The sequence below is a fragment of the Carex rostrata genome, chromosome 7 (assembly GCF_964058835.1).
Source record: "Carex rostrata chromosome 7, lpCarRost1.2, whole genome shotgun sequence".
Lineage (NCBI taxonomy): Eukaryota > Viridiplantae > Streptophyta > Magnoliopsida > Poales > Cyperaceae > Carex > Carex rostrata.
The window spans coordinates 3892103-4013998 of NC_135924.1; the positions used below are offsets into that span (position 1 = coordinate 3892103).

General features: G+C 37.2%; 7 protein-coding genes, 2 long non-coding RNA genes and 2 pseudogenes across 11 annotated transcripts; 6 read left to right on the plus strand and 5 right to left on the minus strand.

The window, feature by feature from the left end:
• Positions 1-17956: 17956 nt before the first annotated feature.
• On the plus strand, positions 17957-20514 carry LOC144556689 (uncharacterized). The gene is made up of 2 exons (XM_078305079.1): positions 17957-20259; positions 20382-20514. Exons 1-2 carry the CDS (start codon positions 17957-17959, stop codon positions 20512-20514), a joined length of 2436 nt encoding a protein of 811 aa, XP_078161205.1.
• A 5372-nt stretch (positions 20515-25886) lies between these two features.
• LOC144557020 (stilbene synthase 4 pseudogene) lies at positions 25887-27399 on the plus strand (annotated as a pseudogene).
• Positions 27400-31586: 4187 nt separating this feature from the next.
• Positions 31587-32956, minus strand: LOC144556818 (trans-resveratrol di-O-methyltransferase-like). Its single transcript, XM_078305272.1, has 2 exons — positions 32125-32956; positions 31587-32031 (listed from the first exon to the last, which is right to left on the minus strand). The coding sequence occupies exons 1-2, from the start codon at positions 32893-32895 to the stop codon at positions 31732-31734; spliced, it is 1071 nt and encodes a 356-aa protein (XP_078161398.1). The 5' UTR covers positions 32896-32956; the 3' UTR covers positions 31587-31731.
• A 7184-nt stretch (positions 32957-40140) lies between these two features.
• Positions 40141-40672, minus strand: LOC144556544 (uncharacterized). Its single transcript, XR_013512475.1, has 3 exons — positions 40569-40672; positions 40371-40430; positions 40141-40251 (listed from the first exon to the last, which is right to left on the minus strand). It is a non-coding gene; the product is annotated as an uncharacterized LOC144556544 (long non-coding RNA).
• Positions 40673-52469: 11797 nt separating this feature from the next.
• LOC144556690 (uncharacterized) lies at positions 52470-54809 on the plus strand. The gene has a single exon (XM_078305080.1). It carries the CDS (start codon positions 52470-52472, stop codon positions 54807-54809), a length of 2340 nt encoding a protein of 779 aa, XP_078161206.1.
• A 5633-nt stretch (positions 54810-60442) lies between these two features.
• On the plus strand, positions 60443-61955 carry LOC144556992 (stilbene synthase 4 pseudogene; annotated as a pseudogene). Its single transcript, XR_013512529.1, has 2 exons — positions 60443-60608; positions 60792-61955. The product of XR_013512529.1 is annotated as a stilbene synthase 4 pseudogene (transcript).
• Positions 61956-66138: 4183 nt separating this feature from the next.
• On the minus strand, positions 66139-67490 carry LOC144556806 (trans-resveratrol di-O-methyltransferase-like). The gene is made up of 2 exons (XM_078305258.1): positions 66677-67490; positions 66139-66583 (listed from the first exon to the last, which is right to left on the minus strand). Exons 1-2 carry the CDS (start codon positions 67445-67447, stop codon positions 66284-66286), a joined length of 1071 nt encoding a protein of 356 aa, XP_078161384.1. The 5' UTR covers positions 67448-67490; the 3' UTR covers positions 66139-66283.
• Positions 67491-90041: 22551 nt separating this feature from the next.
• Positions 90042-106535, plus strand: LOC144556842 (uncharacterized). 2 transcript variants are annotated; one of them, XM_078305316.1, is made up of 4 exons: positions 90042-90274; positions 91128-91258; positions 104478-104566; positions 104621-106535. In XM_078305316.1, the coding sequence occupies exon 4, from the start codon at positions 104652-104654 to the stop codon at positions 106266-106268; it is 1617 nt and encodes a 538-aa protein (XP_078161442.1). In that variant the 5' UTR covers positions 90042-90274; positions 91128-91258; positions 104478-104566; positions 104621-104651; the 3' UTR covers positions 106269-106535. The 2 variants fall into 2 exon arrangements, with proteins under 2 accessions (XP_078161442.1, XP_078161443.1); XM_078305317.1 differs by lacking the exons at positions 90042-90274; positions 91128-91258 and adding an exon at positions 102489-102800 and having other exon boundaries at positions 104478-106535.
• LOC144556845 (uncharacterized) lies at positions 92301-93781 on the plus strand. The gene has a single exon (XM_078305322.1). It carries the CDS (start codon positions 92438-92440, stop codon positions 93299-93301), a length of 864 nt encoding a protein of 287 aa, XP_078161448.1. The 5' UTR covers positions 92301-92437; the 3' UTR covers positions 93302-93781.
• Positions 99445-99981, minus strand: LOC144556847 (uncharacterized). The gene is made up of 2 exons (XR_013512507.1): positions 99875-99981; positions 99445-99647 (listed from the first exon to the last, which is right to left on the minus strand). It is a non-coding gene; the product is annotated as an uncharacterized LOC144556847 (long non-coding RNA).
• Positions 106536-115944: 9409 nt separating the features above from the next.
• On the minus strand, positions 115945-117057 carry LOC144557066 (uncharacterized). The gene is made up of 3 exons (XM_078305619.1): positions 116704-117057; positions 116411-116631; positions 115945-116320 (listed from the first exon to the last, which is right to left on the minus strand). The coding sequence occupies exons 1-3, from the start codon at positions 117055-117057 to the stop codon at positions 115945-115947; spliced, it is 951 nt and encodes a 316-aa protein (XP_078161745.1).
• Positions 117058-121896: the final 4839 nt, after the last annotated feature.

Here is a 121896-nt window from a genome sequence, read left to right on the forward strand (position 1 = left end):
GCTCAAAGGCGCCCTAAAAGGACTTATTGCCAGTACTCTTATGTTCTCCGTCTTTTCGTTTCTTCTCTTTTTTTTTTATATATATATATATATATATTTTTTTTTTTTTTTTTTTTTTTTATTTGTTTTATTTAGGAGATGAGCTCAAAGGCGCCCTAAAAAGGACTTATTGCCAGTACTCTTGGTTTCTCCATCTATTATTATATTTTTATTCTTTTGCACATATCATGAATACACACATCCTTTGATATTCATTCATACCAAATGATATCCCAAACTTTCTTTATCAATAACCCCCATTTCCCTATTTGAGAAGGCACAAGTCAATTTCTAAATGAGTTTCTCAATACATTTCAAGTTTTCATCATTACAAATGGTCAAAACATTCGTCCTCATCAGTTTGTTGGTCAATTATGGGATAGTTCGAATCTCCTAGGGTCATCCTGATCAACACCAACAATTATTCAAAAAGTTTCCAATTTACACAATCACACAAATTCCTACCTAAAAATGCAATAAACAAGTAAACATGATCTAAGTAAGAACGAATAAATCCTAAAAATCCTAAAGTCACCCCCCCAAGCTTAGTCTGAGCATTGTCCTCAATGCTTCAAGACTCTAGGATAAAGCAAAAGGAAGGGGAGAAGAAAAACAAACCTGCTCAGTCATCGGAGGGGTCGAACCTCCAATCGCGCAAAACATCCTCAATGTCACCCACTCTGCGCTGTAAGTCGTAGAGAATGGCACCCTGCTCAGACCTCATGTCATAGACGAGGCTGTAGATATCCTGGATAGTGGGTGAGGGAACTGGTGGTGGATAGGAAGGACCATCATATGAAGTGGAGGGGCCAGCATGATAGGTAGATGTGCCTGCCTGGAAGGGAGATGTGGCTGCCTGGAATGTGGAATCATGGAAGTGCATAGGAGAAGTGTAAGGGTGGGCAGGAGAGAGAGGGACATCTGGCATGGCGACGTCATCATGGACTGGAGAAGTGGGCTGGATAGGAGGAGAAGGTGGCGCCGGCTCGTCTGGCAGGGGCTCGGTGAAAAACCAGGTGCTCTCATCATCGAAAGACAAGGGTGCAAGGCGGAGAGGCATCAGATGCAAGCCATGACCCTTCAGAGCCCAGAAGTACCGAGAACTGTGGCCAGCAGGACCGCGCTCAATCTTTAGAAAAGTCGCCCGCTCGTATGCCCTGGCATCCAGGGTGAGATGGCCAGTAGAGAGAGTGAGGCCTGCGGTCGAGACGCCAAGCCTGTCAGCGATCAGGGTGACATAGGCGCCAATGCGAACAGCGCCACCCACCTTCGTGTTGCGCTGGAGATCCACCCAGTGACGGACCATGAACAACATCAGGTCCGGTCGCACCAACTCAGCCTCAGGACGGAGCATGTGGTCCATAAGGCAAAGGTCCTCCTCATTGACTCGGGCTGCAGTCTCCCCGCGTGCGAAGATAGAGCAGCCGATGGTGCGCTGGATGCACCGCAGTACCGGGTGAGAGATGGCAATGCTGCGGTACTGGGCACTGGTGGCACTCATCATCCCAGAGATCAGACGCCAGAAATGAGCCTTGTCGAACCCCACGCGATGGTCAAGGAAATCGGTATCGGGGTCGCTGTCAAATCCGAACCACTCACGGAGTCGGACCAGAGTGAGCCGGTGCGTCTGGTTGAGCATCTGGAACTTGATGTAGTAGTAGCCATGCACATCCTGACGCAGCTTGAGAGAGGAGAGGAACTCGAGGGTAAGCTCGGTGTAGCAGTTACGCTCGATTGCCCAGAAGGCGGGAGTGAACCCGATCCTTCCAGTGAGACGAAGGAATTCCTCGCGAACCCCAAAGGCATCCAAAGTGTCGAAATCGACTCGGCGCGTGTTCTCATAAGTGCGCTGCCTGAGGTAGAGAAAGCGTTCCAGCATACCATGGCTGGAGAGAGTGAAGTGAGGGGCTGGGTAGTCTGCTGCTCGGGGGGTTTCCCTACCCGAGATGGGGTCAGAGTCATCAGAGTTGTACTCTATAGTGCCCAACCCAGCCCCTGCCTGTGCGGGAGAAGGGTGATAGGAAGACTGAGAAGAATGAGAAGAAGAAGAATGAGAGGAGTTACCACTGGTGCGAGCTGAACTGGCGCCTAGCTGAGACCAGTCTTGGTCCTCAGACTCTGAAGGAGAGGGAGTAGGGTCCGGTATCCCCTGTTGGATACGGAGATCCCTCTGTCGGCGAAGCTCGCGTTGTCGGCGCTCTTGGTTGCGCTTGGATCGGAGCTCGCGGTTCATGGGTAATTCTGGATCACTCATGATGGCTGTGATGCGAGTCGCCTGACTGTTGATGCGAGTCGCCTTGTAAGCGATGCGAGTCGCACTGGGTAGCGATGCGAGTCGCACTGTCTGGTATCTGGCGGCAGAGGCGATCTAGCAGAGGCGGAAGAAGAGAGAATGAGAGGGTTGTGATCGTGGCAATGGAGAAAAGGGAAGTGAGAAGGAGGTTTCGGCAGGGAGAGATGGAGATGGGTGTGATCGATGGAGAGGAAGTGAAGGTCGGCGGATGGAGAAGGGAGAGGCTAGGGTTTTGGGTTGAGGGGTCGGTTGAGGCTCGCACGGAGTTGATTCGAGTCGCAACGAAGAAGAACGAGGAACAGGAGAGGTGGGGTGCGCTGGGCAGAGGAAGAAGAAAGGAACAGGAGAGGTGCGGGTGAGGGTTATATGGTGAGACTCGCGTCGTTTGGGCGCACCCCTTCTGATGCTGCGTCTGTTCGCATCAGTCGCATCATGTGGGATGCGAGTCGCATCGAGTGATGCAAGTCGCATCGGAGATGATGCGAGTCGCATCAAGTGGAAGTTGGTAATTCTTTTCAATAAAAAGGAAAAATAGCTAACTAATCTAACTAAAAGTAAACTGAAAAGGCTTGGGTTGCCTCCCAAGAAGCGCTTGTTTCAGGTCTCAAGCTCGACCTTCTCTGTGCTAATCTTCCGGTGAGACGGGATCAGAGAGGTCTTGAACAACCCGCTCCTGATAATCATGATCTGCTACATAGTGCTTGAGACGCTGACCGTTCACTTTGAAATCCCCACATGTGTCATTCCCAATTTCAATTGCGCCGAAATGGTGCACCCTTCGTACCACAAACGGACCTGACCATCTGGTTTTCAATTTCCCAGGAAAGAGTCGTAACCTGGAATTGAACAAGAGGACCAGATCGCCTTCCTTGAAGTCGCGAGACATGATGCGCTTGTCATGAATTCGTTTGGTTTTGTCTTTGTAGATCCTCGCATTCTCGTATGAGTGCTGACGCATCTCTTCCAATTCGTGCAAATCGAGGATACGCTTCTCTCCAGCTGCTAACAAGTCCATGTTGATAGCACGAGTGGCCCAGAACGCTTTGTGCTCAATCTCAACTGGCAGATGACACGGCTTTCCATACACCAGCTTGAAAGGGCTCATCCCAATCGGTGTTTTGAATGCTGTACGGTAGGCCCAGAGCGCGTCACTCAATTTCAAAGACCAATCCTTCCTTGTTCTTGCCACGGTCTTCTCCAAGATAGATTTGATTTCCCTGTTGGAGATTTCAGCTTGGCCGTTCGACTGAGGATGGTAAGAGGTGGAGACCTTGTGCGTCACTCCATGTCGCTGCAGGAGATTGTTGAACTGACGGTTTATGAAATGCTTCCCTCCATCGCTGATGACAGCTCTTGGCACTCCAAAACGAGGAAAGATGACATCGTTGAATAATCGCTTCACCGCGCTTGAGTCAGCTCTTCGACAGGCCACTGCCTCGACCCATTTTGAAACGTAGTCAACCGCAACTAGAATGTACTCATTTCCACATGAAGCTGGAAATGGTCCCATGAAATCTATGCCCCACACGTCGAAGACTTCGACCTCAAGAATGGAGTTGAGAGGCATCTCATTGCGATTAGTGATGTTCCCAGTGCGTTGACACTTGTCACATGACATCACCAAGGTTTTCGCGTCCTTAAAGATAGATGGCCAGAAGAAACCACATTGTAAAACCTTGGCGGCCGTTTTGGAGAACGAGGCATGTCCGCCATAGGCGGATGAATGGCAGTGCTCGAGAATGGAACGTGTCTCTTCATGTGGTACACAGCGTCGGAGGAGGCTGTCGATCCCTAACTTGAAAAGAAAGGGATCGTCCCAGAAATAGAATTTTGCGTCAGATTTTAGCTTTTTTCTCTGCTGGTAAGTCATGGCGTTTGGGAGGATCCCAGAGGCAAGGTAATTGGCCATGTCTGCATACCAAGGGTCTGGATACCTGCTCAAGCGGGTCGCATTGACTCCCATGCGAGTCTCATCATGAAGGATGCGAGTCGCAAGACACTCCATGCGAGTCGCATCAAGGTGAGCCAGAGTTGAAGCGGAGAAGAGCTGCTCGTCAGGAAAGGAATCATCGATTGGCAAGTCGGCAGAACTCTCGTCATCCAAACGGAGTCTGGAGAGATGGTCGGCTACGGTGTTTTCGACCCCTTTCTTGTCTCTGATTTCAAGATCGAATTCTTGCAGGAGAAGAATCCATCTTATCAGTCGAGGCTTTGCGTCCTGCTTTTTCAACAAGTACCTGAGCGCGGCATGGTCGGTGTAGATGATGATCTTCGAACCAACCAGATACGACCTAAACTTGTCAAGAGCAAACACAACAGCAAGAAGTTCTTTCTCGGTAGTCGTGTAATTCATCTGGGCAGGGTCTAGCACCTTGCTAGCGTAGTAGATGGCACATGGCATCGATCCCTTCCTCTGCCCAAGAACAGCTCCTACTGCGTAGTCGCTCGCATCGCACATGATCTCAAAGGGAAGAGACCAGTCAGGTGGTTGCAGGATAGGTGCTGAGATGAGAGACTCCTTCAAGCTGTGAAAAGATTTGACGCATTCTTCAGTGAAGACAAAGTCAGACTCCTTGATGAGCAGATTGGTCAATGGCTTAGCAATCTTGGAAAAATCCTTGATGAACCGACGGTAGAATCCAGCATGTCCAAGAAAGCTTCGAACTCCTTTGACGCTCGTCGGAATCTCTAGTTTCTCGATCACTTCGATCTTGGCCTTGTCGACTTCGATGCCTTTTGAGGTCACGACATGTCCAAGGACGACTCCTGACTGGACCATGAAGTGGCATTTCTCCCAGTTCAGAATGAGATGAACTTCCTCACATCTCTGCAAGATCTTGCACAGGTTGGTCAGACAAGTGTCGAAGCATGTTCCATACACCGAGAAGTCATCCATAAAAATTTCAACCTCTTTCTCAATGAAGTCTGAAAAGATGGCCATCATGGCTCTTTGAAAGGTTGCTGGTGCATTGCACAGACCAAATGGCATCCTACGGTACGCGTACGTACCGTAGGGACAGGTAAAAGTGGTCATTTCTTGGTCTTGTGGGTGAATCGGTATCTGGAAGAAACCAGAGTAACCATCCAGATAGCAGAAATAGGAGTGATCTGCAAGTCGTTCGAGGAGTTGGTCAACGAATGGCAGAGGGAAATGGTCCTTGCGTGTGGCTGCGTTCAGCTTCCTGTAGTCGATGCACATGCGATGTCCCGTCACCACACGGGTTTGGACCAGTTCATTCTTCGCATTTCTCACCACCGTTGCCCCTCCTTTCTTTGGCACCACGTGGACTGGGCTCACCCATCTACTGTCAGAGATAGGGTATATAATACCGGCGTCTAGAAGCTTGAGAATTTCTTTCTTGACTACCTCTTTCAGGTTCGGATTGAGCCGTCTTTGGTGCTCAACAGATGGCTTGTGATCATCCTCCAAGAAGATTCGGTGTGAGCAGATGGACGGGCTGATCCCCTTCAAGTCGTTGATCGAATACCCAATCGCCCCTCGATGAAGTGTCAATTTCTCCAAAAGCTTGGCGGTTTGTTCGGGATTCAATTCGGCGTTTACTATAACGGGGAGAGATTGATCTGGTCCAAGGTACTCGTACCTGAGGTTGGCTGGTAGAGGCTTGAGCTCAAGAGTGGGTTTCTCTGTCTGGGCTTTGATGCAAGTCGCATCATGCTCCTTGCGAGTCGCATCACACTCCTTGCGAGTCGCATCAGGTGTACTTGAGTCGCCTCCATTAGCTCCAAATTCTCCAGACCTTGGGATGCGACTCGCATGGGGTTGATGCGGGTCGCATCCAGTCTCCCCAAAATCAGCTGCTTTCACATCCGCTCCACATACTTCCGAATTCGTTATTTCAACTTGCATTTCAGACAGAAATTCGAAGTGCTCGTTCATACTCTCATTGGTCCGCTCAAGAAGGTAGTCTTCTACCAAATCCGTTAAACATTCTTCGATCACATCTACTCGGAAACAAGATTCGGTTGAAGGATACTTCATGGCGCGGTCGATTTGAAAACACACTTTCTCTCCTCCAAAGTTCATGGTCAGCGTTCCCTGAGAGACGTCGATGATTGCACCTGCCGTTCTGAGGAAAGGTCGTCCCAAGATGATGGGGACTTCCTTATCCTCTTCCATCTCCATGACAACAAAATCGACAGGTACGAAATACTTACCGACTTGAACTGGTACGTCTTCCACAATGCCAAGTGGTAGTCGTACCGAGGAGTCTGCTAGTTGTAATGACATTCGCGTTGGTCTGAGCTCACCTACCCCCATTCGCTCGTAGATCGTGCGTGGCATGAGACTCACGCTTGCTCCTAGATCGCAGAGAGCTTTCCTGATTGTCGCCTTTCCTATGATGCAAGGAATGGAGAACTTACCTGGATCGTCCAATTTGGGAGGTAGGTCGTTCTTCAGAATGGCACTGCATTGTTCTGTCAACTTCACCGTTTCATTTCCCCCCAAGCTTCGCTTATTGGATAGAATATCTTTCAGGAACTTGGCATAGGAGGGCATTTGAGTCAAGGCATCGGTGAACGGGATCGTGATTTGCAGGCCTTTGATCACCTCAGTGAATTTCGCGAATTGTGCGTTCAACTTGTTCTCAGCTAATCGTCGGGGAAAGGGTACAGGTGGTCTGTAAGGTTTTTCAACTCCTTTCCCTTTCTCTCTGTCAGACTTGTCAGATTCCTTTGATGCGGGTCGCACTGTACCAATGCGAGTCGCATCCAGAGGTTCTTCTGGAGTCGATGCGAGTCGCACTGTGGTGGTGCAGGTCGCATCAGAGTTGATGCCAGTCGCATCAGGGGTGGTGCCAGTTGCATCAATGGTGGTGCCAGTCGCATCGGTTAGAATCTGATCAGTTGGGAAAGCTGGTTCATCGTACTGAGTCCCACTCCTCAGTGTGATCGCCTTAGCTTCTCCTCTGGGGTTTGGTTCTGGCTGCGCTGGCAGTTTGCCAGGTTGAGGTTGGCTGGAAGTGACGATATGACTCAGTTGCTCCAACAATTTGCTTTGGGTGGCCATTTGAGTTGCCATTGATTGCATTTGCTCCCACATCATCTGGTTCATCTTCCCTTGCTCGTGTGTGAAGTTCGTCGCATAGGGAGGCACATATGGTTTGGAAGGGCCAGCTTGAGGTGCTCGGTTGTTCTGATTGGGGAAGGAGGCGTTCTGGTAGAAGTTTCTGTTGTTGCCTCCCCCAGAAGAATTGTTCCAGTTGCTGCCGGATGATGGATTGATGAAGGAGTTATTGTTGTTGGTGAAAGGGGGCCTGGGAGCATTGTTGAAAGGCGCAGGGTTGTTTTGATTCCTATTCCAATTCTGTTGTTCCATTGGATCCTTGGAGTAAGATCGGTTGAAGGGAGGTTTTGGAAAAAAGGAAGGTTCATTGTTGATGGAATTGACCTGCTCGCTCTCCTCATCAGCTTGCACCAATGGACATTGCTCGTAAGCATGTCTCTCATCACCACACATGACGCATGCTTGGGGTTGCTGTTCAACTGCTTTGACGCTGAGCTTGTCCATCGCTCTCTGCATGGCGTCCATCTTAGCGGTGAGAGCCGTGATGTGATCCACCTCGTACTTGCCACCTCCTTGGCTACCTCCTTGGCCTCCTCGTCGTCGTGAGTTGTCACGGCCGGACCATTGCTGGTTCTGCGCCATGCTGTCTATCAAGTTCATAGCCTCTAAAGGCTCCCTTGACATCAGCGCGCCTCCAGCAACAGCGTCGACGTAAGCACGAGTGCTTTCGTTCAAGCCGTCATAAAACGTTTGGATCAAGAGCCAGTCCGGTATACCGTGGTGTGGACAAGAGTATTGCAATTCTCTAAACCTTTCCCATGCCTCATTCAGGGGTTCATCAAAAATTTGACTAAAGCTGGTCAGGTCATGTCTTACCTTGGCAGTTCGTTTATGAGGGAAAAATCTGGTCAGAAACAATTTGGACAATTCCCTCCAAGTCAAAACTGAGTCCCTAGGTAAAGATCCTAACCATTTCTTTGCTTTGTCCCTAAGAGTGAAAGGAAATAGAGCAAGCTTGGTGTAATCAGCATTCTCACCGTTGGTTTTGATGGTCGTGATGCACTCGAGGAATGTTTGGAGATGAGAGTGCGGGTCTTCGTGGTCGAGTCCATGAAAGGTGTTCTGCTGCACCATGTTGACAACTCCCGGATTGAAGTTGGGTTGTTGTCCTGGAATGCGCGGCAGCCGGATTGCACCTCTCACATCTCCAGCCCTTGGTACATTGAACTCTCGCAAGGTCCTTGGCATGAAGACATCCATGTCGTCGTCAGACTGGTCAGTCAAGTCTTCTCGCTCTCGATTTCTTTCTGCATCCCTGTCCTCCCTGCTCGGATGTTCTGACATTGTCTCTATGATGCGAGTCGCTTCGGTTGTGATGCGAGTCGCTTCTGTTGTGATGCGAGTCGCGTCAACCTCTGTGCGGGTCGCTTCAGTCGATGTCTGAGCAGGGACTGTGTCTTCTGGAGGTGTTTCGTCGAAGAGTGGTCCTCTGCTCCTCAATTGGTAAGTCAGCTTGTATTTACCTGCAGTAGGGGGGATGAAAGCCAGTTTTTTTTTTTTTTTTTATTTAGTGATAAAGAAGTAAAGCAAAAGAAAAGATACAAACTAAAATCTAGATTAACTAAGAAAAGTGTAAATCTAGAAAGGAATTGATAGCCGTCCCCGGCAACGGCGCCAAAACTTGTTCGCTTCTCAGAGTGTGCTTACAAAGTTCCAAATACAACTAATTGTACTTGTTTTAAACCTTGAATCCACTCACGTCTAGGATTGCAAGTGTACAATCCTATCCGTGTAGTAAAATAAGGTATCGATCCTCAGGGACGGTTAAACTCAATTCTAGACTTTCACAAATCCAAGTTAGGTACTAGAAGTTTGAAGAATTGGGTTTGATTTGTTTCAATTTCTAAATTTCAAAAGACAATTCAATTAAAGGTAAATGAAAGCGATTAAAAGATTTGGTTTTGAATCAATTATAAAATGTGTTCTTAGGGTTTCAGACTTCATCTCCAAACTTTTCCTTCTCTGGACCTATCATACAACTCGCATCATCTCTGATGCGACCTGTGTGATGCGACTCGCATCATCTCTGATGCGGGTCGCATGGCCCTCGAGCAGAGCTGACATGAGTTCGTATCTAAGTTGATTTCTTGTGCGAGGCTTCGACCTGTGGCTCTCGCCTACTGGTATCTAACCTAGATTGATTGTCTGGTTAACTAGAAGTATCTATAACCTCTCGATAATAGAAATTTCACCTCTCGGTTACTATTGATCTTAGATCTACTTCAAGTGCTCAATTACAATTGCAAGATACATCAAGGCCTAATTACTAGAAGAGATGCTATAGACATCTAACAGTAGACAATCAAGAATCAATCAAGAAATCACAATCAAGCAAACAATGAATACTCAAACAACAATCACACAAGTTCAACATTAGATCAAAACATCATTCAACTCAAAGAAAAGGTTTGGAGATTACATCTTAACCCTAAGAAACAGGGATCTACTCAAGCATAACAAAAGTAAACATGAAAGAGAGAGAGAATAGGCAGATCATAATGGAGCTCGAAGATCCAAGGTGGATTGGAGAGGATCTTGCAATCTTCTCTTCTTCTCCTCTTCTTCAAGCAAGCTCCAATCTCCTTCTTCTCTCTTGATCTTCGCTCTTTTTGTGTTCTGGAATGTAGAGGGGGAAAAAGCCTCCTCAATTCTGGCATAGGACCTCTTTATATAGGCAACAGAGTTGACTTTGGGCTTGTCAGATTTAATTTGAACTGGGCGGCAACAGTTGATGCGACTCGCATCAGGTGGATGCGACTCGCATCAGATGGTCTTCAAGAGAGAGCAGTGAGGGTCGCATCGCAGGTCGCTTTGGGCTTGGATGCGACTCGCACCAGATGAATGCGACTCGCATCAGAGCTTCCTGAAGTCTGCCAATTGCCTGATTTTGCCCAAATTTCGCTTGATTCCTGCAAAGTAAGAACCAAAACTTAGCAGTACCACATTCTATGGATGTTCAATGTAAAAGGCACCTTTTATTGGTTCAAAACATAGATTTTCATATGGAAACAAGTCGAAATGATAGGTCTAATAATGTGATAACAGCTAGGATACAACTTAATAAGAGTGCATCTGGAGTTGAACTGCGAAATGTTTAGGGTTAATATAACAGATCAGCTTCTTCTTCGTGCAGTCTTATATCTGCATATAAACAGTGGACATTGTTTAGGATGAGCACTGCTTGTATTGAAAACTATTGTGTTAATTACTAGGTGACATAATTGACAGAGCAGTTCGTTCTTTGTTCAGTTTACTAAATACTATGGAAGCTCTTGTGTTGTTATAGGATGAGAACTGTGCCCAGTTAAATAGGCGCTGTTAATAAATCCATTAATCTGTTTACAGTATAGAATTGTGATATTAATTGATTAGGATGGTGAATTAAATTACTTTATTATGATTGGATGTAGATAAGAATTTAAAATGTTTACAGTTTTTAATTCTATAGATATTTTAGTATTTTATAAAATTGTTTATTTTAACTTATTAGAATGAGCATATGCTATTTATTACAAATAGTAAATTAATTAGTAATAATGTTTAGACAATTAATTTAGACCATTATTGTATTATAATATTTTTTAAGTGATATTATATCTAATTAACGCAATTATGATTGAAATACATGCATGATTATGAATTATTAAATGATTTAAGAAAAAAATTATATATCAAGACATGGTTGTTGCACAAATAGGATGTGTGCTTCTATGTTGTACATAGCACATGAACTCTCGAAGTGTGACATAATGAAGATCGACAAGTTTACAAAGTCCGATGGTCGATCGGAACCGTTAAATGTGAAGCATACCATATTATAATCGTTGTATTGAAATTTCATGTCATATGGCGTTTATTTACTCATCGATCAAGCTCATGTAATATACATTCATCGTATGGTCACAATTTCTTCGCGTTGGATCGATGCTTCGACATATGACAACGAAATTTTTTTTTAGTTGGTTACGTTCAATGTTTGACCTTGATCATGTAACAATTAATTTGAGATGATTTCATTACGGATCGACCGTCGATCGAGTACGTGAAAATGAACGGTCCGCAATTATTTGCTCAATCTTTAAAAAAAAATAACTTTGAATTTAAATGAAATTGACTATTTAAGACATTATCTGGTCACACTGTATGTAAAAATTTATAAAATGTATATTTGGAAATTTATTTCTATTAGTTGCTGTACAAAATTATCTAATTTCATCAATCTCTGATTTGAACCGTCTAATATGAGATGAAGAGTTTGGATTATCAATGGAAGCGTCCATTAGATTGTGAGAGGGCTGGAGGAGAATTTCTCTGAGGTACCATTATATTTCTGTTTACATCGTAGCATCTTAAAATACGTTAATAATCGTGCTAATTATAATCTTATGGCCCTGATTTCACATGGCATATTACGTTACCCCAGTCGATACAAAATATTTGGTAGGTGGACAGTAAATGCGATACAAGGGAGTGCTCTCTGTAAGCCTTGGCACTTAGAAAATTTTTTGAAAAAAAAAACCCCCTTTCAAACGTTCTCCGCAGAGAATTCGTATCCTCTGAGATATCTCAAACTCTGCGTGACTTTATGGAAAATCCCAACCGTTTAAATACGTTCTGCACGAATCTCAAAGCACACATAATTCTGATCGTACATCACCCCCCGAATAGGCACCGGACACGTCGGTCACGTAAAAGTTGAGATATCTCAGAGGATACACACTCCGCAGCAGAGGCACCCCTCCTCTTAACTCCCTAAGTCCCAAGTAAAAACCCTCTCAACGAAAACCGAAAAAACCCTAGCCTCTTCTTACGCATTTCCCTAGAACGGCGATCCAACGATCACTTCAACCGGCGATCATTTCGAACCCCATTTCCCTAGCCTCTTCTTACACACTAAGGCGGCTCAATCGATCGCCAAACCCTCTCAACGAAAACAGTAAAAACCCTAGCCTCTCAGCCACACTGTGGCGGCCTAATCGATCGGCAAGCCGCTGATATCGGAGAAACTACGAAGCAAACAGACGGCGCGGAGGACTCCGGTACGTGGATCAATTTTAGGTCACTATTTTATGTTGGTTTCTTATTAGTTTTGTTACCTTCAACTGAATTAAGACCAATAGTCAGGGTCTACACAATAGGTCTTTAAATCGGGGATGCTCTATATTGATCGCGTATTAGATGAGAAGACACGGTTTAGATGAGAAGATTAGATGAGTCTACTCGGTTTAGCTGAGTCTACACATATCAATGTGTGAGTAAATTAGACCATAGCAGTATGTGAGTAAATTAGATGAGAAGACACGGTTTAAATGAGTATACACAAATTAGACCATAGCAGTATGTGAGTAAAATCATCTTAGGCAAAATCAATGTGTTTAGATGAGAAGACACGGTTTAAAAGCATCTTAGGCAAAATCACTATGTTTTAAAATCGTTTGGTTTGGTTTTAACTTCATCTTGACATCTTTGTTTTAGTTTATTATAATTATTGCTGAAATGGTGTTAATTGGTACAGAAAACATGGCCAAGGACGATGATGCCTCCAAGTACAGGGTCGTAACTCGTCGTACATCTGCGAGACTCAAACGTGGCTATGAGGCAACGATGGAGACTGAGGAATCCGAGGTTCCGATTGTAACTCAGTCAGTAGAGTCACAAACGATGGAGACTGAGGAATCCGAGGTTCCGATTGTACCTGCCTTAGTTGTGAAGATGCCAAGTCCTAGGAGATCTCCGAGGTTCAATGCACCCGAGAAGGACAACACATCCGCAAAAGCGACAAGTCCAAAGATATTTTTTGGACCAAATCCATCCTGGGCAAAGGGTAAACCGGGATTGAAGAAGAAAATCAACCCCACAAAACCACATGCAGGTCCTGCTCTTTTGTCAAACTGTGTTTTCCTTTTATCACTGTGTTATGAAATAATTTGGTTGGATTGAACTCAAGGGTCCCAGTTACTGTGTGTACTGCGATCAATACATACAAAGAATCATGGGTGCATTTGTTGAGATTTAGTTGAGAGAAAATTACATGGCTAGTAAATTTGTGCATTTAGAAAAGAGAAATTTAGATATATACCCATCATAACTTCATTAATTAGATATTTACCCATCAAAACTTTAAATTTAGTTATTTCCCCATTCAAACTCATTTATTTTATTTATATACCCATTTTGTGATTTAACCAATTAAAAACGCTACTTAACATTGATAATCAAATTAAATGACATTTTTGCCCTTATCCGGCATTTGCTAATAACCCGCCCTCCTCTTTTATCCATTACTCATTTCTTTTTGCAAAAGAAAAATGTCATGAGTCACAATCAAATTCGAGACCCAATTAGCAACGTCAGTGTTGCTGATCGTGCTTGCATTTATCCAAAAGAGAAAGCTCCTCATTTTAAAAGAGTTCAATCAAAGTATAAAACAAAGAACCAAACAATGCCTATTTGAGTTCCATTTATCTCCGATAACCCAATGCATGCCAGAATGACTGAAAGTCACTGTATAAACCTCCAAATTAAGATAAAGAAAAGGCTAAACTAGGATTTGGGTATTACTTGAAGCAAGGCGATATAATCCTAGTATCCATCAAAATGAGGCTATCCCTGTGGAAATAGAGACTAAGATAAAATCTTAGCATCTGTTCGATTTCAATCCGACGGGTCAAATCAAAATGGAGTTGCTCCTTGAAATAATTTCCTCCATTTCCATTGATGACCTGTGCCCTTCAGCTTATCATATATCAGTTTATCATGACATTGAAAGGGAAGTGAGGATTCCAATCGTGTGTTGATGTGTGACATTTTGAGCAGAACCGTTGATTAAATATTTTGGGCACATAGGCAAATATCATTCTCTCTTAGCTCTATAATTTAGCCACATTTTCTTATCCACTTCTGAAGTTCTTCTTTTGCAAAAAAGAAATCAAAGAAATAACTAATGGAGAAGAAGAGGACCGGTTATAAGCAAAGGGAATGAAGAGATAAGGGCAAAATTGTAATTTTATTTTTCTATCAATATTAATTAGTGTTTTTGATTGATTCAATCACTGAATGGGGATATAAATAAATTAAATAGGTTTGAATGGGGAAATAACTAAATTTAAAGTTTTGATGGGTAAATATCTAATTGATGAAGTTATGATGGGCAGATATCTAAATTTCTCTTTAGAAAATTACATGTTTACAAAATTACATGGTTAGTAAATTAGTGCATTTGTTCATATGCTACACTATATATTTTTTTTGTACTAAGTCCATATGTTTAATTGTACATTTTTATCAGGAATTTAGAAAATGACAATAATCAAAATAACTGTGTGTATTATTATTGTTAATTTTCACAGAAAACAAGGAAGGTGCAGATGAATCAGAATCAGAACCTGCTCAGGCAACGGGTCTGGCCCGACCAGATGTATCAGTGCCTCCTCAGTCAACGGGTCCGACCCGACCAGAGGCATCAGTGTCGGCTTCGTCAGAGGAATCAAAGCTGGCTCGGTCAGAGGCATTAGAGCCGGCTCAGTCAGATGAATACTTCTCCTTGAATTCACAGGCCCGACCAGAGGCATCAGACCAGGCTCGGTCACTGTCTCGGTCGCTGTCTTCGTCTGACACCAACCAAGCTGAGCAGTCCACTTATAGGCCACCTGTGGAACCTATGGATAAGTCACAGAAACCATGGGATCGGTGGCCGCCTGAGGGCTAGAAGGAGGCTGCGAACCAGTATTCGGATCCCTCAGAAGATGAATCTGACGATGGTCAGTCGAGCGGGTCAAAGATGTTATTGGATGATGATGGTGGTAGGAGGAGGCACAACCATCTGCCCCTCAGGTGTTATCCCGAAGCTATTGCAGCATGCGGGAGAGATCTTGAAGAGTCTGCCGCTAAAGGGACAACTGGCAACCGAAAGAGAAAGAGAAAGAAGGACAAATCTGGTCCGAGGAATAGGCGGGGTCTTGCGAAGCCTCGTGATCCAGCCCGTCTGGAAGACAGACCAGAAGTCATAGTGGTTGGTGACTGTGAGTTCACAACTAAGCCCCTCTGCACAAAAGTCATAACAACGATTCGGATCCTGACTTTGGAGAACCTACCAGGACCTTGCAGGTCATACCGGTGGTTTCCAAGTAAAACGAGGTTGAATATCCTACAACAGTTCCTACAGAGGTATCGATGGGGTGAAGGTGAACGAATTGTGCGTTGTCTCGATGTTTTTGAGAACATAGCGGCGGTCGCTTACGCTTCCCATTTGGCAGAGGACAGAGCTTCGTACACGAAGAAACACGGGGAAGATAAGGCGAAATGGAAAGATTTCCCTCCTAAATGGTGCAAAAATGTAGAAGCCTGGAAGGGGTTGTGTGACATTTGGTCCACTTACAAATTTGCAAGTCAATCGTTGACCAATAGTGACAACAAAAAAAAACAAAAACATCCGATCCACCACGTGACTGGTTCTAGGAGTATGTACCGACACAAGCAAGCCATGGTATTGGTTTACTACATTAACTTGAATTAAATTACAAATGTATTTATTTTATTAACATCATCTACATTTTTGTCCAATCTGCAGAGCAAAGAGAAGGGGGGTGCACCAGTCGAGTTGAAGGAGGTTTTTGATCGAACTCACATGATAAAAACACCGGAAGGGCCAAAGAAATACGTGAACGCTAGTGCTGAAAAGGCAGCGGTGAGTGCCTCTTAATCCACCTTGAGATAACATGCAATCTGGTTTCTTTCTTCCTTTGAAGAAAGCAAATTTGCAAATCAACTGTTGTGTTTGTTAGTCCAAAGATTTTCAATCACTGACAGTTATTTATAACAAATACAGAAAACCTATTCTGTCCTTAAGGAGAAGTATTCGGGGAGGCTTTCTGATGAGGAAATATGGGAGCTAGCTGTGAACGGAGAGGACAAGCGAGGGAGGTTATTTGGATTTGGCAACAAATCAAGGACAAGCAAAGCCACCCGTGTTTTGGAGACATTGGAGGCAGACATGTCTACTCCAACCAAGAGCACTGCCACTTCTGCCAGTGATGCAAATACAAAATTCTCAAAGGAGGAGGTGACAGAATTATTAGCACCTGAACGTGCCAAATTTGCTGCTGAACGTGCCAAGATTGTTGCTGACATAGTTGCCCAAGATGAGCGGCACAGACGTGAAATGAGGGATGTTCAAAGTTACAATGAGTACACGCAGGACTGTTTTAACAAGCTCTTCGAGGCTCACGGCCGTCGACCTCCACGTCCACCTCCAATGTACAAGGTAAGCAACTAAACAACATAAAATAATTTATGCGTATGATACTTATATGAATAATTTCCAACCCCAAGTCTTTGTTTGCTCTTTGATTGGGCAGGGTTCGTCAAAAAAAGGCAACGGTGGGGAGGGCAACAGCGGTGGACAGACGGATGACAATGGTGCATCGAAGAGCTTTTGAAGGGGCAGAGCACACCCATCGACGCATGGTGTTGGATTATATATGTGATAATTGTAATAATCGTAGGACTGAACAGTATTTTGAAATGTTATTGTAAGGATGCATTAAAATGTTACGGTTGAAACTAGTAATTGTAGGATGTGTATGAACTGTTTAATGACTGGTAAGGCAAACATGCAACTGCGATGTCTAGGATGTGTATGAACTGTGATGTGTAGGATGTGACTAGTTAATGCTTTAACTCAGGTGTGTTAGCTAAAGGATGTGCAGGATGTGATCTTGTTAATGTTTTGAAATGATATGGTTGAAACTGATAATTGTAGGATGTGTATGATGTGTTTAATTTATGCATGTTGTGCTTTGTCAATGTAGTGTACTTTGATTTCTAAGGATCTGTACATGTGTACAAACTATGCATGTTGTGCTTTGTGCATTTAAGGCATAGGGCTTTGGGTAATGGATTAATCATGGAAATTGTTGGTGTGTAATAAATCAAAATTTATGCGTACAATGGGTACGCAAACAACAATATATATTTTATCCAACAATTACATGGCACTATTTCCGTTGGAATACCGACGAAAATAAGTGCAACAATCTATCAGAACCTTCTCGCCTATCTATTGCAACTATCTGTTGTCCATTCTCTCTTTGTGTGAAAACCTTGTCGCCGTTCTCAACTTGCGACTGAAAACCCATCGCCTCTAACCCTACTTAGGTCGCCGTTCTGTGAGACCTGATAAACCCCATCGCCATTTCTCTCTTCACGTGAACTTCCGATCACCCTCTCCCACCATCTTACCTTCTGCTGTGGTCTCATCCTCTTTGGTTACTGCATTTAGGTAGGTAACACTCACTCTATCTCCACTCTCAATCATTTCAAGAGAAAAAAAGAGGAAATAAGGAAACAAATCTGGTTTTCTAGGACTAGAAAATAACCATTTGTGAATTTTTCCACTGTGACAGTAACTTGAATTTTTCAACTGTGACAGTAAGTTGCAATCCATGCACCAGTGAGACATTTTAATGAATCAATGTCACTCTCTATGTTATTGTACAGTTATTTAATGAACTTGAATTAATTTGTCAAGGTTACATTGAATGGCCACTGATAGGGGATGGATGTACAATGGCCGATCAAATACGGGAGGAACTCTTCAACCCGAATTCATGGCAGGTGTTGACGAATTCATATCTTCTGCTTTGACCTATCCTTCTGTTGTGAGTGTTGATGCAAGTGGAAATAAATCTATCCCGTGTCCGTGTGAAAGATGTGACAATCTATACAACAAGGATATAGAAACCGTTCAACTGCATCTTTATCAACATGGTTTTTGCAGTGTATATGATGTTTGGTACAAACACGGGGAGCCACATCCTAATTCAGCTAACAACCAACCTCAAAGTCCACCACCATCGAATAATGCCGCTGATCGAATGAGTGACATGGTGAGGGATGCCGCTGGTCAAGAATTCAATTGGAATGAGGAGGAACCGGCTGGAGCGGCTAAGCAATTCTTCAACATGATGGCAGCATCAAAAAAACCACTATGGAAGTTTAACGCAACGGGTGAAATGAAATGCGAAAAACACACCGTATTGTCGGTTGTGTCACGTACCATGGCTGTCAAGTCTAAACACCAGATGAGCCAAAAGGCATTTAATGATGTGTTGGAAGTCATGAAGGAAACGCTTCCGCCGGGTGAAGAAATGCCCGAAAATTGGTACCAAGCGAGGCGATTGGCTGATGGATTGGGCATGGAGGCTCAGAAAATAGATGTATGTCCCAACTTTTGCATGCTATATTACAGTGAGGATAACAAGAAGAAGACACGGTGTGATGTATGTCTCGAACCAAGGTATAAGCCTCCCGGTCCTAATAAAAAGGCTAAGCCCGTTGCACAAAAGCAAGTTCGCTATCTACCTATCACACCACAAATGCAAAGGATGTACATGACTGCATCATCTGCGAAGAATATGAGATGGCACAAGGAAGGTGTGCGTCATAGAGCACCGGTGATGGAGCACCCGGCGGATGCCGAGGCTTGGAAGCATTTTGCTGAAAAACATCCCACCTTCGCAGATGAGGTTAGAAATGTTTGGTTGGGGCTCACAACGGATGGATTCATGCCGTTCAACTCGAGTGCAGCTCCATATTCGTGTTGGCCGGTATTTGTTTTTCCGTATAACCTGCCACCTGGGATGATAATGAAAGAGGAGAGCATGTTCCTCGCGCTACTCATTCCGGGACCAAAGCATCCGGGCCGGGATATTGATATATGTCTCGAACCTTTAATTGACGAATTGAACCGTTTGTGGTTAACTGGAGCATATACATGGGATGGGTATAAAAAAGAGAATTTTCAAATGCATGCACAACTACTTTGGACGGTGAGTGATTACCCGGCTTATGAGATGCTATGTGGTTGGGGTACAAAAGGTAGGTTGGGGTGTTTTTATTGCATGGAGAAGACAAAAGCTTTTCAACTTCAGTATGGTGGAAAAGCAACTTGGTTCGATGGTACAAGGTGCATGTTACCTCGGGATCACCCATTCCGTCGAGATAAGAATAATTTCATAAAAGGTAGAGTCGAGAATGATCCGCCACCACCGAGATTGACGGGAGAGCAGCTGCTCGACATAGTGAGTTTGATCCCGCCTATTAAATGGGGTAAAGATGCACCATTATTTCAGATTGAGGGTTATGGTGTTACCCACCATTGGCAAAAGAAGAGTATCTTTTGGAGTTTACCCTATTGGAAAGACAATTTGTTGCAACACAATTTGGATATGATGCATTTGGAGAAGAATTTCACTGAAAACTTGTTATACACGCTTTTAAGCATAGGTGGCAGAACCAAGGATAATGAAAAAGCAAGGAAAGATTTGGCTATATATTGTGATCGTCCCACCCAGCACCTAATCCCGGTGGATGGCCACCCGGGAAAGATGCATAAACCAAAGGCCCCCTTCGCACTCTCTCCATCTGATAAGGTGATTGTTTTAAAATGGCTCAAGGATGTAGTAAGATTTCCAGATGGTTACGCATCCAATTGGTCAAGGTTGGTTAATCTACACACTAACACCTTTGTTGGACTTAAAAGTCATGATCTACACGTGTTCATGGAGCGCCTCCTCCCCGTCGCATTTCGAGACTTTGTCCCGGATGCTGTATGGGATGTTTTATGTGAGATTTCAGCCTTCTTTAGAGAGATTTGTGCGAAGGAAATTGATCCAAACCGTCTTGCGACATTAGAAGATGATTTCATTGTCACAATGTGTAAGGCGGAAAAAATTTTCCCACCGGGTTTCTTCAATTCCATGGAGCATCTTGCATTGCATGTAGCATACGAGGCTAGAATGGGTGGGCCAGTATTGGCCCGTTGGATGTTTGCATGTGAAAGGTTCGTGTGGTTTGTAATTTCTTCTTATTTTACATAAATGAACACAACTTACCTATAGCTTCTATTTCTAAACCATAATAGTTTATTAAGGCGCTAACACTAAACAATTGTTGCATTTACAGGCGTAACAAAGAACAGCGGATGAGAGTCACAAACAAGGCACGGGTTGAGGGCTCGATCGTAGAGGCTACAATTGCCAAAGAAATTGGTACATTTTCCAAAGACTACTTTGCAGTAAATTCTAACATTGGCTAAGGAGTTGAAACAAGTAGACATTTGGCGGGACAACTTTCGATATTCGATACTTCGACCCGTTGCATTGGCAAGAAAAGACGAAGGCCTCTCTCTGAAACAGATTTTGATGCGGCACACACTTATGTCATCCTCAATTGTCCGGAGATCTGTGAGAAGTACATGGGGTACAATCTTATAAATTTGTTTTTGATGATTTGAAAATTATATTCTAAAACATATCAAAATCTAATATATTGACATATTCTAATATTCAGAGAGTTTGATACATGCATGCTCAACACCGGAGTAGCCGCAAGCTCGGTAGATCTCCCAAAAATTCGTCAAGAGGGCTTTGCAACTTGGTTACGTAAAAAGGTAATAAATTCTCGTGAGGAAGGCGATTACTATATACGAATGGCGGGAATGAAGCCGAGCAAAGAAGCTTACTTCTACGAAGGTTGTGAAGTCAACGGGTATCGATTTCACACACAAAAGTATGGGCAAACCATGTCAACTAAAAGTAGCGGGGTTTGCATTAAAGGAGAGTGGGATGCAAACAATACACAAATTGATTACTATGGAATTCTCCAAGATGTCATTGAGCTACAATATGATGCCCACACGGTAATTCTCTTTAGGTGTCATTGGTTTGACATAATAAACGGTGTCAAGGTGGACCGCAAACATGGTATTGTTGAGGTTAAGCATACTTCTCGCCTTACAAATTATGAGCCGTTTGTGTTAGCGGCTCAAGCAACACAAGTATACTACCTACCTTATCCATCGCAAAAGGCCGAAAGACGCCAATGGTGGGTGGCAATGAAAACAAGCCCCAAGTCGAGGTTTCGTTCCGAAGGAGATGATACAAACATTGAATTTTATCAAGAGGAAAGACCGGATAATCCAATTGAACCAACAATTGGGGAAGACATTGATTGGGATGGTATGATCATTCGAGAAAACGAGTTGGAGCTAGTGATAGATACGACGAACCTTCCGCCGGTAACATCAAATGAACCGCCAAGTTTGGCGAGGTATGAAAACAACATAGAGGAGGATGAGAATGATGATGACATGGAGCAAAATGACGACATAGAGCACGATGATGGCATGGAGCAAGATGATGAAGTTGACCTAAACTCCGATGATCCCGATGAAGACTACTAATTGGTAAATCAACACACATATGTTTTATATTTTTCATTTCACATTACTTCACACTTTATTAATCCGGTGTGCTTCATTTTCGTTGAATGCCTTTTCTAACGTGGTTCTCTTATTTTTTGTTTGTAATAGGTACATGTTGTCATTTGTCAAAGGGAGATATCATGTAATGGTGTTGTCGTTTGTCAAAAAAAATTGTATCTAAATTTTATATGTTTGCACTAACAAAGACCTAATTAACATTTATGTTTTCAATCAAATGTTTTCGTCTATACAACTCAATTAAATAATGCTTGCTATTGTATTTTAATTTGGATAAACAATCAAAGGGGCATCTCAAATAAACAGAAACGTTTCTGTCTCCAGGAACTAAACTTTTCCAACGGTGCTCTCATGGAAAACAATATGATATTATTATCGTGTTATTTAGTAATCTTTTTATATAATTTAGTATTATTAATTGGAATTGTGGGTGTTTATTGTACTAGTTTTATTGTTGTGATTTATTATTTTCATCATTCAAAGGGGCATCTCAAATAAACAAAAATGTTTCTGTCTCCAGGAGCTAAACATTTTCAAGGGTAGTCCCTTGGAAATATTATGTCTAACTATAAAATAATATAAACTGAATCAATAAAACATTTTCAAGGGTGTGCTCCAGCATTTTCATGGGCCTCAGCATAAAATAATATAAACTGAATCAACAAAGTATTTTCAAGGGTATTGTGCTCCAGTATTTCCATGAGCCTCACTATAAAATAATATAAACAGACTTACCAAAACATTTTCAAGGGTAGTCCCTTGGAAATAATATGGGCTCTCAATAAAATATAGTATTCGTTCTGTTTAGCGGGTCATGGGTCATGCAAAAGTATTTCCAAGAGTGGATAGCAACCATTTTCAAGGGTTGGCATCAGGGATTTCCATGCGCTACTATTTTCAAGGGACTACCCTTGAAAATGGTTAGATGTGTCAGCAAACCCAATTTTATTTCCAAGGGCCCTTCTTACCCTTGAAAATACAGATGCTACCCTTGAAAAAAGCGGAAATTCTAGTAGTGTACGTCAATTCGAATTTGGCCGAGTTTGGCTGAGTTTGTCCGAGTTTGGCTGAGTCTACAATTTTTTCAATTATTTTTAAATACTTACTCAATAAAATGAGAATAATATCCAGTAGATAATGAATGAAACCCAAAACCACTAGCGAATTACTATACGTTTCAAATTCTGGTGGTTGATAAGTGCATTGCAAAAAAAAAACCACTGAAAGGAAAGAAACTGATGGAGCTTTTCGCCAATAGATAATTCATTGTATCTATTTATAATCATGAACCGGCTACATAAATCATGAACTGACTGCACAAACAATAAAATATTACATAATTGATAACAAAGTTGATATGTTTAAATACACGTAACTATATTTATTTAAGTGTGTTTTATTCATAATGTTTGTATTATATTATGTAATTAGTGGATATTTTGAGTGTAATATTTTGTCTTAACATAGTTTTTTTTAATTATATTTTTACCAATTTTTTTCCTATTTTTTGGCTAAAAACAAGCTTCTGCAAAAAAAAAATCCGAGTTACCGATCCGATTCTTCGGATGCCAGCCAATTTATTCGATTCTGATTCCACAGTCAAAAATCTGATTCCGATTCCGATTCCAATTCCAAATTTCAGAACCATGCATATGCATTTGCCACTAGACCAAAGACTAGTTCTCCTTAACTGGCAAACTTTTAGATACTATATCTAAAATTCATGTATAATATGTATATAATTTTGGAAATAATTCATTTTTATAAGGCATATATATATTGCATATGCCCGGGTCTCTTTCTTTGATCGAGTTATCAACTAGTCTACTACAAACAAAGAAATATGTCATGCATGCATGTCAACTAGGACTTTGATTCTTAAAACTCATGAGACAAGTCCTAGACATACAGCCTCCTAAGACATACAACCTCCTATTAAAGTTGGGTAAATTTCGTTGAAGGTCATTAAATTGTTTTTTTTTTTGTCATTATATTATTTTATATAAACATTATATTATTTTATATAAACATTATATTATTTTATGAGATTCAAGAATTAAAAATTGATTTGAAATTCAAAAGAAGGATGACTATGATATGCTTCAAAGTAAAATTTAAAAATTTAATGAATATTAATTTTGTACCTTCATTTCATTTTGTAAAAATTTCGAGTCTCTGATGATTCGACTGATTCTTACTGATTCTCCCAATTCCGCTTCTAATGAAAAATAATAATAATATTTTAATAATTAATAAAAAATTTTGTCCACTCCTGATGAAAATTTACTACGTCTATGCTGATATGTGTTAAGCTGATCTCAGTATTCACCCGCAACGGTGATTTTTTGGGCCTCAACCAGTGCATTTCTAGTTTTGGAGGCGTTGTTCTCTCTTACACTTTTTTTTGTTTTCGAAAGTTTTTGTGAATGATGATGTTGTTGTGTTGTTTAATTATTCAAAATTTCAATAATTTTGAATGATCGATGTTGTTGGCTGTAAACACTTCTTTTTCTCAATAAAATTCTATATTTGAAGCCACTTAATTAATCTAAAAAAGAATATTCAAATGTCGTCTACTTGTCTCATGAGTTTTAAGAATCAAAGTCCTAGTTGGCATCATTTTTTCTTCTTTTTTTAAAATAAGGCTGCTTAGGCCCTCATGAGTTTTAAGAATCAAAGTCCTAGTTGGCATCATTTTTTATTTTATTTTTTTAAAATAAGGCTGCTTAGGCCCCTAGTTGTCATCATGCATGACATATTTTTTTGTTTGTAGTAGACTAGCTAGTACGTAGTTGACTAGTTGATAACTCGATCAAAGAAAGAGACCCATGCCACAGTTGTATTGAGTTCAACATGTGGTAATTAATCTGTCATCATACGGTACGTTGTAGTCTTCAAAACTAAACCCTAAACCCTAAATCCTTAAAACTATGGAATGTGGATTCGCCGCGCGCGCATCACCCAAGCTTTCAATTGCATCTCACAAAATCACGGATTTCTAGTTTGTAGATATATATTAAAAAAATTGTATTTTGAAGAAATTAAAAAGTTCAAGCAACTATCAGTTTGTTTCTCTTTTTAAATTTAATCATTTTTCTCAGTTCCGCAATGAACGTCACTTTTCAAATGTTTGATTGCCTCATTAGTGATTTCATTTATAAATAATTACGCATCTCCAGTATTTTATTAACTCTGAGTACCATGAAAGGAGACTAGACAAGTAATAGACAAGTAAATGGAGAACAAGTGAGAATCAGCTTTTGAAATAGTAGAAATGCAATGTTCTCTGTGTAAGAAGTTGCAAGTTCAAAATCCGAAAAGAGTAATTCTTTATGGATATTAAATAGTTAAATGACTTGACGTCCAATCTTTACTCAAAAAAGTGGAGAACAAGCAAATCAACCAACGAATAAAATTATATTTGTTGAAACTTTTAAACTTTCGATAACGTATAAATTTTCTTAATTTCTTCATTGTGCTTGTTGCCTTGTCCCTATTTGTAAAGATAGATAGTAATTTGATGATCTTTTTGTAAACAAATAATAAAATTAACTATTATGTTAGTATTATTCATTATTCGTCCGCTAATGTTTTCTTACCCAATAATCTAAATGGACAAGGATGGGGTAAGCCAATTTATAATGGTCAAGAGTAGAGTATGGATAAGGCCAAATTAAACTTGCATGTTATGTCATTACAAATTATATATCTCGTTTACAAAAATGTTTCACCAACATAACTATATTTTTAATCTAGAAGTATCTACAAAAAATCGCTAAAGATATATAATTTTAAAACAAACCGATACAAAAATACAAATACATTTAATTAATTATCTATATCAGTATCCACACAAACATAATATCTAAAAAATAAAAAATAAATATGGATAGGTATAATTATATGTATTCATATTTGTATCTATATCTGCAAACTATCTAGATCCGAGTATCGAAATTTACAAAAATTTGAATACGGATCCGGACACGGAGCCGGTTTGCACCCGTACTCAGAAGGGCCTATCTTGCTAAACGGAACAGAGGAGTTAATTAATTTTGTAACGCAATTCTTGCTAGGTTTGAAGTACTGGATCCAACTGTACATGTACGTATGTGATCCTCAAATCCTCTGTGGAAGTTACTCTATAAATAGGGTTACTTTGGCAAGATTAAAGGTACTAATCCAAAATGGCACAAGACGAGCAGAAGAGTGTCCGAGGTAAGGCTACGGTTCTTGCAATTGGCACAGCTGTTCCACCAAACATTATCTATCAGTCAGATTATCCTGACTACTACTTTCGCGTTACCAAGAGCGAGCACCTTACCGAACTCAAGCAAAAGCTTACAAGAATATGTACGTAATTAATCACTAGCCTTTTTTATAATTCCTTATTTGCTTCAAATCAATCTTCCATGCAACGTACGTAACGTAAGTACGTACTGAGGCATCAATGTACATATATGTATATATATTTAGTATAAATTATATATAAATATATGCTTAAGAAACATTTGTTTGTTGATCTCATGCATGCAGGTACCGGGACGAAGATTCGAAAGCGTCACTTTTATTTAACAAATGAGATGCTCAACGATCATCCCAACCTAATAACTCATAAGGAACCATCGTTAGACCTCCGGAACGTTTTACTTCCTCCTGCAGTGACGATGCTAGCCAAGGATGCAGCCGAAGAAGCCTTGCGTGAGTGGGGCCAACCAAGGTCTAGGATTACCCACTTCATTTTCCATACTTCCAGTAGCAGTGTTAAATTGCCTGGTCTGGACTATGAACTAGTCAAACTTTTAGGACTTGAACCAACGGTGAACCGCAACATGATTTACTTCACTGGCTGCTATGCCAGTGCTACTTTGCTTCGCCTAGCGAAAGACCTAGCTGAGAACAACCCCGGTGCTCGTGTCCTTGCTGTCTGCTCAGAGACCACTCTCAGATTCTTTCGCGGCCCATCTGAAACATGCATGGATACCCTTGTTGCCCAGTCTTTGTTCGGCGATGGCGCTGGGGCTGTCATTGTTGGTTCCGACCCGGACATGTCTATTGAGCGACCTCTCTATGAGATTCTCTCAACAGGTCAATCCTTCATCCCCGGGACAGATGATGCTCTTGGTGGGATATTGAGCGAAGCTGGCGTATTCATGTATGTGGCACCTAGTGTGCCCATGCATATCACCAATAACATTAAAAAGTGTGTCTCCAAAGCGTTTCAACCTCTGGGGATCTCAGACTGGAACTCTCTGTTTTGGATTGTGCACCCGGGTGGACGTAAGATTCTTGACGGAATAGAGACTGAGCTGCAGCTCGAGAAGGAGAAGCTGCTTCCAACCAGACATGTGTTAGCGGAATTCGGTAACATGGCGAGTGGTAGTGTCATTTTTGTCATGGCTGAGATGAGGAACAGGTCAAGGAAAGAAGGAAAGGCCACCACCGGCGACGGAGCAGAATTTGGGGTGCTCTTAGGGTTTGGTCCAGGTATTACAATAGAGGCAGCTGTTCTCCGTGCTCTTCCAATCCCAATTTGATCGATGCTCTGCCTAGCTGCTTTAAATTTTAAGTATTAATAAGTTGCATGATGCAAGTTAATTATGTAATGTAATGTTATGAATTTGATGTATTGCTATGTTATGTTTTTGTTATAATTATGTATGTATGTTGGTCTTTATGGAATATTATATTATTATTTTATGTTAACGCGCGTGTTCTATAATCTAATATGCATGAAATTCTGCTTGAGATATTTGTAATAATATTCAGCAGTTTCCTATTGTGCACCGATCCAAATAGTAACAATTTCATCTATATATGTATTGATATACATTATTGCTTATTTTATTTAATAATAAAGTACTGCAGTTTGCATAATTAATATCATCCCTAGTTATAAATAAATCCTAATATTTTTCAGCTCACACATGATGCATGCATATAAAGAAATTGGCCACAACATGCAAAAAGGTAATACGCCGCCGGGTAGAGCCATGGAGAGAGACTGGAGAGCGATGGATGATGGACAACCGTAACATGCTGCCTGAGACCGCTCCGGTCAATAAGCCCTACACTCCTACAACACTAACCTTTCTATACCCAAATCGTTCAACACCCAACCCCATCAACATTGCGGGCCTACCACAGATCTCAACCCAAGCATAACAATCCTTGTCATCGAGAGGCTTTCGTTTTTCCTTGCCAATGGAATGGCCCGTAGTATCGAATATTGAAAGTTGTCCCGTCGAATGGTTACCTGTTCCAACTCCTTCTTGGCTAATGTTAGATTTCTCTTCAAAGTAATATGCGGAAAATGTACCAATTTCTTTGGCAATTGTACCCTCCACGATTAAATCCTCAACACGTGCCTTGTTGGTGATTTTCATCCTTTGTTCTTTGTTACGCCTGTAATTGCAACAATGGTTTAGTGTTAGTTGTAATCTTAGTGTGTCTTTAATTAACATTTTAAAAAAATTCAAAAGACAACTCACATTTCACATGGAAACATTCATCGAGACCCTACTGGTATGCTACATGCAACACAAGGTGCTCCATTGAACAAAGAAATCGGGCAAAAAAAAATTTTCCATCTTGCACATTATGACGACAATATCATCTTCTAATTTTGCCACCCTCACTAGATCAAGTTTCTTGGCACAGATCTCTCTAAAGAAGACTGAAATCTCACATAAAACATCCCATATAAGATCCGGGACAAAGTCTCAAAATGCAACGGGGAGGAGGCACAGTGATGATTGTTTGGTTTTTTACGTGTGATCAATTTAATCGGTCCAAAGGAAGGTTAATTGTTCGACATGTTACTTAACTATCAGTGCTTGATTACTACGCAAAGATGCCATAAAAAATAATATTTTAGACCAAAGACAACTTATTAATGGAAACCGGTATTTTGAGGTAATGGGGTTTGTTAGTTTGTAATAATCTAGAAGTCAATAATACAATAATTTATCATATAAAAATTTATTCATGAATTGAATGTTTAATTATATATCATTTTGTTGCCTTGAGTATTATTGCATTTATGAATCATTCTAAGTTCATGACTGGAATTGTGAAACTTCATAATACATATGATATATACTCTTAAAAGTCTCTAACCGAGGTAATTAGCAGCAACACTAATTAACCGCTACAAGGTTAGTATGTCGATTAAAAGATGGTCAAGTTTTACAGACCACTGACAAGAGATGTGATTTTAATCACATAGATACGTGTTATAGGAACATGATATTTGACAGACCCCGAATGAAACATTGAATGGAATTGTGTTTGTGTCATTAATGTTTTCATTTCAATGTTAAGTTCTACAGTATGAGGTATTCATCGTTCCTACTAAGAAATGTGTATGTGTAATTGTTACCTAACACTGTATGTAAAAAGCAGTTATAACGGTAGCTCTTCGGTATATATAGCTTATGTTGAGGAAGTGATGGTCTACCAAAAGTACTATTATTCCTCGTATCTCTATACGAGTTATAGTATCACTGGGCCTCTTGGTAGAGTAAGATTATCTGCTAGCGGTATAATTACAAGGGTAATTATATTTGATAATCTGCTCAAGATCAAGAAAAGATTAAGTTTGCAAGGATGACACGCACCTACCTTGAAACTGATCTGATAGCTATGAGACAACGAATTAACACAAGTAAAATAGTTTACTGTATCGTGATATTGTACAGTACATCATCATCTGTGTAATTGGATGGTCATAATGCATATGTCAGATGCCTCCTATGATTATAGAAGTTAAAACAATTTTAATTATATTTACCAACATAACACAGATCCTATTGGGTAACACCATATAGGAGCTATTTTGAGAATCTTATTGATTAATTATAAATTGATTATGATTAATAATAAGATGGTTATAATTAATTATATATTATATAATTAAATTATATATGTCATATAAGATGACAAACAGAAATAACGGTTAATTTATAACCTTACACGGTACGTTGTATAAAAGTTACCGAAACAACAACCGAGAGAAATATAATTGTACATGACAATTATATATATTTGATTTGGATTTTAATTATTAATTATGGATTTGAATTATGGGTTTAAAGCCTATTAACAATTAAAGCCTTAATTAATAATCAAAGCCCAAACCGAAAAACCCAAATGAATTAGATTGATTTTTGGGCCAAAGTGCAAAAATCAAAATCTGCTTCTTCCTCTCCAAAACCACCATACCCATGGCATTCTTGTAAATAGGCCGAACTTTGGGGGTAGTTTGGTCATTGGTCGAACCTCCCCAAATGCCTCTAAATAGAGGGGTAAGGTGAAAGAGAAAATTACTAATTCACGTGTTATCGAATCTGACTGATCAGTTCGTTAATCTATTTTTTTCTCTTTCTCGGTTTACAGTTGTTGTTTAGAGATCACGGGATTGGTGAACAGTGTTCTTGCGAAGCACGCGGTGCATATGACTCACATGCTTGTGATAATTATTAAGATCTAGCGGATCGTGACTAATATTATTTCGTCTTTTCTCGATGAGTAGTGTTTTTGCATAATCTTGCTGTTTACGGTATTTTTGGCAAAAGAAATAAGCCGCTTTTTGGTTAGTCCTAGTGGAGAACCGATAGAGGTATCAGACGTCTAATACTCCGAGACGAATCATTGCTGATAGTTGCTCTTCTCGCTCGGCTGCATTCCAATTGGAATTTGGAGACAAGGTATACATATGTTATATTAATCAATTTAATTTGTAAGTACATTAAAGTTTTAGAAATCAATTAAGGAGATGAACTGTAAAAGGTTTAAATTGGGTTTTGATGCCAAAAAAATACTGAAGGTGGACCGCCTTGGAAAGTTTCCTGACATACCTCATTTAATCCTTGGCTTAAGTTAGAAGTAAATTTTTTGTTTTACAGTCTTTTTGTAATTTAAGTCTCAACGGTATTTGGTAGCCCCAAAACCCAACATGGTTTACCTTTATTTGAACTTATTATTATATATGGATATTCAATGAGTATGTAGTGTTTGTTTATTTTTCTTATTTTAGTTAATATCAAATTCTAGCATTAAATTTAAGGAAATGACAATAGAACTTATTGTTAGTTCTCATAATTATGGATCTTGACATTGCATTATGGATTGATTCTCCAATAATTACGGTTATGAGTACCTCTAATTTAAGAGGGAGAAAGAAAAGTAGGAGAAGTCAAATCACGTGTCATATGATCATAAGAAAGTAATATTCTAGAAGCATTTAGGGGAAAGTTCTCACGTTCCTTTATTAATTATATAATGCAAAACGAAAGATAAATGTACACTATATTACAAGAGGAGGGTTCAAATGTCTACATTTTTTGTGCCTCCATCATGCCTCAATTTTTTAAAACTTTAATAACTCAAGATTTAAAACTTAAAAGTCAAAATAAAACCGTTAGATGTGATCTATGTTATTTTCTCTATGTGCTCATAAAAAATTATCACATTTCAATTTGGTTTTTATGTGAATCAACAAGTTCAAAAATCAACGTCTATAAATCATCCAAATTAGTGCATTGTTTACAAGCTCTTGATGACAATCAAAATAAAATTGAAATGTCATAATTTTTTAAATGTGCATAGATAAAATGATGTAGATCATATCCAACGGTTTTATTTTAATTTTTAAGTTTTAAATTTTGAATTATTAAAGTTTTAAAAAATGGAGGCACAAAAAATGGAGGCATTTGAACCCTCCTCATATGACAATCATATATATAAACTTTGCTAGCTTAATAAGTATAAAAATTAAATAGAAGCCTTACAACTATGAAATAGCATAAAAAAAAAAAAAAAAAAACTGCAAGGAGATTGATACATGCTTTTAGCGCAATATTTATTAGCAAAAAAAAAAAAAAAAGCAAAAAAGTTGCACGTTGGGCAGTAGAAAAGGTTCACATAGCTACCCAATACTTTTTAGCGCAGTACATGCTTTTTGAGTGATTGATAAGTCTAACCGATCTCTTAACATATTTTGCCAACTAAAGTTTGAACTTAAACATCGATCTACGGGTAGACTTCGATGATAGACATGAAGCCAACCGTATGCACAATATTGTAAGAAGAAAATCCAGCTCTGTTGAATAACGATTTCCAGTCTTGCTCATCTCGTTCTACTCCTGTGGTAGATGTCAGCATGACCATATCAAACAACAACAGTGGTTCCTCAGATACATTGGCAGAGGTGTATCCGACGACAGCTTCCATAATAATGACCTTGCCTCCTGTTTCCGTAGAACTAATTGCTTCTTTACATAACTTCAGTATCTTTATGCAGTCCTCATCATCCCAACAATGAAGGATCCACTGCAATTAAAATTAAGAACATAAGAGGTTAATGTAATCCACTAACATATTATATGTCTATGCGTGTGTGGAATATTTTTTTTTTATAATTACCTTGAGAAGCACCGCATCTGCTGGAGGAATGAAGTTAAACATGTCTCCTGAAACAAACTTCACAATATCATCATTTTGAAAGCCTTGTACCACATGTGGTAGATCCAAGACTGTGCATTTCACATGTGGATAATGCATAGCAATGGATTTTGCTAGTGTGCCTGGGCCACCCCCTACATCTACTAAAGATTCTATCCCCATGAATATATTACCACCACTCTTAATAATAACATCAGTGAAAATGCTACAGGAGCTTATCATAGCATTGTTAAACATCTCGTTCAACTTTGAGTTCTGACCTGTCATTGCCCAGAAGCTGCAATTGTGTGCCATTTCAAATGGCGTTTGTTTGTCTTTGTCCTCCTGTTTAAACCAATCACCCATACATAAATAAGCTTTCAGCATAATATCTTTGAGAACATCAAGCTGGAAAAGGATGAACGGAAGCAAATTTAACGGTCCTTCCTTGTTGGTCAGGAGGAGTGATGTAGGGGTTAGGTCATACATGATCTCTGACCCTTCACTAGGACAAGTTTGCTCGTGAATTAAGCCGAAATGGCTCAATATGCGCATCAGGCGGTACAAATGGGATTTTTTTGAATGGGGGAGGGAAAGGGCGGAATGAAGCTGACTTAGGGTCATAGGTTGGCCATGGTTGCTGATTTCATCAAGTATACCGAGGTCTAGAGCACATTTGAGAGATATGGGTTTGATGAAACCAAATATCATCTTCCATAACTCTGCTATAGCTTGGGATTGATCACTCTCCATGCTCTCAGGATAAGAGTTTTATGTTTTTCTCAAACGAAATATCATCTTCACCTTTATAATCTGAAGTTGAGGGATGGACCATGGATAGCGGCAGACAAGTACTGACCCATGGACCATATCGTGACAATATATAAATAAATATTGTTTGGTGCTCCTATATATTTATTTTGGTTACTATTGTAAGGATATAATTAATAAGAATAATTCAAAAACTGAATTATGTATACATGCCCATATTGATGGTGATCAGCCAGTGCAAAAATTTGAATTTTTTTATCTTTTTATTTTTTTTCAAGGTGAAAGGCATATGCTGCAACAATCGATATATATAAAATTGGAATACTTAATAACACTACGAGGATCTGTCTTTAATTTGTGGGTTTGAAAATACTATATCCGTGATTATATCGTCGGAAAAGACAACCTCGAAGTAACGAAGTAATTGATGTAATAATAACTATTTTCGTGGGTCGTCGAAGTATTGATGTATTTGCATGTGCAGGACTAATCTTTTCTCTCTTTTTTTTGTTTTTTTGGTATCAGGGATATTTTTTTTGTATGCCTGCGTGCCCAGTAATTAATATACAAAAAAAACAATTCTCGTATAAACCAAAAACAAATTGAGATCCATTTTATTTCGAGGTGATAATTCATTTTGAAATTATCCAGCAATTTAATTTAAATGTTTTCATGAGAAACGAAAAATTATGACAAATTCTCCAAATTATAGTAGTCTCTTTGTCAGCGTGGGATTAATTGTTTTTATATTTTTCATTTACAATTGTTTTTCTCAGTGATGTTGATTATTTAAAGACATTTTTTAACCTCCCTTTTCTCCTTACAACATAAGATATTCACAAATTGCAAAACTAAACAACACGAATTAATTTTTCTTTTGATCTAAAAAATTATGGTACTAACAACTCGAAACACTAACACTCTTACACAATGTGACTGCGCATATGATTATATCGGTACTTCTAAATTTTGCCTGAGGTTTGCTTTTGATCTTTTAGTCGATTACATCTTTGAAAGAATTGAGATCAATATTCCTAACTAACTTGTTAGAAAAATCACAAAATTATCCCCTCCTCCCATCCAAAAATAGAGAAATTTACACACACACACACACACACACATCATTACTTTATGATTTAGATACAAAAATTAAAAGGACATTTACTCTTGAAATTAATTAGAGGGATTAGATTGTACAACTACTTATTTTCATTTGTGCAACTAAGGGGAGCGGTGCAACGTACTAATCTTTCATCTTAAAAAATAAGGGGAACGGTCCCCGTTGTCTGACCAACGGACGGTAGGGAGGGCATATGTAAGCAAAATTGTCATGTAGTGTTATAATTAGTTGAGTACATTTAATTTGATCATTTTATTAGTTTGGTGGGGTGTTCTTTGTATTATCGTATGCTATCTACTACTGCAAGTGTACAAGGCAAAATATCATTCACTCTCATACACTCTCCAATGCTAAATTTTAAGCATGGGGTAGAGGTAAGAAATTAATCTAGTTTAAAATTACATTGTATATATCTAGAACTATAGCATTAATTTAGGACCTTTGTTTTTCATTTTCTTCTTACAGTTTTACTTAGCCTTGACTATTTAAGGCTTAACCTTGAGTAATGGAAGGATTAGTTAAGGTTTTTATCTGGCATGCATGTAGAACTGCACCTTGCATTTTAGAAGCATATAATTTAATTGTGTCACTGAAAGTGTTTTAGAATAACCATTTCTTATGGATAAACTCCTAGAAAAACTATGCAATAATTTCTTGTATGAATGAATACTTGAAATTGTGTGTAATCATGATACTTGTGACACAAAATAAATTTATTTGCAAAATTTTGATTTCTCAGAAAAATAGAAATTAACTACAAAAAATTCAGAAATTAAGAAAATACAAAAAAAAAAATTCAGAAAACACAAAAAACAGAATAAAAGAGAAAATATAAAAAATGAGTACGGGTGTCTACGCAAGACTGGTTTTTGTGAACGTTTTAGTTGTGAATGACGATGTTGTTGTTGTTTAATTATTCAAAATTTCAATAATTTTGAATGATCGATGTTGCTGGCTGTAAATACATCTTTTTCTCAATAACACTTTATATTTGAAGCCACATAATTAATCTAAAAAAGAATATTCAACTATCGTCTACTTGTCTCATGAGTTTTAAGAATCAAAGTACTAGTTGGCATGCATGACATATTTCTTTGTTTGTAGTAGACTAGTAGTTGACTAGTTGATAACTCGATCAAAGAAAGAGACCCAGCCATGCCACAGTTATATTGAGTTCAACATGTGGTAATATTCTATGATATGACATATTTCCTTGTTTGTAGTAGACTAGTAGTTGACTAGTTGATAACTCGATCAAAGAAAGAGACCCGGCCATGCCACAGTTATATTGAGTTCAACATGTCGTAATATTCTATGATATGACATATTTCTTTGTTTGTAGTAGACTAGTAGTAGACTAGTAGTTGACTAGTTGATAACTCGATCAAAGAAAGAGACCCGGCCATGCCACAGTTATTGAGTTCAACATGTGGTAATATTCTATGATATGACATATTTCTTTGTTTGTAGTAGACTAGTAGTAGACTAGTAGTTGACTAGTTGATAACTCGCGATCAAAGGAAGAGACCCGGCCATGCCACAGTTATATTGAGTTCAACATGTGGTAATATTCTATGATATGACATATTTCTTTGTTTGTAGTAGACTAGTAGTAGACTAGTAGTTGACTAGTTGATAACTCGATCAAAGAAAGAGACCCGGCCATGCCACAGTTATATTGAGTTCAACATGTCGTAATATTCTATGATATGACATATTTCTTTGTTTGTAGTAGACTAGTAGTAGACTAGTAGTTGACTAGTTGATAACTCGCGATCAAAGGAAGAGACCCGGCCATGCCACAGTTATATTGAGTTCAACATGTGGTAATATTCTATGATATGACATATTTCTTTGTTTGTAGTAGACTAGTAGTAGACTAGTAGTTGACTAGTTGATAACTCGATCAAAGAAAGAGACCCGGCCATGCCACAGTTATATTGAGTTCAACATGTCGTAATATTCTATGATATGACATATTTCTTTGTTTGTAGTAGACTAGTAGTTGACTAGTTGATAACTCGATCAAAGAAAGAGACCCGGCCATGCCACAGTTATATTGAGTTCAACATGTGGTAATATTCTATGATATGACATATTTCTTTGTTTGTAGTAGACTAGTAGTTGACTAGTTGATAACTCGATCAAAGAAAGAGACCCGGCCATGCCACAGTTATATTGAGTTCAACATGTGGTAATATTCTATGATATGACATATTTCTTTGTTTGTAGTAGACTAGTAGTTGACTAGTTGATAACTCGATCAAAGAAAGAGACCCGGCCATGCCACAGTTATATTGAGTTCAACATGTGGTAATATTCTATGATATGACATATTTCTTTGTTTGTAGTAGACTAGTAGTAGACTAGTAGTTGACTAGTTGATAACTCGCGATCAAAGAAAGAGACCCGGCCATGCCACAGTTATATTGAGTTCAACATGTGGTAATATTCTATGATATGACATATTTCTTTGTTTGTAGTAGACTAGTAGTAGACTAGTAGTTGACTAGTTGATAACTCGATCAAAGAAAGAGACCCGGCCATGCCACAGTTATATTGAGTTCAACATGTGGTAATATTCTATGATATGACATATTTCTTTGTTTGTAGTAGACTAGTAGTTGATAACTCGATCAAAGAAACAGACCCATGCCACAGTTGATTAGGAGGGCCGGCTGCCATTGATTCAAATGTCGACTACTTGTCTCATGAGTTTTAAGAATCAAAGTCCTAGTTGGCATGCATGACATATTAATGGACGTCTCGATCATGACTAGATGGACGGTCCAAATTTGTTTTGATCCATTCCAGAATTTGCCTTTATTATTAATGTGTACTTTGTAGTGAGAAAAATTATAAATTGACATATTAATAAATTGAGTAATTAAGTTCAAATGGAGAAATAACTAATTTTCAAATTTGAATGGGAAAATATCTAATTAAAGAAGTTATGATGGGTATATATCTAAATTTCTTATTAAAATTTGATTGGAGATCAAATTTTACATTTTTTTACTATATATTAAGTATTTTACAAAACTACTATTTTTCAGTGACCCAAAATTGTCTGAAAACAATAGTTTTGTAAAATACTTAATAAATAGTAAAAAAAATAAAAAAAATGTAAAATTTGATCTCCATGCATATTTTAATAAGAGTATCATGGTGAACGGTTTGAATCAACTATTTGAACTTTGAAAATTGCAAAACCAAATTGTTATAAGATGTTGTAACTTTCGAATATTGTAAGTGGAATATCCCTGTACTATTAATTACTGGGTGTAGTTTTTGAAACAGGATTTGAATATAGGCATAATATTGTGGTCAACTGCACGAGGTGCTGGAACGTAGATGGCGAGAGATCTATCAAGTGTCAGAAAATAGCACCAACCATCAAACATGAGTAAGCAAGCACATAATTGTTATTAACCTTGACTACTGCTCATTAATCAAACGACATAGCATTATAGTTTGTTAATTTGTAGTTGGAAGGAAACATAAAAGTTCACATGGTTTAGAGTTCCATTAATTCTTGAGGAAAGAGCATAAAAACAAAGCTCTCCAGATAATCATGTATTTCATGTATTTGGAGTGATTGATAGGTAATTACTAAATGGAAATGTTTATGATGCAAAATGGGTACTAAAAAGTTGGCGTGTGGCTGAAGCATTATTGGTGCATACTAATAGAGGTTTATTGTAAAATTCAAGGAGTTTTAGAATATTTCTTGCATTAGTAAGTCATTGAGTTGCAAAAATAATATAGTTTAGCTATACAACTTTTCATTAAAAAAAAATTATTAAATGAAATTACTCTTTCTTTTCTAAAAGATACAGGTGGAGTAACAAGATTTGTGAGTATCACGCTCAAATTGGACAAGAGGTTACAAGGAGTGAAGCCGCAATGATTCAATGGTGCGGGCAAAATGTTTTCACTAGTAAAATTGTAACAGTATGTATTGCTTATAAATTCTCAAAAACCAAGATTTTTTTTTGTTGTTTAGGTCCAACTTCCTTTGCTCCAATAATTGAAACAACTATGTTGATAGTTGAAAGCAGTGGTAGCCAATGGGTGGTGGGTATATTTTGAGACGATGTGTTCTACAAGTTCTTGCAATTTAGTATTGTATTTTGTAATGTCTTTTGGCATTTTGATACAATGTAGAATAATTATACTGTGTCTAATTATACTATGACTGATTAATGTTAATTACATTCTTTTTGCTCTATATTTCATTTTTTTTGTAATTTGGCTGAATATGAATTATTGGAGAATGTAAATGGGTCGGTACCGGGTCGGTACCGGGTTGGTACATGGAGGATTGTAGAATGAGGGCATGTTGGTATGATGTTATTTAGGCTTGTTATTACCATGGGTTTATCCATGGAATAATGAAAATCATCTTCCCATGCAAATATTATCCCTTGGAAATACTAAAGTGGGGCCCACATTTGCTAACCATGGAATTTTTTTTTTTTGATAAAAGGCTTTTGAGCCCGTTTTATTTAAGAAACTTGGAATAACCATGGAAATATTCTGGTGGGTCCCATGTATGCTGCCCTTGGAAATAAACAGGTCGGCCCCACGTTCGCTTACCTTGGAAATAGTCGGGTGGGGACCACGTACACTTCCTTGGAAATACTTACGTGGGTTTTTATCATGTCTGTCGCATACTGAAATTCTAGGTACCTTGACTTGAATGGAATGCAATAGCGTGCTTAGCATGATATCTCTAGCGAGCTTTGACCAAATTAGGTTGACTCGGTTCTCATGTAGCACCGGCCTAAGAAACTGTTTGTAACTTTATATGCAGTTCTACCTTCTTAATTGGCAAACGTTTTTTTTTAGTAAAGTTGGAGGTCAAGCTATCCAACTATTTAATACCCTTGTTATTACAATAAATGATTTTTTTCATCTGGATTTCGAACCCATGACCTCTTACATAGAGACCATATGCCCATGGTTTGGAAACTCGGCCGATTCTGAGTCAACTTGCTATTGGCCATGTCCAGTCCGAGTTTCACCCGAGTCTCGCGGCCATATGATTTTTTCAGCAAACCTCGGTTGAACAGTGTTTGCCTCAGCCAAGTCATCCGATTTTCAGGCCGAGTACCACTACTAGAATTGACTCTTTTTTCATGCTCCCGAAAATGGCTTTTTCCAATGGATTACCCTTGAAAAAAGCCCAAAAATCGCCATTTTCAAGCGCTACCCTTGAAAATACTACCGTTGATAATACCCTCCTTGCAAATAGTCAGTATTTCCAAGGGGACCGTTGGAAATACTCTTTTCTAGCTTTTTTCAAGAGACTACCCTTGAAAAAAGGGCCGTTGGAAATACTTTCAAATTTGGCCACTGTCTACATTATTTTCAAGGGGAGCATCGTGGAGCCCACCAGATTATTTTCAAAGGGAGGGAACATGGGTCCCACTTGAACATTTCCAAGGGTGACACCCCTGGGACCCACTTGAGTATTTTCAAGGGTAGTTTACGGGGGACCCACTAGAGTATTTTCAAGGGTAGTTTACGGCGGACCCACCCCAGCATATCCATGACCAGCGAAAGTGGGCCCCACCTGGTCAGAAATTGGCGCTATTATTTGAATGGGCCGTGCATTTTTTCCATAGATATACCCCTGGAATTACTAGCCTCCTATTTTTGGTACCATAATGCTTTCATTGGACAATCCTCCCGGTACCAACCCAGTATTCCTTTACAATCCCCAATTCCCATTCAAACTGAGAACACATCTTACAAATCGATAGAAAACACATTGAGAAAAGAGATTGCAAAGCATTTAATAAGCATAATCATTAACATAGCATAATCAACACATTGTATCAAAATAAGGTGGAAAACCCTTTACAACACAGTATTGTGTGCTTGAACATTGCTAATATAAACAAAATATACACACTATGCTATGAGTTAACAAAAATTCACATAATACGCTACCCAAAATATACCTACTATACCATGAGTTAACAAAAATTCACATAATAAGTTACGCAAGACCCATTCACCTTGCTGATATGCTACCTTGTAAATTCACAAAAATCTAAACTTTCTGGCACACTACAAGGCATGGTTCAGTTTGTAGGTAAATTGGCCCACCATTCGTCATCCCTTGCAATTTCTCCATTTCCAAGTGGAGCTTGATTCAATAGTGCTTGAAACGAGTCTCTCTGATTTGGTTGCATTGGAAAAGGAAGACCCTATGTATTACCAATTACCACATATATAGAGACAGCATGTTATATTTATGAGGAATTTTGCATGTACACCCTCAAAATAATTAATTTTGCAATTTAAGCATTGGGATCATTAATTGTACCTGAAAAGTAGGCAAACTCCTAGTTACACCTTGCTCAGTTCCAGAAATGTTCGGTTGAGCCTAAGTTTAACAATGCACAATGTAAAATGTTATTGTACCTTTATTACCAATGCTTTGCTAGAAAACCATAACAGTGTCAGAATACGCTATATGATAATTGCAGAAATACCAAATGAGTTCATAGGTTAATGGTGGTACCTGAGTAGTAGGCAAATTCCCAATGACACCTTGCTCAGTTCCAGAACTGTTAACTTGAGCCTAAGTTTCACAATTCGAAAGGTTTAATGTTAGTATACATCCACAACAGTAGCAAATAAGCCATATACAACTTACATAATCACTAATACATATTACTTGTAAATACTACATTCACAACAGGAGCTAAACTTTCTTTTAGAATAGTTGCCTATTTTGTAACACTAATACATATTACTTGCAAATTCTTCGTCAACACAGTAATATTTTCAATTTAAACAAATTGAAATTTGCTATGAGACCCCACTCAGCCATTTGAATTGGTATGTTCTAGAAAGCAAGCACTTCGAACTATAAATGATTAATGTGTATTTGATTTTATGTTGAAGTATAATTATGGAACTATAAGTTGTGTATCTGATTCGAATCTTATATATACTTAGAGGTTTATGTAGTGTATTATGAAATATTCAATTTTAGCCCTAATTTATGACCCATAATGCACTAAAGGAATGTAGTTCACAAACCTGCAATGTAGGTTTTGGTACACCACACATTGAGAATAATTGGCTGAAGTACCAGTCATAAGTTGCCATTTTTCTTTCCTTCTCAGCCTCCGCCTCATCTTGACGACGTTCACTCTGAGCTAAGAGCAATCCTACTTCTGCGCGAGAGAACATTAACTGCTCCCCATTTAGCACACCAGAAATAGAAGATGTGTGGTGCTGTTTGGCTCGGGTGGTTGCTGGTTGCACCTTGTTTTGAAGCATGCTTCCAAATCCTCGGACCCTACCGTGTTTTGATCTGCCAACAGCTGAGAGAAACATGGTGTTCTCGTCCATGTCAGAATTGGCCTGATCAGCCATCATGTCCCTCACCTTTTGCTATGAGTTGTTCCAAATTTGAAATAAGAGGGGAAAAAAAATTAAATCATTACTCAATCAGCCCTGTGCTATAAATACTGTACATATTGTACTTATACTGAAAATGACAGAGGCTACAGTTTGCAAGGCTTAAAAAAACAACAGAAAGTGTTGTAAGCTTGTCAGTACCAGTGGAGGTGCTGTGGCACTTAGTGGTTTGAATTTTTCAATAAATTGTATGTATGTAATAGGTAGAGTTGTAAGTAGATATATCTTTTTTACAGTTGGTAGCTACTACCCGGTCTTTCAAATAAAAAAATTGAATGCATTGCAATGTATGTAATGCAACTTACATAAACTGCCTGTGAATCTGTGTTGGTAAAATTTAAGGAATTGACATCCAAATCCGGAATCTCCGTGCAACTCTCATCGGTAATTGACTCCATTGGCCCGTTACCATCAGTAATTTCGTTGTTGGCCTCCGCAGCCTTCATGGCAGCTTCGATTTGGGCCACAATCGGTGATTTTCCATTCACTTTAGAACAATGAAGATGGGCATAAAGTTGTACTTTTGATGGTTCTTTTCCTTTGCGCAATTTTGTCTCCACATGAAAAATAATAAACAAGCAATAGTAAATGTCACAACAGTTATCCAAAATCGAACTCACAAAAAAACAAAATAATTTAAAAGGCACAAAAAAGAAAAATAACTTATTATGTGAATTTTTGTTAACTCGTAGCACAGTGGTTATATTTTGGGTAACTCACCCATGTTCAAGTACCAGCCCAGTGTGATACTAGTTAAAAAAAACTCACATAATAAGTTGGTTTCCCATAATATATTAGAAGGTTAGCAAGTCTTTCAAGTTCACACAACAACAGTCACAGACTCATAATATATGTTGAAATATCTCAAATAGATTTTCATGGTTCTCTAGTCAAACATGAACAAATCGAATATATACAGTACATGCAAGATTTAACAAATCTTATTACAAGACCAATATAAGGAATCACATATATTAGAGATAATAAGAGTTAACTAAATCTATTTTCAGACACTACACATATTAAAACATATCAAAAAGAAACCCAAACCTTTAATTTCTACATAATCCAATCCATTTTAAAAAATCAGCAGCTGAACAGTACCAAAATTATCCAACTCATGTTGGTATGCAATCAGATCTAAATATGAACAACCCAATTTGATCTTATGAACATCAGAGTAATCTGATTTCCTGTGCAATTTATTAAATGACCTTATTTCTGAGTATACTATAAAATATTCGCTAATAACATAATAGTTCGTAGAGTTTACCAGCATTTGATGGTGCTGGTGTGCGCTTGCTGACCCACCGTGGTGTGCCGTGATATTACGTTTCTTGCGGTTTTCCTGGTTTTGTGTACTAATTTGTTTCCAATCTTGTGTGAAAAACAAATCACACAAACCATGCCAGGTGGGGTGGTCAAGGCACCAATGCGGAACCGTGGCCTTCCATAATTGTATGTTTGTACCATATCTTAAGGTCCATGTAACCCTCGCCGTGTGAAGCTCCTCGGTAACCCTTTTGGTTGCTATGGCCTCCAAAACATCCCGACAATGATCGGGGTCTTCCCCTTCCTTGTACCTGAATTTTTTCTGCAAAAACACATATGCACTGCCTTAATAGTGGTCATTGACACTAAAATCGTAAAAAGTGCAACTCATGAACTTGAATGTCTTTCATACCGTTCAATTAAGTCACTGTGCTTATTAACCCTAAATATTCAATTAACTTTTCATGACTTATCCAATCAATTTGTTTTGGGACGTCAAAGGCTAGGATTATAATCCATGATATACTGTAATTTAAAAAAAGGGTACCAAAAAGAGAAACTCGATATTATCCTTTGTGTTATCATCATAGGCATGGAAGCTTCTCAATGGTCCTGGCATATTCTGCAGAGCAAGCCTATTGATAACAACATGCATTAAAATGTTGGACTCAACAGGTATGTAGGAAATATTTTGTACTCAGTTCTGTAGAAAATCTACATATTTTTGTACTCAAAAGGTATGAACCGGATAGGAAATTTTTATACCGTGCAAAAAGCTTAAAATTTATAAATACACCATGAAAAGTACTAAAATAGTGATTTTGCCGAAAACAACTCGATCCAGACCAGAGGCTGAATGGAAGAGACGAACGTTAAGAATCTGTAATGAAGATCAATAAATGAATAACAGTTTATTACAGTAGTTTTAGATGAAAGGACAGCTTACCTAGTGATTGCTGTTTTAATTTGATTTGGATTGTCGTCGGATGTGAACTCGCGAGGCCCAACGGGCCAGATTATCGGGCGGTCTTCTAGTTTATCCGTTGATTTTCTCATAATTGAAGGACCTCGTCCCTTCTTCTTTGGGGGTTCCGGTGGTGCAAGTTCACGGTCTGGACTAGCATTTGAACAGTCAAGGGCATCAGGTACGGCCTGTGAACAGCCCTTTCTCTTTGAAAATTTTCTGGAAGTTGCCCTTTTTAGACCAGTTTTTTTGGGGGGCATTTTTGCTGTGTTAAAAACCAACATTAATGAGTTATATAAGGATATAAGTATGCACTAGCTAAGATAATATAGAAAGCACAACAATTGCCAATAATGATGCATTTTTCCAATGGGAGGTGCTATTTTAATGTTTACATAGAGCAGAAAGGTTGGTCATCTTGTTGTATACATACATTCACATACTCGATTCTAATGTTTGACTTATGAATGAAATGAAACCTAAGGACATATGAGTTGCAGCAAAATATATATATATATAATCTAAAAGGGGTTTTTTTTTTTTTTTTTTTTGCAACTCAAACATCCTTAGGTTTCATTTCATATATAACATCAGAATTGATCTGTTCTGAATTCTGACACACTGGCTTTATATTATAATATCACCAACGAGTAAACCTTCCTAGCCTAGGGTTTGAAATTTACAAACCCATAAGAAGCAGTTCAAATCCTTGGTATAAGCCTCACAAAATGGGAGAGGCAAAAATATGCAAAACCCTAGACTCAAATTAGGTTTCCTTCTCAAGTAAAGACCCGATAAATGAAAATTGGAGGGACATTACCAATTTAGTTCGAATTAGATGAAGTTTTGAAGGACTTCTTCCAATTTTCTCTCAAGCCGTTGCTGAGAAGTGGTACCGGATATACACAGCGGGGGTGAGATTTCTGTGCAACATGATTTATTGGGAGAGAGGGGTGTATTATAGGAGGGCAAAAATTTGGTGAAAAATGAGAGGGAAATTATGGCGGCCATCGATCGATCGTACTCCGGAGAGGGAAATTTTACTTTTTTTCGGAAGAGATTGGGGGGAAATGAAAATTGGGGCTAAGTTTCAGCTTTTGCGTCTTCTCTACATTGATCGTAGAATACACAGGGAGCTATTATGTGTATCGGATGCCTCATCATGATCTGAGTTGTTGGGTCTCCGCAATAATCCGCATTGATAACTTTAATATTCGTGCAGATGACAGTTCAACGGTATGAGATCTTTAATGTTACATCCGGAGCTAGGATACAACTTAATAAGAGTGCATCTGGAGTTGAACTGCGAAATGTTTAGGGTTAATATAACAGATCAGCTTCTTCTTCGTGCAGTCTTATATCTGCATATAAACAGTGGACATTGTTTAGGATGAGCACTGCTTGTATTGAAAACTATTGTGTTAATTACTAGGTGACATAATTGACAGAGCAGTTCGTTCTTTGTTCAGTTTACTAAATACTGTGGAAGCTCTTGTGTTGTTATAGGATGAGAACTGTGCCCAGTTAAATAGGCGCTGTTAATAAATCCATTAATCTGTTTACAGTATAGAATTGTGATATTAATTGATTAGGATGGTGAATTAAATTACTTTATTATGATTGGATGTAGATAAGAATTTAAAATGTTTACAGTTTTTAATTCTATAGATATTTTAGTATTTTATAAAATTGTTTATTTTAACTTATTAGAATGAGCATATGCTATTTATTACAAATAGTAAATTAATTAGTAATAATGTTTAGACAATTAATTTAGACCATTATTGTATTATAATATTTTTTAAGTGATATTATATCTAATTAACGCAATTATGATTGAAATACATGCATGATTATGAATTATTAAATGATTTAAGAAAAAAATTATATATCAAGACATGGTTGTTGCACAAATAGGATGTGTGCTTCTATGTTGTACATAGCACATGAACTCTCGAAGTGTGACATAATGAAGATCGACAAGTTTACAAAGTCCGATGGTCGATCGGAACCGTTAAATGTGAAGCATACCATATTATAATCGTTGTATTGAAATTTCATGTCATATGGCGTTTATTTACTCATCGATCAAGCTCATGTAATATACATTCATCGTATGGTCACAATTTCTTCGCGTTGGATCGATGCTTCGACATATGACAACGAAATTTTTTTTTAGTTGGTTACGTTCAATGTTTGACCTTGATCATGTAACAATTAATTTGAGATGATTTCATTACGGATCAACCGTCGATCGAGTACGTGAAAATGAACGGTCCGCAATTATTTGCTCAATCTTTAAAAAAAATAACTTTGAATTTAAATGAAATTGACTATTTAAGACATTATCTGGTCACACTGTATGTAAAAATTTATAAAATGTATATTTGGAAATTTATTTCTATTAGTTGCTGTACAAAATTATCTAATTTCATCAATCTCTGATTTGAACCGTCTAATATGAGATGAAGAGTTTGGATTATCAATGGAAGCGTCCATTAGATTGTGAGAGGGCTGGAGGAGAATTTCTCTGAGGTACCATTATATTTCTGTTTACATCGTAGCATCTTAAAATACGTTAATAATCGTGCTAATTATAATCTTATGGCCCTGATTTCACATGGCATATTACGTTACCCCAGTCGATACAAAATATTTGGTAGGTGGACAGTAAATGCGATACAAGGGAGTGCTCTCTGTAAGCCTTGGCACTTAGAAAATTTTTTGAAAAAAAAAACCCCCTTTCAAACGTTCTCCGCAGAGAATTCGTATCCTCTGAGATATCTCAAACTCTACGTGACTTTATGGAAAATCCCAACCGTTTAAATACGTTCTGCACGAATCTCAAAGCACACATAATTCTGATCGTACATCACCCCCCGAATAGGCACCGGACACGTCGGTCACGTAAAAGTTGAGATATCTCAGAGGATACACACTCCGCAGCAGAGGCACCCCTCCTCTTAACTCCCTAAGTCCCAAGTAAAAACCCTCTCAACGAAAACCGAAAAAACCCTAGCCTCTTCTTACGCATTTCCCTAGAACGGCGATCCAACGATCACTTCGACCGGCGATCATTTCGAACCCCATTTCCCTAGCCTCTTCTTACACACTAAGGCGGCTCAATCGATCGCCAAACCCTCTCAACGAAAACAGTAAAAACCCTAGCCTCTCAGCCACACTGTGGCGGCCTAATCGATCGGCAAGCCGCTGATATCGGAGAAACTACGAAGCAAACAGACGGCGCGGAGGACTCCGGTACGTGGATCAATTTTAGGTCACTATTTTATGTTGGTTTCTTATTAGTTTTGTTACCTTCAACTGAATTAAGACCAATAGTCAGGGTCTACACAATAGGTCTTTAAATCGGGGATGCTCTATATTGATCGCGTATTAGATGAGAAGACACGGTTTAGATGAGAAGATTAGATGAGTCTACTCGGTTTAGCTGAGTCTACACAAATCAATGTGTGAGTAAATTAGACCATAGCAGTATGTGAGTAAATTAGATGAGAAGACACGGTTTAAATGAGTATACACAAATTAGACCATAGCAGTATGTGAGTAAAATCATCTTAGGCAAAATCAATGTGTTTAGATGAGAAGACACGGTTTAAAAGCATCTTAGGCAAAATCACTATGTTTTAAAATCGTTTGGTTTGGTTTTAACTTCATCTTGACATCTTTGTTTTAGTTTATTATAATTATTGCTGAAATGGTGTTAATTGGTACAGAAAACATGGCCAAGGACGATGATGCCTCCAAGTACAGGGTCGTAACTCATCGTACATCTGCGAGACTCAAACGTGGCTATGAGGCAACGATGGAGACTGAGGAATCCGAGGTTCCGATTGTAACTCAGTCAGTAGAGTCACAAACGATGGAGACTGAGGAATCCGAGGTTCCGATTGTACCTGCCTTAGTTGTGAAGATGCCAAGTCCTAGGAGATCTCCGAGGTTCAATGCACCCGAGAAGGACAACACATCCGCAAAAGCGACAAGTCCAAAGATATTTTTTGGACCAAATCCATCCTGGGCAAAGGGTAAACCGGGATTGAAGAAGAAAATCAACCCCACAAAACCACATGCAGGTCCTGCTCTTTTGTCAAACTGTGTTTTCCTTTTATCACTGTGTTATGAAATAATTTGGTTGGATTGAACTCAAGGGTCCCAGTTACTGTGTGTACTGCGATCAATACATACAAAGAATCATGGGTGCATTTGTTGAGATTTAGTTGAGAGAAAATTACATGGCTAGTAAATTTGTGCATTTAGAAAAGAGAAATTTAGATATATACCCATCATAACTTCATTAATTAGATATTTACCCATCAAAACTTTAAATTTAGTTATTTCCCCATTCAAACTCATTTATTTTATTTATATACCCATTTTGTGATTTAACCAATTAAAAACGCTACTTAACATTGATAATCAAATTAAATGACATTTTTGCCCTTATCCGGCATTTGCTAATAACCCGCCCTCCTCTTTTATCCATTACTCATTTCTTTTTGCAAAAGAAAAATGTCATGAGTCACAATCAAATTCGAGACCCAATTAGCAACGTCAGTGTTGCTGATCGTGCTTGCATTTATCCAAAAGAGAAAGCTCCTCATTTTAAAAGAGTTCAATCAAAGTATAAAACAAAGAACCAAACAATGCCTATTTGAGTTCCATTTATCTCCGATAACCCAATGCATGCCAGAATGACTGAAAGTCACTGTATAAACCTCCAAATTAAGATAAAGAAAAGGCTAAACTAGGATTTGGGTATTACTTGAAGCAAGGCGATATAATCCTAGTATCCATCAAAATGAGGCTATCCCTGTGGAAATAGAGACTAAGATAAAATCTTAGCATCTGTTCGATTTCAATCCGACGGGTCAAATCAAAATGGAGTTGCTCCTTGAAATAATTTCCTCCATTTCCATTGATGACCTGTGCCCTTCAGCTTATCATATATCAGTTTATCATGACATTGAAAGGGAAGTGAGGATTCCAATCGTGTGTTGATGTGTGACATTTTGAGCAGAACCGTTGATTAAATATTTTGGGCACATAGGCAAATATCATTCTCTCTTAGCTCTATAATTTAGCCACATTTTCTTATCCACTTCTGAAGTTCTTCTTTTGCAAAAAAGAAATCAAAGAAATAACTAATGGAGAAGAAGAGGACCGGTTATAAGCAAAGGGAATGAAGAGATAAGGGCAAAATTGTAATTTTATTTTTCTATCAATATTAATTAGTGTTTTTGATTGATTCAATCACTGAATGGGGATATAAATAAATTAAATAGGTTTGAATGGGGAAATAACTAAATTTAAAGTTTTGATGGGTAAATATCTAATTGATGAAGTTATGATGGGCAGATATCTAAATTTCTCTTTAGAAAATTACATGTTTACAAAATTACATGGTTAGTAAATTAGTGCATTTGTTCATATGCTACACTATATATTTTTTTTGTACTAAGTCCATATGTTTAATTGTACATTTTTATCAGGAATTTAGAAAATGACAATAATCAAAATAACTGTGTGTATTATTATTGTTAATTTTCACAGAAAACAAGGGAGGTGCAGATGAATCAGAATCAGAACCTGCTCAGGCAACGGGTCTGGCCCGACCAGATGTATCAGTGTCTCCTCAGTCAACGGGTCCGACCCGACCAGAGGCATCAGTGTCGGCTTCGTCAGAGGAATCAGAGCTGGCTCGGTCAGAGGCATCAGAGCCGGCTCAGTCAGATGAATACTTCTCCTTGAATTCACAGGCCCGACCAGAGGCATCAGACCAGGCTCGGTCACTGTCTCGGTCGCTGTCTTCGTCTGACACCAACCAAGCTGAGCAGTCCACTTATAGGCCACCTGTGGAACCTATGGATAAGTCACAGAAACCATGGGATCGGTGGCCGCCTGAGGGCCAGAAGGAGGCTGCGAACCAGTATTCGGATCCCTCAGAAGATGAATCTGACGATGGTCAGTCGAGCGGGTCAAAGATGTTATTGGATGATGATGGTGGTAGGAGGAGGCACAACCATCTGCCCCTCAGGTGTTATCCCGAAGCTATTGCAGCATGCGGGAGAGATCTTGAAGAGTCTGCCGCTAAAGGGACAACTGGCAACCGAAAGAGAAAGAGAAAGAAGGACAAATCTGGTCCGAGGAATGGGCGGGGTCTTGCGAAGCCTCGTGATCCAGCCCGTCTGGAAGACAGACCAGAAGTCATAGTGGTTGGTGACTGTGAGTTCACAACTAAGCCCCTCTGCACAAAAGTCATAACAACGATTCGGATCCTGACTTTGGAGAACCTACCAGGACCTTGCAGGTCATACCGGTGGTTTCCAAGTAAAACGAGGTTGAATATCCTACAACAGTTCCTACAGAGGTATCGATGGGGTGAAGGTGAACGAATTGTGCGTTGTCTCGATGTTTTTGAGAACATAGCGGCGGTCGCTTACGCTTCCCATTTGGCAGAGGACAGAGCTTCGTACACGAAGAAACACGGGGAAGATAAGGCGAAATGGAAAGATTTCCCTCCTAAATGGTGCAAAAATGTAGAAGCCTAGAAGGGGTTGTGTGACATTTGGTCCACTTACAAATTTGCAAGTCAATCGTTGACCAATAGTGACAACAAAAAAAAGCAAAAGCATCCGATCCACCACGTGACTGGTTCTAGGAGTATGTACCGACACAAGCAAGCCATGGTATTGGTTTACTACATTAACTTGAATTAAATTACAAATGTATTTATTTTATTAACATCATCTACATTTTTGTCCAATCTGCAGAGCAAAGAGAAGGGGGGTGCACCAGTCGAGTTGAAGGAGGTTTTTGATCGAACTCACATGATAAAAACACCGGAAGGGCCAAAGAAATACGTGAACGCTAGTGCTGAAAAGGCAGCGGTGAGTGCCTCTTAATCCACCTTGAGATAACATGCAATCTGGTTTCTTTCTTCCTTTGAAGAAAGCAAATTTGCAAATCAACTGTTGTGTTTGTTAGTCCAAAGATTTTCAATCACTGACAGTTATTTATAACAAATACAGAAAACCTATTCTGTCCTTAAGGAGAAGTATTCGGGGAGGCTTTCTGATGAGGAAATATGGGAGCTAGCTGTGAACGGAGAGGACAAGCGAGGGAGGTTATTTGGATTTGGCAACAAATCAAGGACAAGCAAAGCCACCCGTGTTTTGGAGACATTGGAGGCAGACATGTCTACTCCAACCAAGAGCACTGCCACTTCTGCCAGTGATGCAAATACAAAATTCTCAAAGGAGGAGGTGACAGAATTATTAGCAGCTGAACGTGCCAAATTTGCTGCTGAACGTGCCAAGATTGTTGCTGACATAGTTGCCCAAGATGAGCGGCACAGACGTGAAATGAGGGATGTTCAAAGTTACAATGAGTACACGCAGGACTGTTTTAACAAGCTCTTCGAGGCTCACGGCCGTCGACCTCCACGTCCACCTCCAATGTACAAGGTAAGCAACTAAACAACATAAAATAATTTATGCGTATGATACTTATATGAATAATTTCCAACCCCAAGTCTTTGTTTGCTCTTTGATTGGGCAGGGTTCGTCAAAAAAAGGCAACGGTGGGGAGGGCAACAGCGGTGGACAGACGGATGACAATGGTGCATCGAAGAGCTTTTGAAGGGGCAGAGCACACCCATCGACGCATGGTGTTGGATTATATATGTGATAATTGTAATAATCGTAGGACTGAACAGTATTTTGAAATGTTATTGTAAGGATGCATTAAAATGTTACGGTTGAAACTAGTAATTGTAGGATGTGTATGAACTGTTTAATGACTGGTAAGGCAAACATGCAACTGCGATGTCTAGGATGTGTATGAACTGTGATGTGTAGGATGTGACTAGTTAATGCTTTAACTCAGGTGTGTTAGCTAAAGGATGTGCAGGATGTGATCTTGTTAATGTTTTGAAATGATATGGTTGAAACTGATAATTGTAGGATGTGTATGATGTGTTTAATTTATGCATGTTGTGCTTTGTCAATGTAGTGTACTTTGATTTCTAAGGATCTGTACATGTGTACAAACTATGCATGTTGTGCTTTGTGCATTTAAGGCATAGGGCTTTGGGTAATGGATTAATCATGGAAATTGTTGGTGTGTAATAAATCAAAATTTATGCGTACAATGGGTACGCAAACAACAATATATATTTTATCCAACAATTACATGGCACTATTTCCGTTGGAATACCGACGAAAATAAGTGCAACAATCTATCAGAACCTTCTCGCCTATCTATTGCAACTATCTGTTGTCCATTCTCTCTTTGTGTGAAAACCTTGTCGCCGTTCTCAACTTGCGACTGAAAACCCATCGCCTCTAACCCTACTTAGGTCGCCGTTCTGTGAGACCTGATAAACCCCATCTCCATTTCTCTCTTCACGTGAACTTCCGATCACCCTCTCCCACCATCTTACCTTCTGCTGTGGTCTCATCCTCTTTGGTTACTGCATTTAGGTAGGTAACACTCACTCTATCTCCACTCTCAATCATTTCAAGAGAAAAAAAGAGGAAATAAGGAAACAAATCTGGTTTTCTAGGACTAGAAAATAACCATTTGTGAATTTTTCCACTGTGACAGTAACTTGAATTTTTCAACTGTGACAGTAAGTTGCAATCCATGCACCAGTGAGACATTTTAATGAATCAATGTCACTCTCTATGTTATTGTACAGTTATTTAATGAACTTGAATTAATTTGTCAAGGTTACATCGAATGGCCACTGATAGGGGATGGATGTACAATGGCCGATCAAATACGGGAGGAACTCTTCAACTCGAATTCATGGCAGGTGTTGACGAATTCATATCTTCTGCTTTGACCTATCCTTCTGTTGTGAGTGTTGATGCAAGTGGAAATAAATCTATCCCGTGTCCGTGTGAAAGATGTGACAATCTATACAACAAGGATATAGAAACCGTTCAACTGCATCTTTATCAACATGGTTTTTGCAGTGTATATGATGTTTGGTACAAACACGGGGAGCCACATCCTAATTCAGCTAACAACCAACCTCAAAGTCCACCACCATCGAATAATGCCGCTGATCGAATGAGTGACATGGTGAGGGATGCCGCTGGTCAAGAATTCAATTGGAATGAGGAGGAACTGGCTGGAGCGGCTAAGCAATTCTTCAACATGATGGCAGCATCAAAAAAACCACTATGGAAGTTTAACGCAACGAGTGAAATGAAATGCGAAAAACACACCGTATTGTCGGTTGTGTCACGTACCATGGCTGTCAAGTCTAAACACCAGATGAGCCAAAAGGCATTTAATGATGTGTTGGAAGTCATGAAGGAAACGCTTCCGCCGGGTGAAGAAATGCCCGAAAATTGGTACCAAGCGAGGCGATTGGCTGATGGATTGGGCATGGAGGCTCAGAAAATAGATGTATGTCCCAACTTTTGCATGCTATATTACAGTGAGGATAACAAGAAGAAGACACGGTGTGATGTATGTCTCGAACCAAGGTATAAGCCTCCCGGTCCTAATAAAAAGGCTAAGCCCGTTGCACAAAAGCAAGTTCGCTATCTACCTATCACACCACGAATGCAAAGGATGTACATGACTGCATCATCTGCGAAGAATATGAGATGGCACAAGGAAGGTGTGCGTCATAGAGCACCGGTGATGGAGCACCCGGCGGATGCCGAGGCTTGGAAGCATTTTGCTGAAAAACATCCCACCTTCGCAGATGAGGTTAGAAATGTTTGGTTGGGGCTCACAACGGATGGATTCATGCCGTTCAACTCGAGTGCAGCTCCATATTCGTGTTGGCCGGTATTTGTTTTTCCGTATAACCTGCCACCTGGGATGATAATGAAAGAGGAGAGCATGTTCCTCGCGCTACTCATTCCGGGACCAAAGCATCCGGGCCGGGATATTGATATATGTCTCAAACCTTTAATTGACGAATTGAACCGTTTGTGGTTAACTGGAGCATATACATGGGATGGGTATAAAAAAGAGAATTTTCAAATGCATGCACAACTACTTTGGACGGTGAGTGATTACCCGGCTTATGAGATGCTATGTGGTTGGGGTACAAAAGGTAGGTTGGGGTGTTTTTATTGCATGGAGAAGACAAAAGCTTTTCAACTTCAGTATGGTGGAAAAACAACTTGGTTCGATGGTACAAGGTGCATGTTACCTCGGGATCACCCATTCCGTCGAGATAAGAATAATTTCATAAAAGGTAGAGTCAAGAATGATCCGCCACCACCGAGATTGACGGGAGAGCAGCTGCTCGACATAGTGAGTTTGATCCCGCCTATTAAATGGGGTAAAGATGCACCATTATTTCAGATTGAGGGTTATGGTGTTACCCACCATTGGCAAAAGAAGAGTATCTTTAGGAGTTTACCCTATTGGAAAGACAATTTGTTGCAACACAATTTGGATATGATGCATTTGGAGAAGAATTTCACTGAAAACTTGTTATACACGCTTTTAAGCATAGGTGGCAGAACCAAGGATAATGAAAAAGCAAGGAAAGATTTGGCTATATATTGTGATCGTCCCACCCAGCACCTAATCCCGGTGGATGGCCACCCGGGAAAGATGCATAAACCAAAGGCCCCCTTCGCACTCTCTCCATCTGATAAGGTGATTGTTTTAAAATGGCTCAAGGATGTAGTAAGATTTCCAGATGGTTACGCATCCAATTGGTCAAGGTTGGTTAATCTACACACTAACACCTTTGTTGGACTTAAAAGTCATGATCTACACGTGTTCATGGAGCGCCTCCTCCCCGTCGCATTTCGAGACTTTGTCCCGGATGCTGTATGGGATGTTTTATGTGAGATTTCAGCCTTCTTTAGAGAGATTTGTGCGAAGGAAATTGATCCAAACCGTCTTGCGACATTAGAAGATGATTTCATTGTCACAATGTGTAAGGCGGAAAAAAATTTCCCACCGGGTTTCTTCAATTCCATGGAGCATCTTGCATTGCATGTAGCATACGAGGCTAGAATGGGTGGGCCAGTATTGGCCCGTTGGATGTTTGCATGTGAAAGGTTCGTGTGGTTTGTAATTTCTTCTTATTTTACATAAATGAACACAACTTACCTATATCTTCTATTTCTAAACCATAATAGTTTATCAAGGCGCTAACACTAAACAATTGTTGCATTTACAGGCGTAACAAAGAACAGCGGATGAGAGTCACAAACAAGGCACGGGTTGAGGGCTCGATCATAGAGGCTACAATTGCCAAAGAAATTGGTACATTTTCCAAAGACTACTTTGCAGTAAATTCTAACATTGGCCAAGGAGTTGAAACAAGTAGACATTTGGCGGGACAACTTTCCATATTCGATACTTCGACCCGTTGCATTGGCAGGAAAAGACGAAGGCCTCTCTCTGAAACAGATTTTGATGCGGCACACACTTATGTCATCCTCAATTGTCCGGAGATCTGTGAGAAGTACATGGGGTACAATCTTATAAATTTGTTTTTGATGATTTGAAAATTATATTCTAAAACATATCAAAATCTAATATATTGACATATTCTAATATTCAGAGAGTTTGATACATGCATGCTCAACACCGGAGTAGCCGCAAGCTCGGTAGATCTCCCAAAAATTCGTCAAGAGGGCTTTGCAACTTGGTTACGTAAAAAGGTAATAAATTCTCGTGAGGAAGGCGATTACTATATACGAATGGCGGGAATGAAGCCGAGCAAAGAAGCTTACTTCTACGAAGGTTGTGAAGTCAACGGGTATTGATTTCACACACAAAAGTATGGGCAAACCATGTCAACTAAAAGTAGCGGGGTTTGCATTAAAGGAGAGTGGGATGCAAACAATACACAAATCGATTACTATGGAATTCTCCAAGATGTCATTGAGCTACAATATGATGCCCACATGGTAATTCTCTTTAGGTGTGATTGGTTTGACATAATAAACGGTGTCAAGGTGGACCGCAAACATGGTATTGTTGAGGTTAAGCATACTTCTCGCCTTACAAATTATGAGCCGTTTGTGTTAGCGGCTCAAGCAACACAAGTATACTACCTACCTTATCCATCGCAAAAGGCCGAAAGACGCCAATGGTGGGTGGCAATGAAAACAAGCCCCAAGTCGAGGTTTCGTTCCGAAGGAGATGATACAAACATTGAATTTTATCAAGAGGAAAGACCGGATAATCCAATTGAACCAACAATTGGGGAAGACATTGATTGGGATGGTATGATCATTCGAGAAAACGAGTTGGAGCTAGTGATAGATACGACGAACCTTCCGCCGGTAACATCAAATGAACCGCCAAGTTTGGCGAGGTATGAAAACAACATAGAGGAGGATGAGAATGATGATGACATGGAGCAAAATGACGACATAGAGCACGATGATGGCATGGAGCAAGATGATGAAGTTGACCTAAACTCCGATGATCCCGATGAAGACTACTAATTGGTAAATCAACACACATATGTTTTATATTTTTCATTTCACATTACTTCACACTTTATTAATCCGGTGTGCTTCATTTTCGTTGAATGCCTTTTCTAACGTGGTTCTCTTATTTTTTGTTTGTAATAGGTACATGTTGTCATTTGTCAAAGGGAGATATCATGTAATGGTGTTGTCGTTTGTCAAAAAAAATTGTATCTAAATTTTATATGTTTGCACTAACAAAGACCTAATTAACATTTATGTTTTCAATCAAATGTTTTCGTCTATACAACTCAATTAAATAATGCTTGCTATTGTATTTTAATTTGGATAAACAATCAAAGGGGCATCTCAAATAAACAGAAACGTTTCTGTCTCCAGGAACTAAACTTTTCCAACGGTGCTCTCATGGAAAACAATATGATATTATTATCGTGTTATTTAGTAATCTTTTTATATAATTTAGTATTATTAATTGGAATTGTGGGTGTTTATTGTACTAGTTTTATTGTTGTGATTTATTATTTTCATCATTCAAAGGGGCATCTCAAATAAACAAAAATGTTTCTGTCTCCAGGAGCTAAACATTTTCAAGGGTAGTCCCTTGGAAATATTATGTCTAACTATAAAATAATATAAACTGAATCAATAAAACATTTTCAAGGGTGTGCTCCAGCATTTTCATGGGCCTCAGCATAAAATAATATAAACTGAATCAACAAAGTATTTTCAAGGGTATTGTGCTCCAGTATTTCCATGAGCCTCACTATAAAATAATATAAACAGACTTACCAAAACATTTTCAAGGGTAGTCCCTTGGAAATAATATGGGCTCTCAATAAAATATAGTATTCGTTCTGTTTAGCGGGTCATGGGTCATGCAAAAGTATTTCCAAGAGTGGATAGCAACCATTTTCAAGGGTTGGCATCAGGGATTTCCATGCGCTACTATTTTCAAGGGACTACCCTTGAAAATGGTTAGATGTGTCAGCAAACCCGATTTTATTTCCAAGGGCCCTTCTTACCCTTGAAAATACAGATGCTACCCTTGAAAAAAGCGGAAATTCTAGTAGTGTACGTCAATTCGAATTTGGCCGAGTCTGGCTGAGTTTGTCCGAGTTTGGCTGAGTCTACAATTTTTTCAATTATTTTTAAATACTTACTCAATAAAATGAGAATAATATCCAGTAGATAATGAATGAAACCCAAAACCACTAGCGAATTACTATACGTTTCAAATTCTGGTGGTTGATAAGTGCATTGCAAAAAAAAAACCACTGAAAGGAAAGAAACTGATGGAGCTTTTCGCCAATAGATAATTCATTGTATCTATTTATAATCATGAACCGGCTACATAAATCATGAACTGACTGCACAAACAAAAAAAAATGCATAAACAATAAAATATTACATAATTGATAACAAAGTTGATATGTTTAAATACACGTAACTATATTTATTTAAGTGTGTTTTATTCATAATGTTTGTATTATATTATGTAATTAGTGGATATTTTGAGTGTAATATTTTGTCTTAACATAGTTTTTTTTAATTATATTTTTACCAATTTTTTTCCTATTTTTTGGCTAAAAACAAGCTTCTGCAAAAAAAAAATCCGAGTTACCGATCCGATTCTTCGGATGCCAGCCAATTTATTCGATTCTGATTCCACAGTCAAAAATCTGATTCCGATTCCGATTCCAATTCCAAATTTCAGAACCATGCATATGCATTTGCCACTAGACCAAAGACTAGTTCTCCTTAACTGGCAAACTTTTAGATACTATATCTAAAATTCATGTATAATATGTATATAATTTTGGAAATAATTCATTTTTATAAGGCATATATATATTGCATATGCCCGGGTCTCTTTCTTTGATCGAGTTATCAACTAGTCTACTACAAACAAAGAAATATGTCATGCATGCATGTCAACTAGGACTTTGATTCTTAAAACTCATGAGACAAGTCCTAGACATACAGCCTCCTAAGACATACAACCTCCTATTAAAGTTGGGTAAATTTCGTTGAAGGTCATTAAATTGTTTTTTTTTGTCATTATATTATTTTATATAAACATTATATTATTTTATATAAACATTATATTATTTTATATAAACATTATATTATTTTATGAGATTCAACAATTAAAAATTGATTTGAAATTCAAAAGAAGGATGACTATGATATGCTTCAAAGTAAAATTTAAAAATTTAATGAATATTAATTTTGTACCTTCATTTCATTTTGTAAAAATTTCGAGTCTCTGATGATTCGACTGATTCTTACTGATTCTCCCAATTCCGCTTCTAATGAAAAATAATAATAATATTTTAATAATTAATAAAAAATTTTGTCCACTCCTGATGAAAATTTACTACGTCTATGCTGATATGTGTTAAGCTGATCTCAGTATTCACCCGCAACGGTAATTTTTTGGGCCTCAACCAGTGCATTTCTAGTTTTGGAGGCGTTGTTCTCTCTTACACTTTTTTTTTGTTTTCGAAAGTTTTTGTGAATGATGATGTTGTTGTGTTGTTTAATTATTCAAAATTTCAATAATTTTGAATGATCGATGTTGTTGGCTGTAAACACTTCTTTTTCTCAATAAAATTCTATATTTGAAGCCACTTAATTAATCTAAAAAAGAATATTCAAATGTCGTCTACTTGTCTCATGAGTTTTAAGAATCAAAGTCCTAGTTGGCATCATTTTTTCTTCTTTTTTTAAAATAAGGCTGCTTAGGCCCTCATGAGTTTTAAGAATCAAAGTCCTAGTTGGCATCATTTTTTATTTTTTATTTTTAAAATAAGGCTGCTTAGGCCCCTAGTTGTCATCATGCATGACATATTTTTTTGTTTGTAGTAGACTAGCTAGTACGTAGTTGACTAGTTGATAACTCGATCAAAGAAAGAGACCCATGCCACAGTTGTATTGAGTTCAACATGTGGTAATTAATCTGTCATCATACGGTACGTTGTAGTCTTCAAAACTAAACCCTAAACCCTAAATCCTTAAAACTATGGAATGTGGATTCGCCGCGCGCGCATCACCCAAGCTTTCAATTGCATCTCACAAAATCACGGATTTCTAGTTTGTAGATATATATTAAAAAAATTGTATTTTGAAGAAATTAAAAAATTCAAGCAACTATCAGTTTGTTTCTCTTTTTATATTTCATCATTTTTCTCGGTTCCGCAATGAACGTCACTTTTCAAATGTTTGATTGCCTCATGCGTGATTTCATTTATAAATAATTACGCATCTCCAGTATTTTATTAGCTCTGAGTAGCATGAAAAGAGACTAGACAAGTAATAGACAAGTAAATGGAGAACAAGTGAGAATCAGCTTTTGAAATAGTAGAAATGCAATGTTCTCTGTGTGAGAAGTTGCAAGTTCAAAATCTAAAAAGAGCAATTCTTTGTGAATATTAAATAGTTAAATGACTTGACGTCCAACCTATACTCAAAAAAGTGGAGAACAAGCAAATCAACCAACGAATAAAATTATATTTGTTGAAACTTTTAAACTTTCCATAACATATAAATTTTCTTAATTTCTTCATTGTGCTTGTTGCCTTGTCCCTATTTGTAAAGATAGATAGTAATTTGATGATCTTTTTGTAAACAAATAATAAAATTAACTATTATATTAGTATTATTCATTATTCGTCCGCTAATGTTTTCTTACCCAATAATCTAAATGGACAAGGATGGAGTAAGCCAATTTATAATGGTCAAGAGTAGAGTATGGATAAGGCCAACAGCTGTTAAACATGCATGTTATGTCATTACAAATTATATATCTCGTTTACAAAAATGTTTCACCAACATAACAATATTTTTAATCTAGAAGTATCTACAAAAAATCGCTAAAGATATATAATTTTAAAACAAACCGATACAAAAATACAAATACATTTAATTAATTATCTATATCAGTATCCACACAAACATAATATCTAAAAAATAAAAAATAAATATGGATAGGTATAATTATATGTATTCGTATTCGTATCTATATCTGCAAACTATCTAGATCCGAGTATCGAAATTTACAAAAATTTGAATACGGATCCGGACACGGAGCCGGTTTGCACCCGTACTCAGAAGGGCCTATCTTGCTAAACGGAACAGAGGAGTTAATTAATTTTGTAACGCAATTCTTGCTAGGTTTGAAGTACTGGATCCAACTGTACATGTACGTATGTGATCCTCAAATCCTCTGTGGAAGTTACTCTATAAATAGGGTTACTTTGGCAAGATTAAAGGTACTAATCCAAAATGGCACAAGACGAGCAGAAGAGTGTCCGAGGTAAGGCTACGGTTCTTGCAATTGGCACAGCTGTTCCACCAAACATTATCTATCAGTCAGATTATCCTGACTACTACTTTCGCGTTACCAAGAGCGAGCACCTTACCGAACTCAAGCAAAAGCTTACAAGAATATGTACGTAATTAATCACTAGCCTTTTTTATAATTCCTTATTTGCTTCAAATCAATCTTCCATGCAACGTACGTAACGTAAGTACGTACTGAGGCATCAATGTACATATATGTATATATATTTAGTATAAATTATATATAAATATATGCTTAAGAAACATTTGTTTGTTGATCTCATGCATGCAGGTACCGGGACGAAGATTCGAAAGCGTCACTTTTATTTAACAGATGAGATGCTCAACGATCATCCCAACCTAATAACTCATAAGGAACCATCGTTAGACCTCCGGAACGTTTTACTTCCTCCTGCAGTGACGATGCTAGCCAAGGATGCAGCCGAAGAAGCCTTGCGTGAGTGGGGCCAACCAAGGTCTAGGATTACCCACTTCATTTTCCATACTTCCAGTAGCAGTGTTAAATTGCCTGGTCTGGACTATGAACTAGTCAAACTTTTAGGACTTGAACCAACGGTGAACCGCAACATGATTTACTTCACTGGCTGCTATGCCAGTGCTACTTTGCTTCGCCTAGCGAAAGACCTAGCTGAGAACAACCCCGGTGCTCGTGTCCTTGCTGTCTGCTCAGAGACCACTCTCAGATTCTTTCGCGGCCCATCTGAAACATGCATGGATACCCTTGTTGCCCAGTCTTTGTTCGGCGATGGCGCTGGGGCTGTCATTGTTGGTTCCGACCCGGACATGTCTATTGAGCGACCTCTCTATGAGATTCTCTCAACAGGTCAATCCTTCATCCCCGGGACAGATGATGCTCTTGGTGGGATATTGAGCGAAGCTGGCGTATTCATGTATGTGGCACCTAGTGTGCCCATGCATATCACCAATAACATTAAAAAGTGTGTCTCCAAAGCGTTTCAACCTCTGGGGATCTCAGACTGGAACTCTCTGTTTTGGATTGTGCACCCGGGTGGACGTAAGATTCTTGACGGAATAGAGACTGAGCTGCAGCTCGAGAAGGAGAAGCTGCTTCCAACCAGACATGTGTTAGCGGAATTCGGTAACATGGCGAGTGGTAGTGTCATTTTTGTCATGGCTGAGATGAGGAACAGGTCAAGGAAAGAAGGAAAGGCCACCACCGGCGACGGAGCAGAATTTGGGGTGCTCTTAGGGTTTGGTCCAGGTATTACAATAGAGGCAGCTGTTCTCCGTGCTCTTCCAATCCCAATTTGATCGATGCTCTGCCTAGCTGCTTTAAATTTTAAGTATTAATAAGTTGCATGATGCAAGTTAATTATGTAATGTAATGTTATGAATTTGATGTATTGCTATGTTATGTTTTTGTTATAATTATGTATGTATGTTGGTCTTTATGGAATATTATATTATTATTTTATGTTAACGTGTTCTATAATCTAATATGCATGAAATTCTGCTTGAGATATTTGTAATAATATTCAGCAGTTTCCTATTGTGCACCGATCCAAATAGTAACAATTTCATCTATATATGTATTGATATACATTATTGCTTATTTTATTTAATAATAAAGTACTGCAGTTTGCATAATTAATATCATCCCTAGTTATAAATAAATCCTAATATGTTTCAGCTCACACATGATGCATGCATATAAAGAAATTGGCCACAACATGCAAAAAGGTAATACGCCGCCGGGTAGAGCCATGGAGAGAGACTGGAGAGCGATGGATGATGGACAACCGTAACATGCTGCCTGAGACCGCTCCGGTCAATAAGCCCTACACTCCCTACAACACTAACCTTTCTATACCCAAATCGTTCAACACCCAACCCCATCAACATTGCCGGCCTACCACAGATCTCAACCCAAGCATAACAATCCTTGTCATCGAGAGGCTTTCGTTTTTCCTTGCCAATGGAATGGCCCGTAGTATCGAATATTGAAAGTTGTCCCGTCGAATGGTTACCTGTTCCAACTCCTTCTTGGCTAATGTTAGATTTCTCTTCAAAGTAATATGCGGAAAATGTACCAATTTCTTTGGCAATTGTAGCCTCCACGATTAAATCCTCAACACGTGCCTTCTTGGTGATTTTCATCATTTGTTCTTTGTTACGCCTGTAATTGCAACAATGGTTTAGTGTTAGTTGTAATCTTAGTGTGTCTTTAATTAACATTTTAAAAAAATTCAAAAGACAACTCACATTTCACATGGAAACATCCATCGAGACCCTACTGGTATGCTACATGCAACACAAGGTGCTCCATTGAACAAAGAAATCGGGCAAAAAAAAAATTTCCATCTTGCACATTATGACGACAATATCATCTTCTAATTTTGCCACCCTCACTAGATCAAGTTTCTTGGCACAGATCTCTCTAAAGAAGACTGAAATCTCACATAAAACATCCCATATAAGATCCGGGACAAAGTCTCAAAATGCAACGGGGAGGAGGCACAGTGTTGATTGTTTGGTTTTTTACGTGTGATCAATTTAATCGGTCCAAAGGAAGGTTAATTGTTCGACATGTTATTTAACTATCAGTGCTTGATTACTACGCAAAGATGCCATAAAAAATAATATTTTAGACCAAAGACAACTTATTAATGGAAACCGGTATTTTGAGGTAATGGGGTTTGTTAGTTTGTAATAATCTAGAAGTCAATAATACGATAATTTATCATATAAAAATTTATTCATGAATTGAATGTTTAATTATATATCATTTTGTTGCCTTGAGTATTATTGCATTTATGAATCATTCTAAGTTCATGACTGGAATTGTGAAACTTCATAATACAGATGATATATACTCTTAAAAGTCTCTAACCGAGGTAATTAGCAGCAACACTAATTAACCGCTACAAGGTTAGTACGTCGATTAAAAGATGGTCAAGTTTTACAGGCCACTGACAAGAGATGTGATTTTAATCACATAGATACGTGTTATAGGAACATGATATTTGACAGACCCCGAATGAAACATTGAATGGAATTGTGTTCGTGTCATTAATGTTTTCATTTCAATGTTAAGTTCTACAGTATGAGGTATTCATCGTTCCTACTAAGAAATGTGTATGTGTAATTGTTACCTAACACTGTATGTAAAAAACAGTTATAACGGTAGCTCTTCGGTATACATAGCTTATGTTAAGGAAGTGATGGTCTACCAAAAGTACTATTATTCCTCGTATCTCTATACGAGTTATAGTATCACTGGGCATCTTGGTAGAGTAAGATTATCTGCTAGCGGTATAATTACAAGAATAATTATATTTGATAATCTGCTCAAGATCAAGAAAAGATTAAGTTTGCAAGGATGACACGCACCTACCTTGAAACTGATCTGATAGCTATGAGACAACGAATTAACACAAGTAAAATAGTTTACTGTATCGTGATATTGTACAGTACATCATCATCTGTGTAATTGGATGGTCATAATGCATATGTCAGATGCCTCCTATGATTATAGAAGTTAAAACAATTTTAATTCAATTTACCAACATAACACAGATCCTATTGGGTAACACCATATAGGAGCTATTTTGAGAATCTTATTGATTAATTATAAATTGATTATGATTAATAATAAGATGGTTATAATTAATTATATATTATATAATTAAATTATAAATGTCATATAAGATGACAAGCAGAAACAACGGTTAATTTATAAGCTTACACGGTACGTTGTATAAAAGTTACCGAAACAACAACCGAGAGAAATATAATTGTACATGACAATTATATATATTTGATTTGGATTTTAATTATTAATTATGGATTTGAATTATGGGTTTAAAGCCTATTAACAATTAAAGCCTTAATTAATAATCAAAGCCCAACCGAAAAACCCAAATGAATTAGATTGATTTTTGGGCCAAAGTGCAAAAATCAAAATCTGCTTCTTCCTCTCCAAAACCACCATACTCATGGCATTCTTGTAAATAGGCCGAACTTTGGGGGTAGTTTGGTCATTGGTCGAACCTCCTCAAATGCCTCTAAATAGAGGGGTAAGGTGAAAGAGAAAATTACTAATTCACGTGTTATCGAATCTGACTGGTCAGTTTGTTAATCTATTTTCTCTCTTTCTCGGTTTACAATTGTTATTTAGAGATCACGGGATCGGTGAACAGTGTTCTTGCGAAGCACGCGGTGCATATGACTCACATGCTTGTGATAATTATTAAGATCTAGCGGATCGTGACTAATATTATTTCGTCTTTTCTCGATGTGTAGTGTTTTTGCAGAATCTTGCTGTTTACCGTATTTCTGGCAAAAGAAATAAGCCGCTTTTTGGTTAGTCCTAGTGGATAACCGATAGAGGTACCAGACGTCTAATACTCCGAGACGAATCATTGCTGATAGTTGCTCTTCTCGTTCGGCTGCATTCCAATTGGAATTTGGAGACAAGGTATAAATATGTTATATTAATCAATTTAATTTGTAAGTACATTAAACTTTTAGAAATCAATTAAGGAGATGATCTGTAAAAGGATTAAATTGGGTTTTGATGCCAAAAAATACTGAAGGTGGACCGCCTTGGAAAGTTTCCTGACATACCTCGTTTAATCCTTGGCTTAAGTTAGAAGTAAATTTTTTTGTTTTATAGTCTTTTTGTAATTTAAGCCTCAACGGTATTTGGTAGCCCCAAAACCCAACATGGTTTACCTTTATTTGAACTTATTATTATATATGGATATTCAATGAGTATGTAGTGTTTGTTTATTTTTCTTATTTTAGTTAATATCAAATTCTACCATTAAATTTAAGGAAATGACAATAGAACTTATTGTTAGTTCTCATAATTATGGATCTTGACATTGCATTATGGATTGATTCTCCAATAATTACGGTTATGAGTACCTCTAATTTAAGAGGGAGAAAGAAAAGTGGGAGAAGTCAAATCGCATGTGTCATATGATCATAATAAAGTAATATTCTAGAAGCATTTAGGGGAAAGTTCTCACGTTCCTTTATTAATTATATAATGCAAAACGAAAGATAAATGTACACTATATGACAAGAGGAGGGTTCAAATGTCTACATTTTTTGTGCCTCCATCATGCCTCCATTTTTTAAAACTTTAATAACTCAAGATTTAAAACTTAAAAGTCAAAATAAAACCGTTAGATGTGATCTATGTTATTTTCTCTATGTGCTCATAAAAAATTATCACATTTCAATTTGGTTTTTATGTGAATCAACAAGTTCAAAAATCAACGTCTATAAATCATCCAAATTAGTGCATCTTTTACAAGCTCTTGATGACAATCAAAATAAAATTGAAATGTCATAATTTTTTAAATGTGCATAGATAAAATGATGTAGATCATATCCAACGGTTTTATTTTAATTTTTAAGTTTTAAATTTTGAATTATTAAAATTTTAAAAAATGGAGGCACAAAAAATGGAGGCATTTGAACCCTCCTCATATGACAATCATATATATAAACTTTGCTAGCTTAATAAGTATAAAAATTAAATAGAAGCCTTACAACTATGAAATAGCATAAAAAAAAAAAAAAAAACTGCAAGGAGATTGATACATGCTTTTAGCGCAATATTTATTAGCAAAAAAAAAAAAAAAAAGCAAAAAAGTTGCACGTTGGGCAGTAGAAAAGGTTCACATAGCTACCCAATACTTTTTAGCGCAGTACATGCTTTTTGAGTGATTGATAAGTCTAACCGATCTCTTAACATATTTTGCCAACTAAAGTTTGAACTTAAACATCGATCTACGGGTAGACTTCGATGATAGACATGAAGCCAACCGTATGCACAATATTGTAAGAAGAAAATCCAGCTCTGTTGAATAACGATTTCCAGTCTTGCTCATCTCGTTCTACTCCTGTGGTAGATGTCAGCATGACCATATCAAACAACAACAGTGGTTCCTCAGATACATTGGCAGAGGTGTATCCGACGACAGCTTCCATAATAATGACCTTGCCTCCTGTTTCCGTAGAACTAATTGCTTCTTTACATAACTTCAGTATCTTTATGCAGTCCTCATCATCCCAACAATGAAGGATCCACTGCAATTAAAATTAAGAACATAAGAGGTTAATGTAATCCACTAACATATTATATGTCTATGCGTGTGTGGAATATTTTTTTTTTATAATTACCTTGAGAAGCACCGCATCTGCTGGAGGAATGAAGTTAAACATGTCTCCTGAAACAAACTTCACAATATCATCATTTTGAAAGCCTTGTACCACATGTGGTAGATCCAAGACTGTGCATTTCACATGTGGATAATGCATAGCAATGGATTTTGCTAGTGTGCCTGGGCCACCCCCTACATCTACTAAAGATTCTATCCCCATGAATATATTACCACCACTCTTAATAATAACATCAGTGAAAATGCTACAGGAGCTTATCATAGCATTGTTAAACATCTCGTTCAACTTTGAGTTCTGACCTGTCATTGCCCAGAAGCTGCAATTGTGTGCCATTTCAAATGGCGTTTGTTTGTCTTTGTCCTCCTGTTTAAACCAATCACCCATACATAAATAAGCTTTCAGCATAATATCTTTGAGAACATCAAGCTGGAAAAGGATGAACGGAAGCAAATTTAACGATCCTTCCTTGTTGGTCAGAAGGAGTGATGTAGGGGTTAGGTCATACATGATCTCTGACCCTTCACTAGGACAAGTTTGCTCGTGATTTAAGCCGAAATGGCTCAATATGCGCATCAGGCGGTACAAATGGGATTTTTTTGAATGGGGGAGGGAAAGGGCGGAATGAAGCTGACTTAGGGTCATAGGTTGGCCATGGTTGCTGATTTCATCAAGTATACCGAGGACTAGAGCACATTTGAGAGATATGGGTTTGATGAAACCAAATATCATCTTCCATAACTCTGCTATAGCTTGGGACTGATCACTCTCCATGCTCTCAGGATAAGAGTTTTATGTTTTTCTCAAACGAAATATCATCTTCACCTTTATAATCTGAAGTTGAGGGATGGACCATGGATAGCGGCAGACAAGTACTGACCCATTGGTGCTCCTACTATTTATTTTGGTTAGTATTGTAAGGATATAATTAACAAGAATAATTCAAAAACTGAATTATGTATTGTCACAGTCCGAGACAACCCGCCATGTATTTACACATAAGACGTGTGAACATTACATTATCAATAATAAATACTCATGTAACATTTAAAAGTCAAACAAGTCTTGCAACACCACGATTAATTTGAGTACATAACACACATTCAACAAAAGATCAAGACAAACATGACAAACAAACTGATAATTGTTATGTCAGTCAATGTATCCACTTTCAAAGAGAGAATTAAAGTTTAACTAAAAAGAAAATAAAAAGATAATTGAGTCATCTGCCTGTTGGCTTCCTAGTCCGCATCTCTCCTATTCGTGCTCTATGTCGGCCTCATGATTTTCTGGAACCCACATAAAAGTGGAACGGGTGAGAGATCGAATAGTCTCTTAGTACAGGATTTAGTTCCAGTCCCAGAATTTGTCAAATTCACTTATTAACACAAACAAATTAAAATTATATCCTTACATGCGATTTTACTAATGAATATTTAAAACAGACACACGGGCACACACCCCTCTTAAGTTATCTTTCAGGTTTTTAACTGCCTCACTAGGGGGACTCAAACCCCCTAGATCTTGGCCGTGCTACTAGACGGGGACTCGAACCACTGCTAGATCTTCTTTGCCTCACCAGGGGGACTCGAACCACCTCAGCTATTGGCGTCTCACTAGGGGGGCTCGAATCACCACTAGTTCAACTGTCTCACTCAACGGGGACTCGAACCACCGCAAGATATTGGCCCGTGACGGGAAGTCCAACCAACATGCGTTCAACGCATATTGGCCCCTTTTCTTTATCTTATCCATTACATTCCATATTATGTGTTTTATTAATCAGGAAAATATTAACTTGCTAAGAATATTTTTTTTTTTTGACATGATCACAAGTTCATTTTGTTTTATTTCCTTATTTTATTTAATTACCAATTTTTTCTTGCCATCACTTTTACTTTTGTTATTTTTCATGACAACTTAACTTTGACCCTTTATAATTTTATTTTTTCATTTTCCTAAATATTATCATATTTTAATTATTAGACTTTACGTTATGGGAGAATTTCATGTATACTATAATTATCTTTCGGATTGATCAGAAATCCCCAATAATTAATATCATAAAAAGTTCCTATTGACAACAAATTAAAAAAAAAAAAAAGCTGTTATAATTATTGTTCTTTTTTGTTTTTATTTCTTGACACATAATATGTATCTTGTCGGAAACCCCTTGCCAACAAGACATCCTTATCCGGAGGTCAGAATGAAGCATCTCTTTGATGTTTTTTGATAGTGAAAGAAGAAGAGAAGACACACAAAATTGTATTTTTCTTAAAAGAACAACATATATTTAGTTTTTATGTTTTTTTTTGTTACCTTGTTCCTTAGGAACCAATGAATACAAAAATCTTAAACAAAATACAAGCAATACTTATTTCTTGTGTCAGAAAGTTATAGATAAAAAAACCATAAAAATATGTGTACAACTTATTCATACTGTACTTTGCTACTATAATAAATATAAATTATATTCTAGTTAATTAAGTGCGCCATTCGTGTTTTCCTTTATATATATATATTAGAAAAAACGAACACCATTTTAAATGAAAATATTTTTGTACTTTTCTTTATATTCATTAAATTTGAAACTTGTATATATAATTAATCATATAAATTTTGGGATTCACTAAACATATGGGATAATGTGAAAATATTTAATTTAAAATAGGAAAATAACAGAACTTAATGTTTTAGTGGAGAAATAGGAATTAATGTACTTCAAATATAAATCGCCACATAAGTTGATTGACTATTTTGATGGGAAAATATGAAATTATTTAAATTTAAAATGGGAACAGAAGAAATTTGATTGCTTTGATGGGAACATTTTGATAGCAACAATTCTTCTTTTGGACAAAATTAAATTTTGATAGCCACAATTTGTCCTCTTTTTTTTGTTTGTTTGTTTTAAATGACTATATTGCGCCAGTTAATATTGTCTCGAGCTTCACACATGGCAGTGCACATTTTCAAAAATTGGAATAACATACTACGGCCTGTAATTTAATCTGAAGAATTTAATTAGTCGAATAACTAATTTTGATCTGGCCCCTTTTATGGAGCATTTGTCCAGTTTTTCTTTTAATGATAATATGATCACTTTTTGCATGAATATATATATATATTATTCCAGGGTGCTATTAGGTGAGAACCGGAAGAAATAATTGGAGGATGCGCGTCTAATTTTTCGATCGGATTAATGAAAATTCATTCTTTTAATTTGTATGGATACAGAGAGCTCCAAAGTATTAATTCAACAATACTATCCATATATAGATGTTGATCACTATCGCAATATGTCAATTAAACATTTTATTTGTCCGAATGTGGACGGTGATAGGAAATAGGAACAATTTCGTCTCACTGTGGACGGTCGCACCCCACAACTAAAACTGTTTGGCAATCACTTGACACAACTTAATTACTTCCCCTCTTGACTGCTCATGATATTTTGACCTAACCGAATTCAGATCCAATTAATATAATACCCGACCCATATCGTATTCAATAATGGGTATTGGTATGATTAAGAATATGGGAAAATATTGTTATTTTGTATCCATTACCCTATAGGGTAGTTATATAAAATATATAATATATTCAATTCAATTATTTAATTTGTGGGATATTTAATATGATAATGTTTGAGCAATAATTTGTGATGTATTTTTTTTAGTTTTTTTTTTTTTGTTATCAGAAAAATGTCAAATGCATATATTAGTTTTATTTGCATTTTTTTGTTATTGAGTTCAAATAAATGAATTTGTCCAAAGAGATATTAATTCGTGAAATTAATGGGTTTTGATATTCTATTTGTATTCTAATAAAATGAAATATTTTATTTGTATTATTCGTTAATTACCCGTTACGGTTTTGGTACTCTGTAATTTTAACTAGTAAGTGTAGGACAGTGTTAGATCAATTCTTAATGAGTAGTGATAGGATAATTAATTAATGGGTATGGATTTGAAAATGCTTTCACACTTTCCGGATGGTACGCCATAGTAGGCACATAAGATTGACCGGTTAGGAATATAGATGTATAATTAAGTTGATCATTTGTGATCCGATATCAATTAGAAATCTATTAGAATATAGATACGCAGATGAACATCGCATTCTATACAAGGTATAAAAGAAGGACGTAACTGTGAACTTAAATCCTTCTAGTCTTGGTGATAGAGACTTATCAATGATCTTTATGCGATTGATTAGGATGAGGTTTGAGTACCATCCCCTTGTCAGTCTTAATCAGTTAGGGTGTTATAGCGTAGTAGTGGTTAGCACTAAGATAAAATTATAGCAACTCTCATATTTGCATTTGATACCAATACATGATGTATACAGTTCTGATTAAACCGCATACGTCACCCATTAATTTGTCCTCTCTTTTTTTTTCTGTTCTCATTGGAATCCAACCGATCATTAATTATGATCCAATTGACTCTAAAATCATTATGATCGTGTCAAAAGAAATAAACAATAGTTTAGGCTATAAATAAACACACCACATGGTATAACTCTTGACAGAACTTGTACGATGTTGTTACAAAATTTTATTGTTTTGAACATTACTAAGACACTTTAACCAATTTAATAGGTAGAAATTAATTATCTGTGCTAGTATTCTGACTATAAAACCAAGCAGTCAGGTAAATGCTTTTCATGAGGACTACAAATATAATAGTTGCATTAAGAAAAGGAAAACAAATTCTTGTATGCAGAGCAGGATTAGCTTATTCAATGATTGGAGGCAATTTTATATATTAAAACAAAATAGCAATAGCACTAATCATAATATACTTAAGAAGAAGATCAAGGCATTAGTTGTAGAATGCAAGTGTTTCTCATAGTATTCACAAAAATTATGACATTCTAAAATATATAATATCTGCACTCTATAATTTTATTAAGGCCCCAACAAGGGTCCTGATTAATTTTAATAATGTATGGTCAGAATCATCGAGCTTAATTTCATTTTTAATTTTTTAATTGTACTATAGTTCGCTATAATCACAGTTAACTTTTTAATGGTAACAAGGTGTTTCAACATTCAGGATAGTTCATGCCCGTTATGTAACTCATGTGACTTTGAAACGGCTCACCACCTTTCTTTGAGTGCACATACTCCAAACAGATATGGACTAACATTGCTTCTGCAGTTCATTGTCAGGTGGTGACAAGGGGAGATTCAGTGGGGCAAGTCTGGAGGAAATCCGCGCGCCTCAAGATTTAGAAGAAGTCAACAAGTGCGCGCAACTACTACAAAAATGGTCATTGTACACTGCACATTGTACACGGATTTGATAATTTTATCTAAAAACCGTGGATAGATTGTAATTTTTTGGAAGCCCGAAATATCTGTGGGATCTCTACACGGATGTTTATTAAAGAATCAGTGTAGAAAGCCTTGAGAGAGCTACACGGACGTTTATTAGGAACTGTACACGGATTATTATTTAAATAACAGTGAGAAAGCCTTGAGAGAGCTACACGGATATTTATTAAAGAACCGTGTAGAAAGGTAAGAATTGTACACGGATGTTTGTTTAAATAGCAGTGTAGAAAGCTTGAGAGAGCAACACGGACGTTTAATAAAGAGCCGTGTAGAAAGGTGAAAATTGTACACGGTTTTTTGTTTAAATAACAGTATAGAAAGCCTTGAGAGAGCTACACGGATTTTTTACTTAAAAATCCGTGTAGAAAGGTTATTTTAGGGTTTTGGTTATATAAAAGACCTTCTCCTTCCAGCAGCGCCATTTTGATCAATTAATACTCTTTCTCTCTCTCCTTCCAGCAGTGTCATTTTGATTTTTGTGCACAAGGGGATAGGATCTGAGATCTTTGAAGTTAATTTGTATTTCTCCTCTATATCTTGCTAAGCTTAGTCATGTATATATATATATATATATATTTCTCTTTTCTGTTACTAGTTTATTATTGCTTATTTAGGTCAATTATTAATTAATGCATGCATGCTTGATTTGTTAAGATAATGTAAATAATTAGTGTAATGTGGACCATTTTTTGAAAGTGAGAAGTAAAGAAAACGCCTAAGGTCTCCATCATCAGGTCTGAGGAAAACCGTTGAAGATCAGTACTAACGCTTCCGTCTAAAGATGTCTGCACTTTAGAACTGTAAGATTTGAATTACTTTGCTATTTTATTTTGAATTTACGGATTCTGGATTGCTTGTGTTTTTTTAATTGCAAAACACATCATGAATTATTAAGACTATCATTTGGTATCAGAGCCATCGTAAATTCATATAAGATGCAATAATTTTTTTTTTACAAAATTGATTTTCAATGATTCGTATAAAAGCTAGACAGATTCAACTAATTTTATATATAAATATTTTCTTATAATTTTGGATGAAAATTTTAAAGGAGAATTTTTATTCCCTATTATGTATGCACATATATGTTAATCAATGGATTCTTATTGGAGATGCAATATGTTGGAGACCTTTAACCAAGAGGCATCACGTCATGGATCACATGGGAGCTCCTTTTTTGGTATGTTGGATCTAATACGCCTTAGTTTGTATGAAATTTCAGTCCAAACTAGATCATAACTAAGAGTTTTGGCAATTTGAGCCCAACTTACTGAATTTTGGGCCAAAGCTTGATCATGTGATTACTAAGTGGTAAGGATATAACTTTTATACAAACATTGTATTGGATCCTAAAGAGTATATGTTATGTTTTATCACATGAGATTGCATGTACAAAAGGCTTTGTATATATATATGTTGCATGAATTGTAATCTTCTACCTTTTCTTGTTACTAACTAATAGCAAATTATAATTGTAGTATGGACCAAAGCAAAAGTGTTACACCAAGGAGCAGATCGACGATGTCAGATGTATGTGGACAAGACGGTTTCAATTTAAATTTTGTAATGCTCAATATGGATTTGTATAATTTTGTATATTTTAGTGTACATAAATTATTTATATTGTTGTATAGTTTTGGAATTATGAGTTTAAAAGACCTCTGTTTAATGTTTCTCTGTTTTGGAATTCTAATTTTAAATGGCTAACAAAATTGGAAGCTAGCCACCAAAAAAAAAAAAAATGGAAAAAAAAGGACAATTCTACACGGACATTTAACTAAAGTCCGTGTAGAAAGGTATTTAAACATTAAAAAAAATTAAAAAAAAAAAACAATTCTACACAGACATTTAACTAAAGTCCGTGTAGGGTATTTAGACATAAAAAAAAAATAAGAGAGCTACACGGACATTTAGCTAAATATCCGTGTAGAAAGAGTAATCGTACACGGACATTTAGCTAAATGTCCGTGTAGAAAGAGTAATCATACACGGCTGTTTATGTAATAATCCGTGTAGCTCGGTTATTTTGAGAGCGACGCTGGCAAGCGTTTGTACACGGTTGTTTATGTAATAATCCGTGTAGCTCTCGATAATCGCACACGGGTAAATATCCGTATGTAAATATTCAAGGATTTCTACACCCTCACAGTCCACACGGCAGAAAATCCGTGTAGCTCTCCTGTTTATGTCCGTGTACAATCACTTGTTCTGTAGTAGTGGCGCGTGTAAGATGGCATAATCTATATTTTCCTCTGCATGTTGGTCAATCTGGAGGCAGAGGAACTGCAAAGTGTTTGAAAGAAGAGCACCCCCACTGGACTTGGTAACAGACTGGATTATTAGGCAAGCAACTCTTTGGGAATAGTGCTGCAAGGCCACAAGTAATGGAATTATGTAGTTTCAAAGTCCCTTTTCTTTTAATTCTTGTTCTGTTATCTTGACAGTGATCTAGGGTACTATACATGTAGTGGGTAAGATGATAACCGGGCATAGGTGCATGACACTATTTACTGAGAGCTTGGATCTTGGGCCTTAGAGCTGGCATGAACGTATAGTCCCTAGTTTGTAATGTTAGTAATGTTTAGATTCCATGATATATATGCAAAGCTTCTGCCCGGCCATTTCAAAAAAAAAAAACTTTTGAAATTCTAATTCAAACTGCGGCTCTTTGGTTCAGCATTTCCTTATTAAGCTTCCAAACACTATTTAATTAAATTGAAGAATCCATCAAATTAGTCAAATTGATCTCGGCCGTTGGATCATTGCGCCAATCAGATCACAACATCGCGCCTTGAAGTATTAAACATTACAGCTTATTAACCAAATTAATCTAGATTCCAACACTAATCAATCTACAAGGAACACTACTACAGAAATGGTCATTGTACACTGCACATTGTACACGGATTCGATAATTTTACCTAAAAACCGTGGAGAAATTCTAATTTTTTGGAAGCCCGAAATATGTGTGGGATCTCTACACGGATGTTTACTAAAGAATCAGTGTAGAAAGCCGTGAGAGAGCTACACGGACGTTTATTAGGAAATGTACACGGATTATTATTTAAATAACAGTGTAGAAAGCCTTGAGAGAGTTACACGGATATTTAATTAAAGAACCGTGAAGAAAGTTCGGCATTGTACACGGATGTTTGTTTAAATTAAAGTGTAGAAAGCTTGTGAGAGCTACACGGCCGTTTCATAAAAAGCCGTGTAGAAAGGTTTCAATTATACACGTTTTTTTGTTTAATTAATAGTGTGGAAAGCTGTTAGAGAGCTACACGGATGTTTAATAAAAAAAGCCGTGTAGAATGGTTATTTTAGGGTTTTGCCGTTTTGGTTATTAAAGGGCGCGCCTTTTCCATCACCAAGTTGGTTATATAAAAGGCCTTCTCCTTCCAGCGCCGATTCGATCTACTCTCTCTCTCTGATCTGATCACTTCGGACTTTCGGAGGCGGATGAAAATCATATTTTAATAAAGAAAGAGCTGATTGAATAAATAGTCGGATGAAGATTTTCAAAAAAAGGGGAAGAGGTGAGATGAAGGACCTTCAGAGCGGATGAAGAGTCGGACGACTCTTAATCCGACTCTGAAGGTTCTTCGTCCATCTCTTTTCCTTTTTTTTGAAGGTCCATCCAACTTTTTGGTTTTAGCTAGCTATTTCTTTATTAAAATATGTATTTTCACCCGCCCTGAAGAGTCGGATGAAGTGTTGGAGAAGGACCTTCAAACCAGATGATGAGCCAGTCTGATTTGTGCGCTAAAGTGTTTTTGGAGGATAATTTCAGAGCCGGATGAAGAGTCGGATGAAGGACCAGAGCCGGATGGGGAGTCGATGAAGTGTCGGACGATCTCGTTCGACACTTCATCTGACTCTCTATCCGATTCTGAGTGTCCTTCATATTTCAGTGCTTGCAGTCCTTAATAGAATTTTTTAGTTTATATGGATTTAACTTTTGTAATTAATGCTCAATAGGAATTTGTAATTTTTGTATAAATTAGTGTTATTGAATTTTTTGTTTAAATTGCTATGTATGTTTTGGAATTGTGGATTTTAAATGTCTTCCTCTGTTTTGGAAGTTGTTTGTTTTGCTATCCGAAAAACATAAAAAAAAAAAAAAATACAATGCTACACGAACGTTTAATAAAGAGCCGTGTAGAAAGGTAGAATAAAAAAAGGTTTTCTGTTTTAATTAATAGTGTAAAAAACAATTCTACACGGCTGTTTATATAAAAGTCCGTGTAGCTCTCTCGACTTTCTACCCACATTTATAGCTAAATATCCGTGTAGAAAGGTTTAGGGTTACAACAAGCTTTTTCGAGCAGGCTTCCAGCGCCGTTTTGATCAATTAATACTCTCTCTCTCTCTCTCTTTCTCTCTCTCTCTGTATTGAATTGGTCTGATTTCTGCGCAGACCGGAGCTGAGATCTTTGAAGTTAATTTGCATTTCTCCTCTCTATCCTGCTAGGTTAGTCTTCCTCTTTTCTCTGGCTGTCGATGAAACTTATTATTGCTTAATTATTTAGGTCAATTATTTATTAATGCATGCATGCTTGATCTGTTTAGGTAATGTAAATAATTAGTGTATTGTGGTCCAATAACCGCCCTATTGATGCTCTTAGGTCCATGCCCGTTCGAAATTAATCTAATAGGGATTAATTTTGGATAGTCCCCCGTTTGGGACTGCTCTTTGAATATTGTGTCTCATTTAGGATGTGAACACATTAATTAGCGGGATTTAATTAGTGTTTGAGAAAAATTCGTCGGCATTTCTCCTTATTGCTCCTACGAGTATGTGGTTTACGCATACTTGGGGAGTTAAGGGGAAATGCTGTCGAATTTTTCTTAAACACTAATTAAATCCCGCTAATTAATGTGTTCACATATGAGGCATAATATTCGAGGAGTAGGTTACGATTGTAAACCGGCCCGTTTGTAAGCCAAGAATTTGTAACAATATATGTTGCTCGACCACCATGACTAATTGGAATCATTCTTTTAATTTAATTTACAGATGGATCGAAGTTGGATGTACGAATTGCGACGTGATAGTGCAGAATATTTGGCTCGCGTTGATGAGTTCATAAAATGTGCCGAGAGTTATAGAGTGAAGACAAAGGATAACGACATCTTGTGTCCTTGTAGAGATTGTAGCAATTTTAAAAGATTTGGGGACTTGGAAGAAATTAGAGCTCATTTGATTTGTCGGGGATTTCAGAAGAGATATACGTGTTGGTTTATGCATGGTGAGAAAATTGGAGAATGTAGTGCTACCAATAGAAATTTTGTTTTGGAAGACAATGTTGATATTAATGTAGAAGTTGTTGATAATTTTGAGCTTCATTCCAACGATGATTTTGAGAATGTCGAAAATTTTGATAATCTACTTGAACTTAATTACAACGAGGATGATTGTGTGAATATTGATGAAAATGCAGAATACGATTTTATTGAAAATCTAGAAGACATGTTACGTGATGTGGAAGATGAAATTAGTGATAAAAATTATAAAAAATTTCAGTATATGTCTAATGAATCCAAAAGGCCGTTATATCCCGGGTGCACCAAATTTTCAAAACTGTCGGCTGTGTTGAAATTGTTGAACTTAAAAGCAGACAATGGTTGGAGCGACAAGAGTTTCACGTCCTTATTAGAGCTCTTACGAGAAATGCTCCCAGATAACAACGTGTTACCCTGTACAATATATCAGGCGAAGAAGTTGATCTGTCCAATGGGCTTGAAGGTCGAAAAAATACATGCCTGTCCGAATGACTGTGTATTGTACCGTGGAGAGTACGAGGCCATGCATGTTTGTCCTAAATGCGGTGTTTCACGGTACAGATGTAAGAACCAGGACACTGACGATGGTAACGATGAAGGAAACAAGGGTCGGGCTCCGGCTAAGTCGGTGTGGTATTTTCCGATAATACCGAGATTCAAACGGTTGTTTGCAAATCCCAAAGATGCGAAATTATTGCGTTGGCATGAAGACGAGCGCAAAAGGGACGGTAAACTAAGACACCCAGCTGATTCTCCTCAGTGGAGAAACATTGATAGAGATTTCACAGAATTTGGTGGCGAATCAAGAAACCTTAGGCTAGGGTTGAGCACAGACGGAATGAGTCCGTTTGGAAGCATGAGCAGTCGGCACAGTACTTGGCCAGTTCTTATATGCATCTACAATCTTCCTCCTTGGTTGTGCATGAAACGCAGGTATATAATGATGTCATTACTAATCCAAGGACCCAGACAACCCGGAAATGACATAGATGTATATCTCGCACCATTAATTGAGGACCTCCAAAAATTGTGGAAGGATGGCGTCCGGGTGTGGGATGCGTACTGCAAAGAGCAATTTGAGCTGCGGGCCATGGTATTTTGCACCATAAACGATTTCCCCGCGTACGGAAATTTATCGGGCTATAGTACTAAAGGAGCAAAAGCGTGCCCTATCTGTGAAGATGACACGCAGGTGATGAGGTTGAAAAATTGTAAAAAGAATGTTTTCATGGGGCACCGTAGGTTTCTTCCTATTAATCACCCATACCGTAAGAAGAAGAAAGAATTCAACGGGAACACTGAGCTTGGAGTGGCACGTCATCCGTTAGACGGGAAGGGTGTCTTCCTGCTGGTTAAAAATCTTAAAGTTGTTTTCGGAAAATGTGCCAAAGCACCACCGAAAAATATTTGGAAAAAGAAGTCCATATTTTGGGAGCTACCGTACTGGGAATATTTAGAAGTGAGACACTGCCTAGATGTCATGCATATTGAGAAAAATGTCTGCGACAGTCTGATCGGCACATTGTTGAATATTCCGGGGAAGACTAAAGACGGTATCAATGCTCGAAAAGACATGGTGGAAATGAAAATACGACCCAAGCTTGCACCGCAGGATAAAGGGAAGCAAAAGGCATACCTACCTCCCGCAATGTGCACAATGTCGAAGACCGAGAAAACAAGCTTCTGTATATGCCTTCATAGTATTAAAGCCCCATCAGGGTATTCTTCGAATATTAAGAAGCTTGTGTCGATGAAGGACATGAAATTGATTTGTCCAAAATCCCACGACTGTCATGTTTTAATGACACATATGATTCCTGTTGCAATCCGGGGAATTTTACCAAAGCCCGTTCGACAAGCCATCACGAAGCTTTGTTTTTTCTTCAATGTAATTAATTCCAAAGTGATAGACCCGCTAAAATTGGACGCTCTGCAAAAGGAGGTCGTCGTTACTCTTTGCCATCTTGAGATGTATTTTCCGCCATCTTTTTTCGATGTTATGGTTCACCTTGTTGTTCACCTTGTGAGGGAAATTAAGATTTGTGGTCCCGTATTCCTGCGGTATATGTATCCATTCGAGAGATTCATGGGTATTTTGAAAAGTTACGTAAGGAACCGACATCGGCCCGAAGGTAGCATCGTAGAAGGATATTCCACGGAAGAGGTGATTGAGTTTTGCACCAACTACATGACCGGTGTTGGTCCTATTGGCGTTCCAAAATCTCGATACGAGGGAAGGCTCCAAAGAGTAGGGACTATTGGGTTGAAAGCCATAGTTGCTGATAGAGATGAACTGTTAAAGGCACATTTTATTGTACTACAGCACATGGCAGATGTCACTCCCTATATAGATGAGCACATGGCAATCCTTCGACAACAGAACTACACGAGAAGTCAGAAGTGGATTACTGACGAGCATAACCGTTGTTTCATAGGATGGCTGAAAGAAAGAGTGAAGTCACACTCCGAAATGTCGCCCGTAAGTGAAACGGTTAGATTACTAGGCCAAGGACCCCGAATGGTTGTTAGAACATTCCAAGGGTACGAGATTAACGGATATACATTTTACACTAAATTACAAAGTGATAAGAGCACCATGCAAAATAGTGGGGTGACGTTGGTGGCGACGTCTCAAGAATTCAGTAGATCGGGGGATGCCCGGCCTGTAATGGCATCAAAGTCATATTACGGTGTTATTGAAGAAATTTGGGAGCTCGTTTACAATGCTCACCTCAGCATTCCCTTGTTTCGGTGTCAATGGGTTGAAGACCGTGGTGTTAAAGTTGATAACGACGGGTTCACAGTGCTAGATTTTAACAAAGTCGGGTATGTTGATGATCCGTTCATACTCGCCAAGCAAGCAACCCAAGTCTTTTATGTCACTGACCCGAGTGATGCTAGGTGGAGCATCGTCTTACCCGGAAAAAGAAGGATTGTTGGGATAGAAAACGTAATCGACGAAGAAGAGTACGACCAGTTCGATGAGATACCTCCATTTTGTGCCGATGTGCAAGCTGAGATAGCAACAACTACTGAAGAACAAGACGAAGCAAATTACATGAGATCTGACCACAATGAAGGACTATGGGAAAATGTTCAAACGGTGGAAAAAAGGAGAAAAAGGAAAAAAAAAACCAATGTATAATATTTATTTCGTTTAACCGTGAACAATTTCATATTTATATTCCAGAAAAAAAAAACAATTTATAATATTTATTTCTTTTATAATATTTCAGAGATGAATAGCCGAATAGATAAGCATAGTTTATTTGCATTACTGATGAGATCTTTGGATGACTGTAAACCGATAATATTTTACTGTGTTTTTGTATTTTACATTTTATTTGTTTATTTATTCCTTTTAAAAAAAATCCGTTTAGAAAGGGTACCACACGGACTTTTAATTAAGTGTGGAAAAACCTTTCTAAACAGATTTTTTTCTATTTTATAATTAAATATAACATCATTTTGTACTGCTAAGTTATATCTATAAATTTATTATTTACGACATAGCATCATTTGTTCCATTCGAGCCTTCATGAAAATTGAAAGGGCACCATATTCATTCCCTAACCCTTTAGTAATTAGAGCCATATTTATTGACCAAAACTATTAGAAAGAATCGTACACGGACGTTTAATCAAACGTCCGTGTAGAAATAGTTATTTTAATTAAGACGCCCGTTATGCATGAATCTTGTAAAATGTTGCATTTATTTTGAAGCGCGGAATTCGAATAGTTGCCTTTCTATGTAATTATCTGAGAAGACGATCAAAACAACTTCATAATTCTATATAATCCGAGAAACTCCATTACAAAACACTCTGAATTGTACAATTCTTTTGAACTTACTTCTTTAATTTGTTCCCAGGAAAAATGGATCCCTACTCATCCGATGACTCACAAAATAACAGTGACTACTCAAACTCTAACGATTCAAATAGTTCTGAGAGTGAGTTCTTCCAGCAAACTGAAGGTTCAGACTCAGACGACTCACAAAACGACTTACCCACTGGAGGCATACAGTGCACAGTGTGCCAAGAGGTCGGAAAATATGAGTGGTTGTTCCATTGCAACCACTGTCAAGACTCATACCACCCATTATGCGTCTGCTCAAATACTTACCAAGGCAGCAGAGATCCGAGATACAATTCATGGATCTGCCCTAGGTGCGAGAACGATGACCAAGAAGAAGAAGATGATGATGAAGACGATGATGAAGAAGAAGAGGAGGGAGAGGAAGAGGAGGAAGAGGAAGAGGCTGCTGGAGAAGATGATGAGGAGGAAGGAGAAGAGGAAGACGAGGAGAAGAGAAGGGCGAGGAAGAAGCAGAAAAAAAATGAAGAAGATCAAGAAAGCAATAAAGACAAAAAAGATGAATCTTCAAATAAAACCAAGAAATAGATTATTTTTATTTTTAATATTAAATAATTTATATTTCATTTGTCTATATTTTAATTGTTTATATTTTGTCTGTTTATATTTTATTAATCTTTACTTGAATATTAATATAAATATGAGATTATTAATAGAAAGGTATTTTAACACTTCAATTGAATATCCATGTAGAAAGGTATTTTAACACTTTAATTTAACACGTTAATTTATATCTATAACATATTAACATTATTAATTATTTAGATAGCATCATTTATTTAACAAAAAAGAAAAATTTATAGAAAACAAAATGTTGATTAAATTAAACAAAATATATTACATCAAAAAGGATCCTGGCTAATACATCATATAACACAAAAAAAAACTGATTAAACAAAATACAGAAGAAGAAAACAAAAAAAGCTAGCTAAATTAATGAAACATGCCTTCATAAAGGCCCTGGCGCGACCCCGGCCTCCTCCTAATCCAGGGGCTCTTTGGCCTGATCCAGCGATCGCCCCTCCTTATGTACGGCTTTGGTGGTGGATGCCCCCTTGGACTTCGGCGTGGCACATTTGAAGGCGGCCATGGCCATGTCCTCCTGTAGTTGGGAGGAGGCCTGAGATAGCCAGGAGGGACTTCGAAACCGGGGGGGAGTTCGAAATTAACATTAACCTCTTCGGGCGGGACGTAGCCGGAGGGCAATGGCCACGGCACATTTGAGGGGTGAGCACTGCCGGCCGGAGGGACTTCGGCCATTTCTACTTGCAAACCAAAATTTATATAAATATCTTGATCGAACTAGTTTCATATAGAATTTTGAAGAGCCGTTTCGTCTTCTAAGAATTTTAAATTAATAAATATTTGCACACGGACGTTTAATAAAATATCCGTGGAGACATTCTCTATCATTTCTAAACGGTTTTTTACTTAAACATTCGTGTAGAAAGTTAAAAGATTTGCTATTTAAACTGAAAATGTGCTTTTTAAATAATTATCTAATGGAAGTCGGAACGACGTCGCTTCAAACTCTGAAATTTTATTATTTATAAATATTTTAGATGCAAATTAAGTTTAAAAATATAAAAAAACATAAAAATATGTCTTTACATTTCGAACTTCCCAAGGCGCGAATTTGTTTCCGCGAACGCATAGAATTTATACACGGATTATTAATGAAATAACCGTCTAGAAATGTCTTCCTTCACGGATGTTTAATTAAATATCCGTGTATAAATGTTTTGCGCGAAATAAAATGCGCGCTGGGTCGGCCTGGTCACTTTCTTTTCAAAATCCCTTCGTCTCCTCTTAACCCTAAACCCACGCGTCTCCTCCTCTCTCTTTCCGTGGTTCCTCTCTCTTGGTGCTGCCACTGTTGGTGTTTCGCTCTGTCCTCCTGTAGTTGGTGAACCTCTAAGCTCCTCTCGCTCGCTCGGTAGATTGTAGAAAGAACGATGACACATTCAGGTGAGGATAATGTAGAGAATGTAGCTGTGATGGATAATGTAGAAGGAGAGAATGTAGCTGTCATGGAAGAAGAGGTCTCGCAGGCTCGGCCTGAAAAAAGAAAAAGAGGTCCGACAATGTGCAAGAAGATCACTGAGCAGAAGGAAATATTGCCAATCGAATTCCACAAGAACGGCTGTGCGACGGGTGATAATCGGGCAAAGTACTCAAATTTTTGCGCCTCCACGGTGAAGAAACATGCATCTATCCTGGTCGAGCGCTGGGATCAGTTTGATCAAAAGAAGGACAAGGACCAATGGTGGAACATTGTGAAGGTAAAGTACCTAACAATTCTATTTTTTTTTTTTTGGAGTAGATGAACTTACATGCAGTAGTTTCGTTGTCAATCAGGACCAGTGGAACATCGTGGACGACCCAAAAGACAAGATAAAGGGAGTGTCTTTGAAGATAATGAATGAAGCTTGGAAGCAATTCAAGAGCAGGTTGAAAACAGTTTACATGGATCAAGGGAAAGATCCGTTGCCAGTGTATCCTTGGCTGACACAAGAGGTGTGGGAGGAGTTCCAAGCTTTGAAGAAAACAGAAGAATTCAAGGTATGTAAATTTAGGTAACTCATTACAGCATCTCCAACAGTGATTGCTTATGGATTGCTTATGCTGATGCGTCAATTGTTTCTGTAATTGCTGGGGTGTACGGTTATTGCTTATTTAGCAATTGTTGGAATTAATTTCATAATTGCTAATTTAGCAATTAATTTCAATTGCTGGATTGGAGATGCTCTTAGTTTTTGTTCTTTCTCAATATGTACTCATCTTCCTTAAGTAATGGATTTACTTTGATGTTCGAAGAAAAAGTGAGAAGGGCAGGAAGATCGCCAAAATGAACAAGTACCCGCACAAATTAGGGTCAGGTGGTTACGAGGGTAAGTCGAAAGAATGGGCAAAAATTATTTTGAAAAACCAACAGTCTGACTCACTCGTGGTTAAGATAAAAAATCCTAGGGGCCAAGATTGGCTCATGGGAAGATCTGAGGTAATCGTTGAGGGGCGGATAGTACTCCCAAAAGACGTGTAGCCCGTTGCTCATAAAATGGTAAGAGTCTTTTGTTATAACTGTGTCATTCAAACAAAATCATAACTCTGTGTACATTACTTAGTGTTTTGTTATAACCAATTTTTTAATTAACAGTTGGAGGTGGAGCGGGAGGTCAATTCTGGTGCCCGGACTGTCGCAAGACAAGAAGATTCCTTGTCCTTGGCGCTCCCGAATCCAGAACACACCGGTCGAGTTAGGGGCAGAGGGGTCTACACGGGCTGGAAGGACGAATTCGATGGAGCAAAACCCCGGAGAAGACCTCGTGCCAAGGTCAACAAAGACGAGATGGAATCAAGGTTGGCGCAGGTGCGCCAGGAGGTACGCGAGGAGCTTTCAATGGAGTACAACCAGAAGCTGGTTGAGCTGGAATCAAGGATGGTGAACCAAATGCACCAAATTAGGCAGGCATCCGAGGACCGACCTCCCGTTTCTCCGGGAATTCGGCGAAGCAGTCAGGCATCCGGGACCGAAGTGATAGGCGGCTTGGACAATCTAAAGGTAACCACTACTTGTTCATAATCGAAATGTATTGTTGATTCTCGCGGTTAATTCGCTAGACAATATTATTTCATTCTAAAGACAACTAATTGCTGATAATTATTGCAGGAGGCCACAGCATGCGACCTCGTCATGTATTTCGGTACTACTCCTCTGACCATTGCTAAGGGCATTGTATATCCTCCTGCAGCCGGTGATCAGTTGAGGCCCAACTATCTCCGCGTAGCGATTGAGAAGATCACGCAGGATTGGGCTGTGAGAATACCTCTTCTTGTCCCTGTCGATGAAATGGTGGTGCTTGATGATGCCCGCTATTCGACAGTCCAATGGCCGAAAAATCAAATTATTTTGGACAATGTACGTAAACTCCAAATTAATGGGATATCTTATTCAAATCATTCTTTTCAAATACTTGAAAAAGACATATACAAAATTTGATACAGATACGAAGAGGTGAAACAATCAATGAGGATGAAGCGTTGTCACCGGTACGGGACATGGAATTATACTTGGTGTCTGTTGCGCCAGAAGTGCCTGATGCGCCAGTGGATGCACCAGTAGATGCGCCAGTGGATGCGCCAGTAGATGCGCCAGTGGATGCGCCACTAGACCGTACGGGGCTCACAGCAGAAGAGGTTAGCCGTTTGCCTGGTCAGTTGCAGACTCTCCACGCCCACTTGATCAAGGCACCCAAGGACATGACGGCTGTTACCTTCAGTGTCCCCCCCGGTATGTTTCTACACGATGGCAGGGAGGTCGTGCTGCCTTTCACAGAATTCAACGACTTTCTACAGGGCGCCTCGTCAAGCGATAAATGGCTCGATGTGGGAGTCATCACCGTTTTCCTCATGTTAGTGACCAATCAATTATTTATATCATGTGTATAGCACTCAAATATATACTCTAATGTAAAATGATGATTTTTCAGGTTCCTAGTCCAGAAATGCCGTGAGACCGCATCGAAAGGTAAGGTGAACTTGTGTGCACTTTTGGACCCCGACAGAATTAATGGAAACATGTTGGAATGGTATGAGGATGATTGTGTCGACTACTTGCGTAAAGCGATGCATCATGCTCGTGGGGATCAAAAGAAATTTCTTCTCCTGCCATACCACCAAAAGTAGGTTACTTGTAACCCTTAATTGTTTATATTTTCAGTTAAACAATTACACAATGAACCATAGCAAACAGTTGTGTCACCATTACATGCTGAAATATATATGTCACTAATTTGATGCTAAAGTACTATAATTCTTCTCCCCCCACAGCTCCCACTGGTGTTTGTTGGTGATTGTGCCACTTGAAAATACGATTTATGTCATGGATTCAAGGCGGCCCGACAAATCCATCACCACTCAGCAGTCCAAAAGAGTCATGACTGTTATAATTAAGTAAGTTATCTAAATATCACTTGGTTTGATTTTTTTTTTTATAATTGTGGAATTGCTAATTACAGTCACTCAATTTTGTAAGGGCTTTTCGGCAATATCTTAAAGAGGGTGGAGTGCAGAGCACGGGTAAGAGCAGAAATAAAATGAATGGGCTCTGGAAGGAGGTGAGCACACTATAATTTTATAATTTCATATTTTTGGGTTCAAAAATTTATTGTCATTCTGACATAGGCTGCTGAATGTAAATATCAGTGCCCGCAACAGATTGGCGGTTGGGAGTGCGGTTATTACACGATGATTTTTATGTTTCACTTTGTTGAGAGCATACAATTCAAATGGCCAGCATATCCGGTATGTAATTCATATGTTTTGCCTTGACTTGTCCATACAATTAATATTGATTTCCTCTAAACTTGTTTTATTAGTTGCATTGTTATAATTGCAATAATTTATTTCTATAAAGCAAAACAGAGATGTAGTTGCCGTATTTTTGTAACTTGCATGTTTCGAATTTTTTGTAGTATTCACCAGATTCAAAGAGTTACTCCAAGGAGCAGTTAGATCACTTTAGATGTATGTGGGCAGATTTTTTTATAAAACAATTTTGTAAACCAGAATATGGATTTGTATGATCTTTGTATAATTCAGTACATGAATTTTGTATTAATTTTTGATATAATTTGGAAATTTCGAAAATTTACCGGTTTTGGTATTCTTATTTTGGAAATTCTCTGTTCTGGAATTGATCTGATTTTAAATGGCTGGCAAAACTGGAGGCTAGCCAAAAAAAAGCAAAAAATTTTAAAAAAGAAGTAGTTCAATTATACACGGACATTTTAAAATTTATCCGTGTAGAAAGGTTTTTCCAAATTAAAAAAATAAAGAAGAAAATTAATACATAAAATTATATATTAAAAAAATATTAAAAAATAAGAGAGCTACACAGATATTTAATTATACATCCGTGTAGAAAGATCATTCAATATTAAAAAAATATTAAAAAATAAGAGGGGTACACGGATATTTAATTATACATCCGTGTAGAAAGGTGTTTCCACATTAAAAAAATAAAGAAGAAAATTAATACATAAAATAATATATTTAAAAAATATTAAAAAATAAGAGAGCTACACGGATATTTAATTATACATCCGTGTAGAAAGGTCATTCAATATTAAAAAATAAGAGAGGTACACGGATATTTAATTATACATCCGTGTAGAAAGGTGTTTCCACATTAAAAAAATAAAGAAGAAAATTAATACATAAAATAATATATTTAAAAAATATTAAAAAATAAGAGAGCTACACGGATATTTAATTATACATCCGTGTAGTATTAAAAAAATAAGAGAGGTACACGGATATTTAATTATACATCCGTGTAGAAAGGTGTTTCCACATTAAAAAAATAAAGAAGAAAATTAATACATAAAATAATATATTAAAAAAATATTAAAAAATAAGAGAGCTACACGGATATTTAATTATACATCCGTGTACAAAGGTCATTCAATATTAAAAAATATTAAAAAATAAGAGAGGTACACGGATATTTAATTATACATCCGTGTAGCAAGGTGTTTCCACAATAAAAAAATAAAGAAGAAAATTAATACATAAAATTATATATTAAAAAAATATTAAAAAATAAGAGAGCTACACGGATATTTATTTATACATCCGTGTAGAAAGATATTTCGATATTAAACAAAATTAAAAAATAAGAGAGCTACACGGATATTTAGATAAATAACCGTGTAGAAATCTAATTGTACACGGGTTTTTATGTAATAATCCGTGAAGCTCGGTTATGGAGAGCGTCAGTGTCAAGTATTTGTAAACGGCTGTGTATGTAATAATCCGTGTAGCTATTCAGTAATTGTACGCGGTAAATATCCGTGTGTATATATACAAGGATTTCTAAACCGTGACAGCCTACGCGGCAGGAAATCCGTGTAGCTCGCTTGTTTATGTCCGTGTATAATCACTTATTCTGTAGTAGTGGAATCAGCTAAAATATTTCATGGTGCATGGTACGTCGTATATACATAACAGTTTGTAGCAATTGCTTATTATGATTTAATACCATTTATGGAGTTTCGAATATTAAGACTCTAAAGTGTGAAAATCTTAGTATTTCACCTTTTTAATATAAGCTTAATTACCAGGCTATTAAGAAATTAATATAAAATAAGATATTACAACCTAATAAGGATATATATAAAAAGCGAATATAGACACGAGATCTAGATCAACTGATTACAGAATCCATAAAGAGTTGCGGGACCCATCAGGTGCGAAGCAATCACTTTTTAGATGGAAGGAAAATCTGCGTCATGACTCTGTTTTGTGTTTTCTCTCTTTATCCATTTACCATTGAATATGGGAATTTTTTTATAAACTATAATTAATTAAATTAATTTTAACAAAGCAACATGATTACTTTTTTTTTTTTTTTTTAAACCGTAAGGACTGAATTTCCAATTCGGTCTCCACATTTTGTTTTTTCTGGACCGAATTGGGGATTCGGTCTCCCATTATTTTGAAGCAGGAGCTATCCCTAGCAGAAACAGGGGCTGTCCTTGGCAGAAATAAGGACTGTTCCTGGTAGAAATAGCATGTCCTTGGCAGAAACAGAGGCTATCCCTGAAAGAAACTGGCTGAAATAGGGGGGCGAGACAGAGGAAAAACATCACAGAAATGCAGGGTGTTTGAGAAAAGCCGAAATAGGCCAAACAAGAGTCGAAACAGAGGAAAATGTGGAGACCGAATCCGTAATTCAGTCACTCCAAAAAGTAAAAATTGGACACCGAACTGAGGTTTCAGTCCTTGTGATTTTTGTAAAAAAAAGTTATCATACTGCTTTGCTAAAATTAATTTATAAAAAAAATTCTGGATATGGCCGGCTCTCGCTCCACATAATGGCCATAATTTTTAAGTTCTTGCTGAAAAATTTGAGAAAATCAAAAACAAAATGCAAGCCGTCCGATCAAGATCAGGCACACCCTTTGCATGATATGGGGACGATGTAGATCAAGCCACACCTTAGAAAGAAATAAATTGATTGGCATTTGTAATCACGACCATTTAAATATATTAGTTTTAAAAAAGAAAGTTTAGAATCGAGTTTATTTCTAACATAAAACGATATTATCAGAATTAGATTGGATATATTGATTTCGTAAAGTTTTATATCAACAATTTATTAGTTATATTGGTGAATTAATCAGTTCAATTGTTTTAAAATAATTATAACTCATAACTCGAAAGCTCAACATGTTATTTACTTTTGCATTTAAATCCTTCTAAGAAAGAATAATGTTACATTTTACTGAATAAACCTTCTGTATATTAATTATGTATTGGTACATATTTAGTTGTCAAAATGAGCATTTTGTTTTGCAAAAAGTAGCTGTGACATATATAGTTATCATTTACATATTTAGTATGCCGATATTTTGAGTAGATACCTACCAATACAAATATTATATTATAATTCATATTTTGTTAAACTAGTCAAGTACTAACAAATAGGTCATCAACTTAGAGTGTAGAAATGCTATAATTACGCAAAAAATTTGTATTCATAAAAACAATATGCTTATACATAATATTAAGTGTTCATATTTAAGTGATGAATAGTATAAATGACATGATTAAATGATTTAAAACTTCTAAATCTTGTGCAAATGGCAATCCGTGACTGGCAGTCGGGACCATCATGTCAGAACTATTCAAAACAAAAAGTAAAAAATAAAAACAAAGCAAAAAGAGTAGCATATTGCTGCCAAATTCAGGCCCGTTGAAAATAAAGCCCAAAATATAAGAATAAGATGAATAAAGCCCAAGAAGAAAAAACAACTCAGCATACTTGTTTTGATCTTTTGGAAAGGATGGGAGACACACGGCCGCCTCATTCTCTTCTTCCTCTACTCTCAGCTCACCTCCTCTCTCAACTCTCTCCTGCACTTCAACTGTTTGTCAAAATGCTCCTGAGGAGTATTGTCGCTTCAAGCAGCTGAAATCACTTGTAAAAGAAGCCTGTCGGCCGAGCACCCCTCACTACTGAAGACACTCTTTGATTTATCAACCGCCTGTTGGTCGCAAGAACCTGACACCGTCCATTTTCTAGAAGCGATTATAAGGTAACCATAGTAACCCCTCCTGTGCCAGTTCCTTGAGCTTCTTTGCATCTAAGCCACAAATTTATCACCTTCATAGATTCTGGGTCCTGTATTTAGTACAGTTTAGGAGTCCTCTAACCATGCACACAAGTTGCTTGATAAAATGTCCCATAGAGACAATATAGTAAAGGTTCAATTATTTCAGCCTTTCCATTGGGAGGTATCATTTAGCTTTCATTTTCTAAATGGTGAAGTAACACTTAATACCTATCAATTAATTGCAGCTGTTAACCATATAAATCAGTTATTATGCAACTTTGCTGTGTATCTAAATTGTGGCAAATTAGAAGAGAATGACAATATGTAAAGCTCAAAGGAAATAGCTGTAATGGTTTTCAACCAACAACCAGTTTAGTAACATTGAATCAACAAATAAGAGAATGAGAGCACATTAAGAGTACCATTCTGAGGAATACATCTAATTTATTTGAATATTTACTAGCTTATGAGGTAATTACGGTTCTGATAGTTCTCTCTCCCTCTGTTATTTTATTTTATTTTATTTTTTTGAGAAAAGGCACTAAGGCCCATTGTATTACCAGAAAACAGTATTTACAACAGTTAAGTCCTAAGTAGTTCCCTCTGCTCCCAGAATAACAGCCCAAACAGTGTACAATGTCTCAGCAACTCAACATTTGCTTCACAGACGGAACTGTCAGCAGTCAAGACAGTTCTAGTCTCAGCCCCATACATTTTGCATCGTGGACCCTACCTGTTAATAAAACACAAACCCTTAACTATGCTATATCACAAGATTATTCACGTCGTATCAAGTATTCTCTTATTCTCTTAAGCATAATTTCTTTATGAGCAGGTTATAGTACCAGTTGCAATCAAGGACTCCAATATCAGGTTCTTTTGCTATCGAGCTGATTAAGTTTGGTACCGGCTTGTACTGGTTATCTCACTGTGCATGCACACTATCTGCTGCCACAGATCCAATTTGTAAGGTTAATTTTGATCTTTAGATTTCTTTCGTGTAATTATCTCCAGGAGTAATTGGTTTGTGTTTCACTATTAAGCGAAGGTGGATATCACGTACTGGACTGATGCCTACCTAGTACTGTTCTATTACCTATAGCCTTTGTCCTGTTATGCAAAATTTATTAGCCATTCTTTCATGTTTTTTTTTTTTTTTTGTAGGCAATGCATTGATGAATTTGTAGTACACCATTATAGTTGAACAAGAGGGGTCAGCCCATTTTCTGAGGCTACCAACGGCCTCTAGTGAACCATCTCCAAGAGGGGTTGTAACCATTTCATCCCATTGCCATGGGGACCCGCCAGTTGGAATTACTTGTAAAAGAACGTTATCAGTCAGGCACTCTTACTATTAAAGATGCTCTTCACTTTTTTGCTCGCTTGCTGGCTGCTAAGAACCCGACACCATCCATCTATTCCTTTACCCAACTCTTTACAGCCTTAACTCGTATGAAGAACTCAAACTGCCATTATGCAACTGTCTTTTCACTTTTTAACCGCTGGACCCAATCTAGAGGGATCTCACCGTCACCCGATGTTTTCACCTATAGTGTCTTGATCAGCTACTGTATCCGAATGAATCAGCAGAGACTAGGCTTGGTTTTCTTGGGGCAGTTTATTAAGGGCGGGCAGAGAGCTGAACCTAACATCTTCAATCCACTACTTAAAGGCCTTTGTTCTCAGAATAGGATTAGTGAGGCCATATCCATTGTGTTGAACAAAATGCCAAAGCTGGGTTGCACACCTAACGTGATCTCCTATAGCACTGTTATTGATGGCCTTTGTAAAGAAGGTGCAGTTAGTAAAGCATTTAGTTTGTTTGAGCGAATGCTTTCAGGGGGTATAGCGCCAGATGTAGTGACATACAACTCACTGATTGATGGCCTTTGTAAAGAAGGGGCAATTAGTAAAGCATTTAGTTTGTTTGAGCGAATGCTTTCAGAGGGTATTGCGCCAGATGTAGTCACATACAGCTCACTAATTAATGGCCTGTGCAAGGAAGGAGAAACTGAGAAGGCAGAGGAACTGCTGTCCTACATGGTTTCTCAAGGAATTAAACCAAATGTTGTGACCTATAATACTCTCATGGATGGGTTGTGCAAGAAAGGGCAATTGGGCAAGGCAGTGGAAATGCTCTAGTCCATGGTTTCTAAAGGACATAATCCCAGTGTTGTGACTTATACTACCATCATAGATGCACTTTGCAAGAATGGAGAAACTGAAAACGCCGAAGTGTTGCTATGTAATATGATTTCTAGAGGTACAAGTCCTGATGTTCGAACCTATAATACTCTTATAGATGGGCTTTGCAAGTTGGAAAAATTAGAAAAGGCAAAGAAGTTGCTGAATGAGATGGTTTCAAAGGGATTATTGCCTAACACTGTGACTTGCACTATAATTGTGGATGCGCTTTGTAAGAAGGGGGAACCTGACAGGGCAGAGAAACTATTTTATGATATGATTGATCAAGGTGCCACACCTAATCTTATCACATATACCAGTGTTATAAATGGATATTCTAAGCTAGGCTGTTGGAAAGAGTCGATTAGGGTTTTCAAGGATATGATTGATCGAGGTTTTTTGCCAGATGAGGTAACTTATGGATCAATGATGGATTCTTTGTGCAAACAAGGACAAAGCAAGGAAGCTGAAAAGTTGCTCGACTTAATGGTAAGGGGAGGTATAAAACCAGATGTTGTATCATATAGAATTTTACTTATCGGCTATGCAAATTATGGCACTATCGATGATATGATGAAAATCTTAGATCAAATGCAACTCAATCATGTAGCACCAGATCTCTTGACTTACACTTCCGTGCTGAAAGCATATGCAAAGAACAGAAAAGTAGATCAGGCTATATGCGTGTTGAACAGAATGAAGCAAGAAGGGGTGAAACCCGATTTTGCTGCCTCTGCACCAATTTTAGAACTGCTTTTAAAAATGGGGCGAGATAAAGATGCAAGAGATCTGATGGAGCAGACAAGTGGCAAGACAAATGACTGATGTGCTTTTGTAAATGGAGCAGACAAATCAGGTTGAAGATGTCTTCTTGAAATGTAGATAATCAATTTATGTAATTTGGGACTGGTACTGGATTGCGCTTTATCATAATGCTCCAGGTTTCACCCTCATTGACACACTTCTCTTACTGATAATACTGTTTTCCCATGCATTGGTTTCTCTCTGGGTTGTACAATCAATTTCTATACAGCTTGTAAAGTGTGGATTGGTACTAAATGTGCAATATCTACTGCTACTGATACCGATATTGTCTCTTTCTATTTTTGGCTTTTCGGTTTTTCACTTTTTCAGTTTTCCTTGGGTTTTTCACTTTTTTCAGTTTTTTTCTTTTTCTTTGAGTCCTGTATGTGGTCATGGATGCCTCTCTTGTGGTATTTATATGCATGTATCATGTTTAAGATAGCTGTAATATGATGTAAGTGTAAGCTTATTTTTCATCTCTGAGGGAGTTACCAGAGTTTTACGGCTGTTCTGTGCTGTGCTGAACCTGAGGGTACAGATGTAACGGACACCGATATAATTAATAAATTATATAATTTTATTATTCTATTGCACAAGATAAGTTTCGATCTCACATGTTTATGTTAGAGACTACTAAATAACTGAAGTACTCTTTTTTAATATGATATTTTTCACGCAACAAGTTGGTAATTAATTTGGAATACTAATAAGTTTCAATTTATGTCACGACTTTCTACTATTATCTTAATTTGAAAACTTAAGCACCTTGATTATATAATAATTTGTTCAAATTTGAAAATCTCAATGCCTACTCTCTCTCTCTCTTTTCACAACTTTATGCAGTATTGTATTTGAAACTCTCAATATTTTTTTAGGACAATTTTATATATACCACTAAAAAATGATGAAATTATTTATTATTCTATGTCCAAATATAAAAAAAAATTCAACCCCCAACGAAAAAAAAAGAGTCTCCGTCTGTTTACAAGGAGAGAAAGAAATATCTAATTTGAAACAGCGAATTTCCCCATTAAAATACCATAATATCCAATATCTCCATACAAATTTTAAATTATTTCTCCTATCTCCATTTATTTATTTTTCTTTTTTATTTAATTATTTTAAAATAGCCATTATGCTCCTCTAATTGTAAATGGATATGTCCATTTATGTTTCAACAAGATTGAATTTACAGTATTGAAGAAGAAAAGGAAAGACGCTTCATCTTCACGCTTGATATTTCCTTCTATCTATTGTATCTTCCCTTCCTTTTTTCGCTTGAAAAAAGTCTAATTTTGAGGATTTAGTTGAAATCAGTAAAATGGTGACCTTTCTCATTTGACGATTTAGTTGAATCTGTGAAAAAGCTCGTGACATTTCTCATTTAAGTGGAGACTGATATTTTAAATTTGGAGGTTAGTTCTTTTGTTAATAGTAATACAAATAATAATTCTAGCGTTGCTCAAATGCATATATGGTGACCTTTCTCAAGATTGTTTATTTTCCTTGATTTACGTGTGAAAAATGAAAATGAGAAATTTTTGGTATTATATATGATCTGGAGATGTTGGTTTCTAGCAGCAACTTTGGTTGGGACACTTTTCCCTGTTTTAATCAATGAGTAATGTTTAACAGGGATATTGTATTGGGGCAAGGTGAGGGATGTTTTGTCTTATTTCTCTTTGATTAAAAAAAAAAAAAAAACTTTGGTTGCGACACTGTTAGATGTGAATAGTAGTGTTGTTCCTTTTTCTTTTTCTTTTTATTTTTCAGATTAGATGAATTTCTGAGATGTAAAAAGGGGGATAACATGTGTCTATCTTTCCTAGTATTAAGAGATCCAAATTTAATTATTAAAGAACTAGATTATCTTTTCTTCTTTTGTAATCCATTTCGATCCTAAGCCATCGATTGATGAAGTCAAAATAGTTGAGAGCAACTAGCAAAGTAAGTATATAATTTTTACAGGCTAAGAGTTGACTGTAGTTTATTACATGTTAACAGCTAGCAGGAGCATTGCAAAGTAAGTATATAATTTTTTTTGAATTTTTTTTTGTAAGTACAAATTTAACTACTATGAAATTGTCATAGAGTAAGTTTATCGTGAAATAAAAGAATATTGCGGAATAAGTACAACCGAAAAATATTAAAGTTGAATCATAATTTTTCATGTGAATATGAACTTCCTTTTTCTTTTATAAAACATTATATTATTTTTCAAAACTATTTTCAATATACAAATTTAATCAAAAAACCCAATCCATTCATCAAAATTAAAATTTTCATAAAAACCCAAATTTTCTTTGAAAATAAAGGAGTTCGCTAAGCTGTTTTTTTATTTTTTTAACTTTGTGTAAATCTCTCAATGCTCCTGTTAATAATCATTATATTTGGTCAAGTTTTAGAAATCCTGTTCATTTAAGCCCCTCAATAATTTTATATCCTTCGATCTAGATCTTAATTTTTTCTTGAAGATTAATTCCTTAATATTCAGAACTTGGCTATGTAAGGTTCTTAATTAATAATTTTTATAGGACACAATAAATTAAGAAAAACAATTAAAACTTGATAAAATTATTATTTCTAATAATTGAAAAATTTACTGAACAAATTATTTTAAGAAATGAACACAATCAAATATCCGACAAAGTACAGTAACTCAAATTGAACTTAATTATTAATTATTGGCAATCAAATTAAAGGATTTCTCGCATCTCCTGTCTTCTTCTGTAATAGTATCCGCGGAGTTGTTCTATGTGGAGCTTTTAATCTAGTCAGTTCGTTTCGAATCGAACGGAACAAATCAGATCTTGCCTGAATTGAAAAAAAAATTCTCAAAATTTGCGGAGCTTTTAATCGGGACCGTCCGATCTGAAACGAACGGACCAGATTAAAAGCTCCGCACGGAACGACTCTGCAGAGGATACCCTTCAGTCTTCTTCTATGGACCAAAAGGAAATTTTGTATCCTCTGAGTTAACTCAAATTTTGAGTTTAGATCCGGACAGTCCGATTTAATTTCGCATATTAAAATCGCATGCATTACATATGTGATCGGATTTGTCAGAATTTTGATCGAACGGTCTTCAGATAAACTGAAATGGTGCGTTAACGCAGAGTATTCGGATTCCCAAAAGGAAGGGTTGCTTTTAAAATCTTCTGTATTTGGTTTTAAGATCGGGGGTGGAGAACTCTTTTGTTCCCTCAATTTAAGATCTTCTGTATCTGGTACTACATTTGTGAACATGAATTTACCATTTGGAAATCCCTGACCGTGCACACAAGTTACTTGATGAAATGTCTCAAAGAGACTTACACTATCAAATTGCGAATATCCTTTGCTGTTTCTATCAAATTGAGAAACAAGCCACAAATTGAGTATCATTTAGGATGTAAAATTGTGGTACTTATGCATCACTGTCTATTTCTTTTGAACAAGCAAAAGTCCATATAGAGAGGGCAACCAATTAACTACATGTTTAGGTTATGAACCAACAACCATTTAGTTATGTTGAATACAAAAAAATAAGCTAATGACAACACACACAGAGTGCCATTCTGTTTATTAAAATAGTTACTAGTTTTATGATATTATTAGGGTTCTCAAAATGTTTAGGATTTGTGCTTATTACTGCACAGTTGAAAGGTTGCAAGCTAAGTGGTGAAATTATATCTTAATTATCATGTCAGACCGATTCATATTTCGACCAAGTATTTCGCTTTAACAGAATCATTATTAATTTGCAAGCATAGTGGTGAAATTATATCTTAATAATAATTTTTTGTTCCCTCAATTTAAAATCCCTTCTGGAAGAGTCCAACTTGATGCAGAATCTAATCCCTCCTAATGCAAAATGGCACAACCTATTGTACTAACCTGAAAGACTTTAGCACTTTATGCAAAATCTATTCACCTTTCTTTCATTTTTGTTGTTGTAGGCAATTCATTGATAAATTATATCACACCTTCAGTAAGGCCCTTGCATGTGACCCAAGTTAAACAAACAGGTGTATCTATCCATATTCTAGAAGCAGTTTTTGAGGCTGCCCCCAATCTTACAAGTTATACCTGAAACAAACAGGTGGGAGTTGTAACCATTTCATCCCATGGCCATGGGGACCCGCCAGCTGGAATTAATAGTAAAGCAACGTTATCGGTCGGGCACTCTTACTATTAAAGATGCTCTTCAATTTTTTGATTGCTTGCTTGCTGCTAAGAACCCAGCAGCATCCATCTATTCCTTTACCCAACTCTTTACAGCCTTAACTCGTATGAAGAACTCCAACAACTATTATGCAACTATCTTTTCACTATTTAACCGCTGGACCCAATCAAGAGGGGTCTCACCGTCACCCAATGTTTGCACCTATAGTGTCTTGATCAGCTACTGTATCCGAATGAATCAGCCGAAACTAGGCTTGGTTTTCTTGGGGCGGTTTATTAAGGGCGGGCAGAGAGCTGAACCTAACATCTTCAATCCACTACTTAAGGGCCTTTGTTCTCAGAATAGGGTTAGTGAGGCCGTAGCCATGGCATTCAATAAAATGCCAAAGCTGGGTTGCACACCTAATGTGATCTCCTATAGCATTGTTATCGATGGCCTTTGTAAAGAAGGTGCAGTTAGTAAAGCATTTAGTTTGTTTGAGCGAATGCTTTCAGGGGGTATAGCGCCAGATGTAATCACATACAGTTCATTGATTAATGGCCTGTGCAAGGAAGGAGAAACTGAGAAGGCAGAGGAACTGTTGTCCTACATGGTTTCTCAAGGACTTAACCCTAATGTTGTGACCTATACTACTCTCGTGGATGGGTTGTGCAAGAAAGGGCATTTAGACAAGGCAGTGGGAATGGTTCAATGCATGGTTTCTGAAGGACATGATCCCAATGTTGTAACCTATACTACCATCATAGATGCACTGTGTAAGGAGGGGAATACTGAAAAAGCAGAGCAGGTGCTATGTAATATGATTTCTAGAGGAAAGGATCCTGATGTTTTAACCTACTCTACTCTTATAGATGGGTTCTGCAAGATTAATAAATTAGAAAAGGCAAAGGAGTTGCTAAATGAGATGGTTTCAAATAGAATATTCCCTAACACCGTGACTTGCAATACAATTGTGGATGCAGTTTGCAAGAGGGGGGAAACTGACAAGGCTGAGAAACTACTGTATCATATGATTGATAAAGGTGTCGCACCTAGTCTTATCACATATAATATTGTTATAAATGGATACTCTAAGCTAGGTTGCTGGACAGAGACGATTAGAGTTTTCAAGGATATGATTGATCGAGGCTTTTTGCCCAATGAGGTTACATTCAGATCAATGATAGATTCTATGTGCAAACAAGGCCAAATCAAGGAAGCCCAAAATTTGCTTGACTTGATGTATAAGGCAGGTTTGAAACCAGATGCAGGATCATATGGAATTTTACTTACCGGCTTTGCAAATTATGGCACTATCGATGATGTGATGAATATCTTGGATAGAATGCAACTCAATCATGTGGCTTCATCTCACTCAACTTACTCTTCCTTGCTGAAAGCATACGCTAAGAAGAGAAAAGTGGATCAGGCTATGTGCGTGTTGAACAGAATGAAGCAAGAAGGGGTGAAACCTGATTTTTCTGCCTCTGCACCAATTTTAGAACTGCTTTTGAAAATGGGGCGAGATGAAGATGCAAGAGATCTCATGGAGCAGACAAGTGGCAAGACAAATGACTGATGTGCTAAATCGGGTCGAAGATGGCTTCTTGGAATGTAGATAATCAATTAATTTAATTTGGGCAGCTCCTTGCGTTATTAACTTTAAAGTTTTTGTACTGCTTTGTTGATTATTTTTGTTATAAATTGTAATGTTATTTGGTTATTCTGCAATATATTTTTTTTTTGTGATTACATTGTTTTTTCACTAGCAGTCGTGCTTTGACTCCACTAATAGCCCTTTGGCTTATGCCGTATAAAGTTGGTTTTGGGGGTGTAAACTTATACAATTCGGATATAAATGTTGTACTGCTTTTTCCCATTTCATATGGAAGCCCTCGGTCTCTTGATGGGTATGCAAGCCACAGCTGATGGTCAGACCAGATGCTTGTTATTTATATATTCCGAGCAACTGGTACATGCTCTTCGTTCTGTAATTTTTGGGTACTCTTATCCTTTGCTGTAAGTTTTGGGTGTCTTTGTATATATTGGGTGGTTCTGTCCGTGTTTTCCTAGGGGTTTTTCTGTGTCCTTGTAATTTTTGAATGTCTTTGTATATAATTTTGGATGTCCTTGTCTTAGTATATATTGTGTAGTGCTGTCCTTGGGTTGTAGTTTTTTGATGAAAATTTTGGTTTTCCGAGGGGTTTCGTTGTAAATTGGGGTCTCAGGTGACATATATGGGGGCTGTGCTATACATTTGGTTTTTCAAGAGGCTTTGCTGCAAATTGGGTTTTCTAGGGGTTGTTGTTGTAAATTGTAAATTGGGGCCTGACCTGATATATCTGTGGTCTTTGCTGTTATTTTTGGTGTTTTAAGTGTTTTTATGCAATTTGGAGTTTGATACCGGATATGGATGGGATCTATGTAAGGGTTTCTACTATAATGGGTACTTGTAGCCTATATTTCTTTGCTGGTTTTTTATGTGAGTTTTGGTTGTAATTTGGGGTGTGGTACATGATATGGGATCTGTATAGGGTACTTTTTGTAAAAGGACAAGATTATGGAATCTCTGGAATGGAAATGAACTAAGTTCTGATGAACATATCCTTCCTTAAAAGGACACAAGGACAACAAGGACGGTTTGTTCGAAGCATGCTGTTCATATAACTGTTATATATTCTGTCTTTTTTTAATTACTGTTGTATGTATATTCTGTTTTATATTTCACTCAAAGGACATATTCTAGCATTTCGGGGTTTTATTAGATTGGGCATTGTTCATGAACGTCACATGGGGTTTCTCAATTATTTGTCACCATAGTGCTGCACTGTGCCAGCACATTTTAGGAATTTTTTCTGTTTGGGACAAATGTAAGGTTTGTAATCACATCTTTTCAATATAATTAATACCTTTGGGTTGTTGGTCCAAAAAAAAAGGGAGGGATGATATCGATATAGGATTATTAAATATCAAATGGTGTTATTTTTTTTTAATTTGTATTGAAATTAATAAATATATACTGTTTGATATATTTTTAAATCATCTTAATTACATGTATATAAAAAAATTATAAGATTTTGATTTTATTTTGATAGCCATTAGAAGAAGAATTAAATCGTTAATCAGTTAATTTTATTAGCTCTTCGTGGGTATATATCAAAATAAAATTAAAGTGATATAATTTTTTGTGTACGCAGCATGATATACATAATTAATTAGTTTTGTTATTTAAAAGTTCAAAATAGTTATCTATGATTCAAAATTTATTGGTAGCGATAAATTTGTTTTTGATATAAATAAATTGGTTATAAACGATTCTCTAACTGTATAATCGACAAATGAATAATTTGACTATATATCAGACAAATATAGTTTAATTGGTTGACAATTGTAAGGTTTGTAATCACAGCTTTTCAATATAATGAATACCTATGGGTTGTTGGCCCAAAAAAAAAGGGAGGGATGAATTGATCTAGGATTATTAAATATCAAATGGTGTTATTTTTTTTAATTTTTATTGAAATTAATAAATATATACTGTTTGATATATTTTTAAATCATCTTAATTACATGTATATAAAAAAATTATAAGATTTTGATTTTATTTTGATAGCCATTAGAAGAAGAATTAAATCGTTAATCAGTTAATTTTATTAGCTCTTCGTGGGTATATATCAAAATAAAATTAAAGTGATATAATTTTTTGTGTACGCAGCATGATATACATAATTAATTAGTTTTGTTATTTAAAAGTTCAAAATAGTTATCTATGATTCAAAATTTATTGGTAGCGATAAATTTGTTTTTGATATAAATAAATTGGTTATAAACGATTCTCTAACTGTATAATCGACAAATGAATAATTTGACCATATATCAGACAAATATAGTTTAATTGGTTGACAATTGTAAGGTTTGTAATCACAGCTTTTCAATATAATGAATACCTATGGGTTGTTGGCCCAAAAAAAAAGGGAGGGATGAATTGATCTAGGATTATTAAATATCAAATGGTGTTATTTTTTTTAATTTTTATTGAAATTAATAAATATATACTGTTTGATATATTTTTAAATCATCTTAATTACATGTATATAAAAAAATTATAAGGTTTTGATTTTATTTTGATAGCCATTAGAAGAAGAATTAAATCGTCAATCAATTAATTTTATTAGCTCTTCGTGGGTATATATCAAAATAAAATTAAAGTGATATTTTTTTTGTGTACACAGAATGATATACATAATTAATTAGTTTTGTTATTTAAAAGTTTGAAATAGTTATCTAGGATTTAAAATTTATTGGTACGATAAATTTCTCCTTGATATAAATAAATTGGTTATAAATGATTCTCTAACTGTATAATCGACAAATGAATAATTTGACTATAAATCGAACGGATATAGTTTAATTGATTGACAATAATAGTTCTTCTATCCTGCGAGCAAGAATTATGTTAGGCCAAATTAATTCAACATATAAATAACAAGCTATCGATATAACTTTTGAGCAATTATATTCATTATTGTACAAGTCCTTGCATTGAATCCGCAACAAAATATTTGAGTTTAGATCTGGATTTGTTCTATTAGAATCTAGATCAATTCAATCCGAAATAGAATCTATGAATTCTCTTTAATGTTTGTGCTAAATTAAGTAGATCGGACAGTCCTGATGACCTAAACTCATATATTTTGTTACCTCAGTTGATATGAATTCCAATGACACATCCACTTCACGCGTGATATGAGAGATTTACACCCCTAATCCGATCCCTTAACGAATTGATAGTTTGATACCACCTAAAGTCAATCGAATTTTGAGTTTAGATCCGGACCGTTAAATCTCTTTTGGCACAACCGGATTAGCTCAACATTTAATCGAACAGTTGGGATCTGATCGTAAAACTTGAAATACTCTTGCAATTTTGTGGTATCACCATATGGACCTATTCTATTAGACCGTAACCAGAACCAAGAAAGCGGACCCACAATTCAGTAGAGGTTCATCCAAATTGGATGAGATTACCTCTCTACTTCTTCCCCAAATTGGCTTTTCCTTGGTGTTTTGAAATTGGACGAAAGTAGCACTGTACTGTACTTCTCCCACACTGAACTAAATTACTCCCAGTGCCACCGCCGCCTGAGCCTCATTCTCTTCTTCCGAAGCAACTCCTATCTTCCCCTGCTTTCAGCTCATCTCCTCTCTCAACTCTCTCTTGCACTCCAACTGTTTGTCAAAATGCTCCTGAGAAGTATTGTCGCTCCAAACACCATTTTTGTGTAGCCACGCTTCATACTTGTTGTCTAAAGAAGCGCTCTACCTCTTCTTTCAAATCATAGAAGATGGATTATGACTAGGTTCTCTCTAACTGTGGTAAGTGATTCTTTAGGTGCTTTGCATTTAGGCCTCAAATTTAGCACTTTGGTAGATCCTGGTGACTGTGCATGCAAGTTTCTTGGAAAAATGACCGGTCTGGAAGTATCCTTTGCTAATTTTTTCAAATAGATGCTTGGGTACACGACATAAAAGCCAATTGACTACAGTTATGACCCCTATATGTAAATCTGGTAATGAAGTTAAGCATCATCATCCACTACTTATTAAAAAGTTGGGTTAGAGCGAAAATTGGCCTATGTATACTTGTACACACAGCTGATTATTCTTGGGGTGCATTGCAATGTAGTCAACTATATGAGCCACCAACAAATTTAGTCATCAAACGTGCAAAAAATAGGAGAATGAGAGCACACTAGGAATACCATTCTGAGCTAATATTCTTTTTAGTAGTTATTACTTACTATTTGTATTATTTACATGAGGAGGGTTCAAATGCCTCCATTTTTTGTGCCTCCATCATGCCTCCATTTTTTAAAACTTTAATAACTCAAGATTTAAAACTTAAAAGTCAAAATAAAACCGTTAGATGTGATCTATGTTATTTTCTCTATGTGCTCATAAAAAATTATTACATTTCAATTTTATTTTTATGTGAATCAATAAGTTCAAAAATCAACATCTAGAAATCATCCAAATTAGTGCATTTTTTACAAGCTCTTGATGATAATCAAAATAAAATTGAAATGTCATAATTTTTTACATGTGCATAGATAAAATGATGTAGATCATATCTAACGGTTTTATTTTGATTTTTAAGTTTTAAATTTTGAATTATTAAAGTTTTAAAAAGTGGAGGCACAAAAAATGGAGGCATTTGAACCCTCCTCTATTTACATATGTACTAGTTGTATGAGCTATTTACATTTCTGAAAGTAATTAGGATTTGTGGTGGTTATCACCCAGGCGCTAAACTTATTTCGAGATTACATGTGTAGTGGTGAAACTATTTTACTTTAATAAATGAATCCATTGTTGGATCAAGCATCTCTTAATTGTGCATAATAATTACTATTATTCTATGAGCAGGTTACACTTCAAGTTTCAACCTAAGACTACCAATTTGGGTTTTTTAGATATTGAGACCGATCAAGTTTTGGCAAGATTGTATTGGCACTCATTTTTTTTTTTTTGCTCTGTTTCAATTTGTAAGGTCAATTTTGAACTCCTGAGAGGCATCACTTTTTTAGTATGGTACTAGGAGTTAAACAAAGCTCCAATTTGTCAAGTGAAGAAAAAGCAAACAAAAACAGTCCTTTACTTCTAAAATCTGATTCTTAAAGACAAAGTTTGTTTGATACAGACTACTGGCTTGTTAATTTGTATAAGAGGACTGATCAGAAAACATTAATTTAGGAAATAGGAGTTCCTATTTAGCCTTTTGCTACATTCAGTATGATATATTGTTTTATAGCTTTTAGTCATTGCTTGCTTCTTGATTCTTTAGATCACTTTGCTCGTTCACCAAATCCCTAGAAAGGAAAAATGACCAAAAAGCCCTTCTGGAAGAGTCCAACATGATGCAGTATCTAAAGCGCTCCTAACGCAAAAGGGCATAACCTAACAGTACTTTGTGTGGTAACTATTGTGCTGACCTGGAAGACTTGAGCACTTTATGCAAAATCAATTAACCATTCTTTAATTTTTTTTTTTCAGGTAATCCATTGATAAATTATATCACACCTTCAGTAAGGTCCTTGCAGGTGACCTCTCTGGATTTCTGTCCACCCAAGTTAAACAAACAGGTGTATCTGCTCCATATTCTAGAAGCAGTGTTGAAGCTGCCCCCAATCTTACAGTTGTATCTGTCCATTGTAACCATTTCATCCCATGGCCATGGGGACCCGCCAGCTGGAATTACTTGTAAAAGAACGTTATCGATCGGGCACTCTTACTATTAAAGATGCTCTTCAAATTTTTGATCGCTTGCTGGTTGCTAAGAACCCGGCACCATCCATCTATTCCTTTAATCAACTATTTACAGCCTTAACTCGTATGAAGAACTCTAACAACTATTATGCAACTGTCTTTTCACTATTTAACCGCTGGACCCAACCTAGACAGCTCTCACCCTCACCCGATGTTTGTACCTATAGTATCTTGATCAGCTACTGTACCCGAATGAATCACCCGAGACTAGGCTTGGTTTTCTTGGGGCGGTTTATTAAGGGCGGGCAGAGAGCTGAACCTAGCATCTTCAATCCACTACTTAAGGGCCTTTGTTCTGAGAATAGGATTAGTGAGGCCGTAGCCATGGCGTTTGATAAAATGCCAAAGCTGGGTTGCACACCTGACTTGATCATCTACAACACTGTTATTGATGGTCTTTGTAAAGCAGGTGAAGTGAGGAAAGCATTTAGTTTGTTTGACCGAATGCTCTCAAAGGGTATTGCCCCAGATGTAATCACATACAGCTCACTGATTAATGGCCTTTGCAAGGAAGGAGATACTGAGAAGGTAGAGGAACTGCTGTCCTACATGGTTTCTAAAGGAGTTCAACCTGATGTTGTGACCTATACTACTCTCGTGGATGGGTTGTGCAAGAAAAAGCAATTGGGTAAGGCAGTGGAAATCCTCCAGTCCATGGTATCTAAAGGACATAATCCCAATGTTGTGACTTATACTACCATCATAGATGCACTTTGCAAGGAGGGAGAAACTGAAAACGCAGAAGAGTTGCTATGTAATATGATTTCTAGAGGTACAAATCCTGATGTTCATACCTATAGTACTCTGATAGATGGGCTCTGCAAGATGAACAAAATAGAAAAGGCAAAGATGGTGCTAAATGAGATGGTTGCAAAGGGATTATTGCCTGACACGGTCACTTGCACTATAATTGTTGATGCAATTTGCAAGAAGGGAGAACCTGACAGGGCAGAGAAACTATTGTATGATATGCTTGATCATGGTGCCACACCTGATCTTATCACATATAATAGTGTTATAAATGGATATTCTAAGCTAGGCTGTTGGAAAGAGTCAATTAGAGTTTTCAAGGATATGGTTGATCGAGGTTTTTTGCCGGATGAGGTTACTTATGGATCAATGATGGATTCTTTGTGCAAACAAGGACAAAGCAAGGAAGCTGAAAAGTTGCTCGACTTAATGGTAAGGGGAGGTATAAAACCAGGTGTTGTACCATATCGATTTTTACTTCTCGGCTATGTAAATGATGGCAATATTGATGATGTGATGAATATCCTTGATAGAATGCATCTCAATCATGTGGCGCCAGATCTCTTGACTTACACTTCCTTGCTTAAAGCATATGCTAAGATCAGAAAAATCGACTCGGCTATGAGTGTGCTGAACAGAATGAAGCAAGAAGGGGTGAAACCCGATTTAGCTGCCTCTGCTCCAGTATTAGAACTACTTTTGAAAATGGGACGGGATGATGATGCGAGAGATCTCATGGAGCAGACAAGTGGCAAGACAAATGATTGATGTGCCAAATTGGGTCAATGATGGCTTCTTAGAATGTAGATAATTAATTAATGTACTTTGACAGCTCCCTGTGCTATTAACTTTAAAGTTTTTATACTGCTTTGTTGATTATTTTTGTTATAATTTGTAATGTTATTTGGTTATTCTGCATTTAGTTTAATTTTTCTTTGTGATTTCATTGTGTTTTCACTTGCAGTTGTGTTGCATATGGGGGTGTAAACTTATACAATTCGGCTGCTGTAATATTATTTGGTTATTCTGCTTTTTTCCCCTTTCATATTGAGGCCCACAAGTCTCTTGATGGGTATGCAAGCTACAGCTTCTCATGGTCAGACCAGATGTTTGTTATTTACAGATTCCGAGCAACTGGTACATGCTCTTCGTGCTGTAATTTTTGGGTGTCTTTGTAAATATTTGGTGGTGCTGTCCGTGTTTTTCTAGGGGTTTTTAGGTGTCTTTGTATATATTGTGTAGTGCTGTCCTTGGGTTGTAGTTTTCTGCTGAAAATTTTGGTTTTTTGAAGGGTTTTGTTGTAAATTGGGGTCTCAGCTGACATATATGGGGGCTCAGCTATACATTTGGTTTTTCAAGAGGCTTTGCTGTAGATTGGGTTTTCTAGGGGGGTTTCTTGTAAATTGTAGATTGAGGCCTGACCTGATATATGTGTGGTCTTTGCTGTTATTTTTGGTGTTTTAAGGGTTTATATGCAATTTAGAGTCTGGTACGGGAGATGGATGGGATCTATGCAAGGGTTTGTAGTTTGTACTTATAATTGGTACTTGTAGCCTATATTTCTTTGCTGGTTTTTTTATGTGAGTTTTGTTAGTAATTTGGGGTCTGGTACATGATATGATAAGGAATCTGTATAGGGTTCTTTTTGTAAAAGGAGAAGAACTGGTACAAGATTATGGGATCTCTGGAAGTGAACTAAGTTTTGATGATATATTAAATCATCTTAATTACGTATATAACAAATTATAAGATTTTGACTTTATTTCAGTAGCCATTAAAGGAATAATTTAATTTTTGATCTGTTAATTTTATTAGCTCTTGGTGGTACAGTATGTGGGGAATGGATGTTCACTGCGGAGGGACTGAGTTTACTGTGAGGAATGCATGCAGTTCAATCCAGAGGCATTAAACAGTGTAAGTTTTACTCCGATTTAGAGGTACTGGTACAATCTCTAACAAAATCCACAGGCCCTAGTATGTGCAGAGTGACAGGTATATTTTGAAACTATGCAAATTTGGAACTTTCTGACGCGTTATTCAGGCTTCTTATGTCACTACGTACGTGTAAAGGGCTGTTTCTCAAAAAAAAAAAAAAACACAACTAGAGGCCTCTAGAGCAAATACATCTATAATATTAAATAACTAAGGTCAGTATCTTCCGATAAGCCAAACAATTTTTTTTATATTTATTCAAGGGAACTTTTTTTAGTTTTCTTGCTTCAGAACATTGCATTAATGAGATTTGCATAAAGCTCAATAACAGCTCCACGAACTCTCTCTATTTTTTCAAAGAAAATCACTGAAGTGGAAATTGTGTAGCATAGTATGCAGTGGGTCGAATTATATAGACAATGGTCCATTGAATAAATTGGGTGCACAATTGGCCGTTCTTTTTATAGATTTGACAAAAGATGGTTATATCAATTAAGCTTTTCGAATATATAATTAAATTTGTTGTTAAATCGTTTTATGGAGCCCCTAGCATGGATTAAACAAAATATATGTTGTTCGCAAATGAAGTTTAAAATTAAAGCATTTAAATCAATTTCACCGTTAAGTGACACCTCATGTTAAATTCCTGTAAAAATATTTATAAAAATCTTGATTTCAATGCAGATTGTGAAAAATATGATGTACTAAATTAATATCATGAGTGACCGAAATCCAAATATTCCATGAAAATTGACCCATTTACTTAGTTGCATAATTAAACTCCAACTAATAAATAGAAAATTGAGATTATTAATTGAGATTTTGCTGAGTAGGTGCTAATTTCAAATCCAATGAAGCTTTGCATTGAGATTTTATAGAGACAATAAAATGCGAGTGCGCGTATCCTCTGAGATATCTCAACTTTTGCGTGACCGACGTGTCCGGTGCCTATTCGGAGGTGATGTAGGGGTCAAAATTATGTATGCTTTGAGATTCGTGCAGAACATATTTAAATGGTTGGGATTTTTCATAAAGTCACGCAAAGTTTGAGATATCTCAGAGGATACGAATTCATAAAATGCTGGTATCAATACACTGATACCAAGAAGATACCACCAATCACAGTTAAGGACGAATTCTTCAAGTAATATTTCTCTGTGTAGCACATAAAAGGAACAATATTATAAGAAATAAATTTCAATTATTTAGTTGCAATGAGAAAAAATAGCATTATTTTTGTTAATTTTTGCTCAAATAGCAATTTAAAGCGCATAATATTTCATGAGAATGAGTAGTTAAAATGATAGATCATTTCTTAACAATCATCTACTGATTATTTATGTAGTGTGTCATAAAGTAATATTTTGATTATTATCTATTTTTTATGTTCAAAGTTTACTAATATTAAATTGTGTAATAAAGCAAACGCACTCTGAACTCAAAAGAAAAATATTATAAAAGAAACACAGGACCCATAGAGTGGAATCATGCGGGTACAAATTTCATCTTTAATTTTTAAGATGATGCATTACATCCATTTCCAATATACAAACTGATCCAAAAAAACACAAATTTCCATCGAACTTGAAGATTTTTTCATGAAAACTCAAATTTTCATAAAAAAAATCCAATTTTTTTTTTTTTGAAAAAAAAAATCACTAAGCTTTCAGAGTTAAGTTTTGTGTAATTGTGTGAATCTTGTCATGGTAAAAAAGTTATAAAACAAGAAAACTAACACTATCTAAATTTCCATTAGACTTCAAGAGAAATCTCTCTATATTATGCATCTTAAATTAAATTGGCTGTCCTGAAACTTTAACGGCTGAGATTGATTGATCTTAATTCGGATTGAATCTGAACCCTCCAATTAAATAATCTATCTTCTTTTGATTAAATACATTCTTTATAAATGTAGAAGTCTACATTTAGTTCAAATTGGACCCGTCACATGTAGTATAGCCATACATATTACCACACGCATTTTCGTTCTGCACCGTTGGATTTGAGTCAAAAATCGTGCAGCTTAAATCCAACGAGTCTAATTTTTTTCGCTGGAACTCGAGCGTTGCGCTTCTTCTCTTCTCTATCCTAGATCCAATCTGCGCCGCCTCTTCTTCACATCCCTTCTCTTCGCTGCGCCTCTTTCTCCTATGTTGCTTTTTTTCTTCCCTCAGCACCTCCTTTATTTCTCTCGTGCGCCTCCTGCTCCGTCGACAAGTCAGAAGAAGATTAAGGAATAGGTCCTCCCTCTCTCGCGCTCCTCTTTCCTTGGTTCTCTTCTTGGTCCGCCAAGGTCGCACCAGGTCCGCCCTGACAGTTCATCCCCCCTCTCTCTCTCTTGAACCTTCTTCTTTTCTAAATTTCTTTCTCAAATTAATTATGATGCTCAGATGGTGGCTGGATCTCCAGTGACTCTAATTCGGCTCTGTAGTTTGCTTCTTTTGGCCACAATTGCTCTTCTGGTGGCATAGACTAGTGTTATTTTGTGCTAATGACTGTTTTCAGCTACTACTTACATGTTCTTATTATGCTTTTGTTGTTTTGTTGCTTGGTTGGTGAACCTTATGTTGCTTTTATGTTTGTTTTGAAAAACTCTATGTTTCAATGGCAATGAAACGGACTTAGGCCTTTTTTTTTAAAAAAAAACTAGCCAATATGATGTGTTCTATACTTCTATTATCAATGTCACTGGATGCCTCAGTGAGCACTAGAGAAGCGTTTTGTTACAAGTTGTAGTAGAAATGAGACTAACAGTTTTGAAGTTTAAATTTAAAATGTAGAATTTATTTCTTTGAATTACTGTACTCGACTATTTTGTTAGAATCTTTCCGTAATGTGAACTTTGTTGTCAAACATATAGCAGGTCAGGATTAAAAGTATTGTTTTGAACTTTTGATTGGCATTGAGTCATTGACTGATAGGGTGAAGACATGCCGCTTGGTACGAAAGTGGGCTTTGAATTTCTGTGGCATAAAATTAACAAATTGTACGCTACATGAATTATTTCTGAGATTACTCTCCCTCTCAGTATGCACTTGACTTATGCTGAAAAACATTGAACTTGAAAATTAATTAACAATTAGCATAAATTAGTTCAATTCACACTAAATTGCTCAAAATTAGTTCATTATTTTTGCAGTGTCCTTGAATATAGAAGAAATGATTTCCAATTTCAACATTAAATTAGCCTTTTGCAATAATTTTTCTACATGTCTAGTATATCAGATGCCTACATTTTATAATAAAAATGGTGTATTAGTTATAATCAAACGTTCTTGAGGTTGTATTATAAAAAGTACAAAATAAATTAGAATTCAAACTATTCTTAGGGTGCGTTTGGATGCTCAAAGAATAGAGCTATTCTCAGAATAGCGGAGCTATTCTTAGAAGAGGGTCATCCAAACGTGAAACGAAGATTAAGAATAGCTCCGGATTAGCTCTATTCCGCTATTCCGTGAAAACGTTGGGTTAGCGATTTAGCACCCGCAAGAATAGCGATTTAGCACCCGCTGGCCTTTGCTATTCCTAACATACAATCCAAACAACATTTCTACTAATCCGGAATAGCCAAAGTTAGTGCTATTCTTGAATCTCTTGGGTTAGCACTATTCTCAATCACTAACCCAAAAATCGCTATTCTTGAGCTATTCCTTGCACGATCCAAACGTACCCTAGTTATTTTCCCGTTTTTTTTTTATGTACCACCCTAATAAATAAGAATTAAATCAATACCATCCGTTAATTCCGAATTAAGATTCCGCCACGTTCGCACAGTAGATCTGCGAACGGGTCGCTACCCGTTCGCGTAATAGATAAGCGGCCTGACCCGTTCCCGACGACCCTTTCCCGACGACCCGTTCACGACGACCCGTGCGCGTAATAGATCTGCGGACGGATGACCCGTTCCCGACGACCCGCTCCCGATGTGACCCGCTCCCGACGACCCGTTCGCATATCAGTTATGCGTACGTGGAGAATCCGGATAAATACCGCTGCGCAGTGGTTTTTACAGAAGCCCTGTCGCTGTCCCTGTCTCCGCACCGCCCAGCACAGTAAACAGGTAATTTTTTTTTTATTAGTTTAATTTTGTTAAATAATTTAATTAGTTTAGTTTTAGTTAGGTAAAATAATAATGACTTTTTTAGGTAGATCTGACAGTGAATGACTTGTAAACGAGGCAGATCCGGAGTATTTTTATTAGTTTAATTTTAGTTAGGTACCAAAATAATTGTATATTGTAAATTAGATTAATTTTTTTTTCTAGTTTTAGGCAGTTTATTTTTGTTAGGTACCAAAATAGTTGTATATTGTAAATTAGATCAAATTTTTTTTTGTAGTTTTGTAAATATTTGTGTTAATTAGATCAAAATAATATATTGTCTATGGTTTCTCATGTGTAATTACAATATGTTGATATTATAGTAGTATTATGGTACCAAAATAGACATTTTTTTCCAATGAACAACATAGTAAGCAATCTGATTAAATAGTAGTATTATAGTAGTATTATGGTACCAAAATAGACATTAATTAAAATTGTCTATGGTTTCTCATGTGTAATTTATAATATACTATTATTTGTGTATAATTTTTATTAAATAGTAGTATATTGTAAATTACAGTAAAATAGTAGTTTAGTTGGGTACCAAAATATTTGTGTATTTAAACCAATTTAGAATTGTGATTGTATGTAGAATTTAGAAATTATATTTAGAATTTAGAAATGTACCTATTTAGAAATGTACCAATTTACAAATTGACAAATTTAGAAATGTTGTATTTAGACCAAAATAGAGTATAAATGCACCAATTCAGAATTTATTTTTTTCTGAATTAGTGTAGATTGTAAGATTTTTTACCGATTCATTCAAGAATGGTGATATATTATTGAATTACCATAGATATTTGTATTATTGTTAGATTTGTACTATTTGAAATTATCAATAGAGGTCAAAATTGATAAAATTGTTTAATTTGTTGTTAGTATGGCGTCAACCAGCGGTACCAATCAAAATCGGACGCAAGATGATTTACAGTTAGATTTATCACTGGCCCGTCACGTATTTCCAAATATGACGGAAGAGAGTATCAGTCCTCTTTGCTGGTATAAATTCGAGGAGCACAAGATGAAAAACGCATATGTAAGTTTTTGTTTTGAGAAATGCAAATAATTTTCATTTTCATTTAGATAAAAATAGGTAAGTTATATGTTTGTTTGTTTTGAAATTGAATGCAGACTCATACCTTGACGAATACGCGGAACAATCAGATGAGTATCCTCTACGACGACCGATACGCTCCCGTGTTGAAGAGTTTGGGTCTGTGGCATGTCTCACAGCTGACCCCCATTGTCGCAGATGTCGCTCTTCTATCTGCGTTGGTCGAGAGGTGGCGGCCGGAGACACACACATTTCACATGCCTGTCGGAGAGATTACGGTGTCTCTCCAGGATGTCAGTTGTCTCTGGGGACTGCCTATTACTGGACGGGCGGTGACGGGTGTGGAGTACGGGGACTTCACAAAGGACGTCGAAGAACTGTTGGGACCTAACCTGATGAAGGAAAGGTCCCTCAAGAGGTCGAAGGTTGCATCGAAGAATGACATCAGTATCCCTCTTTTGCGGGCGGCATTCAGGTAAGTATTTTTTTTGTAATAGTAAGTATTTGATTGTGATGCTTCATACTCTGTACTAAATTAGTTCGTACATGTAGTGGAAAATTGGAAGAAGATGCGCCTGAGGAGAAGATGGATCGGTGGACACGGGCTTACATAATGGAGCTGTTCTCTTGCTGGTTGTTCCCAGATTCCTCTGGGAACACCGTCCCTGCTTGTATGCTGCAGTGGCTGAGGGACTTGGATGACCCTCCACAAATGAATTGGGGTGCGGCGGTCTTGGCATGTCTGTACCGAGGCTTATGCATTGCGTGCCGGGTATAAATTACTCTCTCTTCTTATTGTAAATAATTTGTTTTCTCTTATCGAATTTAAAAATAAATGCAAATTGTATAAAAATAGGTCGACAAACAAGGTCTGTACGGACCGATTGGTCTTCTTCAGCATTGGTCGTGGACGAGATTTCCATTTGGTCGTCCACAACCACTAGACGAGGGTTGGGTTCCAGACTGGGGTCGTCCGGACGGGGAGACCTGTCCTGCGTATGCTCAGAGATTCTGCGCTAGAAAGACCTTTGTCGCGACCCCTCACGGCAAGCCTTCGGGAGTTTTCTTTTTCAGAACTCAATTCGAGCAGATGACTCCAGATCTACATGTCGAGTGGCGACCGTATGATTTTCGCGTCACAGTGTATGAAGAAGATGAAGAACCTTACTCTTTCCTCACAAAACTTCCTTCGATCTGCAGTCGCGAGCGAGAATACTGGTTTGCTCAGGTGCGACTAGATTTTTTTTATTTTCTAGTTTACAATTAATAAACATATTGTAGTTTAAAATTGAAACTTAGACACATAAAATATTTGCAGGTGCCGCTTATCTACTACCAGGTTGTTGAGCATTATTACCCTGGACGGGTAATGAGACAGTTTGGTATGGCCCAGTATTTTCCAGTCCCGGATCCTATCACAAAGGACGACTGGTATGATCTTCACCAACCGTTATGCACTACGGTCATGAAGGATTGGCGGACGGAGCACGCCTTGCATGTACAGCGACTGGAGGCTATGAGTCCGGATGACATGGTTCCTGATATGTACCAGATTTATGCTTTCGAGGAGTGGGACCAGCAGTATCGACAGTGGTACCAGGAAAATTGTGCATTCACGGTGTACATGTTCGGTCTCATGTCAGAGGTCAATAGGAAGCCGCTTCATGTACCACGCGACACGACTACCCCCCAGTATGGTTTCATCCCTAGCAGTGGTCCGGCTGCACAGATTGTAAGTTTTTTATATTTTCTACTATATTATTTCAATACAGTTATGGTAATCATCTTTTGAAATATTGATGAAATGGTTTATTCACAGGTACTCATGAACATCAAGGCAGTTCTGAAAGCTGCAAGATATGGGATCACAAGAGGCTGGAAGAAGGTGGGGAAGGTGATGTTGTGCATATCTGCACCTCCGGTGGTCGTCGCGGGGTACAAAGACCAGCTAGACAAGATCCTGCGGCTAGCAGATCTTCCAAGATACGAGGATTTGGCAAATATGAATGATGAAGATTCTGCAGAGCAGATGAGCACACCAGAGCCGGATCTTTCAGAGATCTTGTCTGCACCGACGCCTGAGGCAGCATTTCAGAGTTTTGGAGATCGAGTGGTACGTGCATTTTTCTAATAACCTACTTATTGAGAAACCAAATTATTCATTTATTAACAATCTATTTTCAGGGAGATGAGCCCCGGTTCGAGCCATCACAGGATTTTGAGCCGACTCAGCCATCGCAGGATTTTGAGTTTGACGTGGGTTCGACATATGATACCATATACACTCAGGGTTACTCTTATCCTCAGTTTCACACACAGGATGATCCACCACCAGAGGACAGTGCAGCAGTGTACCAGACGGAGACAGCTTCATCCTTAGCAGAGACTGCTGTAGCTTCTATTTTCGGTCCTGTTCCTAGCTCACCTGAGGAGGTTTTGTTTGGACATATACAGGAGGAGACCCCACCACAGCCATCGCGGCAGTATACGCCTGCTTTCAATTTCTTAGGTTCGGAGATTGAGGAGGTACCGGAGGAGTTGGGGCGCGGTAAGAGACATAAGATCAGGAAAGACCCGTACACACCATCGACCAAGTAGTTATTCGGACTGTTATGGCTATTTGGACTTTTTGTTCTATTCGTACTGTTTGGACTGTTATTTAGTTATTATCATGTTATTCTGACTGTTGTTTGGTTTATGCTTGCTACTATATTATCTAGTTATCATGTTATTCTGACTGTTATTTGGTTTATGCTTGCTACTATATTTCTTAGAATTCGAATAACGAAAAAAACACAACTTCTACTACAATAAAAAAACGGCATAGGTTCGGATAAAAAAAAAAAAACACAATTCTACAATAAAAAAAAACACACAATTCTACAATAAAAATTAATATATAAATTCCTGGCTAAAATCACAACTTCTACTACAATAGAAATACACAACTTCTACTACAATAAAATCACAACTTCTACTACAATAAAAATTACCCTATTGCGTATTTCCTCTCGCATCCCTTCTTCTTCTCGCATTCCTCTCGAGAGTTTCTCTACTGGTTCGGTGACCCTTTCGTCGTCCTTCCAATACATCCATCCACATTTGGATCCGGTTGTGTCGTCTCCTACCCAATTTTACCAACCGATGCTCTGGAACTAAGAGATCTCCTTCGTGCACCGGCCAATCACATTGATTGTCATACACATGGAATTGACCACTCCATGTGTCTATGAGTGTTTGAATGTTGTAATAATAATTGACGAAGTCATTTGGATTCAAGTTCCTATAATGTTAACACATTAGTAAGTAGTACCGTTCCTAATATGAAGTTTCAAATTAAATAAAACATAATTTTACCTTAAACGACACACCGCCATCACATGAACACATGGTATTCCGCCCATCTGAGGCTTCTGGCACTGACATTCCACCTCATGATCGTTTTTCAGAATTACCTTGTACCTGCAGTCGCTAGACGTGTGTACCCATCTGCCATTCTCCATGTCAAAATTAATCTTTTCGCCATGTGAGGTCACCATAAATTCATAATGGCCGAATGCAAGCGTTGACATTTTTTTAGTCTTCTCAATGTGCTTATCCAGCTTCTTATGCACGCGAGTGGAAAAAAGCTGACCCGCTGCTTGCAATTGCACAGCCGTCTCACTTCTTTGCTCAAACCAGCTGACACACTTGTAGAATGTCTCCTCAATGATTGCAGCAACTGGTAATCTATGAGAAAACAATAATAAAACAATAATTAAAATTACAACTAAGTGCAGAAAACAATAATAAAAAATAGGAGGATTACAAAATACAAACCTGCGAGAAGTTTTGAAGACATGGTTGAGCGATTCGGAACCGTTGCTAGTCATTATTTCCCAGCGAGATCCATCATCCATAGCTTGATACACCTTCCATGGTTTAGGCAGTTCTTCCTCATCATTTTCATTATATTTGCCACATGTATCCAAATAAGCCAACCAAGCAGGATTTCGCCTCCCGATTGCATCAAGTCCTTCTTGCAATCTTCTTCTCTTCTTCTTTTTAACCATAACCTTGAAAAAAGTGGAAGCTACCTTATCCTTAGTGTGCTTTCCAAAATTCTCAAACACATGTTGAGAGCAGTAGCGGTGAGCACACTCTCCTTTCTCCTCACACCAACCCAAATCATCTTGAATAAACACCTTTTTTATGCCCTTGTGTCGGTCAGATACCACACACATGTATCTATTTCGCCCAATTACAAACTCCCGCACCCACTTCATGAACCATCCCCAATTCTCAAAATCCTCGTTCTCTACCAGTCCAAATGCTAACGGGATTAACTGATTCTCTGCATCATATCCGGTTACAATTAACAGCTTACCCTTGTATCTGCCAGACAAGAAACAAGCATCGATACTGATGACGGGTCTGAGGTGACCGACTGCGGCAATACATGGTCCCCATGCCCATGCTGCTCTCATGAAAAAACGATACCCTGGCTTAGTGGTTGGCTTTGAAACAATTTTATATTGGGTTCCCGGATTTGACCTTTTTATTGCCTCCAACAAAGGGACAATCAGCCCGTAAGACCCCTCCCAACTACCAAAGGCCCGAGCAATTGCTAACTCTCTACCACGCCATAATTTGTTGTACTTTGGAACAATACCCTCGTACCTTTCAGCGCATAAGTCAGCGACTGCCCGGATAGAAATATCAGCATTTTTTTTCAATGACAATTTTATACAGTTGGCGACCATAGCGGACGTCAACTGTGCATGATCTAACCTGGATGCCGATGCGTGACATGTGTGCTTAGCCACATTCTTCGTGATGGCCCAAGTATTACCAAAGCCTGTAGCCCTCGCAACCAACGCCCACCTGCACCGGGCGCTAACACACTTGTACCTCAACCTAGTGGTATCACTGTGTGTATTTTTAATCTCCCTATTTTGTTTGATGTGCCAGTGGTTAATTGTATCTTTCATCTTATCCTTGTTGTCATATGTCATCCCCTCTGACAATTCATGTCTTTCTCCCTTTTATTGTACAAAAGAAACAACAAAAAATAAACAACATCAATTTAATAACAACATTTTAATAATTAAATTAAAATTAAATATAATTTAACAAATATACCTCACAAGTCGCAAAAAAAGAGCTATCGGCCTCTCCAAACCCTGATGTGTCATGAAATTGCTCAAACGGATGTCTTTCCCCACGATCCACTATAGGCCACTTCCGTCTACCAAGCACAGGAATACCAATATCCTCATCACTGTGATCTGATACCCCACCGTCCCCATTATCATCCCAATTAGCCTCTGCCTCCATTTCTTCAGGATCATCGTCCGTATTGTCAGCATAATAAAGCCGTTCAGGGGTTTCAGATCGCTCCCTTTCAGATTGGACTCGGCTAGAGGACGAGGATGGAATCTGAGATCGACCCCTGTCAGATTGGACCCTACTAGGGCCCGCTACACATGGGGCCCGACTAGGACCCGTTACAGATTGCTCGAGCCCCAAACCCTGAGTCAACTGCAACAATTGCCTAGTATTCTGTCTGGAGTTATGTCTAGAGTTTTGTCTGGGGTTGGCTACAACATATAACTCCAGGAACTTGAAAGTCATATTCATTGTCATTTGGACATATAACTGCCAACTGCTATCGTCTTGTACCGGTAGCTGTTGGAACCAGGTTTGATTGCCTTGGCCAATATTAATTCTTGCGGTAATTATCAGTTCATAATTACGGTGGTCAATACCGAGTTGTTGGTACACTTCCCTATTTAAACCTCTAAAATCCAAATCAGGCCGAATATTAAACATTTTCGGCACTTGGTGGCTATAATAAGCGCCATTTGGTCCTTGTAATACTTCACCATCAAAATAACAAGCAATTCCAATCATAATTTGTTGAATAAACCTAATAATAAAAAATAACTAAATTAAAACAACTACAAAAAATAAATTTAAAAAAAAAAGGATGAAAAGGAAAAAAAACCTACCTATGCAGCAGCTTCGGTGAAAATGAGGGTGTAGAATGCTCTGCAGAACTGATCTTCTATATAGGGAGAATCTGCCACGTGCGCAGATCAATAATGCGAACGGGTCAGTCCGCCGATCTATCACGCGCACGGGTCATCCGTCCGCAGATCTGTTGCGCGCACGGGTCGTCGGGAACGGGTCGTCGGGAACGGGTTAGTCCGCTTAGCTATTACGCGAACGGGTAGCGACCCGTTCGCAGATCTACGGTGCGAGCGTGGCGGAATCTTAATTCGGAATTAACGGATGGTATTGATTTAATTCTTATTTATTAGGGTGGTACATAAAAAAAAAACGGGTTATTTTCTTTTGTACTTGTTGGAAAGGTAGAGGCTACCATATGCTGGTAGATACAAAAAATATTATGTTGCTCTAGTTTCGGACTTTAATCGGAGGTCATGTGAATATGATGGTGTACTCCATATATATATAAAATAATCCCTTTAAAAAGGTACTTAAGCACACTTTTAAAATAAGAAAAATAATTCTTTTAATTGTTTCTATTCTAGAAAAGGATTACCTCTTGAAGTTATCATGATTTTTGAGTTGAAGTAATGCAATGTTTATGTGAAAACATTGTAAAAGTATTTTCTAGTCATCAAAACATAATGTTTATACATACATGAGATGAACAATATAAATGTAATAATGATTGAATATGTTGTGATGATCTATTTATATGAAACAATCCAATCATTCTTAGATAAATATGGAATCATATTATTTCAAACTCAATACTTGCCAACTTTTAAGATATTAGAGATAATCAATTTAGAAAGTAACCATTACAGATATAAAAGTGCTAAATCATGTTAAGCAGAAAGTCAATTCATCTATAAATTGAAATCTCTTATTTTATTAATTATAGCATTTTGCAGATTATGGTCAACTGTCAACAAAATGAGAATGATATATTAAAGAAAGAAGTGTTTTTTGATCTACTATTCGATTTGATGGTTCTTTTAGGAACAGGTGTGATAATTTTGGCAGGATATATCCTGATATTGTTTAACAGTTGGGATTTGATAATGGATATTTTATGTAATGTTATTTGCAATATATTTTTCTTATACTTTTTCGTGACATAGTTTTTTCGACAATACGTCTGTATAAATAACAAATAACAATGCAAAAAAAAATGTTTTATTTTTTTTGTTGTGTTTTTGTTTTTATCTTTATTATATTTTTGAATTAAGTAAACATATGTTAAGTATATGTTAAGTAAATTGATTGAATGTTTATTTAAATAAATAATGATTATGTTTATACATAGTATTAAACATAATTGTTTGGATTCGTAGTTTAGCCTTATTTTTCGAATGATTAAACTAGAAATTAGGATATAAACTCACAATTCATTAGACATTCATTAACTAAATTAATTTGCGTTCGGTCCCTTTTAACTTATCCTAAACAGTATTAAAAATAATTTAATTTGCGCTCGGTCCCTTAACTTATATATGAGTTGTAAGGCAGATAATTAAGTTGAAATGTCTGCTTAAGAAAAATAATTCCGTACGCCTGTAGTACGTATATACAGGCCTATCGAATTTGTACGAATCTCTTATATAAAAATAAAAAAAAATTAAGGGATCAACTAACAGTCCCCCTACTCTAGTCCCCTAAATGTCCCCCTAACTAACTGATATATAAAGTACGATAGGGACCACTAACTATATAGAAGACTACTAACTACTTAGGGGACCACCTATATTTGAAAAAATTTACAACTGGCATGTGCATGTATGTATACTTATATGTGCAAGTATTATCATATAATATATTAAGTATTCATACCTAAGACATTAAGTATTAAAAATAAAAACTGGACATCAACTTTCTTTTGTACACCCATCTTTTACACGTTTTTATAAGCAGATTTTTTTTGTTCGTTTAATATCATCAATATTTCTAACGATTTGTGAGAAATTTTACGAATTTAAAACCACAAACATCTTCTACATAATTTTCTCTTTCAAATGAGATCCATGATGAAGTACTTTCGGGTTCTTCGTCATTCAAGTATTCATACCTCAGTGTGAAAATATTCATACCTTGTCAAGTATTCTTCTTTAAAATGCCGAGTATTCATACTTATTCAGTAAAGTGTGAATATTTATGTTGTAAATTATTTCTGAGAAACCAACAGATGTGTCTTTGGCATTAACTACCTGGGGGATCACTACTGACTTTGGGGGGCCACAAACGTCGCTTGAAAGCGACTACGATAGGGACCACATGCAAAAAACCAAGGACAAGCAGATTCGTAATAACCATCTCAAGTATCGGCGTTGTAATTATTGTAAACATTCATTTTTAAAATATCAAGTATTCATCTTACACATTAAAGTGTAAATTTTTATATTGTAAAATATTTGTGAAAAATTCCTAAATGTGCTTCATGAATTAACTACCTGGTTGGACTACCACTACACAATCACCAGTACGGTAGTTTTTGTAATATGAATTGTTTACATATGACATTTATATTTCCAAAAAAATATATAACACATTAAGTGTTCATACTTACACATTGAAGTTGAATTGTTATGTTGTAATGTAACTTAAATCAATTAATTTGTTTGGTACTTGAACATATTGATAGGTACTCAGAAAAATATTCATACTAATAATTGAAGTATGAATTGTTACATTGTAATGTATCTTAATTTAACATTTTTTAAAATTAATGATATTCAAGCTATTAATATATGAAACGGTAAATAACAATAGTTAAGACAACAAATATTCATATCTAGTTGGTCAAATTTTGTTGTTACTGTGATGCATATGTTTTTACTAATTTTTAAGACATGAAGTATTCATATCTACTTGTACAAATTTTGGTGTTAATGTGATGCATATGTTTTACCAATAGTTAATACATGAAGTATTCGTATCTAGTCATTTATGTTATTATTTTTTTCATACATACTTTATTTGATTTATTGATATCTAAAACACTTAGTATTCCTACTTAAACGTGAAGATGTGTATTGTTATTTATAGATAATAGCAATCATATTAACAATTGTGTACATACCTATGAATTTATGTACAAATATTAATGTTAAAAAGAAACTTTAATAAACCTCAACCATCTCCAATATTTATCAACAAATTTGTACATGCTGGTAATAAACACCTAGACGCTCCCAGTACCTATCAATACATTTACACTTTACAATATAAATATTTACACTTTACTTATTAATTAAGTATGAATACTCGGCATTTTAAAGAAGAATATTTGACAAGATATGAATATTTGCACACTG

Bases quoted from the DNA above. Each gene is read 5' to 3' on its own strand.
- LOC144556689 (XM_078305079.1), top strand. From the start codon at position 17,957: ATGGCCACTGATAGGGGATGGATGTACAATGGCCGATCAAATACGGGA. The intron at 20,260-20,381 runs GTTCGTGTGGTT...TTGCATTTACAG, and splicing joins TGGATGTTTGCATGTGAAAG to GCGTAACAAAGAACAGCGGA.
- LOC144556818 (XM_078305272.1), bottom strand. From the start codon at position 32,895: ATGGAGAGTGATCAATCCCAAGCTATAGCAGAGTTATGGAAGATGATA. The intron at 32,032-32,124 runs GTAATTATAAAA...TTTTAATTGCAG, and splicing joins CAGATGCGGTGCTTCTCAAG to TGGATCCTTCATTGTTGGGA.
- LOC144556690 (XM_078305080.1), top strand. From the start codon at position 52,470: ATGGCCACTGATAGGGGATGGATGTACAATGGCCGATCAAATACGGGA.
- LOC144556806 (XM_078305258.1), bottom strand. From the start codon at position 67,447: ATGGAGAGTGATCAGTCCCAAGCTATAGCAGAGTTATGGAAGATGATA. The intron at 66,584-66,676 runs GTAATTATAAAA...TTTTAATTGCAG, and splicing joins CAGATGCGGTGCTTCTCAAG to TGGATCCTTCATTGTTGGGA.
- LOC144556845 (XM_078305322.1), top strand. From the start codon at position 92,438: ATGGTTTCTAAAGGACATAATCCCAGTGTTGTGACTTATACTACCATC.
- LOC144556842 (XM_078305316.1), top strand. From the start codon at position 104,652: ATGGCCATGGGGACCCGCCAGCTGGAATTACTTGTAAAAGAACGTTAT.
- LOC144557066 (XM_078305619.1), bottom strand. From the start codon at position 117,057: ATGAGAGCAGCATGGGCATGGGGACCATGTATTGCCGCAGTCGGTCAC. The intron at 116,632-116,703 runs GTGTTTGAGAAT...ATGGTTAAAAAG, and splicing joins ACCGCTACTGCTCTCAACAT to AAGAAGAGAAGAAGATTGCA. The intron at 116,321-116,410 runs GTTTGTATTTTG...GTTTTCTCATAG, and splicing joins GTCTTCAAAACTTCTCGCAG to ATTACCAGTTGCTGCAATCA.